At 38.3% G+C, this 114,629-nt stretch overlaps 6 protein-coding genes and 2 non-coding genes across 16 annotated transcripts; 3 read left to right on the top strand and 5 right to left on the bottom strand.

Annotated features, from left to right (window-relative positions):
* Positions 1–990: 990 nt before the first annotated feature.
* LOC116727059 (neurotrypsin) lies at positions 991–32,852 on the bottom strand. The gene is made up of 14 exons (XM_032574143.1): positions 32,516–32,852; positions 26,605–26,647; positions 13,973–14,215; positions 13,079–13,217; positions 11,783–11,961; positions 11,499–11,646; positions 8,827–9,005; positions 7,958–8,099; positions 6,424–6,644; positions 5,334–5,475; positions 4,961–5,239; positions 4,177–4,299; positions 3,806–4,071; positions 991–2,234 (listed from the first exon to the last, which is right to left on the bottom strand). Exons 1-14 carry the CDS (start codon positions 32,612–32,614, stop codon positions 1,735–1,737), a joined length of 2,703 nt encoding a protein of 900 aa, XP_032430034.1. The 5' UTR covers positions 32,615–32,852; the 3' UTR covers positions 991–1,734.
* LOC116727060 (tripartite motif-containing protein 16-like) lies at positions 16,133–22,378 on the top strand. 4 transcript variants are annotated; one of them, XM_032574147.1, is made up of 3 exons: positions 16,133–16,337; positions 16,417–16,447; positions 18,400–22,378. In XM_032574147.1, the coding sequence occupies exon 3, from the start codon at positions 18,402–18,404 to the stop codon at positions 20,085–20,087; it is 1,686 nt and encodes a 561-aa protein (XP_032430038.1). In that variant the 5' UTR covers positions 16,133–16,337; positions 16,417–16,447; positions 18,400–18,401; the 3' UTR covers positions 20,088–22,378. The 4 variants fall into 4 exon arrangements, with proteins under 4 accessions (XP_032430038.1, XP_032430037.1, XP_032430036.1 ...); XM_032574146.1 differs by lacking the exon at positions 16,417–16,447 and having other exon boundaries at positions 16,133–16,366; XM_032574145.1 differs by lacking the exon at positions 16,417–16,447 and having other exon boundaries at positions 16,135–16,337.
* An 8,865-nt stretch (positions 32,853–41,717) lies between the features above and the next one.
* On the top strand, positions 41,718–52,288 carry LOC116727751 (cerebellar degeneration-related protein 2-like). Its single transcript, XM_032575397.1, has 6 exons — positions 41,718–41,942; positions 43,140–43,252; positions 45,772–45,920; positions 46,011–46,181; positions 49,317–49,536; positions 50,343–52,288. The coding sequence occupies exons 1-6, from the start codon at positions 41,861–41,863 to the stop codon at positions 50,895–50,897; spliced, it is 1,290 nt and encodes a 429-aa protein (XP_032431288.1). The 5' UTR covers positions 41,718–41,860; the 3' UTR covers positions 50,898–52,288.
* Positions 52,289–55,558: 3,270 nt separating this feature from the next.
* On the bottom strand, positions 55,559–65,930 carry polr3e (polymerase (RNA) III (DNA directed) polypeptide E). Of its 2 annotated transcripts, none has more exons than XM_032574907.1 (21): positions 65,681–65,930; positions 64,873–64,984; positions 63,786–63,836; positions 63,596–63,673; positions 62,763–62,878; positions 62,580–62,662; positions 62,062–62,169; positions 61,724–61,773; positions 61,489–61,608; positions 61,307–61,392; positions 59,959–60,003; positions 59,777–59,868; positions 59,513–59,633; positions 59,341–59,422; positions 59,188–59,247; positions 58,842–58,999; positions 57,810–57,871; positions 57,284–57,735; positions 56,952–57,029; positions 56,750–56,872; positions 55,559–56,407 (listed from the first exon to the last, which is right to left on the bottom strand). In XM_032574907.1, the coding sequence occupies exons 2-21, from the start codon at positions 64,909–64,911 to the stop codon at positions 56,351–56,353; spliced, it is 2,061 nt and encodes a 686-aa protein (XP_032430798.1). In that variant the 5' UTR covers positions 64,912–64,984; positions 65,681–65,930; the 3' UTR covers positions 55,559–56,350. The 2 variants fall into 2 exon arrangements, with proteins under 2 accessions (XP_032430798.1, XP_032430799.1); XM_032574908.1 differs by having other exon boundaries at positions 65,689–65,930.
* A 51-nt stretch (positions 65,931–65,981) lies between these two features.
* Positions 65,982–66,063, bottom strand: trnal-aag (transfer RNA leucine (anticodon AAG)). Its single transcript has one exon. It is a non-coding gene; the product is annotated as a tRNA-Leu (tRNA).
* Positions 66,064–68,212: 2,149 nt separating this feature from the next.
* Positions 68,213–87,382, bottom strand: eef2k (eukaryotic elongation factor 2 kinase). Of its 5 annotated transcripts, none has more exons than XM_032574373.1 (20): positions 87,086–87,382; positions 86,000–86,259; positions 85,419–85,472; positions 83,031–83,131; positions 80,244–80,304; positions 79,412–79,449; positions 77,611–77,782; positions 76,844–76,993; positions 76,170–76,302; positions 75,967–76,094; positions 75,198–75,417; positions 75,038–75,099; positions 73,538–73,615; positions 72,637–72,690; positions 72,409–72,474; positions 71,909–72,040; positions 71,115–71,303; positions 70,902–71,026; positions 69,915–70,093; positions 68,213–68,705 (listed from the first exon to the last, which is right to left on the bottom strand). In XM_032574373.1, the coding sequence occupies exons 2-20, from the start codon at positions 86,249–86,251 to the stop codon at positions 68,596–68,598; spliced, it is 2,304 nt and encodes a 767-aa protein (XP_032430264.1). In that variant the 5' UTR covers positions 86,252–86,259; positions 87,086–87,382; the 3' UTR covers positions 68,213–68,595. The 5 variants fall into 5 exon arrangements, with proteins under 5 accessions (XP_032430264.1, XP_032430266.1, XP_032430265.1 ...); XM_032574375.1 differs by having other exon boundaries at positions 75,198–75,414; XM_032574374.1 differs by having other exon boundaries at positions 87,091–87,382.
* Positions 87,383–88,773: 1,391 nt separating this feature from the next.
* trnal-uag (transfer RNA leucine (anticodon UAG)) lies at positions 88,774–88,855 on the top strand. The gene has a single exon. It is a non-coding gene; the product is annotated as a tRNA-Leu (tRNA).
* A 984-nt stretch (positions 88,856–89,839) lies between these two features.
* Positions 89,840–95,371, bottom strand: tha1 (threonine aldolase 1). Its single transcript, XM_032575091.1, has 7 exons — positions 95,025–95,371; positions 92,879–92,962; positions 92,720–92,808; positions 92,448–92,633; positions 91,141–91,278; positions 90,862–91,054; positions 89,840–90,254 (listed from the first exon to the last, which is right to left on the bottom strand). The coding sequence occupies exons 1-7, from the start codon at positions 95,290–95,292 to the stop codon at positions 89,956–89,958; spliced, it is 1,257 nt and encodes a 418-aa protein (XP_032430982.1). The 5' UTR covers positions 95,293–95,371; the 3' UTR covers positions 89,840–89,955.
* Between the last annotated feature and the right edge of the window lie 19,258 nt (positions 95,372–114,629).

Here is a 114,629-nt window from a genome sequence, read left to right as displayed (position 1 = left end):
AGCGGGCCGCCCTGTGAAAATACAGCAACGTCGCTCCCTTCTGGTGGGATCACACATCTGCCCAGGGAGTAACAGAAAAAGCCTCTGTAGGTTGGCTATCTAGCACTATCTAAACTCAGAAGCAGCAGCTATCTATCCATCTATCTGAGGAACTACCTACTGTACGGGTCTAGAGCGATACAAAAAGGATATTTATCACCTGACGGAAGGCGTCCAATGGCTTTCAAACGAGATAATTTCCTGTACAGGCTTAAAAGGACCATACCAGTGTTTTGTTTTTGCTGCTTTTAAATATAGAAAGATACTGAAAGTGTTGCTACGCTGCTGTTTCTGATCACTTTAAGGCTTTAACTTGAGAGGGGAGCGTGGCGTTTGTTTGTTAAACTCCATGTTTTATCTTTTATTTGAAGGGCAAACGATCAATCAACGCCATAAATATCAAGGTTTTTAAACATTGTTTATCTGGGATATAAGGAGTCCAGCAGAAGACCCACATTTCCTCAACTCTCTGTCCTTTTAGTCCATAAATGTTCAATTTGAATATTGAAGGAAAGAAGGAAGGAAGAATAAAAGAAAGAGAAAAAGGAAGGAATAAAGGGCAGATTGAAGGACAAAAGAGAGGATGATCTAAATAAGGAAGGACAGAGAAGGAAAAAATTAAGGAGCATAGAAAGGAAGGGAAAGAAGGAAGAAAGAAAATGAGATAAGAGAAGGAAGAATCGAAGGATAAAAATGGATGACATAAGAAAGAAAAGAAGGATAAGAGAAAGAAAGAATACTTAAGAAATGAAGGGAGGAAAAAGGGAAGGAAGGATGAAATTAACAAACTACCAAACAAAAAGAATTTGTTTTTCAGGAAGTCTGAAATGCTGGAGTTATGTAAGTGAAGGAGGAAAAAAAATGAAGGATGAAAGAAAGAGTGAGCAGAAGATGAAAACAAAATGGAAGGGAAAAATTACAAGTATTTTTCCATATCTTCTTTTCTTTTTCCATACTTACCCAGACCTGGAAAATAATTAGCAGACTTTTCCAGAATGGTAATCCTTGGCTGTAGCTCCCCCTTGTGGTGGATGAACGCCAGAGTAGACAGCAACTTTATGCTAAAGGTTATAGCCGCTAATATTATCATAAGCTTCCCTCACTAAGACACCAACAACCATTAATTATTTCATCTTAGTTAGTGCTAAGTTGCAGGTCAGAGGTTATAAATACAGCAGCGCATGCTAAAGCAGTGGTATGGTCCTGAGTTAAGCAGCTAAATTACCTACGGCACTTTCACTTGTAACGTTTTAAGACAACAACCTGAAGAAATGAGCCCTGTTTGAAAAGTATAAGCACACATGAAGTTTTATATAAAAGCTAATCCGGGACGAGACTGGTCTGCTGCAGGGGATTATCTACATGATTCATCTCAGGTTTGTCGAGGTTTTTACAGAGAGCCTAAATATGTTCTGATTTAGTTTCACTATTTTTCTAATAACTCACACAGAGGACAAATAAATAAGTTAGATTAGCATAGATTAATGTGTGACCATGTTCAGTAAATCCCTCCGATAGTTTTTGTCATGCTGTTCTGATTTGTCCCTGATAATTATCATGCTGTTAATCTGGATCATCCCAAACTTCACACCAATTTCTGCCTCAACTCTGTTAGTAAAAATGCTTCAGTGCTAAGCTACTTCCTCCCTCCGGGTGGTCACGTGGCACAGGTGGTAGCCAATGGCACGGCCTCAATCAGACCTCCATCTGTTTGTTTTTGTCTGCATCCTCTGTGTGGAACATGTGTGTGTTCTTGAAGCTGGGCTGCTGATGAGTGTGTTTGTGTTTGAGCTCTTGGTGTGTGTCGAAGTGTTCATCGTGTGAAATGTCATCATCGGCGCGCGTGGGCTCGTTTCGCGTCGCTGCGGGTGCGTGCATTTCCTCCAGACGCCCGTGCGTGTCGATGACCTCGTCGATCCAGCTCCTGAAGCGGCTCACTCGGGTGTACAGCGCCGGGGAGGACGGGTCGGAGCAGCCGTAGCCCCCGGCGACGACCCCAGCCACGACCCATCGGCCTGACTCCTCCTGGCACAGCAGCCCGCCACCGGAGTTGCCCTGGCAACCGTCGCCGTGAAGGATGCTGGTGTCCGGCGGACTGCCGGCGCACAGCGTGCCGTGACTGGAGAAACTGTTACCGAAGCGCTTCTTGCATTGCCATGACGACATCAGAGCGACCCAGGAAGCGATGACTGAGTCTGTGAGAAACAAAAATGCAGGAAATATTTTAAATGTCAACACTTGGTTAGCTGAGCAGAGGATTTAATTCCTAAACAAAATGTAAACTCTGCTGTATTTACGAGAAGTGTGACGGTTTTGTAGTGGAGTCATGATAGTAGTGAGTGACCCCAGATTCTGGCCGTTTTCACATGATAGTCCGGATTGACTTGGACCAAAATTGTAACTGCACCAGAGTTCACTTCAACTGAACCAAGATCGAGGTCTTTAGGTGAATCAGGCTTCGCTTTTTGGCCCGCATCCGAGTTTGATTGGACCTTCACATGTCCCCAAACGAACTAGACTTTTTAGACAAACGAACTAGAGTTCATTTAAAGCGGACTTAACAGGACTGGTATGAATGCACCCTAAAGTCCTATGCAACATGAGTTTTCACCTCCAATCCTGGTGGACAACTGCCCACTTGGCCCACGTATAAAACCACCTCTACTGGTAAAATGTTTAAGTACGCTGTTTAAAAATACCTTTTTTCTCATTTTCTTATGAAGAAGAAGAATAAGAAGCAGACTTTTTTAGAGACACAGGACAAAGAACTGAAATCCAATGCGGCTCTATGAATGACAATATCCAGAACTCAAAACAGGGACTTTTTGTTCTGCTTTGGCATTTTATTTATTTAGGCGCTGATCAAATCATTGCGCTGATCAAATCATTGATCTGTTTACCTCATCTCTTACTCATTCACAAAACATTCCCTGTTTTGCCTGTAGGATCTATCTGTACTTTGTGCTTCATTTGTCTTAAATAGACTGAAAATAAATATCTTTAATTAGAATTATTATTTTTCTGTCCTATCTTGAGCGTATGATGAACAGTGAAACTGATTATTTACATACATTTTCATAGATAAAAGGTAGTTTCTGGCAACGTTCACTGAATTCCTTTCGTCTATCCAACAACAGGTGGCGCCAGAGTGACAAGTTTTATAGCAACACAGAAAATTGTCAAAATATTTAACTTTATTTCTTATTATCTTTGATATTTTGTCAAGTTAATCTTGGAAATTTTAAACATTTCTACATCATTTTCTGTTGTTTCCACTATTTATTCCTTCTACCAGTTGTTCTGTGTCCTGTTTTGATAGGAAATATTCATTGAGTCCATGATGGCATCCACTGTGGATTTTTACTTTATGTTAATTTTTAATTTGTATGTTATTGTAATTAGTATCAATTATTTATCATTTTTCATTCTGAATATAGTGAAGAGCTTGATTACAAGTGTTATTACTGTCGTCACTCCGATTATTTGTTTTTATCATTAATTTTTAGTCTTTTTTATGCTATTAATAATTTATTTATTCATGGCCAGTTTTAAGAATTATAAAGGCATCCTTTTGAGAAACATTTTACTGTAAAAACTAATAGAAAATATTCAAACCGAAAAGATTGAAGTCAAAAGAACATTTTTTGTTAAATGTTTTACTCAGTTTTTAATCATTAAATCATAATGTTTTCATGTTTTATTTAAGGATGTCTCTGGTTGTCTTGCATGCTGTTTATCAAAGATGAATGGGAGAAAAATCACAAACCCGGTCCAGTCCAGCTTGTGGTAACCATGACAACACATGATCCAGTTTTCGCCCCTGTGGCAGAGTCGGCAGCAGGTAGACAGGCTGCGTTTGTGTTCGCTTCAAACGTCACACAGTGGCCCTTAGAGCTGGGCAGCCTCAGCATCGCTAGGTCGTGGCCTCCACTCTGACCTTTGAACTTCCTGTGCACCACGACCTGCTCCGGTTTGAGAGTCTGCTCCGACGCCCCGACGCGAACCACGTACCTGGAAGGGTCGCTGCCGAACCTGCAGCAGAGGGACGGAGGGCGCTTTAGGAGGAAGCAGTGAACGGCTCCCGCTGGAGAATCATTTTGTTACGGGAAGTGATGGAGAGTCAGGAGCCGGATTCACCTGCTGAGGCAGGAAGCAGACGTCAGCGCCCAGCAGGGGCTGATCAGAGTCCCACTGCAGAGAGGACCACCGGATCCTTCTCGAGAGTGAAGCCACACCGACACCTGCCAGGGCCACGTCATCCTAGGAGCAAACGTACAATAAAGAAACCATTATTAATCTTTTTCTTCTTTTGGTTTCTAAAGGAAACCTGACAGGCGTGAGAATTTTAATTCTGATTAGAGAATTTCATCAAAGCAATAGAGAAAAAGTGCAAATGAGAATCTGGAAGAATAATAGCAAGGAGCAACAATTTGGTGCTCATCACCTAAGATACCAGAGAAAACCTGTCTAAATTTTAAGGAAGGTTTTATTGCAATAAGGCTAATAAAGTTTTTGTCTGTTTATTTTACACAGAGACAATGTATAACATTTAATTAACAATTTAAAAGAAGAGATGTGTGGTACCAGGTAATAGCAAAAAATGGACATTTCCACCTGTAGCCCCTGGACAAGTTGATGGTAATCTAGTATGATTTAACAGATTATGAAGTGAAGAAAATAACTACACACGTGTAAAATAATACATTTCCACATCTAACTAAAAACAAGGAAACTAATCAAACTACAAATTGTTCATAAAAACAATTTCTTATAATTAGAATATCGTCAATCAATGTTTATCTATATATTGTCCTATTTTTTTGAACGCTTCTGTTACCAAAGCGCCACAAATAGGAGAAATTATGTTAAGCTTCCTCATTCCACCACTAGATGGAGCCATTGTTGTTCACCCTCGGTTTACCTGAGCATGCTGCTCTCTCTCTGACTTCCTGTCTTCCCTTCATCCTCCACCAGCTTCCTCATCCCGCAGCTCTCGTCCCGAGGTTTGGTCTTCGCAGCCGACCTCCCCAGCTCGACGTCACACTTCACCCCTGCGTCCTCCCTGCGTCTGCAGCCCTGGACGTTCAGGCCGAGTGAAGGGCATTCGCCCAGGAACTCCTCCTTCCCAGTGCACCTCACCTGGTCCAGGTGGATGGGCCCTTTTCCCTGACCGAACCCTCTAGCTGCTACTGCTCCACCACTGAGAAAAACAAACATCAGAGGAAGTCATCTCTCTCTTTTTTCTGTTGCACAGATTAAAATAGAAAGGGTCAAACTCTTATATAAAATTAAACCTGTGTCCAAGCTGTCTGCACACCACGGCGGCGTTGAGGTCGTTCCATCCTGAGTCGCAAATACTTCCCCAGTCTCCATGGAGATACACCTCAACTCGACCTTCCTTCCTGCTGCTGCCGCCCACGAGACGCACCAGGGGTCCTGGCAGGGAGAAAAACTCTCATTTGCATTCATATTCGCGCATGTTCCTCTGCAGGGCCCAGTCTGCTGGGATGCTCTGAACTATGTGTCCGCTGACGGAGTTAAATGTCATCTGGTGCCTCTGCATTCGAGAGCTATTCTCATTTTAATGACCTGATCATGTTGGCAGGCAGACCTGAGCCCCAGAGGAGCGTTTATTTTATCTGCAGCTAACTCTGAGACACACAAACACATGTGTTTGACATCTAGAAACAATGTAGTCACATTCAGTGGCCTGCAAAAGTATTTACATTGTTAATCCTCTGACTTTTTGTCACATAATAACCATAAATGCCATTGTGCTTTATTTAAATTTGATAAAATATCACAAAGTAGAGCGTAATTTTTGAAGCTGAAGAAATATACATGCAACGCCTTTGCTTCAACCAAAGACTTCACTGCAAAAACACAAAATCTTACTAAGTATTTTTGGTCTAGTTTCAAGTGGAAATATCTTAGTATGCTTAAAATAAGACAAAATTAACTTACAAGTAACTTTTCAGCAAGATACAGAAGTCTGTTTTAAGTCACTAATTATTTAATATTGGTGAAAAAGTACCAGTTCCAGTGGCAAATTATTTCAAGTATAAATGTTTTATAGCTGGAATAATTGTTATGAACTATTTTACTGGTCTATCACATACAAATCGAATAAAATACATTGAAGCTTATAATAATATGTGGAGTGGACTCATTTTTATGCTGTACAGACTTAAGACTAATTCTGAAGTCACAGATGCCATGAACATGTTATTAATTAAAATCAAATGTTTAAATGACTAACATAAGCCTGATTGAAGTGGCAATAGTTACAATGTCCAAATAAACAGTGAAAAGTTTCAGAACATTAAAATCTCTTAGTTCTGGCCTGAGTTTAACTTACTCTACGTATTTGTCTCTGTGCGTTACCTGTTGAAGGTGCAATGATCGGCACTTCGTTGGTTTCCTGGCTGGATCTTCCTCTGCAGCGAACGCCAACGTCCTCGCTGTGGGAGCAGTCCGTTCGTCCCCAGATCCCATGGCGACAGTCCAGCAGGGAAGTCTCGGATCCCTCGCAGTGGACGTCGTCCAGGAGGATCAGACCAACGCCCTCCCCGAACATCCCGTCCACTACGACCTCAGCATGACCCCTGAAAGGTTAAGATGGCGGAGAGGATTTATCTTTCTAACTTCATATGCGAGAAGACAAGGGAATTAATTGAATTAAAAATTAATTCACTTAATTAACTCAGTTAATTAATAGATATTAGATTATTTATTTTATTCTAATAAATAATGGTTTGTTAGATTAAAATTAGTTTCAATCGATTAACTTAATAACTCAATAAATCCTGAATATTTGGAAACATTTACTTTTTAATTATCAAAGTTACCTGGGAGGAACCAAATATTTCAGCCGTCTGACATAGTCTTTCTGAAAATATTTTTCCAGAAATTAAAGGTGACAGAGTACGTGGCAAAAAATATTTGTAAATGAACATGTCAACATTTTAACAGAAATTTAATTTAATAAAAATGAACAAACGCCTATTTATTTATTTGTAATATTTTTTAATTGAAATATTAAATGAACATTTTCTTCAAGATACAAGTGACCTAAATCTCAAGAAAGTCTAAGAAGACGGCCAAACTGTTGTAGTTTGGCCGCCATTCAGCAGAGGGCGCTGCTGGTCATCCCAAAGCGGAGCCGTTGATATTGAAACAAAAATGGCGGCGGGACTATACCGGAAGGGAAAGAGAAACGGTCCAAAAGGAATCCGGTGTGGGATGGAAAATGTACATTATGCGGTTCTGTTTTGATATATAGACACTCGACAAGCTCTTCGAGTTTCACCTTAAAGTAGCGCTCATTCAGCCGAGCTTCATGGCGGAGCAGCCTCAACTTATCATTGAAATGTTACTGACGCGCTATGAAGGTGAGGATGCTACGGGAAAGCGGTGGGAATAACGCAACAAAATTGTAAAACGACGGGAAAAGACACGATGCCAAAAAGCAACGTTTTTTGTCGGCTTAAAGCGCTTCCTGGGGCGAAGTTTTAACATTCCTGCTGCTCTTGTTCCAGTGTTGTACAGTGTGAGAGAACCGCAATATTGTGTTCATTCGGTCAGCATTTAATACAACTGACACAAAATAATGTTAAAATTTAATTATGTTCTTTTTTTAAATTAAGCATATTATGAAAAACTAACCCTTTATGTTATGGAAGGATGGTCAGACCTTTTATAAAAGCAAGAAATCAAGTTTTTAAGAAAATTTATTTAATTAAATGTTAATTGATTGATAAAATTAATCAACTTTAGATTAACTCAATAACTTGCATTCCTATCCAAAACATGTGGAGACTTGCACCAACACACAAAAGTACAGCTTTTAAAAAACATTTATTACAATTACAATAAAAGTTCATTTTAAATATGCATTTTGCAAGATTACAGCTCCTACCTGTATCCCAGCTGTCTGCAGACCACCTCTGCATGCTGCTGGCTCCAGTGGTCGTCACACACCGTCCCCCAGTCGCCGTTGTGAAACACCTCCACCCGACCCTCCCAGGGAGTGTCGCCTCCAACCAGACGCACCACACCATCTGAAACATCGTCAAAATCTTCACTGTGGTCACCAGGTAACATTGATGTTTACAAACAAAACTGCTCTCATTCATTTTAACTTTCAGATTAATTATTGAGCTCACTTTAGGTACAGTAACTGATCCGTTTCCTGTTAGTTCCTGCTCTCCTCAGACAGGATAGTCATAATTTATTGTTGTTCAGGAGGTATAAATAGCTGCTCTGAGCCTGATGAGAGTGTTTGCTTATTTGGCCAAGGTTTTTCATATGGGCTGTTTCCCAGGGCGGCATTCTAATGGGAGTGGACGAGTGGGGCATGAGCACTGTAACAAAAAAGAGAACTTATCTGTCTGCAATTTGTGTCCTGAAAGCATTTTATTTTAATTTTTTGTTTTTTTGGAGTTTGCTCAAGCAGGAAATCTGAGGAAATAAAGTTTTCAAAACTTGTGCCATAGTGGGGGTTGTGGGTAACAGAAGGAGGACCTCACACCTCTGCGTGTGTGGCCTTGTGTTTGATGGAGTGTAAGGGCCATTTTTCCCAACAAATACTACTTTGTAGGAACCAACTGCTCCTTATGGGACCCATAAGAAGAAGTTCTGTTTTTAGGTTATAGCTCATAACACAGACACATCGTTATACCTCTATAGCTAAGGACTCTGGTTTGACTTCCATTCATTTTAGTAACTGCATTTATGCCAAACCCAGACATTTTCCAAAACCCCAACCATCACTAGTCTATTCCTAACCTGTATAAGGGCTGCAGGAGACCCCAGCGTCCTCCATGTGGTCACAGTTGTGCTGCTCCCAGTCGCTGTGGGGGCACTGATCCAGGAACAGCTCGTTTCCTGTGCACTTCACAGCATCCAGCAGGATGGGACCTGATCCCTGCCCGAAGTGAGCCCACGACCAGGCCTTCGCCACACCCCTGCAACACACACACACACACTCTGTATGCCAATCAAGCTTAAACTGGTCTAAAAGAAACATTACAGATTATACGTGTTTTTTTTATATGTGAAAAACGTATTGCAAAAATGCAGAAATAATATTTGTTGCATTTTAAAAATGTTTTCACTTTTTACTTCAACATTTTTTGGGTAGTGAGAACAGGAAACCTTTGTTCAGACTTAGAAAATGGCTTCTTATAATGCATATTTATTTGGATTTGCTTTTCAGGAGTTCCTTAGTTTTGGTATTGTGGGGAAATATAAGATAAAATCTGTCATCACTGAATAAAAAAGCACTTTATTCTGCATACATCCCTTCTCCACAGCAGTTCCTTCAACCCACACAAAGTAACTTAAATGTGTCAAGCTAATATGCTATATAAAGTACATATAAAAAAATCCTTGTTGAATAATAAATAGCTACCAGGTGGCTCCTTGTAGCCATAACTTATTGATGGAGAAATGCTATAAAAGCCCTGCTGCGGATGTGTTTTTGTCCCTGTGTGTTTCTGCTTGTTTGAAACCGATGTTTAACTTAAAGACAACCTGCAGGTGTCTTGCTGAAAGCAAAGACAAGCAGCAAAAACCAACAGAAACAGATGAGTTGGAGCAGTGGAGACCTGGAAACTCATCCAAACACATCCACATTATTATAATGTTACAAACTTTGAAATAAAGGTGCTTATTGCAGAAATAAAATACATCACTGTGTGGCGTTTTAGTGGATAAAAACCTTCCGAATTCAGGTAACATTATTGTTCTGTTTATCAATTTGGCAAAACCTTGTCTTTGGCATGCATTATTGGAATTTCAACAATCTTAGCTTTTCCAATAAATATGTCTATATGTGCAGAAGGTTATACCACAGTACCTACTAAGCATTCACTTACTGTCATTATTTGTAAAAAATAAATAAATTAAATAAAATAAAAAATAAAACAGACTGAATTTAGGAAGCTGCAATGATTCAAATAAATAGTTTTAACATTTTAAATGCTAGTATTTTTAATTTAGATGTATAATAAATCCAATAAAATTACATGGACTGTTTTTGTGCTGGATCTTTATTTATTTCTTTGCATCTGAAGCTGTCGGCTTAGTCCAGGGAGGATTTTGAGAAGTCTGGTAACATGAAGCAAGTTTGACACAGAAACTCGCAATATTAATAAACTGGACCCTGTAGACTACAAAAAACATCAACCATTTTGCTTTGAATTGTCAAAACGTGTCAAACATGAGTCTGCGCGCCGGCGTGTGAACACCTGCAGATCGTCTTTTATTTACAAACACAGATGCGACGCTGTCCCCTGGCGCTTCGGGAGACGTGATGCAACCCAGAGCTGAACATGGGATTCACTTCTCAGTTACAACTTATTGGCTGTTTGACAGCTGGAGAGGAGAGGAAAACCTGCAGTGATGCAACGTAAACAGGTGTTTCCCCTGGATTGTTCCTGATCTACACGGCAACAACTCGTTGCTCTCCCAGTTTCTCCTGCCACTCAATGTTTCCAGCTCACTCTGTAACACAATCGGCCTAACGAAGCTCTTTAACAGATGTAGCTCTGTGTAGTTTTAGAGGAAAAGATTACAGAAATTAAGTCCCATTTATTGTGTTCGCAAATTCTCTCTATTATTAACCTTAAAAAAGTAAACCAGAAAATGCATCTGTTTAAAAGTAAAACTTGATCAGGCTGTAGAATAAACTTTAGTTAAATATGAATACAAACGTTTTCATTTGAACTAAAATAATAAGATTTCTGATTTGACAGATTTAACCAAAGATACATTAATTGAGTTTTTGTTTTTGTTAGAGTTGCCTTTGATTCATAATAACTGGAACATTTATCAATATTTGATGTAGTTTTTCTTTTGATGACTTTTGACAAAATGTAATGTTTATGTTTCACATAATCGGTTATTATGGTGTGAAGCACTTTGAGTTGCCTTGTTCATGAGACGTTCTGTACAGATAAACTTGACTATTAAAAAATTTGAAAGCATTAAAAAAATGAAATAAATATCTGTATGGTAAAAGTATTTATTTCCCTTTGACTTTTTGTTTAACTTCAACGTATTTCATTGTGATATTGTTTGACAAAGACAAAGCTGTGCACAATTGTAAAATTGTGCACGGCACATTTTTCTACAAATAAAAATCTGATTAGTGATTCTGAAGAGGACTAAAGTAAAGAAAAATACCAGATTGAAGGATTTTTAAACAGATTGTTGATTAAATGTGGGGGGAAAAGATTTTTGAAATGTAATTACGCTGAAATTAAAATTTCTTCTTAACTTAAGTTTTAAGCTGCATGCAAATTTAATAATAGGGAACTACTCAACTCATGTTTGATTTCATATATTTAACATCAAACAAATAAAATATTTTGCAACGTTTCTTTGAAATTTTTTAAATAAGAGACAAAACTAAACAGATTTTATTTTTCAGATGACAAAAATATGGATCGACATACCCGTAACCGAGCTGCCTGCACACCACCTCGGCGTCTCTGTCGTCCCACTGGTCGTCACAGACGGAGCCCCACCGGCCCGCGTGGAAAACCTCCACACGACCTTCGAAGTCTTCCTCGCTTCCCACCAAACGCAGCGGAGGGCCGCTGCCTGTGAGGAAAGTGGAATTTATAATATATGTGAGCCTAAAGTGTTGGGATTATTCACAAAGAAAAGAGGTCACTTTGTAGCTTAGGTGTGACGGGGGAAATATTCAGGTGTAGTTTTAAGGAGAAGTCACGCTGACCTTCAGGTGGCGCACACACCACGGCCGCCTCGTTTCCATGGCTGCAGTCACCGGTGACGAACGTCCTGCTTCGGCATTTACTCAGAGCGTCCTCGTCTCCACGGCAGCCCAGGCGTTCGTAATGGAAGAGGCCAGAACCTGAGCCAAACTGGGAGAGCTGCAGCGCAGTACCAATATCACTGGAAAGATTAAATTTAAAAAATAAACGGGAGCAGAGTGGGTTTTTCTTTATCCTTTCCACTTTCATCCAGGGAGATATAATCATTTAGGTGCTTCCTGAATCGGACTGCATTGAATTAGATTCAGTTTGTGCTGAACTGCAGGGTAAACTGGATGTTTTTAACTAGACTGGAATCAAAATCTGATGGTATTGGACTAAACTATCTTTCAGCTGATCAATACAAAACAAGTTACTGCTAAAATAAACAAAACTGAACTGAATTAAAGGTACCTGCATGGATGTAATTGCACTGAACTGAAAGGTAATGGACTGTAATTCAAACCAAATGAACTCAGATATGATTGAACTGAACTGACATGAATGGAATTGTGCTGAACAATTTTGATTAAACCAAATTTGAATGAACTGAATCCACTGAACAGATTGCCTAAATTAAAAATTACTTGAACAGAACTGAAGGTACGGTAGGTAGATGTTGACATGAAAATAAAATAACTTAGAACAACATAATTTTAACTAAATGAATCCACTGAACAGATTTCAACTCAAATGAACTAAAGTAAGCTGAACTAAATAAAATTTTACTAAATCAAAACGAACTGGAATATAACCTGAACTGAATTAAATTAAATCGAATTGAATTGAATGTAATTTAACAAACCTGAACTGAATCAATTAACTTTATAGAATTTAAGTCAAAATAATTGACCAACTGTATTTAAATGAGCTGAACTGAAATGAATTAAAATGAATCAAAGTGAATCTAAATTGACTTGTACTGAACTGAGTCAAACAGATCAAATTAAGGTGAACTGAATGTAATCAATTGAATGAGTTGTGATGAATAGAATTAAGTGAACTAAATCCTCTGAACTGGTTTTAATTTCACTGATTTGAAATTAACTTAACATAATTTTAAAAAACGTAATATTAATTCAGTTCATGTGACTGAACTGAATCCATACAGAACTGAACTTAGTCGAAATAAATGAACTAAATCCACTGAACTGCTTTTAGTCAAACTGAACTAAATAAACTTTTAAGCTAATTCAAACCGGACCGAACTGAATTGAACTTAATCAGATTATATATTACAGTATTATTTTATTCCATACCCCAGACCCAGCTGCCTGCAGATAACAGTCGCGTCTCTGTCTGTCCAGTGGGAGTTGCACACCGCCCCCCACTGGCCATTCAGGTAAACTTCAACCCGCCCGCTGTCGGAGGACGCGCTGCCAACCAGACGAACCGCCCCTGAAAATCACAAAGCACAAATATCTATCTCTGCTGAGCAGTAATAGTTGTAATGAAGACGTAATCATTAAATAAATGTACAAATTAATGTCACTAGTTATAGTATAGTTGCTACAAAACCAGAATATAATCACTAAATCATGCTTCACAGCCTCTCTGGAAAATGAACGGACATTGACCTAAGCTGTTCATTAACTCTGCAGAATCCCATTACATCATGCTACATGCATGTGTTGGGTTTGTCTCTGCTTGACCCATCGCAATTACAGCAGTGGAGAAGTAGCATTGATGTTTCACAAAGCCAAGAAATCTGTAATTAATACATAAAATAAATAGTGTCTACCAGTCACATGGGTGAGGTTTTCTGAACATAACCCTTACTTCAAGAAAAACCTCAATTAATCACATAATAAATTAAAACAAGCTTGATAATTTCCATTTGCATGATGTTTTGTTTTTCTCAAAAAGACTGGACATTTTTAGTCTCAACTGTAATTTTGTTTATAGAGACTTCAGTATCCATTTTATTTGTTGTTTTGTTTATTAGCTTTGGATATTTAAAATGTCAGTTCCAGTGTAAATGTTCATTAGAAATTAAAGTTTATTGATCATTGGCAGGGTGTATTCACATTAATATTACCTTTATATTACCTTAATATAGTTTCAAGACAACAATATTATCGTTTTATCACCCACAATAACTTCTGGGACAATTCATGACGAGTGTAGTCGGACCTGAACGCGTGTTGACGTACCTTGGTGGCAGTCGCAGTAAGCCCAGCCGATAGCGCCTGAGTTCTGCCTGAAGAAGCACCAGGGGTTGGACTCTCGGTCCGGGTTCCTGCAGTAGCTGTGGCCGCCCAGGCCACGGCCCGGGTACTGCATGACATAGTCTGGAAACTCAGTCCACTTCAGACATGGAGCGCCAGAATCCGTCTGGGACACGGTGCCGTTGTAGTATCCCAACTCGGTGAATCCCTCAGAGCAAGACAGAGGCACTGCAGAGAGGTAGAAGAGCAGATAAGGGGAACTGCTGAGGAAGAGCAGAGAAAAAAGATGTTCTGGATGAAATGAGGAGGATTTAGGTCAGTGTGAATAAGAAAGACATGTTGTGAGGAGAAGAAGATCACATTATCCCCATGTCTGTATTTCATCAAGACATAAAAGCTAGTATGGATCATTCTCTGTCCAGTCCCACAGCAGGATTCACCCGATCCACACTGAGCACGATCAAACCCGCCTTAATGCAACGCCAGCAAGCTCGAGTAATCTTCTCTGAGGAGGAAAAATATGAGAGTGAAGCTTAGACGGACTGAGAGGGGAAACTGCTGACATCAAAGTGTAGCAGAATTAGGCCATAAAATGTAGAGCAGTCAATGTGCTGAAGATCATACAGAACCAACAGCAGCGCTAATGAAAATGATGAAAACAAACCCAGAGGAGAGATTATGCTGCGTTCCAGTTAAACACAAAACCTGGAGCAGGTTTGACATCAGACTCAACGTAACAACGTTCTAGTTAAGAAGTTGGAGTTTCAACGTTGCTCATAAACATGTTAGCAGTAGCTCTTAGAAACATAATTTTAAGCTTTACTTTCTATAAACAAACGGCACTTTTATTTATTTATTTTTTTCATTTTAAAGTCGCAGGCTCTACCTGTAACATTAATTTTCGACTCACTTGTACAAATGTATCTTGTAAAATAAACATCTTATTACTGTTGTTGTGAGTAGCGGCCATATTGAATCGTCAAGTCCTCATTACAAGTTGAAACTGGGGGTAGTTGCTCCCAGTTTCCCAGTGGGAAATCCGACCTTGGAGGGTGTTCCAGTTGATTTATCTCACTGGCAAGTCGGAATTTCCCAGTTCCAAGCATAACTGGAACATGGCATTAAAATTGGGAGACCAAAAGCCTGGAACTAGAAAGAAGAAAAACATTTAATTAAAGGGAACTCAGTTACGTGTGCTGTAAGTCTGGAATATCAGCCTTTTGCTTTTGAGCTGAAGGCATTTTAGGTAGAAGGTAAATCTGAACTTCTAATTTTTATCCAACTTAAAAGCAAAAACTAAAAAAATCACTCCAACCATAACACTATAACCTCTAAGAGGTGAAGTAAATAACATCACTTATCACTTCATCATGGTCCTTTTTAGTGGGTTGTTGCATCTATTAACATTTTATCTGCAAAGCTGATGCAACGAATACAGGAAAATTGGCAAGGCTAACTATTTGATGTGATGGCCTACTGCAAAAACACAAAATGTCACTGTTTGTTCTTGGTCCAGTTTGTAGACCAAATATCTTAATGTGATGTAATATGATGACCCAGATAATTAATTTATAGGTTAACTGTATTCAAACTGTTGGGGCAGTGAGGGATTTTTTTTTACTTTCACTCTTATTTGTTTTTTCTTTCACTTTCATTTTGCAACAACAATTCAGTTCATCTGCATCCTTACCTTGTAATCTTAAGGTAGAAAGCTCCACACATTTTAATTTATTTTTGTTTTTTTTAGTTCTTGGGTGAATTCCCCTTGAACATCTCTGGGGATTTTCAAAGTCGAGCGGTAACTGAGCTATGATTAATGGTGGAGGGATTCCAGCGTTAGTGCAACAGTCTTATCTCAGCAACACACACAGCTTGGCCATCCAGGAACGTTATCACCCAGATGCAAGTCTTAAAGCACACACACACAGACTCACACACATTCAAAAGGTTTTGCTTGGCTGCAGCAAACACACAAACTTGATCCAGTTTGGATGAAGGGAAGATGGAGAGCAGTAAAATCCACGAGGTGTGAGAAAACTACTGAAGAAAAAATTGAATATCTATGAATGATTAGGGAGCTTAAAGCAGCCTTCAACATGAAAAATCTCCACACACAAGAAATACGTGCCTGTCCCTTTAAGAGGCGTAGTGCAGGAAACAGAAAGTAAATTAGGTTTTCCTGGGGAGTGTTTATAGCTTCAGCCGTCCACGTCTCTCAGCAGCAGCACATATATGTTGATATTTCTGTTCCCTTTAACTACAAAACTTCTTGTTTTCTGAGTTTTGTGTCTACAATCTGTGGGGATGGGGACACAGCTGTAACCTACAGGCCAGATAAGCAGCAGAAGAGGTGAGCTGAAACACGTCATCCTTACCAGTGTAAGGACACACACAAAAACAAACTAACATTCTTTCGATTTTTCTTGCAGCTCCCCCCTTTTAAAGTCAAGACTACATTTGGTAGGAAGTAAAAAGAGAAAAGCAATGCTTAGTAGATGCATGTAGAAAATGCAGTGGGAGCTTTGTGAAGCTTTTCAATGTTTTTTTTTTTGTCTGGCACAGTAAACATAAAACAGATTGGACGATAAACAGAGAGGTTCATGTGTTTTATGACAATAGCTGGTATTTACAGGGCGTGGCTCATCCACAGCATTGTCTGAGTAACCCTTTGTGTGTATTCATTGACAGATTGCTTCAAAAGCTATATATATACATATATAGCTTATGTAATTATCTTTTGGTTTATAAGGAAGCTTGTTACCATTATCTGAGAAGGACGTCGCTTATATAAACATTACTGATCTATATATAAAAATATATAATTTCTGCTTTACTCCTTTAAAGGAGGTGGTTATGTCTGATTCTGTTAATTGCCTCTCACTCACTCTTACCAACAAACCTTTTAATGGTGCTTTGTTACTTTCACAGAGGCAAATTCAGCTATAGCCATAAACTTATTATATGTGACAGATCAACACATAGCACCAGTCTGAAGTCTTTTTGCAGCCTTTAACACGTTTTCTTCCAGGAATTACCTCTATCCATTTTCCCATCTACTATAACGATCTTTTGAGACTTGAAGAGGAATATCTGTAAAGCAGCAGACTGCAGGCTAGTAACAGCAGCAGAAAGCCTAAACAATTAACCAACTCATGTCAGTTTGATGTTTTTGTGCAGTAAGTACTCAAAGTACATTTTTTTACAGTAAGTACATTTTATCCTCTTATGTATTAAAAACATAAGAATCATAACTAAACAAAATTATAACCGTAATATGTTAATTTGATATTTTCCAATCAATCAGCCAGAGAGTTTTGAATTTGATCAGCTCTAATCAGTGATCATATTCTTAAAATGCATTAAAAACTTGTTTAATTTTCAGTCAGCAACCATTAGCATGTATTTTAAAGCGCTTTTTTTGAGTTTAGAGAAGCTAAAATGAATTTTATCAATATGTGCTTAGACTAAATAAATTAGGATAATCTTGTAAATTAGGTTTTGCTGGGGGTAATTCCCTAATTTTCTGTTGGATTCTAAACTACTAGCTATATCCAGGAATCAGTGCAAAGCTTTGTCTATCATTTATGTGCTAAAGTTTTTATTAAAATATTTAAAAACACAGCTCTGGAAAAAATAGAGACCACTGCACTGAACCCCAATGAAAACCTTGTGGTTATTCCACCAAATATTGATTTCTGAACTCTTCCTCAGTTAAAACATCAGTATTGTTGTTTCTAAATTAATATGAACTTGTTTTCTTTGCATTATTTGACATCTGAAAGCTTTTCATCTTTCCTCATTTTCTGCCAATAAATACAAAATTTTTGCTTGTAATTTCAGAGACATGTTGTCAGTAGTTCATAGAATAAAAGAACAATGTTCATTTTACTCAAACATATATCTATAAAGAGTAAAATCAGAGGAACTGATAACTTTAAATGGTCTCTTAATTTTCTTTTCAGAGCTGTATATATTTTAATAAAAATAAGAAAAAACAGGTTAGCCCTCAAAGAAAACTGGAATATATATTAGAGTAATATCATATAATTTAGGATTATGCTAGAATTAATGGAGTTCAAAAATAATAAGAGCAACATACATATTTTGTTTTTGAAATTTTAAATCTTCATTTTAATACCATAAAATCCTGATACTCTTTGTAATAGTTCAAAAACTGAGTGGAGATGCTCCAGTCAATCAGCCAGAGATGACAGTCAAGCAATTTTACTTGAAGAATAATACTGAAAAAAAGATTTTTAAAAACCATTTTCCTTGTTTTTGTTATAGGACAAATCAGAATTGGCAGGTCAGACATCAAAGCATGAATCTGTATGAGCCAGAAAAAGTCTGTCTTCATTCATTTCTGACATTTAGCATAATATGTTGACGTAATTGTGCTTTGTGTTTTTTAGAAATGGCATCCGGTGGAAGTCTCTTAACCGAGGAACACTTACTGTGTCCCATCTGCCTTGACGTCTTCAATAAACCCGTTTCCACTCCATGCGGACACAACTTCTGCCTGCCCTGTATCACGTGCTACTGGGACACCACACTTGTCTGCCAATGTCCAATCTGCAAGGAAGACTTTCCAAACAGGCCCAACCTTAAGGTCAACATCTTCATTGCAGACCTGTTGTCACAGTTCAAGTCTCTTCATGTCCTGAACGTTCACACCCAAAGGTCAGCAGGTCAGCAGCCGGTCAGCTGTGGCAGCGAGGTGCAGTGTGACATCTGCAGCGGCCAGGCTGTGAAATCCTGTCTGGACTGTGTCACTTCGTACTGCGACAGCCATCTTCAGCCTCATGGCATCACTTCTGAGCTAAAGAGACACACGTTGGTTGAGCCTGTGGAGAGTTTGGGGGAAAAGGTGTGCAGGAAGCACCACAGGCTGATGATGCTGTTCTGCAGGAAGGAAAACTCTGTGCTTTGCGACCTGTGCGTCGGATTGCGGCATGCCAACCACGATGTGGTTTCCGTAAAGAGGGGATACAATGATATGACGTATCAGGTGGTGAGAAATGAGGCCAAAGTGCAGCGGATGATTCAAGAAAGGATGCAGAAGGTCCAAAGCACAAAGGAGTCGCTGATACAAGGCAAGACGGATACAAAAAAGCTGATAGAAAATGGAAGTCGGGATCTAACGAAGTTGGTTGCTGAGATTAAGAGGACCCAAGAGGAACTCATAAAGGTGTTTGAAGAGAAGCAGAAAGCAGCAGAGAACCAAGCAACGGGGTTAATTACAGACATGGAGAAAGAGATTTCTTGTTTGAAGGTGACGGCAAAGAATCTGGAGGAACTGAAGGAGATTAAAGACCCAGTCTGTTTTCTCAAGAGGTACCCAAACCAGTCCCTCCTCCCACACACCATGGACCTGTCCACACACAACTTCATCAGGCACCTGGAGGTGAAGTACATGCATAAGTCTGTGAGAAACTCAATATCTCAACTGCAGGACTTGCTGGGTAAACTGAACGAAGAACTCAACAGATTCTCAAACAGCACAGATACATCAAACAAGGCAACGCTCAGGTACATGCAGCAGTACGGGGAGAACATCGTGCTGGATTTTGACACAGCTCACCCCATGCTCACCTTATCCGCTGACGGGAAGCAGGTGTGGTACAACATGGGCACGGGTTTGTGGGGAAACCAGATCCCAAAACCCAACATGTTCACTCAGCATCTCGCTGTTGTGGGGCAGAGAGGATTTTCCTCACGCAGGTTTTACTTCGAGGTTCACGTGGGCCAAAAGACAGAGTGGTGTCTGGGAGTGGCATCAGCGTCGCTCCAAAAGAACGGGGCGATAGTTCGGAGTCCGAACACCGGACTCTGGGCCATCTGGTTCTTAGTAGACAAGTTTGAAACCTTCAGCTCTCCAGGCGAGGTGGTGTGTACAGGGAAAGTGGAGCATGTTGGAGTTTTTGTTGACTACAACGGAGGTCAAGTATCGTTCTTTGACGTGGTCACAGCAGTACACATTTACTCTTTTACTGAGTGTTTATTTACCGAGGAGCTGTATCCGTACTTTAATCCATGCGATAATGAGTATGGTTCAAATCTGGATCCCATGATAATTGTTCCCGTTTCTTCTGCAGAATGAACAGAGTATTTAGAGACTGATTAATTGATTTAGGTTAGATGGCAAAAACACAAAATCTTACCACGTATTTTTGAAATAGGACAAAACTAACTTACAAGTAACTTTTCAGCCACATATAGCAACTATTAAATCAACAATTCTTAAATATTGACGAAGAGTACCAGTTCCAGTGGCAGATTATTTTATTTATAACAAAAAATTTTTCCCATGTTACAAGTGAAATAATCTGCCAGTGGAACTAGTACTTTATTAACCAATATTAAGAAATATATTTACTTAAACAAGCTTCTGTGTCGTGCTAGGTAACTGGCTGGGCTTTGCTGTGGTTGCTAGGTGATGGACTGGGGTTGCTAGGTAACGGCAATTAAGTGCCTGTCAGTTGTGACTCTTCAGGAGGTTTTTGAAACGGCTTGTCTTTCCATACATCAAAATACATATAACATAGGAGAAGTGTCTTGTTATAAGTAAAATAATTTGTTATCAATGTTAAGGAATTGCTTACTTAAAACAAGCTCCTATATTTTTGCTAAAAAGTTACTTGTAACTTAGTTTTGCCTTATTTCAAATATACTAAGATATTTTGCACTAGAAACTAGACAAGAAATACTCTGTAAGACTTTGTATTTTCTGCAGTGTAGAAAATAAGTGAAGCTAAACTGTATTTAAAATGCACACTTTGAAGACTATTTCTAAAAATGAAGTTTCTCTTTTTCTTTTAAGTTCTGGTTCTGATTTGAGTTTTAATTTAATTTTTTCACTGCAAAACCCTGGTGGCTCTGAGATATTCACTGTCTGATGACCTTCACTTGCAGTATTGATTGTTCGGCGCTGAAAACTGTCTCAGGATGCACCGCTCTACTCCTGACGCCACCAAACTTGTCCTCTTGTGTCGTCCTAGATCTGCAGCACGTAACACCAGATTACAAACAAATTGGCCTAACTTTTAACAACTATTTTGTGCCACTTTTAATTAAAATTTTTCAGTTTTCTGGGGAGCAAACGCTGACGTGATTTTTTGTTTTTGCCTTTTGAGCAGATAAAAACATTTTTATATGAATATTTGTTGTTATTGTTAGTGGCTTTGTTTGCCAGCTAAACTCTAAACCAGAGGTTTACAACCTCACAAGAGACACACAACTTTGGCTAAATTAAAAAAAGAACCAGCTATTGTTTCTAAATTTAGATATTATAACAAACTTGGGTTTTTGACAGTTTTTCAGTTTATTTCTAGAATATTTCAATTGAGTTTCCACAAAGAAAAACACTAAAGTGCTAGAAAGATGTTTAGGTTGGAACTTGTGTTTTATTTTTCATCCCACAGAAGATAGAGGTCCATCCTTCTTTTGCTAAAGTTTATGTTTTAAATCCTAAAAACAGAAATGAAATGGAGGTTATTTAAAACTGACAACAACGACCTAAGAGTAAAAATGGGTCTCAGGTTGTAAAGGATTCAGACCCCGGCTCTAAAACAAAACCTCAGCAGAAAACCACAGAGAATTAACAAAAGAGCTGTTGAAGCCATCTAAAAACAAAACTTGTCTTTCTTTCATATTTATTTTTAATTTATCTTCAATGTTCAGACCAGACTCACTTTGTTTTATCTCTGCTGCCTCAGATGCAATTTTCAACAATGTTTTCATCTAACATGAAGTAAAATCTATGCATTTAGTCCCTCGACCATTTTGTAGTTTTGATTGTTTCATATAGACCAGCCTGAGTCTGTAGGACTCATGTCTGTGCATCAAACTCTGAGAACAACTCACAAACAATCCAGTTATAATTATGTTTGCTTTTTTTCTCGCGCAAGAAATTAGGTTACAATAACTATAAAATCTATTCACCTCTGGAATATTTGCCTTAATAAATCAATTATAATCAACAAAATATATTGTTCAGTTAGGGGTCATAATTTTTTATGTCTTCTGGCCCAAATAAGAACTAAGTTTAATACAAAGTGTCCAGATAATAACATATGATTGAATCGAGTTATATGAGAGACCGGAGCATTTTTATTGTTTATAACAATAACAAACTAAAATAAAAATGAAACTCATACAGGATGGTTTGTGAGAAATGTTTTGTTTTCAGACATGAAGAGATGAAATGGTTTTTCAGGGGATCCCACAAGGATCCGTGTTAGAGGCTTTATTATTTAGCTTTTATATTACTAATCCTGCTGAACAGCGTGTTGATGTGAAACCGCAAACGTATGCTGATGATACTCCCTTATATAAAACAACTGCAAAAACCAGTGTTGTATAGTAACAAAGTAAAAACACTTCATTACTTTACTTAAGTATATTTTAGAGTACTTCATACTTTCCTCGAGTATGAAAATTTTTGATAACTTTCACTTTTACTTCACTATATTTCCGAACTTTATTGCGTACTTTTACTCCGATACATTTTCAATGTGTGGTTTAGTTACTCGTTACAAAAAAGCGAGAGAGAGAAACGCAAGTGTTTTGACCCCACCTACTGATTAGCAAGTAGCAAGCAGGCTACCGAACAAAGTCGGTAGCCTGCTTGCCTGGGCTTGTTCATCACCACCAATAGGATACACCTGTTTCGCTTCTCCCATTAAACACAAAGCAAGTCTCACAATCAGCAGCAGCCACATGGAGGAGGAGACGGAGACCACAACGACTGCTACTACGTCGGACACGGCTCCAGGGGAACCACCAGCTGGTGACGAGAGCCCATGGCCTTATTTAAATACAATACACTCTTTCGTGGGTGTTAAAGATTCGTCGTAGCGCATGCAGTTTATGTTATTCCTGCCCGAAGATGTGGAAATTCTATCTTACAAAAACTCCCTGTCCAACTTGAAGAAACACATCGAGGTAACTTCTTATGAAATGGTTATAATCCTCCTGTTTCAGTAACTATAGCTTGGTCACTAGGCACTATTGTGAAATCTTGAGCATAACGTTACCTGTATAAATGAACTTTGTTTGGCATTGTTTCAGTTCCATACGTGGTGTATTTAGCTGAGGCCTAATATTGACTGTATCAGGCTACCTAGACTCCTCTGTTCAAGGGGGGACAGAAGCCATAGCGATAGCAATTTAGACTGAATTTAACGAATATAGGAAAGGCATGCAAGTTCAAAACCAGGTTTACAGATGCCAATAAGCTGCATTTCCCTCCCAATTCTTTTTTTCTTTTGCATAATGACCAGTTGTGTGCACCACCTACTGACTGTAGCATTGACTGATTCACTGATTTGTGAAGTAGAGTAATCGTAACAGCTCTTTTTCTTCATGTTGGCCACATTTTCTGTACTATTTATTTTTCTCATTTTCAGCACTGACCTTACTTGAAGGGAAAACTTAAGGCTTACAAAAACTTTGTATTTTCTGTCCTGGAGGGTTTACTAAGAAGCTGGTTCAGTTGTAAAGCAGGTTAAGTTAACCTTGTGCTATAGGTAAAGCACCTAATTTTCTTAACTAAATGATGCCTGCAGGTATATCTATTAGCAGGTTTAATTTTGCCTGCACTTGGTTGTGTACATTATTTTAAGTGTATTTGACAAGTTTACCAAAATATAAAAAATGTCATTCAAACTGCATTTGCCTTGTTTTACTTTTTACTTATACTTTTCATTACATTACTTGAGTACATCCATTTTTACAGCAATTTCCATACTTAAGTACAAGAAGTTTCAGATACTTTAAGACTTTAACTCGAGTAACATTTCAGTCAGTGACTTCGACTTTTACCAAAGTCATATTTTGGAGAGGTACTTGTACTTTTACTTGACTCTGAGATTTCAGTACTTTATACAACACTGGCAAAAACAACCGACTTAGTACCCACTAAGCTAACAACTGCTGTGTATCAGAGGATGATTATTGGCTCAGTCAGTCATGTATGACTCTAAATTTAAAGATGGTTTTTCTTACAACCTCCTAACACAATTACAAAGTCACCAAATTTAAATATCTCTGGGTGACCCTTGATTCAGATTTGAATATAAGAAACTCAAATGATTAAACTCAGCTTCATAACTTTTAAACGTATTACCTCTCACGCAGATTTACGTTTATGCATGTCATGATTTTGTTCTATATGTCCTGCTGTGTTACATTTTTCTGGTCAAGCTGGTAATAAAGTTCTTAGACTTCTTGACTCTAAAAATCCAGAAAAAAAGTTACTGAGCTTTGAAAATATTAGATTATTTTGTAATATGTCTTAGTTATAAACTTGCAAATGGTTCTCTGCCGATGTACTAAGTTGATTTGATCAATGAGAATATAATCTGCAATACCATTTTGTTAACAGGCAATTTTCTATTTTTTTATTATGTAACCTGTCAAGGGAATGCAGATCTATAATCTATAATCTGGTACGTTAATGGTGCATTAAATGGTGATATTGACGTTTGAGCTGCATACTGTCCCTTTTTAATAAAGTTCACCATTATTATTAAATGACAACTCACAGCAGTGAAATCAAGAATAACTGGGGTCTAATTTAAAATTGAGCACAGACAAAAAATGTAATAAGATTCAGAGATCGCTCACTTTATACTTGCATTTTTGTGCAAATCTGTGAAATAAAATTTTGTATTCACCAGTTCCTCCTCCAATTAAGCTTTAATGTCTGAAGGAAATCCCAACTTTTCAATATCTAACTTGATTAGAGATTAAAGAAAACACCGGGATGAGGATTATCATGTTGACCAATCTGATCAGAAAAGCTGTTTTTATTCGTCTTGAATCAGTTTTGATGTAAAAATCCACAATGAGTGCAGAGAAAGGTTTCCAGACAGCAACTCCTAATGCTCCACATATGACGCTTCTGAAATGCAAGTTAAATATTTCACACAGATTTACACAGAGGTAAATGTTTGCAAACGTTGCCGTCTTCATTAATAATTTATCTTTAACTGTAAGTTAACGAAGCACCGGGATTTAAAATATTCAATAACTTAAGCCCTCTGAAGTCAGGTAAGTAGTTGTAAAAAGGCTGTCGTCAATCTTTTATGATTAAAAGTACATGTTAAAGTTAATAAGGATTTGGTCAGGATTAGTAGATGCTGTAGTTTGATCTTTAAATATTTGTTTTCATTTTAATATTAATCATAATAATCCACCTGGTTATGTTTGTCTGTTTCCCTATGCCCTCTTAATATTAATGCATGGAGACTTCAGCATGTCGCCTAATAAAAAATACACAAGAAGCTCTAAATTCTTAATATAAAATAGATATTTCAGTGTCTGAGTGTTTCTGTTTGGGTTTTTTGGTTTAGTTTGCCTCTTTCAGCTCATGTTGCATCATTTTTAGGTGTCTAATCGTAGTTTTTAAGCTTTATTTTTTATATTTGTGACATTTTAGGGTAGATTTGAAAAGAAAAATAAAACAAGTGGAGTTGATTTGATTTGTTTGGACAGACTAGAACATCTTTAATATTAACATCATTTTAGATTCTCCCACTGTTTAAAGGAGGTTTAAAATTCATCTACAGGACCCAAGTACTTTAAAACATGCATAACATGTAGTAAATTTATTTTAATTATGTTTGAACGCTTAAGGATTTTATTGCTTGTTGTATTTTATGATTATTAATAATCACTTTTATTTGAATTTACATTTTTAAGTCTATACCCATCTTCATTTCTATAAGAATCTCATACATATTTGTGCCTAATCCTTGACTTTATCTTATATTTATCTTTTCCAAACGATACTGAATTTAAATAAAAAGCTTTGCTCATATTTTGCTCTATAAAACGTTTTTTATTAGCTCAGTTTTAATAACTTGTAAAGCCAAAACCAAAATCCAGCCTGTGTGTCTCTCTGCATCAACAATAACTAATGTTTTCTACATTTTGCTTCCTCTCTCATCGTTTCTGCCTCATTCAGCCTCTTTTATTCGTCTCAACACCCGCCGCGCTCCTCTCTGCCACGACAGCCATATTCTGCCCATCGCCTTGGGAACGCTCAGCCTCCCAGCTCTCATAATCCATTTCCCAGCCACAATGAGCGTTTGATACGGTTCACACTCGCAGGCTTGGAGTCCGCGTGTGTGTGTGGCAAAGGCGTTTTCCTCACAGAAATTAAACTAATAACCAAATTAGGTCATTTACAGAAGGTTTTAATTAGATTTTTGTTCACGTTTTGACCTGCTCAGGTGCTGAAGGGGTTTCTGAAGAGTGCCGAGGCATTCCCATGACGGGAAGGCCGAAGCTGCTGATGGATGGTGGGTTTGGAAAAGCATTAAGCCTGAATTTCCCTCGTTTATCAACATGGCGTAAAAACACAGATATTCACCCCACCCCCATCGTCGTCAGCATTATGGCTCCCAATCTTCTCAGAGACGCACGGGGAAGAAATTGAATGAGGGGTGAAGAGGGGTGCAGGCTGTGAAGGCGGGGAGATTTAAGACATGGAGATGTGCTTTTATGCTGCCCGAGTCAGAATGTGGGATAAAATGGAGAGAAGGGCTGAAAGAGGAAAGAGTGATGGCGTAGGAGAAGCAGGTGGAGAAGTGGAGGGTTCACTTCCCGCCTACCTGAGTTCTGCACCTCGTTGAGGTAGCTGTCCTGAGCCACCATCTGCAAAAGGAGACGCAGCATTAAACAGGCTCATCTGGATTATCCCTTTGTAAGAAAAGAACAGAACATGGCTTGTTGTACATAAACTTATTCGCTGGCAGAAGAGAAAGTAAAAATAGTTGCATCTCTTGTGGAAAATTCACATTTTGCACATTTTTGTTCTTCTATTTTTATTTAAGAAACCAAAAAAAAAACAGCCCAAGTGTTTCAACAAACAATCAAGTATTTCTTTGCAATAACTTTATGTTACATCACAGTTGGCGGGCTTTGTGCTGTTACCCAGCAACCAAAACAGAGCTCCAGCACGTTTGGTCAGCTGGCTATACCGCTGCATGTGCTGTATAATGGCTGCTAGATAAAACAAGTGCTTTGTTGCCGACGTACTATCAAGAAACCACTTTCTGCATTCTTGCTGGTTGTGCAGGAGGCTCTACTTCTGCTTTTCAAAGATTTACAGTGGTATAATTGTCATTCACCTGCAGTCTGCACAGATTTTGGCTGACCCTCGACCTGTACAAGTCCTGGATGGAGGGAAGGTCAGCCATGTTGGTTCTTTTGTTAGGTTTCTATTAACTTGTCATTGAAAAAGCTCCGGAAGCTTTTACTATTAATTTGTGAAAGAGTTTCAGTTCAGGTGAAAACTTGACAAGCCATGTCTGTATAAACACTTAATGCACACAATAAGGACACTCACCAGTACTGGGAAGCATGAGATGTTACATGACTTAGATTTTATTTGTGAGATCAGGATACAAACACAGGAGGACACATCGCCTCTGTGGAATAACTGCAGCAAGGCCGATGAAATACAACCTGCTTCACCTTCACATGGATGATCTCTGCTGCCCGTTAACTCCTCTTCTTTGCTCAACATCGACACACTGCACACACAGGGCCAGATCCAAGGGTGTCCTCTGGGGGGCCTAACACCCGGCCACACTGTATTTACTATTATTAAGAACACGTTGGCAAATTCAATTTAATCAATTGTGATTTAGAAGCCCAAACATCAAAAAGATGAGATGAACTTTGCTTCAAACAGAAGCGACTCAAACTGGGAGAGAAGAGGAGAATATCTCAAGAGCTCCCAGTACCGAACACAAGTCCTGGTGGCTCATTCTTCACTTTCCTCAGAAAGCAGAATTGAATCGTTGAATATCCTCCAATCCGACTTAACAAAACTCCAGTTCTAAGTTTCCAAACTGCTGGAAATTGCTAAGGCGGTTGCTATAGTTAGCTATGCTAATCGCTGATAAAAGTTGGCAAAGAACGTTTAAAATGTCACCATCTGGACCAGACTTTAGAAAGGGCCACAATGTTTTTACTGAATGCATGTTTTGCAGACATTGTACTTTACATCAGAGTTATAGGCGCATATTTCGAGATTTTTATGAACATAAACAATCCTCAGGTATTTGAAAATTATGAAGTTATAGTATTTCTTTTTGGAAACAACCAAGAGCTACTGGCCAAGAGACGTGTTAAACCTACCATCAAATGTTGGTGTCATCAGTTCATATCTAATCATGTAGACTCCTACCTACTAATTTACTGTAATTAGCATTAGCAAAATATTATTTCTTTAGTACATAGGGCATCAAAACAGTTTTCCACATCTCTCTAAACCCGGCCCTGGTCACCATCTTGACTTTGTTTCACTAAAATAAGTAAAACTGCTGTTTTATTGAGTTGCGTGTTGTGACTTTCCTCAATCACTCATATACACAGCTGGTTTTAGGGGATTTTCTGACCTCTTTAGCAACATTTGCACCCCAGTAAAGCTGAAAGGTTGACAGCAGCTGCCATTTTTAAACTACTGTGTCGTGATGCCCTGCATCTCCATGTTTACTCTCAGCCATCTATATACAGATTGAACTTCTCGCTGGCAAAATGTTAATACAGACATGAAATGATGGTTCTAAGGCTTGTTATGTAATTATCAGTCCTAAAATATTAATACAACTGAAGATATAAACACAAACAGCTGCATGGCAGTAACTAGGCCTGTGATGATAAATTTTGCTGGATGATAAATTGTCCCAGAAATTATATTATAAAACGATAATATTGTTGTTTTCAGACCATTTTCAAGTAAAATAATAATAATGGCATAATAATGCAAGTTCAGCCTCTCAAAAATAATTTTGTAAAGAAAACTTAAGACTGGAACTGGAAGATATTTTAAACATCCCCCACCCCCCAAAAATAAACAAAAACAATAAATAAAACTGAAGTAATAAGCACACAAAATCAAAACCATAAATAAAATGGATTATAAAATCTCTGCCCTCCAACATGGAAATTACCGAAATCATTTTAATATATCATGTGATTAATTGTTTGCATGTTTTCATATTCGTCTAAAACACCAAGACAAAAACACCACTTCATGTTAAAGTAAAAGATTTTATATTGATATCAACAGTTATATAAATTCAGACATTGGGATTGGACTTGAACTCAAACATCCAGAATTGGACCAGTTTGAGAACCGTTAGCATCTCAGCCATTGTCATTTAAATCAACTGTTGGTACATGCAGCAGTGCACACCATTCTGTTGGCCACTTATACTACTGGCTTGCAGGAGATCATTGCTTGGCACTTTAAATATAAGAGCCTGTTGCAGTCCAAGAACTCATTTGTGATGCTCATAATGTGCAGCTATAGCTGATACCAAAGATTTTTTCTGTTTCTCCTAAATGCCAGACAAGAAAAACAATAAAGTTTGAGTCTTCGCCTCGTCACCGTGCAATCATTTTCTAGCTCTACATCATTTCAAATATTCTACAAACCAAAGCTGCAAAGGTTTCCCAGAGGAAACCACCGTATCTAATGATTTCGAGCGGGAACAGGTGACCTGTGGTCGTAAAACACGGCTCCTGTTATTTCCATTCGTGTCAATCCCTCGGCTTGATTACGGCGGTAATCTGTTGTGATGTCTCACAGCTGCGCCCACTGTACCTCCATGCAAACATGCAAACCACCTTCTGCAGAGGCTACTAACCTACAAGCACATCAGGGAGGAAGAACCAAGAGAGAGGTGAAGGATCTGAGCTGTATATCACCTTATTTTCATGATTATATTAAAGGTGACCCATTATGCTTCCTTGAACAGGTTAGGATGGGTCTATGGGCGACAAAACATGTTTGTTACATTTTTTGCACAAAGTCATGCTTAGATAATGAGATTTTATTCTGCTCCGTTCAGCCTTTTTTGAGTTTCTTTTAGAATGATCTGCTTTTAGGGCCTCTTGTCACTTTAAATCCAAATAAACTGTTGCTGGCCACGCCCCCAACTCAACACTCACACGTAAAAAAAAAATGGCTGCAAACTGATGAGCAATTATACACCCATACATCTTTGAAAACAACAAACAGCAAGTGGTTTCTGAATGGTAAGTCAACAACAAAACACTTTTCTTTTTCCAGCAGCCATTGTATAGCACCTACACATGGTGGAGCACTTCAGTGTGAGTTGCTTGAGTTGATAGGTAACGGGCAGAGCTCCAAGGTGGTTGCTAGGTTACGGGCTGGGTTTCAGGGTTGAAGGTGCCCTCTGATTTGTGACTTAACAATTGGGAGTCTTTTGAAACAGCTCCTTTTCCAGACACCAAAAATATTTTTTTTGTAGAGACCCAAATGAAAAGCATTTTTATGAATTCTGCATAACAGACTCCTTTAAAGGGAAGCATTTTAAAACATATCTATCAACAACAAGAGCAAGGGCAGTTTATGCAAAATTTAGCATGAGATGTGAAGCTTTACATTATGGTATTATGTTATTCTCTCGGCAAAAACATACCTGGAGTGTTGCCTTGATTCTTTCATGCATGTTTGAGAAATCATTTAAAGAGTCAGTATTGTGTTTTCCAGGAACATAAGGTCATTTTATAGCACAATCCTTCAATTGTTATAAAAATGCTGTGTATATCATGACTTCCTGAATTTGTAGTTTCAGAAAGAGCAGGAGTTTTTAAAGAGACAGGGGCCCAATTTCCATCCATCCATCCATTTTCTTCAGCTTATCCGGGGTCGGGTCGCGAGGGTAGCAGCTTCAGAAGGGAGGCCCAGGCTTCCCTCTCCCCGGCCACTTCTTCCAGCTCCTCCGGGGGAATCCCGAGCCGTTCCCAGGCCAGTCGAGAGACATAGTCCCTCCAGCGTGTCCTGGGTCTTCCCCGGGGCCTCCTCCTGGTGGGACGTGCCCGGAGCACCTCACCAGGGAGGCGTCCAGGAGGCATCCTGACCAGATGCCCGAGCCTCAACTGGCTCCTCTCGATGTGAAGGAGCAGCGGCTCTACTCTGAGTCCCTCCCGGATGACTGAGCTTCTCACCCCATCTCTAAGGGAGAGCCCAGCCACCCTACGGAGAAAACCCATTTCGGCCGCTTGTATCCGCGATCTCGTTCTTTCAGTCATGACCCAAAGCTCATGACCATAGATGAGGGTGGGAACGTAGATCGACTGGTAAATCGAGAGCTTCGCTTTTTGGCTCAGCTCTCTCTTCACCACGACGGACCGGTACAGCGCCCGCTTGACTGCAGACGCTGCACCAATCCGCCTGTCGATCTCCCGCTCCCTTCTTCCCCCATTCGTGAACAAGATCCCGAGATACTTGAACTCCTCCACTTGGGGCAGGACACCCCCCCTGACCCGGAGAAGGCACTCTACCCTTTTCCGGCTCAAGACCATGGCCTCGGATTTGGAGGCACTGATCCTCATCCCGGCCGCTTCACACTCAGCTGCGAACCGCTCCAGTGAGAGCCGCAGATCATGACCTGATGAGGCCAGTAGGACCACATCCGCAAAAAGCAGAGATGAGATCCTAAGGCCCAATTTCAAGATGTTAAATTACAATGTGAAAATTATTTTATGTCCTGTTTGATAGCATTATTATGACAACTGAAGGTGCCTGGAAAATATGTAACACTGCCCCATTAAAGTCTTAATTGTTGCTGACTGTAAATGTGGACATGTTTTTGAAAGCAGCTATTTCCCAGTAACCAATTTCTAACCTTTAAGGATTATGAATGTTTTCTTGTCTTTTCCCTTTTGAAGAGTCAAATCCTGTGTATAACCCAATGAACATAAATTCATAGACACTCCAGTGAACTGGAAACTGTAAAGTTTAAATTAAGAAATTATTCAATTACATTTATTTATAGAAATTGTTTGATTTGCAGCTCAAGGGGATTTTTTTTTTTTTTTAAATCATTATTTTGTGTAAATCAGTGAATATAGCAAAGCGGCATCTGACAGCAGCACCTGTTCCCCTGCGGTTCTTCTGGGTTAACTTGTCCAGCTTTGACCAAAGCGCTGTGACAAGCTTCAACCAGGCGTGCTGGGTTCATCTCTGCAACACCTGCGTGGACCAGAGGAGCCACCGACGGCTCCGTGTCATGAGATCCCCTCCGCTGGAGGAGGCGGAGGAGGAGGAGGAGGAGAGTGGAAGGAGGTGTGCCAGCTTTCTTCTGCCACCGTGCATGCATGGATTTGTGCGTGCGGCGCAATCAATAAAGTCTGTTTAATTAAGCTGTGAAACATGCCACCAGTAGCTGGATAAAATGCGGCTCTGCTGCTTGTTAACGCCCCGATATGCACCTGCTTTGTTGGGAACACCTCCCGCATGGATCAGCGGTGGATGTGTTGTGTAAAAAACAACACATAATGCAAACAGCATCTCAGTTATCAGCCTAATTGAGGATGGGGTTGTATTAAAATAGGGGTGGAGGTAAGTAGAGCGTGACTATCTCGGGGTAAATGGTATAAAAAAAAGAGCAGAGCGTTTAAAAAAAAAGAAAATCAGGCCATATTGGGATGAAAGAAATGCACCTCATCATCTTCAAGCAGTATACAGTAGCCCCTACGTACCTCCGCAAACAGCGGCAGCCAGAGGCAGGCGCTTCCGATCAAGCTTAACATCTCCCGGCTGGTGAGATCCATCCTTCCCGCCCGGTGTGTCCGTGTCATAGCCGCGGATCCTCTCCCATCTCTGGCTCCAAACCTGTCCGGGAAGGTGCCGAAGCGTCGTCCTTCCTGCGCTCCAGCTGCTGCTGCCGGAAATTAAGCAAAATAAAAATATCTATCTGTGCCGTGCAGAGTGAGGATGTAGCTGTGGGAGGTTCAGGGTGCGGCACTATGAACGGGAGGGAAAACACACACAGACGTCCAATAGTGTTGAGATCTGCAAAAAGCTCCCCCACCACCCCTCTCTCTCTCTCTCTCTCTCTCTCTCTCTCTCTCTTCTTCTTCTCCCGCACCGGTGGGGAGAGAAAGTGATTGATTCCTGCGTGTTTGTCACTTCATCTCATGCGGTGCTGCCCAAATAACCTGAGCTCTTCTGTTGTAAATGCAGTAAAATCAGCGCTCCACTCCGGTCAGTCATCAGCAGGAAACATAATAATAAATCACTTTCCTCCCACATTTAAAATTACACACCGATGCATGGCTTCATTTATTTATTTATTTATTTGTTTTACAGTTTAAGATCTTAAAAGTGTGGCGTGCATTTGTATTATTAGCAAAATGACTCAAGCTCAGGTTGGATGATGGATAGTATATTTGAACAGCTAACATTAGGTTTCAACCTATTGGCAAATGGATGAAGGTGATTAATAGAAGATTTTACAGAATCTGAACCTAAAAATGACACTTGAGGGATTTTTACACTTTTACCTGATTAAAAAAGGGTTGTTTTATATATATACATATATATAGTACAGTTTTGGCTTAATTACAGCTCTGACTGTGTGGTTTCTTCAGGAGATGTAAATTTTGTTTGAGTCTGTCCAGTTAACGATTAATCAGCTACGAAATTAGTTGACGATTTTTAGGAGCCTCTGAACTCAGCTGGATTTTATTTAGGGGTATCAAGGCACGTTTTGGGGGCGATTTAATTGGTGTTTTCTTTAGCGGGTTTGCAGATCTCTGCTGGTTGATGTGAGTTGGAGAAAACCAGGCGGAAGATTAGACTGTGGACTGAAGTGAGTATTTCAGTCGTTATGAACCACGCAGTGACTTGAGGATCTGAGGAGGGTTCCTGTGGAGAACAGAGATTTGTTGCAGCTTCTAGCAAAGAAAGAAAGTCTGACCAATTAAATGCTAAACACCAAAAACTCTAGTTATTAAATTGGCTTTATTTCAGCCAAGTTGGACAATCCGGCACTGCTTGGGAGTCCTGTTTACTTTTTGTACAAACCAAGCTTTCTGTCACTCTCACATATGAAAACTGTTTTATAAGATGTAATATGTTTGATGTATAAATACAGTTTATAAGTCAGTTTTATTAACTTAAATAAATCCTTCTGTTTTCCTCTTCTAACCCCTTTAAGTTTCAGTCTGCTTTAAATAGGACCTGCTTAAAAGAAACATGATGTCAGCAGCAACCCGAAGCTGTAAATTTCTACTTTTTCTCAGGGTTTTTCATGAAATATTTACGCATCAAACAAAAAATAATGAACACTTTTCTTGCTTTTAAATAGTCATATTGGGGGGGGACCAATACATCTGTCCAGATTAAAATAAGAGTATTCAAGCAAGTATTAAACATACTTTTCATTACACCCAGATTTCTGTTTTTGAAAATAAATTTCGTATTGGTTTGATGTAATATGCTAATTTTAATGCAGAAAATCATCATAATAAACGGAGTTAAAGTCTGAAATAAACTGACTTTTCAAAAATATTCTAATTTATTGAATGAGTCTGCAGGTATTTCTTCAATGAACTAAGGAATTGGTAAATCATCAAATGGAGATTTAAAGAGAAAAAACATACATGTTTAGACTTTAGCTGTTAAATAAAACATGAACATTTTCAATAAATTATCCACAAGCGAAGATGTTTGTACATAGGACTTGTACATATTAAATCATCTAAGCTGCTGAGGAAAACCCCCAAACTGCTCCAACGTTTCCTCTGTCTGCTGATTTTTATGCATATCTGCACAAAATATCTCTGTGATTACTGAAAACTGAACAAAGTGGAAACTGGCAGAAAAGTGGCTTCAGCAACACAAAGATTGACCAGATAGAGACAAGATTTCTTAAAAAAAAAAAACCCAGACATTTTCTTTTGTAGCTGTCGTCAAAATTGTCTGAAAGTGTTGTTTGAAAATGCTGCATTTAAAGATAAAGCAGGAAGAAGCATTTCCCGTCAGTGCAGATGAAAAATAAGGGAGACAACTGACAGATTTTGTTTTTCTCTTTGCTCAGCAGTTGGACTGAGCCAGAGAGAAAGCATCGGCTCGGCCGCTTCCTGCTGCCGTGAGCGTTTCTCATCTGAACAGATGCACAGAAACGCCTCAGATCAGCTGACGGTTAGGAAATAAAAACATAATTTCACATTTGAAAATGGCCTTGATGAGATGCTGTGTCATGTGTTAGTTGTTTTTAAGGGGGAAAAAGGTGAGGAAAAAATAGATTAGAATTGAAAATCAGATGTGGTATAAAAAAAAATCTGAATTCTTTTTTTAAATAGTAGATATAGAAATAGATTATAAGGCAGCTGAAACTAGAACAGCTTGTTGAACTTTAATATTGATTAAAACAATATTAAAAGGTCTCAGATGTGATATACAAAAATGTTTGATGATTTGAAACATTTCAGCATTAAATATCTGGACCGACATCAGCATTTGCTTTCATTCTGAACCCGAGTTTGGTGCTATTTAAAAATAACATTGCAACAGTCCTTGCATTAGTGAATAACAATAAGCGTGTGACCTAATTTAAGCTGAAATAAAAGCAAGATTTTTTAATAGAGCATGTTGTATTTTGTGTCACAGTGTCTGTTGTGACTCAGGTGTCCCTTTCATTCATAGACAGCAGGAAATATCTGAGCTCTTACTCATTTTCAGCATGTTGTTTGTTTGTTTGTTTGTTTTTTTGCACTTGCCAGAACAGCCATCATCATTCTCACACTGAACGAACAGCGTGAGATGTCTACGTTTTCCAAATTTTTCTTCTCCAAACCAGGCGCTTGGGCAAATTTCTATCCCTGTGCCTTTGCAATTCCCGGAAGCTGTGTGAGAGAGATTAGCTAAATTCATCTTCACAGAGTTTTGTTTTACCCACAAGCCCCAAGGGGGGAGATTACTTGTGAAATTAACTTTTTTTTTTGGTTTAAAGTTTCCCATTTCCCTCTGCCAAAAGGCCTTTGATGTTGCAGCTCACTGATAACACAAATCCAATTTCCTCTTATCGCAATTCCCAATTTTCTCTTATCAGTGTTGCCATCTAGAGATTCCCTGTTATCAGAGTCTTCTTCTCACCATTTCTCTTCCTCCTAATTTCCTGTTTATTGCATTCTGGGCGAGTAAACAACACACATGTACCTGTTTGAAACAACGTCTGATTAAACTTGCAGCGATGGAAACTTTTGAAGTTTTAAGTATTTTATGTATGCAACATCCTGAATTTGCACCCTTGCATATTCCTTTCGTTCTGCCTTTTTTTTGTTACACTTACATGTTTCATATCATCCAGACAAAAATATTCAGAGTAAATACAAAAACAAATTTTAAATATTAATTTATTCATCAAGGAAAAGGCTATTAAAACCAATCAAATCCAATTTGGAAAAGAAATTGCCTACCTAAATTTAATAACTTCTTGTGCCGCATTTGGAGATCACACCTGACTACAAGCATTTGTGATACCTGGCAACGAATCGATTACATCGCTGTGAATCAGGTGGATCCTTAAAAAGTCTTAAATTCATCTATCTAAAATTAATACATTAAGTTCTTCTCATTTTTTTATTAGAGAAAATGTAAGTTGATCTGAAATACGTCAAATAAAATGTTGTGATGGCAGAACTATTTTATGTATGTAGTTTATTTTTCTTGTGGGGCTTTTCAGTCAGGCAAACATTTGAGACACCTGCAGACGTATTCATTGCGTTCTCGCTGCTAAGCTAACACACGCTTGCTAGCTAGCTAGTGTAACCCTATGATTTTGTTACCACAAAATAGGAGGTTGTGGGTGGAGAAACAGCAGAACACTGAGAGGGAATAGCGTAGCTGTCCAGACTTTTATTCAACCTACCTTCAACTAAACAGAACCGGTCTCTGGACCTCATAAAAAATAAAAGAAAGAAGAAGAAAGAAACGGCTCCTCTCAAAGACGCAGCACAATTCCTTAGCTATGGATCATCTTTAATAAATAACTGATCTTGTAGCCACATTAATTGAAATGCAAAAATAAATCAGCTTACACTCCTCACTGGCTCACTTCTGTTGCCAACCCATACAATGCTACAGCTCTGGAAAAAATTAAGAGACTACTGCACTGAACCCCTTTGAAAACCTCCTGGTTATTCCACCAAATACTGATTCCTGAACTCTTCCTGAGATAAAACAACAGTCTTGTTGTTTCTAAATGAATTGAAGTTTTTGCTTGGAATTTCGCAGACATGTTGTCAGTGGTTCATGGAATAAAAGAACAATGCTAATTTTACTCAAACAGATACCTATAAAGAGTAAAATCAGAGAAACTGATAATTTTGCATTAGTCTCCTATTTTTTCCAGAGCTGTATGTTTATTATGTGCAAAAAACCTCTGTACTATTTATATATAAAATATGCAATTTTCTTTTGTGCATTTCTGTCATGTTAAAGGTCTTACATTTCACTCATAATGGTCTTTAAAAGTCTTAAATTTGAAACACGCAGATACTCTGTGGGTGAATTTTGCCCATCTTTTCAGGCATGTTAGTTTTTTCAAGAACAAGCAGCCAGATTAGGTCAGGTCACCACACTTTATATGTTTTTTTTTTCTGTCTATCGATATAAAACATGCAAGTGTGACAAAAAGGCAAACGCAGAAGAGATCTATAAGGCAAAAATAATTTTTCACAACACTGTAAAGCATATATATCTGTGGGGAAAAAAACACGTTCATGTACAGTATGCAGCGTGTTTGCTTGCTTGTGCCAGTGTCTTTGTCCTGAACCTATATATGATCCTGGACGAGAGTTGACATCACGGGAATCTTTGCCAAACGGCTGGTTGTTATGGCAACGCAGCATCCCCTGCTCAGAACGAATGCATCAACCATCCTTGTCTGCTTGTGTTCGTGTCCAGAACAAAAGGCTGAAAAATCATTCAACAAAAAAAAAAGGACAGCAGAAAAAATAAAATGACTCTGCACCTGTCACAATTAATATATACAAAAAGAAAAAGCTTTGAAGATGAAATTTGAACACACACACACACACACACAGAGACAGACATATTGAGGATATGTATTGAGTCTGTGTTATGGTTCTACCCCAGAAGCGCATCCTTAAATCCCATTACAGCCCCTCCCCGACTCCCCAAACAATATTTAGAGGATCCAACTCCCACAGCCAAGACAGTTGGTGTGGAAACGGATCAGTAAAGCCCCAAATCTCTCTTTTTAACGACTCATTACCAGTTTCTGCTGCACATTATTGTCACCACTTCAGAGCCTCAGCAAGAGGCATCACCAATCCAGATCGCCTCAGGGAAGAGGAGTGGCAATCATCTTATTTGCCTTGCACACTTGCCTGTAATGTTTCATTTCCCCTCTCTAGTTTATCTGCCTTTAACGTTTGCTCTCAGATCCATTATTGTGCTTCTGTCTCAGAAAACATGACTGGAAATCTTGTTTTGCCAAATCCAGGTGAATTAAAAGAGCACATGGGGTCTCACTCTGCTGTTTTTGACATTTCACACCCCATGAAATCCATGCTGGAGCTCAGCAATAGTAAAAAGGAGGAAGAAAAACCCCGCCACAGCTGGAAGTGTGGGTTGAAGAAGCACAAACAGTATTGATTGTGAGGGAAAAGATCACAGTCATCCTGTCGTTCCGAGAGGCCGAGTTCCCCGCGGAGGAATCCTGCTTCTTCTTCCTCAAATCTCCCTCACAGCCGCAAAACTGAAACGAAGAGATCAGGGAGGAAAAGCGAAGCAGGAGAAGAACAGAAAACGAGAATAAGATGAAAGGACTGTCTCTAGGAATGCCTTAAAGGGAAGAGGCTTAATGTGGGAGCAGCTAATCTACAGCCTCAGAATAATGTGATCTGCTGTGCAGGAGGTGAGAGACTCAGATAATCTGTGAAAATCCATCCACACCCAGCTGCAGGTTGAAGTCACACCTTACAAGATGCACCTTTATGTCTGGCCTGGAAATAATACATAAAAATCAGACATGAAAAGGTGAAATTAGAATATAATCAAAAAAAGTTTATTTGTTTCACTCATTCAAATCAAAAACTGAAACTAAGATATTATACAAACATCCACAAAGTGATATATATCATGTCTTTATAATCTATAAAAATTAGCTATTGAGTCTTTGATAGGAAATAGTCAGCAGTGATATGATAAAGCAGAATTTTTCAAGCAGAAATTTTGTGCTATAAACAACATAAAGATATTGGTTGTTCACTGGATTCTGTAAGGAAACATTTTAATGGAAAGATTAGTGGAAGGAAAAGGTGTGGTAGAAAAATGTGCTCAAGCAACAGGGAGAGGCTTGACCTTCTATCCATTCAGCAACACCACCAGAAACGTCCTACAAGAAGGGATGAGCTTCAAAAATCCACTCTCATCCAAACATTTCAATGGAATGTTAAGTGGAAGGAAAATCTCTAGTTGAAAAGGGTGCACAAGAAATAGGAATAAGCAAAGATGATTGTGTGACAAAGAGAAATGAATAGTTTTGAGCAGGATTCAGAAGACTGCAGCCCCACACCATGATGCTGCCACCACCATGCACTGGCTTCACTGTGATCAGTAACACTGGAGTTGCAACATTCTCCGTAATTTGATCTTTTAAGATTAATCTCTTACACAAGTGACACATGAATCATGGACTGAGGTCTTTAAGCTTCTGGAAAAGCTGAGCCAAAGTGCATTAAAAATGTATTGATGATATTTTGAGGATTATATGATCCTGCCACTCAACCAATTTAAATACAATTTTCAATGGGGATCAGTGCAGTGGGCTCTTCATTTTTTCCAGAGCTGTGTATTTAACCAGGTACCGAAACAAAATTATACTAAATCAATTAAACACTGAAAATAAAACGAGTGCTTTAGTACAAGCGTCTTGGTGTCTAACCAGAAATTGTTAGCACCAGAGAAGAAGTTCCACTAAAAAAGTTATAAGTATTAGTGTAGGTGGAAGCAGCAGAGCTGAAGCTCCAGCGGAGTAATCATTGAGTCACTCCATGTGAAATGTTATAAAATACTCGCATATGAACAGACGGATGTCCAAAACCCAGGAGAGAAAACAAAGATCCTGAGTTAATAACAGTTTCAGTCTCTGGAAGATTATTGTTTGGTTTCCTCTCATAGCAGCTGAGTCATAACAAAACCTTTTTTGTTATTTATTGTTTTTGTGAGACATTTTGTTATATAAATTTACCAAAACGTAAAACAGCATAAGAAAAAAAAGAAGACGGATAAAAATCTCCCATATTTATTGGCTCAAGATTATCAAATAATTTATGATCAGAAAGACGTTTCCCCAAAAGAAAACATCCACCAAAGGAAACAGTTTTTTGTTCTCATCTGAAATCAAGATTTGCTTCTGCAGCTGATGAAATACTTGATTTACTGTGATCTGTGGATTAGCTTCCTTTGGTAATGTTTTATCTTTTTAAATGAATACATTTACTGACAATATCATATTCTCTCTGTCTAGACTGAATACAGGAGTACAGTTGAATCTGACTCCCTTAAGCAGAGAAATTAAACAGAAAATGAAGCTACAGTGCCCCCAACTGCTAAGAAAGAGTACTTACAATGGCTTTATGGATTTTTCATAAATTCAATCACAAAAGTTCTCATTTTTGAGTGTGGAATATGTAATAAACACTTGTTACTGAAAGTGTATGAAAATAACATTTAACAAACAAATAAAGCTGATTCTAAAGCTGATTTTACCATTTTTGCAAGAGGCTGAAGTTCAATATGTTATTGGGTTAATAAAAACATCGCAAACTCAGAATTTCATTGGTTTATTTAATTAAATATGGCTGCTGTAGTTCAATATTTAATAAGATTATGTAATAATAGTATATTGCTGTATTTTACTTTCAAGCTACTTGAAAAAGAGAAATTTCTTCTTTCGTTGCAGCGTCCTCGTGTGGTGATGGTGAAAATGTCCGGTACAGTTTTCATGCAGGAAGCCCTCACCGAGGAGCAGGTGTAGAAGGGATGTGAAACGGCGCTAGGCAAAGACCGGAAATAGAAAGTATTTGTCTTCACAATAAAGGCACTACTTTTTTTTTTGTTTTTATTTATCGTTTTCAGAAAATATTCACTTAAAAGTCCTACGTATAGAATAAGAAATGATCTACAGCAGATTTAAGAAGTAAAAAAAAAAGAATTCCAATCACTTAATTAAATGATTATGTTTTTCTTTTAAACAAGCTTCTTTCCAGCCATAATACAATAGAATAAAAAGTAACAAACTTCAACTTTACATTTTGTAAAACCACTAGATCTCTAATGTCCTTATTTGGAATCACAAATCTTTATTACTTGTGTCCTATAGTGTTTAAAACTGATTATATTTTTGGAGCATTTTCTGTTTGCCTGTTTTCCTCTGTCAGGTGATTTTAAAAGCATCCTGCAAAATTTGGTTGTCAAAAATATTAAATGAATTAAAATTATAAATAACAGTTTACACTTTTCGGTTTAGTTGGTGAGTGTTTTGGCATCTTGTTGACTGCATAATACATTGTTATAAATGTGTAAAAAATAACTTGATAATTTTCATTTTATTTTTTGCATATGATATATACGGGGATTTATTGGTAAATGGGAGTTACATATGGTTTGTTCTGATGCTAAAGTGACAATATCAATACCTTATTTAATTTTATTTTGCAATAAATCTCTGCCAAGAGCAATTTTTTTTTTTTTTTTATCACTGACTGCATCTGTACTTCTAATTACTCTGACTGCCAAAATGAAGCCCTAATTTAAAAAAAAAACCCTGACTGTACTTCTTTTAACGAGCTAAACACGACTTATTTTGAAAATCTAGACCGGAAACGTGATCAGATAGCTTCCCAGCTTCACTAGCGGCGAGCTGTCTATCCGTGTGACCGTTAGTGGGTGCCGCACACCGGCCACTGCAGGCGGACAGAAGTCTCTCGGAACCGGCTTCTCCTCTGCTTTTAGCCATGTTTAGAAACAGAAATATAAATTGGATTTTCTGACGGGTTTTTAGCGGGAAGATGCTGGCAGACATGATTGTCGAAGAGGAATTTGAGATCAAGGAGGAGGAACCGTGGTACGACAAGCAGGACCTTGAACATGGTACATTTCCTTTCTGTCTTTGTTAAGGATCCCCTAAAGATCAAATATATATCTGTGCCCTTTTTATTAACTGTCAATATGCGATGAAAGGTTAAATGCAGTAAAAAAAAAAATTGTAATACATAAACCAGGAAGCAAATCACTTTTAAACGTTTATGTGGTAGATTTTTTTTATTAAATTCCTGTATTTTAAGGTATACAACATTTACTATTTAAGACACTTGTTTTTTCACAAAGCATCCAACTTGTTTTAAAAGATTTAATTATTTTTTGTTGGATGCAGAAAAAGGCAGCCTGGGTCAGCAGAATATTCACATATGCGGCAAAGTGAGAAAAAAACAGAAGAGCTTTGTTTAAGAATATCTTTTCCTTTTTTATGTCTTTTAATATTTTCCAACTGATGGGCATTGTTTTACACTTTTATTTGTGTTAAATTGTGAATCAGGTAAGGAGGCATAATGCAGTTTGGAAATGTGTAAATGTAACGTGTTAACGTGTCTCCTTGGAATAAAATATGCTTTGTTAAAGCATCAATTATAAATTAAAAATAATGAATTTGAATAGTGAATTTTAACTTTTGCCGTAGAAGTATTATGTTACAACAATTTCCCCTTTATTTTAAGAGTGTCATCACTTTCGTCTTCACCATAAATAAGAGAAAAAAAAGCCATTTTCAAAAATTTTAATTTCCGTTTGTTTGCTTTATTCCACATATGCAAATTTATTCAGATACTGATTCAAATATCGATTCCGATCAACTTTAATGTTTTGTGCAAAGTTGTTTGCAAATATATTGCTCCATCTGTGTACATTGTACACAAGAAAACTATTAATTTAAAAGATTTCTATAGAAACATCAAACTTTTAAAGTGCTATTTCTTTCCCCTAGCTAGCTTTAGCGGAATATTATAGCAACATCATTGATTCTGACCATGTTTAAGTTTTTAATCTAGACTGAAATAAGGAAATCTAATAGCACTGGTTGTGTATTCAAAAGCTGGGTTTTTGCAGTGAGTTTAAAAATAAATCCTTATCCAGAAGGGAAGAAAATAAAAGGTTATGGACAAAAAAAATAAATAAAAAAAATAAAACCTTCCTAAAGCAGCTTGCAGAAGCTCCCTATGCCCGTTCTGGTGGCTCTAAACGTGGATGAGAAAAGGCGTCTGGTTCCTGCTCACCGCCCCGTCTCTCCTGCAGACCTGCAGCTGGCGGCCGAGCTGGGGAAGTCTCTCCTGGAGAGGAACCGGGAGCTGGAGCAGGGCCTGCAGCAGATGTGCTCCACCAACCAGGAGCAGCTGCAGGAGATCGAGGTGAGGAGGAAATGGTGCAACCTTTCTGATGTATTGCTTGACACACCTCCTTCACAAAACCACTGATTTGACCTAAAATTCAGCCTAAAAGTCACGCTACAGTCAGGCTGCGGGATATGGCTCTAAAATGAAGTCCCAGATTTTTTTCAGACCACATCCGATTTTCAATTTTCCTCGTTTTTTGTTTTGTTTTTGTTTTCTAAAAAAGAAATTACAAATGACAAAAAATATTTTCAAAACGTGGTTTTTAGTTCCATCATTCTTTCTGTGAGTTGGACGATTGAGAAATTTTGTTTAATTACAAGAATACAGTTATATTGGCAGGAAAAAAGACGCAGTTTTACCAGAAAAAACGTTTTAAAATTAGGAGAAGAAAGTTGTAAATCTTTCTTCAAAATAGACACAGTTGTTTCCAAGATTGTTTCAAAGTCCTGCTACTGATAATAATTTGATGCCGATGTGCTAAAAGATTAAGTACTAATCTGTAAAGCTTATACCAGAGTATAACTTCACAAGATGCTCAACATTTCTCATTTTAACTTTTTATTTTTCACATTTGAGTTCTCACAAAACTATGACTTTATTCTCCTGATGTAATAACTTTATTCTCATAATATTTTGACTATTGCCGTGCGACTGTATTCCTGTAAGATTATGACTTTAACCTCATAATTAAGAAAAAAATAATAGCTTGTTCCTAATACTCTGTGGTAGAGTTGACCTGAATTCAACGTCCTAATAAATAACATGCTTATCAAACAAGATGGTGGTCCTGAGCGTGGTGACATCACTCCGACCTACAAAAACCCAAGGAGTGCATTGATGGAAAAAAAAAAATCCAGATTAAATTAAATTTTCAAAAACCAAAAATTAGATTAATCACTGAAAGTGATTTATCGCTCAGCCCTGTGCTATAAGATGTTTTACCTGATATGCAAAACCCTTTTCATCTGGAGCTGACAGACGAAGCGTCACTGAACCATGACCAAACACGAAGTCTTGCAATCTGCCGATTAGGCAACAAAAACGGCAATTTACCGTCCCTGTGGAGAGCTGTTTCTTTGTCCTCCACTGCATGCACCGTAAGTAATGATTTCAAGATTCCTAACAGGTCCCCAGACTTTAATTAAATTTATTTCAACCAGCTCAGCCTTGGGTGCATGAGTCCAAATGAATAACCTGCTCATTCCTGCTGGTTACCAAATTAATCTCTTAAGAGCGGAAGTATTGTCTCTGATTTACTGCGACTCTCAAGGAGACGCCCATAAAAAAAACATTTTGCTGCTCCTTTTTTCAAATGTACATTTAGTACCTTAGAAAAGCGTTCATACCCTTTGATCATTTTCACATTTTGTTACGTTACACCCACAAACTTCAATGAATTTTAATGGGATAGACCCACATTTAACAGTGAAGTGGAATTAAACATTTTTTTACTAATAACAAAATGAACCCCTTTAACTCCGGAATAAAATATAGCACAACTGATTTATTGTTGATTTCGTAATCAATTGAAATAAAAAGAAGATGAAAAACGTGTTATTTTCCTTCCTATTCATATTCATGCTCCATTTTGTTTTGATTTATTGCACAAAAATCATCCAAAGTACATTGAAATTTGGTGCCAATGTCCAAAATTGTGAAAACGTTGCATATTTATTTAAAGTCACACAATATTTACCCAATATCCAAGAAATCTGGTTGGACAGCAATGGTAATCATATCCATTTCTAATCAGAACTTCATTCACTCGTCATTCGTTTTACATGGTTAAATAATCCTAATTTCCCGCCTCAGTGGGTTTTAAAAGCACAAACTGGGTTCACGGGTTTATACTTACGGTGACCTTTATTCCACATAGATTGAAAATTATACCCAGTGTTGTGTGAGGTGAACATTTCTCTAACCTGAGCCAATTTTCACTCGGCAGATAAGCTGCAGAAAGTCTCAGCAGGTTCTTGTCTCAGTAGTTGATAAGATAAATTGCCCTCGGAGGCACTGAAGCTTACCTAAAACATTAAAGGTGTTCTCTGGAAAATAAAGATGTAGAAATTCATGATTGTATTGTGGATGAAATATAATCAATGGTTAACCATTAACCAATGGTTAATTATTGCTTAGGAAAGCAAATATTAACCACACTTTTTACTTTTTTTTTAACATTTCATAAACAATCTATGTGGTATTAACTGTAATGATGCATCATTTTATTTACAAGTTTCACTGGGAAATTATTTCACTTATAACAATTTGTTTTTCCCATGTTAAATGTAAAATAATCTGCCGGTGGAACTCATACTTTTCCATCAATATTAAGAAATTAGTTACTCATAACTCCTACTATGTATTACTGAAAAGTTACTTGTAGTTTTGACTTATTTCAAGTGTTATAGAAACTAGACCAAAAATACCTTCTTAAAATTTTGTGTTGAATAGCTAAGAGCTCCAAACACTCCTAAAAAGACTCTAGAAATTGTTTTCTTCCACTTCCCTCAAACTTAACTTCCCCTCTTTTCCAGTACCTGACGAAACAGGTTGACCTCCTCCGGCAGGTCAACGACCAGCACGCTAAAGTTTACGAGCAGCTTGACGTTTCTGCCAGAGAGCTGGAGCAGAGCAACCAGAAACTGGTTCTGGACAACCGGACGGCCCAGTTGAAGATCCACGGGTGAGAGATCTGATCTGGAAGGACGACAACAGGTTTTTTTTAATGACTGAAATATTTCTTCTTATCAACTCTATGTGACGTTCTGTTCAGGCTGATGGAGACGGTGGAGCTGCTGCAGACGCAGGTGGAAGAGCTGCAGCATCAGGTGGAGGAGCTGAAGCTAACTTCACGTCAGTCTCAGCGGTCTCCATGCGGAGAAAGATGGCCGCCTCGCAGCACTCAGAGCGTGTGCTGCCTGCAGGAGCTGCAAAACGCACACAGGTGAAGATGCTCACACTGATTTTGTTGCCGTGGGATTTGTTGGCATCAAAGTCTGAGATTCATATATCTAAAATTGCGGCCTTAAAATGTCTTAAATTCATGGGGGGAAATTTGTGTTGGCCTTAAATTTTGTCGTTGCAGCATTATTTAATCTTTTTTTTTGCGGGACTTTTCTGTCAGGCAAAGTTTGAGTTGCACTCAAATCATCTTTGTTGCGGTTGAGGTTTATTAGCAGCTAGTTCGCTAGGCAGCGAACTAGCTGCTAATAAACCCTTCATAGCTAGCTAGGTTTTTGCCGTTTGTCCTGGGTAAGAGCAAATTTATTGCAAGTTGGCTGGATGGCAACTTGCAACCCATGTTGCATCCCCTCCTTTCTGTCGCCAACCCATGTTAGGCAAGGTGCATTCTGTGAAAAAAGCAAGGCATTATGGGGGTTAAGGCTGTAGAGAGCATTGCAAAATATGTGAATTCTTAATTTAAATGTAAATGGTCTTAAAAAGTCTTAAACTAGTAGAAACAGTGAGTAAACAGTAAGGTCATCTTGTAAAGGAGCCAATGTTTTCAGTACATCTCAGGTTTTCAATGAGTTTGTTTCAGAGCTGAGAAAAAACATTGACAACAATTTTCTGTGTCCTGTTTTGACAAGAAACTCTTTATTTCTTACAGTAAGCTAGTAAGACACCAAGGTTTGTGGCTCCTCTTTGGTCTTTATCTCCACTGAGTGTAGTTGAGGCTTTTAAAATATTTCTAACTCCTTTGTCACAGATCCAGAAGGTCTTTGTAAGCTTTGCTAAGGGATCAGTAAATGCTCCCTCACACTAATCCTGCTCCTCACAGCGGTGTGCTCTCTTCACGCTGCAGCCACTTCCTGTTTGTCTGCACTGGGACAGGTTCGATCACTCAGTTTAGTCTCTGTTGTGTGTAATCCTGTTAAGGGGGCTTGGTGGGAATATATCCAGCTCAGATGCGTGGACGTCTCTCCGATAAGGAGACTGCAGCGTCTGGAGTCAAGAGTGCGGTGTGTTGGAGAAGGCTGAAAGGAAGGAGGCCAAAGTCTGAGCTGGAGGGCTCAGACATCGGTCGATAACCTTCTCAAGCCGATTGATTTTAATCTAATCACATTACCTTCTTGATTAGATACATTTTTTAAAGATTTCTTCTCCTTTTTGTGTTTTCTTGTATCATTATCAAACACAAAAAACACCTGAAACATAAACTCCACCTGACATTAGTTAAAAACATTATTTTTTAATGTTTATTTCAGCATCGCACTGAACCTCACTCCTTCAAGAAGCGACCTGTCTCGTGAACTTTGACCCTTTAATTCTGCGTGTGCATTTCCTGGCACCTTTCACTTTGTTTTCCCCGTCTGAAGCGTCAGAGATTAGAATGAACACATGCTTATGCAACAGTGGACACAAATAGCTGATCAAACAGTCTCTGTTAAAAATAAGACTGATTCATCAGACTGATAGCCTGTAAATATTTAATAAATATGCATTTATTTGTTAACCAACCGGAGAACTACGACAGAGTATTAAGGCCAGACAAAGAATTACCAGAATAAAGTTACAATATTACAAAAATAAAGACACAATATTACCAGAGTTGAAAAATTACTAGAAAAAGTTGTTTTAATGAGAGGAAAGATCTGACCAACTCGTCAAGTCTGCTCTTTCTGCGAAATAGACACAAGTGTTTCAAAGTCCTGCTGCTGATAATAATTTGATGTTAAAAGGTGAAATATTTCCTTATTTGTTAAAATGAAGCCTAGGCGCAAATTCAAACTGGAAGACTCTTTTATCCCCACCGGGACCCGTTAATTGAAGCGACCTGCCCACAATCGTCGACCTATCAACGCCGGACCAAGCCACGTCACGTCCAATCACCGACCAAGTCCCAGCTGATAAGGACCTTCATCCATGGTGTCCTTCGCTCTCCAGCCGAGCTCAACCCACCACCACCCCTTCTCCTCCATTCGCCCGGTCCCGAGGCCCGCACCCTTCTTCAACCTCCACCACCAGTGCCGGGCCCCGGGGGATGACGTTCCTAACAGCATCGGGGATGCTCATCTGAAGCCTATCGCTAACGCTGCGATAACCGTTATCCCCAGCCGGGGCCCGAGCGCCAAAGACTTTAAATTCTGTTTGTCAATAAACTCTTCTAATTGTCTTCTCATCTCCGTCTGAGTCTCTCCAGATTGAACTTATACAGTAGTATAACTCTGGATGCTCAACATTCCTCATTTTGATGATTTTTTAAATTCATTTTTATCCAAGAGTCATAAAGTTACTAATACATTCTCATAATATTTCAACTTTATTCTCATATCGTAACACATTTGGTACCACTTTATTTGAAGGGGTGTGCATATGAATGTCTATGACTGTTCTCATGAAGTGTCATTCGGTAAATAATGACACTTAATGCAAAGTTGCTGTAAAAGTTGCAATAAAAGTCCCAACTTTGCATTATTCTGTAAATAATAATGCAAAGTTGGCACTTTTAAGGGACTTTCAATGCAACTTTTAGAGCAACTTTGCATTAAAATTGTCATTACTTACTGAATGATACTTCATGACAACAATCATAGATATCCATAAATCCATAAAGACTCCTTCATGTTCATATCAGGTGTTATATCATGTTTATGACAGTGTCACCCTGTCAAATAAAGTGTTACCAAGTATTAATCACTAGCTGCAGTCTCCAACCTTGTGTCTGTGACTTTAAATGGCCATCTTGTTCCTACCAACCAGTGCTGATTTTTATTCTGTTTTTCTAAACACAGAAATGTCAATATCAAGGTAATATGTAATATATCCACTAAAAGAATTATCAAGGCTCCTTTTGCATTAATTACCACATCAAAATGGTGTAACATGGACACAATCAGACATGACACTGCTACAGTGATGCTTCAGCACCTTTTTTTGTACTTCAGTTTTTCCTTCAACTCAATTTTCCATGAATATGTTTGGGTTCAGCACTCTTTTGCAACCGTTGTTTTAGTTTTACAGTCACATTCTGTGTTTTACCCATCAAAAATTAACAACAATAAAAGCTTGAAATCTAATGAGACACAAGGGGGAAACTTGAGATCTGGCTCAAAGACGTGTCCACGTCTCTCTGCAGGTATGAAGTTGATCCTGAGGAAGGTTTGGACAACCTCGAAGTGTCAGTGGCATCATGGCGTGAGGAGGCGCAGGCGACACTGCAGCAGTCCCTGCGCGCCCTCCAGACTCAGTTTGCCACTGAACGGGCGCGACGTGAGGAGGCGGAGACGGAGGCGGAGCTGCTCGCCAGAGAAAACGCGGCTCTGGAGCAACAGCTGGCAAGGATGGAGGGATGTCAGGTACACTAAACTCATCACCACTTTACCGACTGTCCAGTCATATCTATTTCTATTGAAGGGCGACCTATTAGTCTTTCTTGAACAAGTTAGGATAGGTCCATTGGTGATACAAAACATTTTTTGTACAAAATAATTTTTGGGAAGGTGATTTTAGTCTGATCAGTTCTGCCTGTTTTGAGCTCCTTTCAGAATGAGTTGTTTTAGGGCCGCTTGTCACTTTAAATCCAAATGAAATCTGCTGCAACTCAACTTTTACACTCACATATGAAAATAGCTGCAAACAGATGCGCAATTGTACAACTGTACATTTTTGAAAAGCACAAGTAGAGCCTCCTGCACAGATAACAAGAATGTAGCAAGTGGGTGTGAATGGCAAGCCAACAACAAAACTCTCGTCTTTTCCAGCAGCCCTTGTACTGCTGGAAAAGCCATACAGTGTTAAAACCAGCAAAGGAAACTAGCTGGAACTTAGCATGGGTTGCGAGGTAATGGGCTGGGCTGGACTGCGGTTGCTAGGTAACGAAGCAGTGTTCATCAGTCGTGGCTCAACAATTGGGAGGGTTTTGAAATGGCTCGTTTTCTAGACACCAAACAACATTAACCTACTGCCAAAAAACAGCTTGTCGTTTTTATTTTAAGTACTTGGGTTGTTTTTAGAAGAACATACAAGATGGGAATTTTGCACTTACCAGGTACTTTCTAGAATTTTCTCTGAGTTTGCTGGTTACTTGGGAAGGATCTTGATGTATCTTGAACATATTTTGATTATTTTCCCTTTTTCTGTTTTTTTTCTTGTCCTCCAACAGTCCAGAGTGTCTGAGCTGGAACAGGAGACCGAGGAGCTTCGTCAACTCTGGAAATCACAATCATCTTCACGGTCACCCAGGTCAGAGGTCATTCATGGCCTGCTGTTACTCAACCCAGAGGAGGAGAACGAAGGAGTGCCGGCTGCTGTCAAAAGTCCAGCCGTTCTGAAGCGCTGGGCCAGTGAGCGTCAGATGAAGGCCACTCAGGCGCCCGACTCTCCCAGCAGGATCTACGACCATGAGTGCTCCTGCGTGCGTCGACCCGAGGTGGTGAAGTACCGCGGTATCTCGCTGCTCAACGAGGTCGATGCCCAGTACAGTGCCTTGCAGGTGAAGTATGACGAGCTGCTGCAACGTTGCGGGCATCAGGACTCGGAGCTCTGCGAATCTTCTCCTGCTCCAGTGGAGGCGGACGACAGCGAGGATGACTTTCACCAACCGGAGTACAAGGACCTTTTTAGGGAAATCTTTTCCCGCATTCAGAAAACCAAAGAAGACCTGATTGAACACAGAGGAGGGGCCTCAGTTGATGAAGCGCTACCAACTTCGAATTAGTTTCTTCTGCAAAAAGTTTCAATATTGTTTTCCCAGCACAGGAAACGGTCTTGGTAAAGACTTTTATTTCCAACCAAAGCAGGTTTAGAGATAAAGATAATTCAGAAAGAGTAGGGCTCAATAAAACCAGCTCGTTTAAAAAAAGTGGCTCCTTTTGCACAGAAACACCAGTGCCTAAACATCCGTCTCCACTGTACTCTGCCTCACATGTGTGGGAACCGTTCTGGGAAACAATCCTTCCTCTTCCCTAAAAGTGAGATCCACCAGTCGAGCTTTTCCTGATTCAAACCTACTGATTCTGACTTTTTTCCCACACATAAAAGAGAAAAATGTGCTGGAAGTTCTTTGATAAATGTAGTAGATTTTACAGTAAATGAAGGAATTACAATATTAGCCTAATTTATGCCTCAAAGCATAAGTTTTAAATATTTATTACTTTTATTAAGCTCCAAAAAATGCATCAAAATGCATGCGGTTGGTTGATGTCTTCATAAACTAAAAGAGTGGACATTCTTAATCTTTAATGCATTATACGAATAGAAAAAAATATGATTTTTTTTCTTGTATCTGATCATCAGATCAGAGGTGACAGTAACCTGTAAGTTAAAGTCTAGAAATTATCTTGGGAAGTTTTTGAAAAGTAACCTCTAAGTTTTGGTGAACAAGTCTTGTGAAGTAATTTAAACTTTACTTCATAACACATCTGATGTGGAGCATCATGTTTATTAGCTCATGAAACATGCATTTGCCAACTGGGAAAATATTTCATACCAAGTGTTACAAACTGAAAAAAAGAAAAATCTAGAAATTCTGAAAAGTTAGAAATTATAAAATGTAAAATTTGCAGAAATCCCAAAAGTTTCTGGCTAGGTCATTGAAAATATCAGAAGAGCTGCAGCAGATTTACTTTTAAACAGTTGCTCTCAAAAGTATTCCTCCAAAGATTTTGACAAGAAGTAAAGGAAATTCAATAAAAAAAACTGTAAATGTTTTGTGCATCTAATTTATTTTACGACTGTGAAAGAGCATATTGTTTGCTTGTAGTTTGCCTGCTGCCTTTAAGACTTACTAATACAACTATAGACAATTCTAGTATTATTACAGGATTTCTGTAATACATAATACTGAGATTATACTTGAATTGTGTAGTAGCTTAACTGAATGCATAACGGTAGACAAAATGACCATAATAATGACTGTATTTGTAACGTGTAAAGCTTCGTGAAGGAATGTGTGTACAGTAGATGCACTTCTTGCAGGATTTGTGTTCTTGTTAAGCTGAAAGATGGTGCATCATAAAGCAAATGCACTTTATAAATGAGTTGTTATTGTGCACTATGTATGATGTATGTGATGTTACTCATATGAGCCATAAACTAGAAACAAAGCTACCTTGAGCTTGTCTTTTTTCCAGCTTATTTGATTATCAACCTTTGATAAACCCCGTGTAAAAAAAATAGTGTTTAAATATTAAAAGATCTGCAGTTTCCTGTAGAAATATACACATCCTTTAACATTTTTGTCATACTACAAACTTCCTGGCATTGCTAACTACAAAAGTTTATTGTACCAACCCCGAACCACTAATTATACATAATACCGTATGTTATGCTAATGCTAAAGCACTGACTACACCAACACTTAGCAGAAGCTAATGCTAAGGCGCTAATTTCAAATGATATCTCGTCTCAAAGGATTGATGTAATTTTCACATGATTTACATGATCTATAATGCCTCTAGATGTATTTGCTCATGTTCTGTTTTCTGCAATGTGTTTCATGTTCTTCCTAAAAGACGGAAATTTGGCAACGGAAGTGCTGCGTAAACGGTCTTCAACCACTTCAAAATAAGAGCATGAAACTAAACGGCTAATTACCTGAAGAATTCTTAATCGATAATCAAAACTTCAACACAAATGTTGAACTTTAATAAACTGAAAGTTTTCCAAAGAGCCAAGTAAACTAGCGCTTTAGGATTTACCTTGCAAAAACGCTAAACGAAAAATGTGTTAGCTAAACGCATTTTAGCTAACCCTGCTAGCTAAGACACACATTTTAGCTAGCAGTTTGCACTGCTGCAAACATCGTTGTGTTTTATTGGTTTTTAATTAGACAGACCAACACAAAGTAGAGTGTAACTAATTAGTCACCCCTCTTTGGTGTGATACGTGTAAAAAAAAAATAAAAATCTGTGTAATCGACTGTGTCCTGAGGTTCAATGGGTTTCTCTAACTGAGACAGTTGAGGTCCCTGTTAATTTGATCTCCAGGCCGAGTCTGGAACCAGAACCGCCCCCAAACCAGGATTATCTCTTCAGATATGACCCATTGACTTGAAACTGATCTATAAACTGCGAGATGGCCACGCAGCAATGCTTACAGTGCTGTTGGAGGGTGAGTCATCTGATTCCAGATCTGCCTGTGCTTACAAACGACCTGCAGGTTTAACCCCTCGCTGAGCAGTAAAGAGCTTAGATTTAAAGCTAATAATCTGTTGCATAACAGACGGCTCCAGGCCAGCGCCTCAAATCCTTTACAACTGGAGATGCAGCAAACATAAACCAGTACTGAGCTTCTTCACTGCAAAAATATAAAACTTTACCAAGTATTTTTGGTCTAGTTTCTAGTGCAAATATCTTAGCACACTCAAAAAAAAAACAACTAACTTACAAGTAACTTTTCACCAAGGTAAATAAGGTTATTTTAAGTAAATAATTAATATTGATTTAAAAAGAATTAGCTCAACTGGCAGATTATTTTGCTTATACATTTTCCCCATGTAATAAACAATCTGCCAGTGGATTTACTACTATTTATCAATGTTAAGGAATTATTTATCTTAAATAAGGTCCTATATCTTGCTGAAAACGTCATTATGAGTGAGTTTTGTTTTATTTCCAACAATTTGTATTTGTAACAAATACCTTGAAATCAACCTATATTTTTTTTATCAAAATGTAGCAAAACAATAGGAAATTGTTCAAAGTGAAGTATATTATAAATACTATAAATGCAAAAAATAACTTTTTTGGCACTGTCAGAGCTCCCTACACCAACTTTTTGATGAAGGTTCCTGGTCACTGGCGTCTGTCGCTTCGTGCTAAACTTAAATACTCAAATGGTTTTTATCAGCTTTTAGCCAAGAGTCTGAGGTTTCTGTGGATACCAAACTTGTCCATGTGTAACTGATTATTAATGACTGTAAGGGAAAAATAAGACGTGGCCGTTAATGCCGTTATGTTGTGCAAGAAAACTGATACCTGCATTTAAGCTGCTAGTGAGAAATCCCCTCATTCAGTAATCGCAGGTTATTGTAAGTGTTTGAAAGCGGAGAGCAGAGGTTCAGCGGATTTCTTTTTTACGAGACAAAAAGATTGTAATCCCAGCTTGAAGTTTAAAGTGGGGCACCAATATGTCCTCTATGTTTCAGTCTGAAGTTAAATCGTGTTCAAAATGAGAATATTCACAATTGTTTTTACAAAAGAAAATGTTGATCTGCAGTAAACAAACACATTAAACTAGCATTTTTATCCTCTGCTATCTGCATGCTCTAAACAGTGCATGTGGTCTCTGTAACATGTCAATGGTTTGATTCTTCCTGTTCCTTTACCAGCAGATTGTGCAGCTTTGATGCTTCCCACATCCTGCTGCAGCAGGTTTCTACTTCAGAGGTGAGCTCCACCTGAAACATGGTCTGCAAACTGGCTTTACTCTTAGTTTCTTTAATCACTTTAAGAAAAATAATCTGGAAAATCTGTCCCAATATGTACTGCTAAATACACTGCTTACCAAGCATGTGTTTTCTTGTATGCGAATTGGTTATTGTGTTACTACACATCAAGATGTTTGGTTACAGTTCTTTATTAAACATGTTGTAATTACATCTACTAATCCTGGATTTGCACATATGTAGACATGTTTTCTCATTTACCTTTGCAAATTAGCTCAAATTGTGCCAGACTTTGCATGGTTTTCCACTCCTTGACCCACATTCTCAATTTAATTCAAGTCTGAACTTTGACTGGGCCGTTGTCAGATATAATTATGCCTTCATCAAACTCGTTCTGTTGTAGCTTTGGCTACATGCTTAGGATTGTTGTCAAAACATGTCCTTTTTTTGCCTTTATTAAGACCTGCGAATGTTTTCAGAGTGCTGGTTATACATATTTTTATACATAATTTTTATTTTATTTGAACATGAAAGTACTGTAGAGTACTTTGAAGTTTATACTGGTAATAGAACAAAATGTGAAAAGTCCAAGGGGTATGATTGAATCTAATTTTTTTTTTCTGCTATAGTCTTGTACAATGTATTAGCATTTTTATTGCTAATCTGTTTTGGTATATATTGTTTTTAACACCAAGACATTTTTTGAGTGAACCTTTATAACCTGAAGCTTCTGTTTTGCCTCAATTTCATCTTGGTGGGATATTACATTTTCTTTTTTTAAATCAAATCAGAGCAAATCTTTATTTTTTAAAATATATTTGTAGACCCATCATACAAATATTGTAAGTTAATTTTTTCCTACTGCATTACATACATTTGAATCCATTTTAAAACAAAAACTCCTCTCGTCCAGACAGGTGTTTAACTTCTGGAGTTTAAAAAAAGACACTTACTGTTCAGGAAATTTGTTCAACTTTAAAGACAAAAATATATATTTTTTATTTCAAATTGCATCTTTATTGGTTCTGTTCAGAAAAAAAGTTCACTTCCAGGAAAAAAAACAAAACTGAAAATGTCTGATCAGCTCAGGAAGCCAACTTTACAGTAGATGTTCATTCAATTAATAAAGTTGACCAATTATTACAGATTTGACTGATGGAGATTTCAGATCCAGGTTTCCCAAAAGGCTTGTAATACAGTATTTACTTGACATGTATCATGTCTCCATTTTGTCTTCAGGAGTTAAAAGAACTTCATACATTTAATTCCTTGCAGCTCGTACTTCTCCACCTATGCGCTAAAGATTAGATAAATATGATGTTCTGAACCCAAAGTCAGATCTTTTAAAAAAATGCATTAAATTAATGGATTCTAAACTGAATAAGTTGTCTCCTGTAAACCGTATTTTCTGGCCAAAAGAGGAGTAAAATAAAAACAGTCTGAAATGTTTCCAACATTCTAACACTATCCAGGTCAGAAAAAAGTCATAAAGGCAAAAAAAAAGTATATTTTACCATTTCTTCATTGTGATTATAAACCATTTCTTCTCAGTCTCTACGGCTTTGAGTGAGTTTATTTCCTGCTGTTGCATCAGAGGTTGTTTTTTTTTCCCCCAGTTTCTTCAGAGCAGAGAGCGCAGCCGAGGTCTCCATCCTCCAATCCCCAGCTCTCAGGCCTGAACCGGCTGCTTTGTTTGGCTGTCGGGTCTCGTCTGGCCTCCCGTCGGACACGAGGGAGAGAGTTTGATTATCTGTCGGTGAACGAAGGCGGGCAGGTCATCAGGGTCATGACTGCAACGTTCCCTTCAGGTACCAAAACCCTGCACTGCTGATGCAGCACTCCTGAATAGAATAATAATAAAATAAAACAAAAGGTTAGACTGATGGCAGAGAGGTGGCTGTAGGAACTGTGCCTTGCAGAAATAGTCACACCACTTTTCACATGTTCACAAATTAGCTTCAATATATTTTAAAAAATAATTTGGAAAAAAAGCATAATTTTATTTATTTAGGAGTATCAGAGTGAAGTGGCTGAATAAGAATTTGTACTTTTTGGATTTGCATTAGAAAATGAAACAATATGGTGTTATCCCTCATAGGATGCAACACTCTACTGTTTAGTCTTTGGAGTTTAATTGATTATAATGTTATTTCTAATAATATTTAATTTCCACCGTTATTTACATGAAGCAGTCGATCGACTTCGGCTTTAGACACGTCGCCCAAATCCTGAGCAAGTCTGGCTTGGATCACATTCCTCCTGACCCGGTGGTTCTTTGTGAAAAGGTCGTAGAGCAGGCGGCGGTGCTGCGGGCGAAAAGATAAACAACTTCATGAGAAAATGTTGAGATGTGTGGATCAATGCTGTGTGGGAAGTAAAGTTCACCTTGTCGAAGTTGTCTCCTGTCTCCCAAAGACCAAACACCTTCCTTTCATCAGGAGCTAATTTACTCTGAGCAGGAAACTAAAGTGGAAGAAAAACAAGGAATCACAATCAGGGAATTAAATATTCCCCGATTGCCAAAAAAACAGCTGGGTTTTCCTTTTTGATTTTTTAAATTGCTTAAGCTGTTGTTAGAAGCAGTAGAGACTCAAATGAAAATACAAAAAAGCACAAAATGTGATTTTTGCAAAATATGTCCTCTTTACAAACTTGTAAACACATAGCCTCTGAAACACTGAGAAAACAGAAGAGCACTCATTTTTGTGAATACTTACAGGCACCATTATCTGCTTGCAGTGGCAGAGCAGCACAGCGTCCTGCAGCATGTGATCGGAAATGGAGCTGAAGACGTTTTGTCCAGCCGGTATGGAAGCCAGGTAGAGGTTAAAGAGTCTCTTCAGCTCATTCAGCGTCAGCACAACGTGTTTCTGGAAAGTCTTTGTCACAAAGTCCTGCAGCTCCGGGGTCAAGCTGTTGGAGGGGCTCCCTCCGTTAGTATGATCCAAGCAGGGGGAGGTGGCGCTGGAGTAACCATTAACAGAACCGTTGTGGATGGAGGAAGAAGTGTCCATCAGCTCCTCCGCAACATCGCCGTTGGGTTCCTGTTTGATCTGGACGCTGCTTCCTGCACGTCTGCCGTCCAGGTCCCTCTGCAGCGACGCCTGGTTGTCTTGAGCTCGCTCCTGAGCAAACTTCAGGCGCTGCGCACCGCTGACATGAACGGGCTCTACAAAACACACAATGTGAGATTTATGTCAGGAAGAAAACCCCAAACCAGGCTCAGACTGAGATGTTACTCACCAGGTTGAGGGGAATTCTTTGGCATGAAGTCTTCTTTAGAGAAGTTGAAAACTTTTTCCAACCTTTAAAGAAAAAACAGGCCTGAATGTTTTTCAAAAAAGAAGAAATTTATAAAGAAAAATATGTACATCATAGGGAAGCAAATTATTGATTATTGAGTTAATCTAAAGCTGATTGATGTTACTGATCAACTAATGAGTGTCCGTTTTTTTCTTAAACATGAGGCCCGATCGACTTTCCATAAAAGGCAATTTTTTTCATATTAAATTAGGAAAAAAAAAATCTGCAAGTTTTAACATTACAATGTGCCAGCTGTGTTAAATACTGACCGAATAAACTGAAAATTAAATAGAAAATAGTTTTCTTGCATTAAACTTATATATACAGGAATATCTTAGGTTACTGAATAGCAAAATAAAAGATGAAAAGAATAGAATAAAAGAAATACTTAATTCATACAGAACTACCTCTCTAGAAGGAATATTAAAACGTCGCTCCATTAAATGTATCAACTCACCACAGCCCTCAAAATCAACCGTATTTATCGGCGCCATGTCTTTTAACATCATGCTACAATTTTCTCCGTTATCTCATCCGGCTTTCTGTCATATTATCATCACCTTCGTAGCATTTCAGTATAGAGTACTTGGCTCCGTCATTCAGCTCGGCTAAATTAGCGCTGTTAATCCGAAACTTAAGGAACTTGTCGAGTGTTTATATTTCCAAACATAAAGTGCATTTTCCATCCCACACAGGACTCCGTTTGGACCGTTTCTGTTTCCCGTCTCGGGATAGCTCCGCCGCCATCTTTGCTTCTTTGTCAATCCGCCAAAGGATGGCCAGCAGCGCCCTCTGTGGGATGGCGGCCAAACTACACCACTAAAAGAATGTCTGATTGGACCGCTTATAGTAAATCGACTGGAGCAAATTTTTCATTAATAAACCACTAATCGACAATTATCATTAATGGGTTAATTGTTTGCATCCCTATTACTTTAATGCATATTAATATGCTCTACAAATACAACCTACTTGCTCTGGATACCGAGCCACAGCATGTTCTGTCTGTGAGCAACGTCTGGGTGCTTCTTGATGAAATCTGCATCAGTGGGCAGCAGGAACTCCCAGCCTCGGTTGACCCGAGGAGATGCCACGTGCTCCAGGAACTCCTTCACGTCCTCAGGGGGAAGCTAATGGAGGCGGAGGGAAGGAGAACATAGTTCTGTTTATATTTGGAGCAACTTTTAGTCTGGAAAATACTGTATATATGTGAAGTTTGAAATGTAAAGTTGTACAAGTCTAGTTCTAGAAATAAACAAATACTAAAAGGGAACTACTAATTAATATCACCCAGTTCAGGCATCAAAGTGCTTCTTACTTTGATGATGGATGTGATCTCCTTCCTCATCACTGAGCGCTCCTTTGTGAACCTCCACATCTAAAAATAAGAACCCACTGATTTTATGGCTTCATAATCTACAAACTGACTTAGACTCAGGTACTTTAATGAAAAACTGGAGCAGCGTCTCACCACAAAGTCTCTGCCACGACAGAGAACTTCGGCAGGAACGCCACTATGAGCACTGCAGGTGTTTTTAGGATACAGAACATCACTGTGGACAAAAATAAAACTTTAAATATACTTTTTTCTTCTATTATCTGAACATTTTTCTTTAAACAAATAGGGAGAACAAAAACCTCACCTCTTTACAACCCAGTTGCCTTGCACTAGCAGCGCCACCTGCTGGATGCAGCGCAGCACTGATGTCTGGTCAGTACCCGAAGCAAGAAGGCCCATCAGGTTGGCAAAAGGCATCACCTTAACTGCAAAGAAAAGTTACAAACTCTAATAAATAAAACAGATATCTGAACAAAACAAGTAAAACAAACCAACTAAAACGTAAACAGTGATTAAAATCTGAAGGTTTTAAGTGTTTTTAATAGATTTCAGATTTTTTTTCTGTTACCGTTCTTCATCAGGGTCTTGACCTGCTCCCCCAGCGGCAGAGTGCGGAGCTGAGCCATGGACAGAACGTTACTGGGACCAACAGGCTTGGCGCTAACACACAGAGAGACGGTCACATTAACGATGCAGCTCTGCAGCTGCTTTATACCAACAAGAAAATAAATAAAATCAAGTAACGCTTACATTTTCTCCTCAGCCAGTGGAGGCATCAGCATCGCCAAATACTCCCTGAGAAGAGCAGACAAAGACGGGAACAGAATAGGAGTTAAAACCAGAATTTAGCTTAATTTACTCGTTTTTTTCTTTACATTTTATTCCTCTATTATAATCACCTAATAGCGTTATTGCTAAAGAAACAGTTTGGGAGTTTTGCATGTTTGCCTCATTCAAAGAAAGGCATTCGGTTTGCACATTCTTTGGAACTAATTTGAAAATTAAAAAAAAGAAAATTTATTCCATTCTCAGCACAAGAAACAGATTTAATCAATCAATCAATCAATCAAATTTTATTTGTATAGCACATTTCAGCAGCAAGGCATTTCAAAGTGCTTTACATCATAACAAACACAGAATCACAATGCAATATAGAATCAATCATTAAGTCAAGTTACATCAATAAATTTGTAATTGATTACATTTCAAATACAATTCTAAACAGGTGGGTTTTCAGTTGAGATTTAAAAGAAGTCAGTGTTTCAGCTGTTTTACAGTTTTCTGGAAGTTTGTTCCAAATTCGTGGTGCATAGATGCTGAAAGCTGCTTCTCCTCGTTTGGTTCTGGTTCTGGGGATGCAGAGCAGACCAGAACCGGAAGACCTGAGAGGTCTGGAAGGTTGATACAATAAAAGCAGATCTTTAATGTATTGTGGTGCTAAGCCGTTCAGTGATTTGTAAACTAACAACAGTATTTTAAAGTCTATTCTTTGAGCTACAGGGAGCCAGTGGAGGGACTTTAAAACTGGTGTTATGTGCTCTATCTTCCTGGTTTTAGTGAGAACGCGAGCAGCAGCATTCTGGATCATTCTGGATTTATACATCGACTTTGTTCGATCAAGCTAAATAAATTAACTAATGCAGATTTGGATGAATTAAAGACTGCTTTACAGTAAAAGTCACAGAATAAATGTGATCAGATTTACCGTAAAATTAAAGAAAATGCAAAAACACTAGTTTTTAAAAGTATTTTTAAACTTTTTATAATCTCTTATAATTTTGTCCAAATTAAGATTTGGAAACATCCTTAGACTCGATGGAAAGATTAAGGATCAACCTTCTGTCAACATTCATTTTTAAAATAAGCTTACTTGTTACATTGTTTGTTTTCTTTGGCCACTATCGCATGTTTCATTTTGGGAAAACAGAAACATCCCCAATGAGGAAATTTCTGTGCAACAGCGGCAAAGTGAGAGCCATTTAGGCAATGATAGGAATATGCAATATATAAAAACAAAATAACATAATATTACACAAAAAGTATTCATTCTCCATGTTATGATAACTTAAATGTCATAATGTGTTTTGGTTACACTCACTTTGGAGTTTTGACCAGCTCAGAGTTTTGCGAGGCGTCCACTGACTGACAGTACAGGTACTGCTTTTCATGGTCCGATCGGCTGTCCTGAATCAAATAACGAGAAATGTAAAAAGAATTTGCAAAGGATCGGCAAAAACTAAATAAAAACTTTCTGTAATAAATGGAGAGAGCTCCCTCTACCTTGGCACCGTGGTACTGCAGGTGGATCCACGGCTCCTCTGCTTGCTTCTTCTGCAGGAACTCGTAGGACTGGATCCTCCTTTGCCGGGCCTGCTCGGACTCAGGTCGGGCAAACCTCACCTGAAAATGAACACACCCAGAATAAATTCTGAAAATTCTCTTCTCTTCTGCATGGGAACTTAAAAGTAAAAATAATCAGGACTCCTCTAATTTGGTTTTAAATCTAAATACTCACAGTAATTGCTTTGGCTTCCTCCTCCGCTTCATCCTGAGAGGAATCTCCTCCTGCAGGGACAAAACTCTGGTCACATGTGTGCAGAAACACCAAAACCTACTAGAATCAATACATTCTAACTTTATCAATTAAAAGAGGGGAGGAATTAGTTAAATCTTGACTTCTGAACACAATTTAGTTTCAGTTTTTATGACAGAAATATTCTGATAGCTGAGAGACAAAGTGTGGAGATATTTCAGCAATTTTTAATCAAATAAATACGTTTTTGATATGATTTTCTACCTTTACTAGGAGTAAAAGTGCAGCAATTTTAAAAAATGAATGTGTTGAACAGACACCTTCGTTAGCCGCCTCGCGCTCTCTGGTTTTGCTGTCCGCTTTGTCCAGGTAGGAGAAGCCCGGTCTCATCTGCAGGATTCCCGTTAGAGGCGTGATGTGCAGCTCACCTGCTCACATTAAAAGATGCACACAAGCATGTTGAGCTTTTCTCCCGCTTCTGTTTCCACATCCTGTCCTTCGTTTAGCAAAAAAAGTTAAAGGCAAAACCAGAAAAACACCGAAAGGTTAGAAGTTTGACGAAATGTGGAACGAGAATAAAACATCGATAGTGATGCTATTTACTTTGTATCAGATTGATTCCAAAATATGCATGATCACACACCTCTTTAAGAAAACCACCCTTCATTTTTCTTCCGCTTCACAATAATGTGTCACTCTGTTTTTCCGTCACATAAAATCCCAGTGAAACACATTACGGTTTGTGGCAGTCACATGATTAAACTCGCAAAAGTACAGAATGTATTAATAATTTTATAGGACACTCCAGCAGCTGCTTAACCAGCTAATCAGGTCAGACCTTTGCGAAACACAGCAGCCGCATATCTGGACGTGTTGGTGGTGGCCTGCATGGAGGAGAACGTCTGCTTGTCCATCATTTTTCTGCAGAGGAGAAAACAAGCAGGACAATCAGACCAGTAAACAAACCAACCAGTTTATTTTGTTTTCAGATATAAATCTGATGGCTTAACCGCTGACGTACGCCCTGTAGGTGTTGGTTTCATCGTAGGACGTCCCGTCCACGTTCAGCGCTATCTGCTCTCCTTTACTGCGACAGTAGTTGGGACTCATTGTGTTGATGGCCATTTCCAGCTCCAGCTGATTGACGAGCAGCACAAAGAAGCACAAATTCTCAGAGACGTTAAATTTGAGAAGTATGAGAAAAAGATTAAATGTTCGGAGCATTTTCTAAAAGATCCTATTCAATGTTTTTGACAAATAAGTGCAAAGGTGAGCTTGATACAAACTCAAAAGCAACTCCAACCAACCAATAAGTGAAATTATAAAATAAAGGTTTCTGTTCTGATGAGGGAGAAAAATTGTAATTTAAAGTCTTATAGAGGCTTACAGATAGAGGGAAAAAAAATCTCTAAAATTTTCATGAAAAAAAAAAGAAAATTACTGTGCTTGAAAAGTTTAAAATTTGCTAGAAAAAAACTCTAATTTTGAAATTAATCTCAGAAAAATTCTAGAAGTTTGAAAAGTCGAGAATTTGATAAAGTTAGAACTTTTCTAGAAAAAACATCAACATTTTTCAACTTTTGAAACTTATAAAAAAAGACAGGGAAGTTTCTGAGATTACCCTAAAAATTCCTGGGGCTGTGGGGTTTCTAGGAAATTTTGGACTTCCAAGTTTTTTACTAGAACTGAGATTTTACTGAGTATAACCTAAAAATGTCTGACTTTTTTGGCGGAAATTTACTCCTCTTTTGTTTGTTTCTACAACGGCCGTAATCCAGGAAAGGAGTAAAAACCCAAACACAGACTTAAAAAGACAGAAACCAAACAGTGGATATCACAAACAGGCCCATTTACCCTCTGTTGTTTGGGTTTGATCTTAGCGGACAGATGGCTGACGTCATCGTAGGTCATGGTGCCCGGCCGCACCGGGTACTGAGACAAATAAAGAGAAGCAAGCGACCCCAGATATTTTAAACGTTTGACAGTCAATCACATCAAAGACAGTTCAGAGGAATGCAAAAAAAACGACGAAATAAAAGCTCACCTGGAGAAGATACAGTTTATCTGCAAGGCTTTTGGAAAGATATACATCAATCTACAGGAAACAGAAACGTTGTTTGCAAATGAACATCAGTGCAAGTTTTTCTCAGACCACTGTTTTCCTTTTCCCACAATTTCCTGAAATATATAAATCCAATTCCAGACAATTAAAAACTTTCCACTATAGGTAGAAATCTTAACGGAAAATACGAACAAGACGGAAAGCCTGAACAGAACCGTCTCATTCATCTATTGTTCATTATTATTCTAGTGTGACCAAACTAACAAAATATCTAATATAATACATTCTAATTCTGGAAGCAAATATTACAGTCTGCAAAAAAAGGTAAGGTCAAATTCAGAAGGACAACTTTTACAAAATATTTACCCTAAAACAAGATCTATTTCATCTTAAGTCTTGACAGAGAAATGCTAGAAAGATTAGAGCATGAGTCTTCATTCAGTTAGCATACCACATTAGGTGCAGCACAGACAGACAAGCACACTTTATATGCACAAGATTTAAAAATTGGTAGCCCATTTCCAAAACCTGAAACCCTACACATGATGATACAAAAAAATTAGTCCTACAGTGTGGAGTACAGCCACCTCACAAACACAAACAGACGGAAAAACCTGCTAAACCTCCCCAAGAGCAAATGCAAGTTCAGAATAAACAAATATGGCTGACAAGAAAGAAGTGAGGGCGATAGTTTGTGGGCTGTTTTCAACAGAGCAAAAATCAAAACCAGATTTGCCTCCATTCACCACGCATCTAAGGAATATCTCCTAAGATCATCCTTAGAGCCATAATTAGAGCCTCTTTATGATTGTCAGAAGGGACAGAAACTATTCTCAATTGAGAATTTCAGACAAAATTAATATTCTTATATCCTCCACATATTATGTGACTGAGCTTGAACTACACTGCAAGGAAAAACATGCAAAATGTCAGTCAACTACACATGCAAAGCTGAAAGAAACACATCCTAAAAGATGGATTTCTTTTGTAAAAAAACTTTGAATACCGTCTATAATTTCCTTCCACTTTATATTTACATAATTATGTTGATTTATGACAAAAAATATACCTCTTCTATAATGGGATCATCCTCATCACCACTAGCCATATTGATGTGATCGGAGCAGGGGGCTGGAAGAGGTCACCAGAAAGGACTGGCAGGTGATACAGAGAGAGCCAACCTGGAAAAACAAACATAAATCGAGCTACAATGGCTGAAAGTCATGCTACACAAAGTTGAAACAGACAACAGATAAAAAAAATTAAGAAAATTCTGAAATGATACACTCTTATGGTTAAATCAACATTATCTGCAGCCTTGCCAGGTTGTATGAACAACAAGATTATGAGCTAGCATCAATAAAAACAGTTATTAAACTAGCAGATGATGCATTCACTGACACTGCCCAGGTAACAGTCATATGATGAAACACTTAGCAATCCAATCCAGTAACATGAGTTGCTTCTATGTAAACATCTAATAATCAAAACTATGTCTAACAGATCCATAAAACAGTGAATTCATACCGTTCAAACACCCACTGCAGACAGCAAATCATTTAAAAGTCAATGTTTAGATGCGTTAGCTTCATTAGCAAGCTAGCACAAACCCCTCATGAACTGGCAACCGGGCCTCAAAATAGCTAAAAATTTAAATACTAAAAATAATGTGCAAGTAAAAAGAAAAAGTAGGACAAAGTGCTACAAGCTTAACGTTACGATTTCCTGTATAAGTATAAGATACGACTGTTAGCCGGGTAGCAACTAGCCTAGCACAGTAGCACAGCCTGGCGTGCTTAAAGACACATGCTAAAAAAAATAAGAGTCAGTTATCTTTACGGAAATAACAACCATACCAGGACATGAGTAAAACTCACCTGCACACCTCGCAGTCCAGTTTGGCCCTTCACATCTGTAAGAAAAAAAATGTGCGGAACTCGCAGAGGAGCACAACTCAGGCAGCTGAAGTTAACTGTTGGACTGAAGGTACCATGTTGAGTCAGCGCAGAAGACACGTGGGGGGGAAGGGGGGGCTCATTTCAGTACCATCAAAACTACACGACCAGTCGTTTATGCGATACTAACCACAGCTGATGCTTGAATTGCTTAGGTAACTCTCCCTGTTTCGCTCGCAGTCAATGAATAAAACAACTGAAGAAATTTGGTACAAAAGATTGATGGCAGCGGTGGGATTCGAACCCACGCCCCCGAAGAGACTGGAGCCTTAATCCAGCGCCTTAGACCGCTCGGCCACGCTACCTCCGTTCTGAACATCCCGCGGAGCAGTATAAATACAAAACAGTAACACTGTTTCTGTTAAATGGTTTTTATCTCAAGGAAATGCAGCCACCTTTTATTACAGGTCTTACACTGCTTATTAAATTATAACCAATAATAACCAGGAGCGTTATCGAAATCTGATTGGCCATCCTATCTGGTCAAACCCCCCCATCAGAGCTGTCAATCAATTAGTTCATATCATACCACACATACTGTAGATTAGCATTATATCCACACTTCATGTCAGTAGATGACAGAAATGCTTCTTCAGTTGTTTTACAACCACCATTAATATTTCTGTTGTTGATTGTTTCAAATTTATGTTTAAAAAATGTATTTGCATGTATTTTTGCATTTATGTACATGAGCTCATAGCCAAGTGTCTAATTTCCATCCCCATTGGCAAGTTGATGTATATAATGTTTAATAAAAAGAGGAAACAGCAGAATCATACCAATAAATTCTTCATAAAGGAAAAAAGGGAGTAATTAAACAGTTGTATAGTATATACAGGTACGCTACTCTAAGCTAAACAGGCTAATTGTGTGACTAGAAATACTAATTGTGTCCTAGGCCGCTGTAACAAACTGATATGGCTGGCACCTTTTGACACCCTCTGCAAAATGTTAGCAATACTTACTGCCACTGGCACAAATTCAGTCCAACCCTGCAGGAGAGTAAGGTGTGGCAAAGACTTAGTGAAGGTGAGGCAGGACATTTACAACAGAAAGAAGGGAGTGGTGAGGAATTTAAGGGCGTTTAGGATCAGTCCTTTTTGTTTGCAGTGAGTTTAAATGGACAAGTTCACATGCAAGGTCAGGCTGTAGGCCATGATGTCTGTGGACAACAAAGACTAGTTAACTGTTGGACTGTAGTGAGAACATGAGTGGGTGAAAGGGAGCAAAATCTTCAGAACTTGTTAAGAGAACGGCAGCAAAGAGTAATGTCTTAGTATCACTAAACAACCCAACACATTTCCTGCATCTGCTTCTGTCACGCCTCATGAATGAAACTGTAGGAGTTAATTTCTATTCCATACATAAGACTTTAATCATCAAATTGACTTTAACAAGCTCAATTTGATGATTACAGTCCTGGTATTTTTTTTGGAGTTTTCTATATTCTTGTACATAATTTACTTTTGCTCAAATATTCAGTGAACAGCTTGAATGTTTCAAAATGATTTTTAGAGTCTTATCTCTACATTTAGGATTATTTCAACAAAAATTGTTACATTTATGCAAGTCTATGAAATCCTCCTTCAGTTACACAAATACTTAAAACTACTGTTACAGAAAAACATTTACTTTTCAGTTCTATTTTAGTCTGATATTTGACCATGTTGATTCATTTTCAGCTCGTGTGATTATTATTTTTTTTAATTCACTTTAAATTTTTAACTTTTTAATTCACCTTGCGTCATTAGACCTCGTTGCAGACTGGCAAGTGTTGTGTTACACCCAACAACTGCTGCAACCATTTTTATTTATTATTTTAACCACATAATAAATGAATTCATATTACAGATTAGATTATTCTCAGTGTGAGATTACCCTGATGCAATAAATAGAATTTCATGTTTATATTTATTTCAACCAATAAATGCGTAAAAGGCACTGTAACTAAGCCAAAGCACGTTGTTTTGCCTAGTAATAAGTCAACACATTTAATTTATATTTGCTTAACAATTTTGATAAAGATATTTGACAAAATGTAATTTTTTATTTTATTTTTAACCCCTCCAGGGGGTCTTTTTGTGGGCTCTAGAGTCCCTTTTCATGAAGTAGGCTGACAGGAAAGGGGGAAGGAGAGGGGGGAAGACATGCGGTAAACGTCGCCGGGTCCGGGAATCGAACCCGCGACAGCCGCGTCGAGGACTTGAGGCCTCCAAATGTGGGCCGTGCTAACCCCTACGCCACCACGGCACGCCCGACAAAATGTAATTTTTATTTCTTGCTTCATAATTGGTTACAATATTGTTTTTATAGTGTGAAGCATTTTGAACTGCCTTGTTCCTGAAATGTGTTACAAAAACTTTACTTTATTCAAGTCAAGTTTGATATTCTTCTATGTTAATATTTATTTAAAGACAATAAGAATCTAAGAATAAAAAAACAACAACAATCAAAGATGAATAAAAAGCAAGGCAAACTTTATTTTATACTTTCAGACTCCATTTCTTTATAAATTCTTTAAACATTAGAAGGGGAAAATAAGTAAACATTTTTCTTTGTTCTGACTTATCAGTTTTTTCTTATTTACAGTTAAATAAATTGTAATGAGGGGCAGGAAATTAAAGGGAAAAGGAAGACAGGATGATTAACCTCAGGAAAAAAAAGAGAGAAAGAAACAGGGAGATCTGATCGTCAATGGCTCAGCAGACTCAAATCAAACCGCTAACAGCACAAATTCTGTCATAAAAATATGTAAACGATAATCATTCAGGGTAAAATGCTGAATGTGTAAAAATTCACTCCCACAGGCTTCAAGGGGATCAATAACGTCTCCATCATTACTCCTCCACCAATGCCCAGGCCTCTTCGGCTTTCATGTAGTACTGGTTGGCCAGGCGACCTTTCATGGCCGCCATCGCAGCCTCCGCGGCTTCCGTAAACAAATCCCCTGAAACGAGAGAGCAAATATTAGTCCATCATAAAATAACAGGCACGCCTTATCCTTCTAAAGTCCTTTTGTGTGTTTTCCTTGAGCTACAGAGCTTGTAGTTTGTGAAAATAAGGTAAAAATGTATGATTAATGACAGCTGTTGAATCTGCTTAATTAGGAAACAAAATGTCAGCTGCAACACTTTCAACCAAATGTGGAAGAGTATTCAAAAAATGTAGCATTACTTCAACATACTATTACTCAAGTAAAAGTAAAAAGTTGTCATAAAATGTAATTACTCAAGAGTAAAAAAAATAAATCAAATTTAAAAAGTACTCAAGTACTCAGTATTGGTCAACACAATCATTTAATATTTAAAAAATACATTTAATATTTAAAAAATACATAATCAGACGGACAAAAATCTAAAGTTGTGTGGAAATGTTGGCATTTTAAAGACCAGAGTGAAAATAAGTCATATAAATAATGCAATCTGGAAAAAGAAAAAAAAAATTCAAATCAATTTCTTTCAGTAAAAAAAAACAAACAAAAAAAACCTTATGAAACTTTAACAAAAACTGCAGATGTCTGGTGAATTTTTGGTTAAAACAAGTTTGTTCTGCATTTAGCAAAGTTACACACAGCGGGTAGAGAATCCAGAAATCTTACTCAAGTAAGAGTAGCAATACTTCCTAACAAAATTACTCAAGTAAAAGTACAGCACAGTAAAAATACTACCCATATCTGCTTTCTACATTTCTTATTTATGCCATAAATAACTGGTTTGACTTGATGCAGACTTTCAAAGATTATTGAGAACATGCAATAAAAAAAACTATTGCAGATTTTCTTCCATTTGTGTTTAATGGCTCTCACTGTGGTGAACCAAAACCTCAGAACGCTTTGAATATTTTCTAAACAATTAGATGGTAATAACAGGTCTGGGATTTATATTTTTTTGACATTGGGCCATTAAGTGTTGCTTTGTAAGATATTTAACCTACTTCACTGGTGAAATTATACCAAAAACTGTGTTCAATTGCATGTATACATATGGACTGGTTGGTTTGGATAGGCTTTTCTCAGATTCTCTTTGTCTGACGCAAACATTAGTTTAATGATTTTAAGGGCAAAAAAAAAATAAATGATAAAATCAAGAAATCTGAAAGGGGTCAGACATTTCATGACAGTTTTATTGAACACTAAAAGGCAGAGACAGAACCAAACCTGCTTTCTGTGGATCTGCAGTAAGGTTGAAGCTGCCCTCTTGGAACATCTCCGCCTCTCTGGCCAGCAGCGAATATCTCGGCTCGTCCTGCGTGCCATCGAACTCCCCGCCCTCATCGTAGTCCATCATGTTCAGGGTGCTGTCGTACCAGTGGATCGCTTCAGCCCAGTCCCGCTTTCTGTGGAGGTGAAGCGCAGAAACAGAGGAGCCAATGAGAGAAAGCCTGGTAGAAATAATGTAATTCCACTATGAATCCACTAGGGGGAGGAATACACCATTATTGGAACACTTCCTTCAGTAAAATTCAAGCATTTTTAAGATAAGTTTTCAAACTTTTCCAGCCAAAGTTTACTAAAACAATACAAAGGAACTAAAAAGAGACAGTTTTAATTCACTATTATGATATTTATCACGGTTATTAATAACGTATTATGCTACAGCAGACAAGATGAGCTAAAATCTAACAAAATTTTATGTTTTGAAATGTCTCTCTCACACACCCTACACACAATAATCTAAAAAACCTTTAACATTCAAAATATAAGACAATCAATAAGTTATTGAGCCATTACGAATAAATATTCACTACATTGAAATAATCAAATTGTGTTCAGGTAAATGACGTTCCTGCACTAATTAAATGCTTAAACCCAACATACAAGAAAGTTACAAATAAAATCTCTAAAAAATGTTCACAACAAGTTTTCTGGCATTTAGCAAACAGAAATAATTTGAGTTATTATAATTAACCTAAAAATAAGAAAAGTTTAACTACAAACAGCAAAAAAAGTGTCTGTGTCTTTTTATTAGGCTTTCAATCACATGTAAAATAATCACACAGCAGTGCAGTTTGAGCATCAAGCTTTTTCAATGACTTTATACACAAGTAAAGCACTTTTCAAACCTTAAACAACTAAAGGAAATTCAAGCATTTTTAAGGATGTGAAGCGTCGGTATGAGTCCTGTTTAAGTGACCTTTCACTGACCTGTCAGCAGACAGACCGGCTCCCGTATCGAAGGCTCTGGCCACAACGATCATAGAAGATCTGTCTCCCGCCTCAGCAGCCTGGAGCAGATACTTAAACCCCTTCATCCTGTTTCCTGCGTTATCCTGTCAACAACACACACGAGTCAAAGTGGAAACAGACCTAAAACAACTAGTGAAATAAGCAGCAAAATGAAGCTGTGTGTGTTTTTACCTCCACCTCCATGTCTGGGAGAATGTGATGAGGCAGCTGCAGGTAACATTTTCCTAAGGCTACGATGGCCTCCAGCTCTCCGCACAGGGCGGCTCTCTCCAGGTGGAACATGGCCGAGTCCTGATCCCACTGCTCGTCCTTCTCACAGAACCGGCCCGCTTCGTGGTAGCGCACCATGGCCAGGTGGACCTGAGCAACAGAACGAAACAATGACAGAAAGCACAGGTTTGGAAATATGTGAAGATGTCAAAATAAAAATAAAAATGGTTAAATGCATTCTATCAGTTGTGCTAAAACGATTCATATGAGAGAATGTGCTGGATGGAACATGACGTATCTTATGAAGTATTTTGTTTCCTTTATTTTTCTGTTGTAATGTTTAGGCCGGTAAACTGTCCCAGAAGTTATTTCGATAAATGATAAAATTGTTGTTTTGAGACCATTTCTTAATAATAATAATGATGCAAGATCACAGTCTCAAAGGTCAATAAACTCTACATTTTAATGAACATTTTGACACTGGAACTGGAAGATATTTTAAATATCCAAAATAAATAAAAAATAAACAACAAATAAAATGAATCATGGAGTCTCTGTAAACAAAACTGTCCTTCAAAAAAGGGCTGGTTGAGACCAAATCACCAGACTGAAGACTTTTATCATCCATTGAGTTTGTTTTAATTTATCATGTGATTAATTGATTTATTGATTGCTGTGATAGGTTTAGTAATGTTGTAAACTTACCAAAAAGCAGCTAATATGAATATTACTAAATGTGATGTTCTTGGATTTACCTTTCCCAGGATCGACTGCCCGATCTTCTTCTGCAGCAGAGCGTTCAGGCGCTCCACCTCGGTGGCCACGCAGGAAGGTCGGTGGACGTGGGCCCGAGACGAGTGGAAGAAGCTCCACTTCTCATCCGTCAGCTGAGGAGAAACGTCCAACCAAGATAAGAAGAAGAAAAAAAAACACAAGCAGAAACCTAATTATGACCAATTCTGATGGAGTCCAGGAAATGACGAGCAGCAGGCTTTGAGCTGAGAGCTGCAGAACAAACAGGAAGCACACAGAAAGCAATTATCATGAGAAGTGTCGGAGTGCGTCAACTGGAGGTAGATGGTGTTTCGTTTCCACAAATCATTTTATTGCGACTCCAAATATTTGTGCACATTGAAACAGCTTCACACATCTTTCTGCTCGACAAAAAATGTGCAAAAGCATATAAGCTTCTGGGGACAGAAAACGCGCTTCAGGGGAAACAGCTGCCTTACAAAGACTGCATGCAGATAATCACCCCTTCGTTGCTGGGACTTTCAGAGTATAAATTCGCTGAGACTCTTGAAGGAGCTACCATCTTCCTCTAGTCACGGGAGGGAAACAACAGAGAGGAGTAGGAGCCATGTTACGGGAAAGTGGAGGGGAGGAAAATGTGAAAACATGATGATGAGTGAAGAAGTTAGGAGAGAATGAAAATGATCCAGGGGAGGAAAGCATTCACATGCATTTAACTTGGTTTGTTTACCCGTCTGATGCTGTCGTCATCCGACTCAGAAACAGGTCTGTAGCGGTGATGGACCTGAATGATGACAAAACAAATTATAAATCCTGCTGTCCGAGAAAACCAACTTAATTAGAGCGTAAATTATTAATCGGAATTTATCATCAACTACTTTAGTAATTGATTAATCATTGACTGGCGTATAAAGACTCAAAAATGCCAATTACTGAAGGAATAAAACACAGTAAATGAGCCAAAACTGTACAAAAATGAACATTTTACATTTAAGAAAACATCAAGTGGCATAATTAAGCTTCACCTGGTTCAAATTCAGTAAAATAACAAAAAAACACTAATTGAGCACCTTCTGCTATTCATTTATTAATTAGTTAAACAAACAACAGATTAAATTCAACTTGATATTAAGTCAAGTAGAAACAAGCTTTTCACATATTGATGTAAGAAGTTTTTCTTTTTAGCTGCAAATGCATCTTTTGCTACAAATGATCAAATGTTTACAAAAGGAATCCTGTTGTTTCACTTTAGGAAACAAAATAATTATTTTCTTTTTAAAAAAGTAACTGGATTATTTGTCTATTTGCATATTTTAAAGCATTATTGTATAAAAATAAAAATGAAAAATCTGCAGAATGGGCCAATTTTTTTTATCCAATTAATTGATTATCATAATAAACGACAGATTAATTGATGTCTAGAATAATGATTAGTTACACACAGTCCTAAAGTTATTAGTAATCTGGTGGAGCTGAGAAGAGAACGAAACTTTACAATTTTAAGTGTCAGAAAGTTAAATGTCTAACTGTGTTATTAAAAACTGAAAGGTTTCTCCCGTCAGTTTCATTTGAACTTAAAAATCTAATTTTATTGATGTTAAGTCAAAGAAAGGTTAAGTTAAAGTCTTTACCCCGTCTACATGATCATTAGGATCCCCTTCACTCCTCCTCTCGCTCGGGTAGCCGCTGTCTCCGCCGCTCTCCGAGTCCTGCAGACAGGAAACAAAACGTTGACTTGTGTGAAAAAAAAAAAAAAAAAGAGCAAGAAAAGTGATAAATCAGGAACCAAAAAGTGACTTGGAATTTCCCCATTTTATTTTCAATCTTTGATGAAACTTAAAACTCAGAAAAAGAAAGAAATGAATATTTTTTTAGAGGAGTTGTAAATGGACCGGCTGGTACACATAACAGAGAGTTGTTTCAGGACATTGTTTTCACAAGCAGCAGCGCCACAAGCTCTGCTTCCCAACACAAGCATTGTTGCGCCGGCTTCAGCCGCCGACGGCGTGATGAGCTTTTCCTCAAATCAGCTTTGGACCCACGCAAAGCCTCCTCATCCAGGAGGCCTAACTGCTGCCTGCACACACGCAAATGTCTGCAGTGGTGCAATGAGAGCTGAATACCCATAATCCTCTGTGTGTGGGAGAAGGGATTCAGGCGGAGACAAACAGGGAACATTGAACACCCTCAGCAGGCGCGTTTTCAATTCGTTTAGCCTCCAGAGTCATGAGAACATAGAGACCCAATATAATAGGATAGTTAAATAAAATTATAAATCCATACATTTAATAAATAATGTAATTTTTAAGTATTCCAATAATGCTTAAATAATGTGTTACGTGCAAAACTAAATTGCTAATTGCAAAAATTAAATCTTTATTTATAGTTTATTTTATCTGCCAGCCTTACGCATTAGAGTCAGTAGGTGGCGCTAACTTGCTACGGAAAAAAGTGATGAAACTGCAGTATCATCATTTGTTAGGGACACAGTGACAACTTACATTATTATGAATAAATAAATAAAATATTAAATAACTAAATCTAATTATTAAATGCTGAGCTAATTCCAGAGGGCAACAACTCCTTTAAAGTAATGTATTTTGATACTTAAACATTTAATTGTAAATAAGCATTCGAATAATTATACATACTATTTTGTGTTTTGTTTATTAATGTATTTATTAACATTTTAGTCAAAGTACTGCTTGTGTAGTTATCTATGTTTTGTCCTCAGTACAATGTGGTAAACTATAAGTTTTAGTGAGCTATCATTTATGATAAAGTAATGTAAATTAAAATAAACAAAACTAAAAAATAACCACTAAAGTTGACAGATTAATTTTATATCAAAATCTTTAAGGTTTTTGTATTGACACAAATGAATTAAAATAAGATTTTGAGACTAGACAGAATGAGATTGTCTAGCCTGTTACCCAAATAAATACCTTATTTGGGTATTTATTTATACTTCTGGTTACGTCCCAAATTGAATGTTCAAGCAAAATGCTGCGTTGATTAACCTGAGGTACAAAAATGTAACTTGGAATTTGTATTTTTTGAGATAATGTTTGTGTTGTTCATTTGCAGCTCACGTTTCTGTTTCCAGTTCAGTTCACTTAGCCGTTGCTCACCTTGTGATCAGCTGTGTTGTTGTTCAGTCTGTCGTGTTCGTACATTCCAGAAAGAGACAAGCCTGGAAAACGCAGTAAAAAGTTAAAACCAGTCGCAACTGGACTCCATTTAGTTAATGGATGCTTTTGCCGGGGAAACAAAAAAGGTTTAGGAATGTACCTGAAGAGGATTTGCCCATGGATCCAGGTGCCACTACAGGAGAGAAGGGGAGGGCGAGAGGCGAGCAGGGGATGGAGTCCATGTCACTCGCGCTCTCGTCCGCAGACGAGGGCTCGGACAGACGGGACAGCAGCGGAGGGACGCGGCTGGCAGAAAAGGTGCGGACGCGAGGCGAGCCGCAGACCTCCTCGCAGCCCCTCAGGACCGTCTTGGCCGACTTCTGGGAAAAAGCGAGGAAAAAACTTAGAGGCAAAAGAACTAAAAGAACTCAGATTAGTGAGAGAAGAATGTTGCATTGGAGTCCTAACATGGCAACAGTAAACAACAGAAAATCTAGTTAAAGTCCAGCCTATTTTAACTTTGAATTGCTGCAGGGGTATAAACACCAGTAGTCTTTTCCAGCATCCCATCTAAATGTTTTTTGAAGCAAAAATTAACCCCCATTAAAGGGGGTTAAAAAGAGAAGTGGCTTTGTCATCCACAACTTTGTCTGCAGATGTCACTTGAGCGTCAGATTTACAGGCGTACCAGAAACACAACACAAAGGTTCCAGCTTTTGTATGTAAAAAAAAAAGAAGAAGAGAGATTCAATTAACTGTGTAAGATTTTTAACTTGTTAAAATCTATATATCTAATTAAATATTAAACATTTTCCTGTACTCTGGTCCTGTTTCCAGACTTTTGTGGGATTAATTTGGTAAGCTGTGGTTGATCTAACCAGCTGCTGCTCTCAGGCATCTCTCAGAGAGCACAAAAATGGCAAAATTACCAGAAGTTTGTTGGTGCAGTCCAGCTGGGACGCCTCTGGCTCAGAAAGATCGAAAGGCGTCAGGCCCATGCTCTTGCAGATCTTGTTGCACAGGTGGGAATGGAAGAACAGAGCCATGCCCCGCACACCTGGAATGTTATCAGACTGAGGAATTCCTGTTGCCAGTAGGAACTAGCTAAATCTGAAAAAGAGAAGAAACACACCGAGATTTCCATCTCCGAAATCCGTCCCCTTCTCTGTGTGGATCTGAGGGTCTGTGTAGAGATCGCCGACTCCCTGGATGTCGACCACGATCAGCTGGTGGCCCGAGCGCTCGAAGGTGAAGTGACTGAAGGCCTGATGGACGAAAGAGCGAGATTATAGCGGACTTCAAACTCACATGAAGACAGTTACAAAGTCAGCCTTCTACCACCTGAAGAACATGTCCAGTATTGAAGGACTAATGGTTCAGCTAGATCTAGAGACACTCATACATACTTTGATATTTAGTCACCGTGATTACTGCAATTGTGTCTTCACAGATTAATAAGACATTTACAACTGATCCAGATTTACTTCTCACTAAAACCAGGAAAACGGAGCACATCACCCCAGTTTTGATGTTCTTCCTATAGCTCACTGTATTTCAGAGAATAGACTTTAAAATACTTCTGTTAGCTTATAAATCACCCAATGGCTTAGCACCAAAATACGCAGGTGGGGTTGTTTGTCCAGGGCGCCAAACCGGCTAGGACCGCCTCTGGGTTTTCACATCTGCTCACTATATGATGGGTTTATGATGGGCTTTTGTGCTTTCGTGATACAAAGCACCTTAAAATGCCGTGTTGCTGAAATGTGCCATGAAATTATACTTAATTGATTGATTGACATTTCTCACCTGTGGAGTCAGTCGGATGTTGTCGTCCCTCACGAAGCCCGAGTTGGAGTTGTACTTGATGTACTTCCCTTCGATGTAATGCTCCAGGTGGAAGAGCGGTTTTCCCGGTCTGTTCGTCATCTCCACCACGCACATCTGCATGATGTCCACCTGAAGATTGCAATACATTTCCCTCTGAAATATTTTGTAATAAATCAGGGTTTCTGCAGGCTTCACCAACTCAAACGTAAGACTTTTTAAGACCATTATGAATAGAATTTCACAGCTATATATTCACAGAAATGTACGAACTTCGTCCAGCTAACCAGCGACAAATTTTTGTACTTGTCCATTGACGCAAAAAAAGCTAGCTAGCAAAGGTATATTATTAGCGGAAGTCCGCAACTGGTTTCTTCTTCTTCTTGATTTTTATTGGCGGTGTAGAGAAACGTTAGGTATGGATTACCGCCACCTACTGGTATAGAATTCGACTCAAAATGTTTATTTTATTTTAAACACGTAAATTATCGATCATATTTTATTAATCGAAAAATATGAATCGATTAACAAAATCACATAATCATTTTTCAGAAAAAAAAAATCTAAAATGTTTTTAGGACTTAAGCTTTCTTAAAAAAACTAACTAAATTTTGAATACTTTTTCTTTCTTAATCTGTCTGTAGTATATTTGTTAAAATTTAATATTTCCTTTTTTTCTAAAAATAATTTACAAGGCATAGATTGTTATCTTCTCCTTGCGTAAAGGTGGACATTAAATGTTCTCCTACCTGTTTGGGAGGTCTGTGGCGGTTGTACTCCTCCCCCCAGAGTTTGGCCTCCATCTGCAGCCGGACGTCCTCAAAGTAAACCTCTCTGTCCACGGTCTCCATGTAGCGCTTGGCAACATAGTTGGACGCCGACTTCCAGTTGCTGCTGTGTGAGAAGTTGGACAACTTCTTGCTGGAGGGGAAACAAAACAGAAATGCATATTTGTCTTGAGTATAAAAATTTATTTTAATTCCCATAAAAATAAAGACACTTCCCTGAAGATTTTAGGTCTTCAACAAAAGAATCCAGCTTTTTAATCACAAATGAGCAGAAATGATCACAGATGTGGTCAGTTCACCCATATGTTTACGCTACGCTACAAGAAAAACACGCAGCACATGGCAGCTTCGTCTCTTAGGAACCAACATGTCTGGCCTTGTAGGGCTGCAGGGAGTTTACCTTAAACAATTTTTTGGAGAATTTTTTTAAGATTTCAGATATTTCATGCGAGCCTAAGATTGACTTGTTTTGATTTTCCACATTAGTGAGGAATAATACATTGAAAAAAGATAGTTTTTAATGAATTAGGGGTCCAAGAAAGGAAATGGTAAACCACATTGTTAAAAAGCTTCTAGGTATAGAATCCTTTAATTGTTCTGATTTAGATAAGATAAGCCACACCCAGTTATTCAATTTTAATAGGATATATGCAAAACTTTCCAATAAAATCTCACCATTGTAATGCCAAAACATTACAATACTTTAAGCAAAGATTAAACTGGACAATTCTTATAATCTCAGAAATGATAAAGAAATGTTCTGTGTTAGCTAGCTAAAAACTTATTTGGGCAGAAGTAGTAAGATATATTTAAATGAGACTCATGATCAATAAAACATAATCCTGAGGTGACTTGGGGAAAATCCCCCAGTAGGGGGCACTACAATGTTCAACTAAAACATTACTGAGGAATTTGCCTAGTAAGTAAATTCACTAACATAACATCTAAAACATTGTCACAAATTAACAAAGTAGCTTTACAACAAATTTATAAATTAGATCTTTGCTCTAAAAAAGCTTCAAAAAAGCATCTGCTTGAGCTAATGAGCTCGGATGCTTAAGATATAAACCTTAAAATCCATCATTTTAAATAATGTTTGTATCCATAAATCTCTTTGGACTAGTTAAATTAAACAACACAATGTCTGTGGCAGCTGTTAAATATCAAATGAAGCTGTTATCCTGATTGAATATGTTACTGTATGTTAATCCTAATAAACACGGGAAAAAAATGTTTCCCGCAAATTCCTAAAATTATGGGTCAATTCTGCCTTTTCAGTCATGATAAACTATAATCAATGTCCTACAATGGAGAGCTTGGTCAGTTTTAAATTGTATATATTTATTTTGGAGGTAAATTAAAGGACATTTATGAAAATGAGTGAATGTCGCACACTAAGGGGCACTAAAAGCAAGAATCTAATAGTCAGGAGTAGTTTGCCAGAGTTGCTAAGGAGGCCTTTCATAACTTCTTGCACATCTAGTTTAATATCTTTACTCAGAAAATAAACATGACAGGGCTTTTAATTTACTCAAACAATAAACATTTGAGGAATCAATTTCATGGGATTACAGCCAGAACTAAACTCAAAGTCCTATCTTTAGAGTTGTAGTCTAAAAATACGGCGCCATCAACAGCAGTCCCAACGAGTTGGAGCAGGAAGTGCAGGGAATATGGGTCAGCGATCCATCTCTGTTTATATTGACTCAACGTCCCTATAGGAGGAAAAGGAAACATAATGTGGAGGAGTATTTTAACTTACGCTCTGAAACACTCCCTCATGGCTCCTTTCCCAAAGGGCTGTGAGAAACCAGACAGAGGAGAAATTAATGCGCAATTAGCTATTTTTATTTTTTATTTTTGGGTGGGACAACAAAGTCCCACTCAACAACCAAAGAAGACAGACAGGAAGATGTTGTAAAGATAAATACTTAAGGATTTATCACGCTTTTTGTGTTTAGTAAGACTTAATTCTATGCAAGACGTAAATTTTACTCTACGTAAGGCTTTTTAAATGGAAAATAATTTAAAAATATGCAATGCAGACAGCCATAATAAATAAATTAGTATGTATTCGATGATACCCATTTGTCAGATTTAAAGTACCTTTTAGAAATAACTTTTAAGCAGGTATTAAACATACTTTTTTATTAACATTACATTTCTGTATTAAAATGTTTCATTGATCTGGTGTAATACTTTAATCTTAAATATTTTTCCATCAGCTATTAGCAGAAAATCATCATAGTTGACTGAAGTAAAGGCCAGTATGTGTGTAATTATCAATAAAATTATCAATAAAATGGGTTTCACTTTGTGAATTAAGTTACTGAAATGAACTAACTTTTCAATAATATAATAATTGTTTAACCTGAATCAAACCAAATAATGGTAATTAACATTAGGGCATATAACTGTGGACAATCTCATGTAGGACTTGTTTGGTAATACTTTTCCTAGCCACAAAAGTCCCAAATGTAAATGTTTTTAAAAACAAAATGATTTCTTAAGCATTTAATCAAATTTCAACTTTAAACTTAGGAAAGCCGGATATTTTTCAAAGCTGGTGCAAAATGCTTGGTGAGAAGCAATACCTGTGCCCCCATCTTGACGTGAATCTGGTCTTGAGCCCATTCTCCTGTGATTGCGCTGTACCTGTGAAGAAGAAGACACAACTTTTAAAAAAGAAAGCATATCTTTCCAAATATATCCACTCATTTTAATAGTTCTAATAACGCACAGAGTATTAATGCCTCACTGAAAGTCATAAAATGTTGATCTGAATGTTGACAAACAGGTTGCAAAGATGGTGTCCATTTTGTAAATGAGAGGAAGTAAAAAAAAAAAAAAGATCTGTCATTTGCTTTTATGGCAGTTTTGCAAACACTGGTTTTAAAGTTACAAATTAACTTGACAGCAAAATGCAGAAGGCACGAATACTAACAAGTTGACTTTTTTACTACAGGATTACTTGCATTTAAAAAAATTAAACTTGTAATTAAGTTTGGAACATTACATTTGGGCCTAAATGGATCTGACTTATTATTTCAGTAAAAGGTGGCAATAAAAGCAATATCTACCAGCCAAACAAAAGTAGAAATCCCATTAACACTGAAATAAAGCAGCCAATCAAAAAAGAAAGAGTCTGGAATTAAAGAGACAGAAATTTACTTTGCAGAAAGATGATGAATTTACGGCCAAAAAACAGTGCCACACCATTTACATGCACTGCAAAGCACTCAGGCTACGATTGCTTCTGTGCCACATGACTTCTTCTGTGGTTTTGCAATGCAGAGCTTTACTATTTCTAATTACAATGTTTCAACACTAAATTAAAGGGAAATTCTGTAGCAGTCATACTCCTCTCTGCAAGTTAGCAAACATACTGAAACACTTGTTTCTTAAAAGAAAGTATTTGATGCTTTTCTGTCTCATATTGCTGTTCAAAGCAAGTAACCCGGCTGAGCGATTAAACCCGGCGACCTGGCACTACAGTGAGACAAAATATATCTGTTTTATTTACCCACCTGTTGCTTAATATCACCCTTCCACACCTGTCACACCACTGACCCACTTTCCTTTCTCAGATTACCGCTTCCCTCCTTGTACTAAAGGAGCTGTAGTTCATTTATGTTTGCCAAGTGCGGGACTTTGTCCACAGCTTATTATCTATTCTTATCAGGGAGCCACATGATTCATCTGCTCTCCTAAGTGGGTAAAACGAAAACAGAACGAAATAGGAAGGTTCTGGGAGTTCTTGTTTTTTCCTCCAAAGAAAAGTCATCCTGACCGCTTTCATGTTGAAAGATGATGTTTAGCTGGGAGCAAAGGGAGGAAAATCTGCTGATAGAAAACTCCTTTGAGGTCTGTTTGTTAGCCTGAATTGGCAGAAAGTGTAGCGGGTTAATGAACCCTGCAGGACAGACAGATATTAGAAAGAACAAAGAGGAAAATAACTTTACAAATATCTAATCTTCAAGCTGACATTTCAGGCTGCTTGAAGATTAGCAGTCGGGCTGCAGGGTGCAGAGAGGGGATGAGGTTACGGCGGGTAAATTTAGCACACAGAAATAACACAGCAGGGCAAATCCCAGGCTCGGACAATCCCTCCACCCACAGGAACTCATTTCAAAATGCTCTTTGCATAGATCCACATCCTTTGTGCGTTCTTTCCACCCTTGATTAAGGAGCTAATAGCTGCCAAGCTGGCCTTTAATATCTGCGTGCACACTTGGTATCCCACCCAAACTGTAAGATAATAATTTTAAGAAACAACATGAGGAACAGAAGGGCGTTATTTTATGTTGTCAACAGCGGAGGCCAAAATGCTGACATTTGATCCTGGGATGTGAAACGCAGCCGGCTGCCAGTCGCAGGCCAACCTGCCCTCGTCGACCGCACTGCAGTTTGTAAACGAGCTACTGAATGACGGCGAAGTCATTATATCGACTAGGAGATAAAATGTGTCAGCTTTGTGTTTACATGTTGAAACAAGTTCAAAGGTCATGTTTTCATGTAAAACACAATGTTACAAGTGAGCTACACCCCTGAGAGCTGCAGGAAAATAAAAATGGTGTGCCTTTAACTGAATATTGTTTTGCACATTAAAAGCTTCTGATAGATTAGGAAAAGTGATGATGTGACTGATTCAACAGATGCATTACACTTCTTCAACATTTTGCCATGCTGCAACCACAAACTCAAAGTGTTTTATTGAAGTTTTATGCAACAGACAAACACAAAAGAGTGTGAAGAAACTGTAAAAATCTGAAAAGTGTGGCATGCATTTGTAATCTGCCCCATCGAGTCAATTCGATTTGTTGCGATCAAGGTTGCAAGATTGCCCGTGACCAGCTTTGCACATCCAGGGATTTAAATTGTTGCTCTAGTTTTTGTTTTGCAAAAAATAAAAACTGTTCAAGCATCCCCAAAGCACAATACTGCCACCGCCATGTTCGACAGTGGCTGTAATGTATACAGGATTGGTTTTGCCTCATAGGATTTTGCATGTCGGCTCAAAAGTACAAATTTAGTTACAGATAAGTAGTGCAACTTCTTCCATTTTTTACTTTACTTAATTATCCATCTATCCACCGTCTATACCCAATGCGTGCCACACATTTCAGACTTTTATTAGCATAAAAATATAATGTATTTCTTTCACACTCCATAACTGTAACACACTCTATTTCAGTCTTTCACACAAACTCCCAATAAAATGCTTTGTAGTGACAAAACGTTGTTAGGAGTCATTAATACTTTTGCATGGGACTGGATTCATGTTCAAGCTGTGCACAACAGTTCTTTAAGAAGAGGAAATGTTTCAGCGAAAAGCAACACAGATCCTGCAAAGAGGTGAATAAATGGTGAGTCGTTCATACCTGTAACGAACGCAGGGTTCAGTTTCGATGTCCTCCAGGTGGAACTGTGCCCAGGGGTCAGGCATGGCTCGGGCCTTCTCTATGGCGTTTATCCATGCCGCCTGCAGCAGACAAACAATTTAGTCTCTGAAATGTAAATCCAGAAAGACAAAATCCCTGTTTTTCATACAGACTCAATAAAACAAAGAGATTAATTCCTCACAAAGCTGCTCAATTTGCACAATGAAGGTAATTCTTGGCATCTTTTTCGCCTTTTCTGAACTTTATCACTTCTTTCCCCAGGAATACAGCAACATCTCAGTGTACACCTTGGTAAAGATGTGCACAACATTAAAATAAACAGTTATTATGAGAAATTGATGACCCCAAGATGTCAGTCTTTATTAAAGTTTTATTTATTAGCAATCTTTGGAGATTTAGTTTGTTCTGAGTGGCAATAAAATTAACAAAAGTCCTCATCGAGCCCTTTCTGACACAGCAGACGAAATAGGCAAGTTTAGCAGGTAGATATTTTTTAAAAGTTATTTAACTTGGATGAGAGGTTTTCATGTGTTCTCCATTTTGAACAGTAACTTAAAAAATTAAATTAAGTTTTGAGCTTGAGGTTATAGGGCTTTTTAGCTCTTTATAGGGGTGCAAATAAATGCTTGGGTTGGTAGAGTGTGCAAGCATTATAATAATGTTAAGGTGAACATTTAAGCAAATCCACTGTCCACAAATTAAAGTAAGAACCACCAAGTGTTAAATAACTCTTAATCACATTTGAATCTGTTGCTAAGCACGGATACGTCGAACTCATTCTGCACGTCTCCCTCGTGTTCCTCTCCCCGCTGATCAGCAGACGTGTTCAGTTTCAGAGTGACAGATTTACACTACGAGAAATATGTTTGGGTCATGTGCTCAACCACAGGATCATCGTCTTACCAAGAACACGTCAGAAGCCATGTTAAAAACATTGCAGCAAGCATTGGTGACGCTTGAGGATGACACTGTAGCGTGAACCCTGAGTTGTTATGTAAAGGTGACATGCAGAAGCATCCAAACATCTGGAGCTTTAGCACATTTGTCACAATGTGACCACAAACTAATAGACAAACACATAGCAATGAATATTTTCAAAGTGGAAAGAATACATAGTGTTCACATCTTTTTCTTTTTTTTTTTGCAGGAAATATGTGGCACGTATTTATATTTATCTCCATTTACTCTGATATTCCTAAATGAATTCCAAAGCAGCCGGTCAGGGATAAAGTTGTGGAAATGTTTAAAGAAGAGTTGGGCTGTAAAACAATGTCACAAGCTCAGAATATGTCACAAAGAACTACTCCACCCATCATCTGAAAATTTAAAGAGTACGACACCTACAAATTCACAGCCTAAACAGATAAAATCAAGCAAGGAGACCTTTAATTAAAACAGCAGCTTCACCATTACTGAAGTGTCTGCAGAGATCCAGGGCCATAGTGGGACAACCTGTCAAATTTTTACTTAGTTTGCATGCATAATATTATTATGCATATTAATAATATTAATATTAAATAAACTTAATATTACTTAACTTAATATTAAGTTTGGTTGAAAAAAACTGGGATTGCAGACAAGTTTGAGCTTATCGACACTGTTAGTGACACGTGGTGGTGGCAGCATCATGCTGCGGGATGCTTTTGAAGTTTAGAGACGAATCTTTTGAGCTAAATATTAGGAAACCTGTTGCAAAATACTTGAGGTTGCCTAAAATGTAGGGGTTCAGATCAAATTATATTGATGTTTCAGAATGGTCTAGTCAAAGTGCAGAACAAATCTCTGTTAGGAATTGAAAACCCTCTCCATTCAATATGAACTTGATCCATTTAGTAAAATAAAAAGTTTTTCAAGAGGTGCAAACCAGATGGAAAGATGATTCTGACCAGGTTGGGGAATTTCATACAAATGCATGCAACTCTTTTCAGAAAACTTTGCTTTACTTCACAATATACACTACTTTGTGTTGGCTTACCATGTACAATCTCAGTAAAATACTGAAGTTGTAACGTGGCAAAATGTGAAAAAGTTCAGGGGGTGTGAGTATTTTTTGAGGCACATCAAAATAATTTCTTGTTGTTTACTCTACACATTATGCATTTGCAACAAAAATAGATGATTAATAAAAAAAAACACAGTGCGAAAACTTACGCATCCTGAAAGAAAAGGAAGATGTGAAGCAGGATTTGTAATGAAGCAAGCATCAGTCAGCGTGACAATGAGTAAATTATAAAAGGTGGAAACCACAAGCAAAACAAAAAAGCAGGGAAAAGGACTGAGAGCTACAGAGCAGGGAGAGAAGAAAGGAAGTGTGGATGGTCGCTGGCAGAGGGAGAGAAAAGTGTAACTTGAAACTCTGAAACATACCCGTGCGCTCTCAGAGATTACAGTGTACGATCGATGCTCTGCCTCGTTTTCATGCTATTTAGAGAAGGCAAAGAAATCGGATAGATTCCATTAATAATCCATTACAAAAAAAAACATTTTTAAATCAACATTATTACAAACATCATTAAGCAGAAAAAAGATATAAAACGAAACAAAAGTCTAATGACAGCTGACTGGTGGGGCGTTCTCCCTGATAAGCAGCAGTGAATAAACTCTTTATGTGCAGCCTTGCTGCTGATCTGGAGGGCTGAGCAGCAAGAGGCGTGTTTACATGCGAATACAAGCTGAAACCAACCCTCTGGTACTTCCTGTTCTTCTCAAAAAACGTACATTTAAAGATGAGTGGCCTGCCTCCACTGCAGTAATCACATACAGAGTACACACACTACAAATACCACACGTATTGGGTGGGTGTGTGCAGGCATGCACGGATCATCTGTCCTTTTAAGGCAAATATTCAACGATTGCAGAACTGAGCTCTTATAAACTGCACTTCATGCTAAGCAAAGCAATCATCTCGCTAATTTCAATATTTGCTGACAACATTCTGAGCTGCTCACCCTGTATAGGAAGTTGCTCTTTGGAAGTGAGTTTGATAGCTGCCGTGTGTAAACCAGATCTTTCAGGTAGTTGCAGACTTCTTTAGCAGAGTCGCACAGGATAGGCGAGATGAAGTGTTCCTCGTCTTCATCGTCGTCGCTGGCGTTGGCGTCGCCGAGCGAGTGAGCCCGGTGTTTGATGCCGGTTCTCTGAACGGAGGGTCTCTGGGCGCTGCCCTCCTCCTCCATGCTGAACATCAGGTCGTCATCCATGATGCCTGCTGCAGAGGCCAGAAGAGGTTGAGAGTGTATATGTGTTTAGCATCCAGGGAGTAGAGATGCTGCACTGAAATTCATCACATCAGCATGGAGGGAAGGAAAAGTCTCTCCATTATCTGCCCTGCACTTAAAACATAAAGTCCTGACAAGTACGTGTTCTCAGGAGTTGTTTATCATTGTGATGCTGCACAAATTAATGACAATAAATTAGCATTGTTCAGAATTTTGTGTATTTTTCATTGTGATTTGATTTGCTTTAAAGTACCATAACAAATAAAAGAGAAAACTGTGCTGCATGTTTTGAATCTGATTTTACTTTAATTCAGTAAAAATTTATTTAAAGACCCATTTTAGTGGGAAATCTTAGTTTTGGTGATTCTAATGAATAGGGAACAGAGATTATTCAGAATTTAATCTGATTTTTCCCAATCAGAACCAATCTAGGGGGAAAAATCGGTTTCTATCAGATTGATTGGTGCATCTCCAGCAGGCAGCCATCTTATTATAAGAGCAAAACAACTCTGGACCGTGGATGCAGAAACTGCATGTTATGCATAAGTGTGGTTGGTCATTACAGAGGTGGCAGCATATTACAAATGGTTCTCTTCAATGAGACCAGGAGCATGCATTAATCACATTTCTTATGAACGGTATTTACATTCCTGGACAATCAGATTGTTATCAAATCAACGGTTAACAATGCAAACCCCAAAATAATCCGCCTGTTGTCCAATGTCACACATTCCAGTAGCTATTATTGTTAGCATTACATTGAATTGCCATGCTAATTTGCTCCATGCTGTCAAATCCACGAACAAAATAACAAACCTTACAACTGGGAGCACATAGACTTCTTCGGTAGGGATTATTACAGTCACAGATCAAGCAGCCTTCGTATTCTTCCTTCCTTAAAGGTTTCCGTTAGCAAATAGATACAGAAGACCTCATGAGCAGCGATTTATAGTCTCCTCCCATAACAAAGCGAGTGTTTACAAGTTCTCCGCTGAAACCTGAAGGTCCGAGGACGTGTCTGGCAGCGAGCTGCTGTGCCTGTACCGTCGTTGGACGATGACAAACCCTCCACCACGATGGTGTTCCTCCGCACGTATCACCACGCCATAATGTTCTTTTTCAGTGGCCACGCCCCCTGCGTCCCTGCCGCGTTCGGGTGCTGTCGGGAAATATGGGCTCTGTCAGAATTTTTGAAGATTCAAGAAAACAAACCCGAACTGAGACGCGGAACAACCGCGTAAAACTAGACAATTTTAATCATGCGAACATGCATTGTACCAAACCCGGACTGAATAAAAAGAAAATGGTAGCTTTTACGGTATAAGGCCTTTTGGGAGAACACAATGTTCCAGTACAAGTCAACAGCCAGTCTCGTGATAAACAGGGAGTGTAGCCAGTAACTTTCCAACCCAACCAGGACATGTTCGTTACTTATTGTACAGAATAGCTGCAGCAGTGTTTACAGTCATTCCTGACAGAATTCCCTCTTTGGGAAAGCAGATAATTTCGGCTACTTGAATCGGCTGTAGTTACATAAGGCGTATTTATATAATAACAGAAGCTACATTTAGAGAGTTAAGAGGATGCAAATTAATCATAAAGGCGATTTTCAGAAAAAAACAAATAACAGCTTTAATGGACATTATGAAAAGTAGTGAGACTCCAAGTGTTAAATTTGAACATAGAGTAATTTACTATATCTGCAGTCGTGAAACTGACCAAATACCAATAGTTAACTGGATAATTAATACTGGGAAGAATCTCTGAGTAAATACTCTAATCAATCAGTGAATCAATCACTAAATTAGTCAACAGACAGTTGAATGATTATTCATTAAATTTAACGTCACCATGAACTTTTACATTACTTACTGTACACATGTGAAAAGTAAATTAATTTACAGTCTAAGGTGCAACATCAATCTCTCTCTCCATTAACTCATACAAGCAAAAAATTTTCAATTCATCGTCCATATTGTTTGAGTTTTATTCCCTTTACAGAAATACCCAAGTACAATCTTGAAATCATATTTCCTTCTGTTTTTATCAACTTGATCATAAAACAAAAAGTTACAACTAAATGACCATTAATTTTTCATTCCAATGAAATATGATTATTTCTTCACAGGCACACGTTTCCTCTTTTCCCAAACTGTTTTGGTTCATTTTAGTCAGTCTGGTCTGCTTTGGATCAGAAAAATATCAGTAGTTTGCAAAACACAACAATTGTTAATTACGGTTTGATTCACCTGTTCCTGAACTATAGAGGTCTTCTTTTCATTTGGTGGTTCACTACATAAATAAGACCTTTTATTTATTGCAGCGACCACCAAATAAAGATAATAATCTCAAACGATCTTTGAAAACGTTTTATGATCAGGTAAAGGACGCTGTGTACCATTATAACAGGAGGTCAGCTTGTAAGAAAACCTTAGGCAGCCAAACAAGGATTATATTTTCTGATACAGTTTAATACATTGGAGGATGGCGAATGAGGCGGGAACGGTAGCGTGGCCGAGTGGTCTAAGGCGCTGGATTTAGGCTCCAGTCATTTCGATGGCGTGGGTTCGAATCCCACCGCTGCCAGAGCTTTTGTCACAAATTCTCACTGCGGCCTAAACAGTAACAGTGTGTTTGTTTTTGTGACATCTCACAATATTACATAGTTTACTGCTACTGAATAATATGCCATATTCTGTGTGTCAGATTTTGCTTACTATCGCATACTGTACTATACTACTTACTAGCACCAAGCACTAGAGCCATCTAGTGGCCATATGTTAAACGGAAGGTAAAGTATGTTTTGAAGGTAAACATTAATCAATCAATCAATCAAATTTTATTTGTATAGCACATTTCAGCAGCAAGGCATTTCAAAGTGCTTTACATCATATCAAACACAGAAACACAATGCAACATAGAATCAACAATCAAAACACATATGTAGTGATTCAACTTTGGCACAAATCATTCAGATACTGAATAGTTTATGTTTGAATATGCTATTTTGTAATCATCCAGTGCCTTGCACAATCACTCCAAAGGAAAAATTGTAAAATAAAAGGAAGTTATTATACAAGTTATTTTTCTTTTAAATGTCTTGCAAAGTGGATATATTCAGTCCCTTTAGTACAATACTCTTAATAAAATCCAGTTCAATCAATTGTCTTCAAAAACCTCTGAAGGGGGATGATAAGAGGCACAGCACTCCCCAAGTCTGACCTTCACAAAGAAAGCAACAAAGTGGAGGAATATACTTTAGTTAGATAAAACCAAAGTTAGTTGTTAATGCTACTATTTATATGTTAAAACCTACAAAATGCAAGTGGCTGTGTTTTGAGTATCTGGTGCTCACATGTCAACAAAGTAAAAAAAACAAACGAACTCTGGAATGAATTATAAAGCAATTTCTATTTTATTTCTATTAAGCTGATTTACTTTAAAGGAAATTATTCCAGCAAATCCTCCTCTTTAAGTGAATAAATCTTATACATACATATGTATAAATGTTTTATTAGTCATACTGAAAGTATTTGCGTAACTTAATATTTCAAAATCAAAAAAAGAAAAAAGGGTGAAGATCAAATTTATTGAAAAATAAGTTCCAGTTGTACTTTTTAGCACATATGAGTCCTTGCCAAGTTAACTCCTTTAATATTATATAGTTAGTGTTATTATTCAGACACTCAGGTTCTATTGTTCAAGTGCTGACCAGCCACAAACTGCATTTTCTTGATAGCCAGCTGGGTGTCTTCAGGGGATATTCCAAGATGCCACACCGCCCTGATGGAGTTCCCATAATGAGGGTGCATGAGAACCCGGACTCCCTGCCCCAGGGACGCCTCTTCCCCCTCCCCGACCTGACCCAGGCGGGCACAGAAGTCCTGGGGACTCAAGGCACAATCCTTCATTCTGAAACACAGGATGTTTGTCTCCACAGCCGACATGTCCACGTCAAACAGGGAGGGCTCGCAGTTGAGCAGAGCTGGTAGAAGGAAAAACACAAATAAATTAAGAGAAATATTTATTTATTTCAAATATGTGACATGTCAGAGAAAAATTCAAATGAATTTTTACTCCAGGTGACAATTTCTACTCTTTCCAAATCATATCTGTGTAATTAATTTATTGGACAATAATCTTTCCCAGAAGTTATTGCAATTAGCAATATCAATCAAACTTTTCAAGTAATACAATTGAAATGGTATAATAATGCAAGTACACATTCTCAAAGATCAATAAACGTTGAATTCTATTGAACATTTAACACTGGAACCGGAAGACATTTAAACATCCAAAATGAAAAAACAAAGTCTCCGTAAACAAAAGGGCTAGTTGAGACCAAAGCACCAGAGCTGTTGAGATTTTGGTAGAAAGAGAGAGAATGCAAATTGAAATTTATGGAATTTTAATTTATCATGTTATTAATGGATTTATTGCGACATTCTTATCCATTATATGTACACGTCACATCTCATACCTCCAGTCATATTTAATCTACAGCACTGCCACCGCATCCCTCAGTTGGTGATGGACAACAACACCCAGATTAATTTATCTTTTTCTTAAATACAGAATGGTGAGCCACTCACCCAGAGCAAAGGTTTTGGCATTGTGGTGATCTTCCTCAAGCCGTCCTACCATCTCCAACAAAGACAGTTTTCCGGCTGCTGCAAGGACACCGGCCTGCCGCATCCCCCCACCTAAGGCTTTACGGCAGCGAACTGCTTTGGATATGAAGTCCCGAGGTCCGGCCAGCATGGTGCCCACCGGCGAGCCCAAACCCTGAGACAAATAAAGCCGGGGAACGTCACACAACTCCATCTCTGGGAAAAATCTACGTTGTTTCATCACGAACCCCCGTGACCCACCTTGGAGAGGCAGACGCTGACTGTGTGTGTGTGCTGCAGTATGGAGGACGGCGACACGCCGAGGGCCACGGCGGCGTTCATCACCCTCGCTCCATCCATGTGAACCGACAAGCCGTAGTGATCTGCTAAAGCACGAACCTAAGAGTGATACAGACATGTTAGACATGATGAAAGCCCAGTTTGTTTGAGATACATGAAGAATAACTTATGTTATTTTAAGAACAAACCTTAAAGGTTACTTATTATGCGTCCTTGAAAAAGTTAGCATAGGTTTATGGTCTATATAAAGAATGTTCTTTGCATTTTTTGCACAATAATATTTTATTCTGCTCAGTTCTGCCTATTTTGAGCTGCTTTCAGAACGAGCTGTTTGAGGGCCTCTTGTCACTTTAAATCCAAATAAACTGCTGCTGGCCACGCCCCTCTCCCCAACTCAACAGATGTGCAATTATGCAACTGTATGTCTTTGAAAAGCATTGGTAGAGCTGTCTGCACAAAAAATAAGAATGCAGCAAGTGGTTCCTGAATGGTAAGTAAACAAACAAACAAAAAAAAAACACTTGTTTTTTTTCCAGCAGCCATTGTACATTGAATACGTCGGTAAAACCAGCTGACCAAATGTGCTGGAGCTCTGCTTATGTTGCTGGGCGACCGGCTGGGAATGGCTGGGGTTGGTACAGACTAAAAAATGGTGGGTTAAAAACAACCCAATTTGTCACCCAGTGCTGGGTCAAATTTGAACCGACCCAACGATGGGTTGGTTTAACTCAACTGGGTTGGTTTAACTCAACAGGGTTGGGTGGCTGGTTTGACCACTACCCAAAGGTTGGGTTAAATTGACCATTGCTTAAAGTTAAAATGACCAAAAATTGGATTGAAATGTATAACCCATCACAGGGATTATTGTACCACTATAATTGAGGGTTTTTTATTATTTATTTTAAAATTCACCATATAAAAACAATCTGAATATCTGAAAACTACTTTAATTTCTGTGCAATACATATATAAAGCCAGCATAATCAGTTTACAAAAGTTTCAAAACATACAAGTGCTATGTTTTTTTTAAGTATAAAGTTATTATTGGCTACAACTCCAATTAGCTATAAGTAATTTCAAACTTGGGTATTGTTTATATTGATAAAAATGGGTCTGCACATTTTATATAAAGTGCAATGCAAAGCATTCATTCATTACAAAAAGAGTCCTTTGTAAAGTCTGGCCCTGATTACAGCAGTAGTTATGAATAAAAAATAAATCCACATCATTCTAAAAATCTCCAGTGAAGCCTGTGAGAGGACACACACCTCCTGCAGGAAGGGCAGAGGCAGCACTCGTCCTCCCTGGATGTTGTGTGTGTTCTCCACGCATATGAGGCGTGTGTGTGGGTAATGGGAGTCGGGGTAACCGTGCTGAATCTTGGACTCCAGCTGCTTCAAGTCAAATGTCCCATCAGGACGAGTGGTCACCGTGGTGGCGTGGACGCCGGCCAGCTGTGTCAACACATAGGAGGACAGAGTGTCCCTTTAAAGTGCGGCGCACAACAGGAAATGTTTTCTCTTTCCTCCAAATCTCTCACCTGAGCGCTTCCTCCTTGCTCGCAGAGGTGCAGGTGGGAGAGATCTCCCACAATCATCTCGTCGCCGCGCTCCCTGCAGTGCACCATCACTGCATGGAGAAACGCACGTTCACACAAAACGTGCCGTCGCAGCATTCCGTCCTGCGAATGAATGCTTACCTGCGATGAGATTACTCATGGTTCCTGAGGGGACGAACAGGGAGGCCTCCATCCCAAACATTTCTGCTGCAAGTTTCTGTAACTCTGCAGAAATTAGAAAAGTTCAGAAAAAAAAAATTCCAGTCTCAGTTTTTATGAGGGTCAAAAAAGCAAAGGTGTCTGTGTTTTAAAGCAGGTAAGCTTAATGTAAAGCTCTTTGTGCAACTCGTAAACTCAGTAAATCATTAACTCCTCAGTTAGGAACATTCAGTTTCTTAAAAAGTTAAGTGAAATACTTATTCAGTGCTTTAATACACTACTCTAAACTTACAAATATAGTTTTTTTTTTCATTCTCCTACATATTGTTCACATTTTGTCACTTCAAAGCAACAAACTTCAATTTATTTTATTAGGATTTTATGTGATAGACCAACACAAAGTAGCGCATACATGAAAATATAATACATATGGAAAATATGGCACTTGTTTGTATTCAAACCCCCTGTACTCTGATCGCCACAAATAAAATAAAGTTGTTTGACATAAATATAGAAGAAACAACATAATGAAAACCAACAAGACTAATTAGAGAGGGTTCTGTCATAAAACATGCATTCCTATATGTCCTATGGAGGGATTTATTGTTATTACATGATCAATATTGCAGAGAAAAGCTTGGACTACAGAAAATCAATGTGATGCATTCAGGCTCTGTGCTAGGAATATATTTGGTTGTTGCTAATGCAGCAAAAAGAAAAGCTTTAGAAACAAAGTTTACATTTATTTTAAAACTACATGCAATGATCCTGAAGCAGAAGGAAACTGCCACTTGTGAGCTAAGTAATTGTTTATCTATTGCAAGTTGTTCATATTTACCAATATTATCACTTCCTGCAGGTTTTTCTAATATCATGCAGCCCTAATCAAAGCTCTATTTAATGCGTCATCTGGAAATTGTAAGGACAAATGTAGCAAAAAGTCCCACAGTAACTCTGGAGGAGCTACGGAGATCCACAGTTCAGGTCTGTTGTTCTCTGTACAAATCTGTCCTGTTAGCATTTCGCCACAGCAAACAGGAGGAAGAAATCAAAAATGTCTAGATTCAAAGTGTTATGTGTGGAGGGTAAACAGGATGGTGGCAGCATCATGCTGTGGGGATGCGTTTCTTAAGCAAGGAAAGAAAACTTTTCAATTAAGTGCTACCCTGTGTTGGTCTATTAATCAATCAAACAAATTTTATTTGTATAGCACATTTCAGCAGCGAGGCATTTCAAAGTGCTTTACATCATATTGTTAACGGGGCCCGCGGATGGATTGTAAATGGATAATAACCACCCCAGGAGGGAATAATGTTAATCCTTCTTTAATGAACATAACCGAGCAGGAGTACAGCTGGGTGGTTTAGGTGCTCTAACGCCGATGCAGACGAACTTTATACGTCCACACCAGAGTCAGCGAGCATCCAACAGAAAAACAGTCCCACCACCAAAACATTCCCCTGGAACACACACCCACTGCATGCAGAGTTCCGTTAACGAGATAAATGCACAGTAACGCACCTAAACTCAGATCATGGAAAATAGTGCTGGCATAAGCAGAAACATACAAGTACTACAATATCAAACACAGAAACACAAAGTCATCAAGTGGGGGGTTCTTGCTTTTGCATCCATAAAAGGTTTACCGGTTACACTCCTACTGTGTTATATGGAACGAAATACCTGTTGGCACTTTTATTCCCACTCACGCTCACAATCACGCAGTTTAAAACGATGTAAACAGCCTTTCAACGGGCTTCCGGCACGAGGCTCCGTGCACCTCTTTCACGGAATTTCGGGCAGGGACTCCGCCGTCCCTCACGGATTTTTGTGCAATTCTATGGTACCTGTTAGTGTCTAGAATTGACAGGGTTTCCGTTACGCGCAATGACCCTCAGTCACTCGCCGTTTTTCTTCCGGCACGAGGCTCCGTACACCTCTTTCACGAAATTTCGAGCAGGGACTCCGTGTTATATAAAATCACTGCAACTACAGTAAAGTTTGTAGTTTTCGTCTGGATCCTTTAGTTGGAAAAAAATACTAAATAATAATAAAGTAGTTGTGTTTATTTGTTTTTTATCAACTTTCTCCCCGTTAAGTCCATATTTAGCCTCTTTTACACTCTGACCGTTCACTGTCGGATCCTCCCCCTTCACATCGTCTCCGACCTCGGCCTGCGCCATGGCCTGGCGCATCGCCGGCCCCGGCTTGGTCACCGTGTCGCTGCGGAGATCCACCACCCGGACGTGAGCCGCCTCGCCGGGTCCGGGGCACCCAGGCTTCTCGGCGTTATAGTAGTTCCGCTTGGGATGTCCAAGAGCCGCATATTGCGCACAGAGCGGCTTCCGGCGAGGAAATGAGGCCAAAACTCTGCAGGAAAATGCTTTCAGAAACATGATGCTCCTGTTTTAGTCATCTTACGTTGAACTTTGAGTCGGTGGTTTGAATCGATAATCATTGACTGACGGCTTAAGGGGAGACAAATAGATTACCAATCTACACGTTCAGATGTACTGAACCGGGTTGGCCTCGAGGGGGCGCCAACACCCCAACGTTGACCGACACCATGTTTTATTCTTTATTTTTTTGTAGATGGTTCATCAAAACTATCAATATGAAACTATCCAGAGAAGAAACACACCTAACTTATACAGGTGAATACAAACTAGTCTATGATCATGGTTTAACTTTTGAATATATAAAAAAAATAAAATAAAATTAGAATTGGATTACTCTACACTAAATATTTATTCTTTAAAACACTGGTGATGATTAAGCATGTGGTGACATTAACTTCATTAGAAAAATTAGAGGTATTTATTGAAATAAGAACTGTTTTTTTTAAAGAATTGTTTATGAATTACAGTCAAAGTCTCACACCAAAAACTGTGATATTCAGCCATTATTTGACCGTAAATAGTCATAAACATTTTAATTCATTTATCTGAAGCCAGGTAAATGTAGAAAATTGAATTAACCAGATTGATATGTATGAAATACAAATTAACGATGAATATTCTGTTTATAAGGCTAGATTTGAAAAGTAATTGAAACAAAATAAAATTAACAAAAACATGCATGGCAGGAAATGGATAAAAAACACAAACTAATTACTACTTTTATTATTAATATTGTAAAGGGGGTGTATAATGTAAAATTAAATTTTTACATAATATATCCTTCGGACTATCGGCTGAGTTAGCACACACCTGGTGGAACTACGTTAATAATAGGAACTACTTGTTAGTGCAACACTTATAAGAATAATTGTAAACGGCTTAATGGAGAAACATTGTTGTGGTGACATACTGAAGTGTCAGAAAGAGCAGGAGCTTCTTAAAGAGACAGAGGCCAAATTGCAAAGTCAAAATTTTTTAAATTCATGTTTGATTCATAGCATTTTCATAACAACTTGATGTTGCTAAAAAATGTCACAATGTGCCTGGAAAATACATGATACTGCCCCGTTAAGTAAATAGCAATAGTTGAAAGGAATGCATTTTTGTAAAACGTCACTTTTGTGGAGTACACTTTCAATTTAAATCTGTATATTTCAGAGCATGTAAATCCACTCAAGTAATATAAACACACACACACACACACACACACACACACACACCCCCACACACACACACCCCCCCACACACACACACACACACACGCACGCACACCCGCACACACACACACACACACACACACACACACACACACATTTCTGTCCCGTAAATCTGCAGGGGGGTCACACTTTTATCCTTGTGTCAACCTGCAAAGCTGTTTCTGACTGATCCCACAACCACCACATTTCAAACCCCCAGTTTAACACAAACATGGCATGATGAAGCTATGAGCTGAGGTCCAAACCAAACTGCTTATTTCTGGCATGATTCTGTATTTTTTTCTGGGAAATAAAGCCCCTTCCTCCCTAAATCTCTTGTGGGAATGCTGCCACTATGTAGCGAGGGAGAGATAGGCAGTGAGGGAGGGTTGATACAAAACAACCCTTCCTCTCCCCCTGACACCCTTCGTTCGTCCATACTAATGCTACAGCTGCATTCACATTACAGGCACGATCGCCCTGCCTTCCTCCCTTCCTTGCACACATTTCCCACTCGCATGCATGCTCTCGCTGTCCAAGCCGATTTCCATCACCCGATAAAAGTCCCAGTGTGTGTTATCAGGGCTGCCCCACACTGTAGTTAAAGTTGATATTGGCAGAAGGAGAGCCAGGTTTTATGATCCATAACAAGTCGTCATTAAGAGTCATTAGCAAACATCAGCTATTGTAAATTGGCCACAGTTGGTCTCAAGAGGGCCACAAGAGCTGTGAACAAGGGAGAGATAAAGATGCATCAGTACGCAGGGCAGAGCAGCGATGGAAGTGTGATAAGATGAGGAAAAAGATGGGAGACAATTGTCCCAAGTAAAGTTTTTACATGACTGGTGCTGAGGTTGCACTCTGTGACCTCGCTTTTTTTTTTTTTTTTTTGCGTTGTTTCTTTCAGACGCCTTCCTTCCAACATTTCCCCCCTCGTACGCGCTCAAAAGGGAGAGTGGTGTTTTGGAGAAAATATTGAATTAGAGAAAAAAAAAAAAAACAAGCACGGAGGGAGAAATGAAGGAGAGGGAGAAATATTGACTCCTTCTGGGAAGGAGCGAGATGGCAACGCCTTTCCAATAACCATAAACCCACTGGGCTGAAAATAGATGAGCAGAATGAATAAACGAATGTGTTCATCCCACACGAGCTCTTCCCTTTCGCAGACAGAGGGGTATGGAGGTGACACTCTCTCCTCCTCACCTTCTTTTCTCTCTCCTTTTTCCCTGAGGCCATCATTTTTTCACCATGACAAGAGATATTAACCGGAACAAAACAGGTGTTTATGGGAAGCCTTCCCTCAAATGAGTTTTTTTTAAAAAAAAACACTCAAAAACTCTCGTCTGTTTAGCTGAAAGGTGTCGACATCAGTGCTCGCAACAAAAAGGGTGACATCTGTTTCACATTTCACCCCCCTTCATTTATCATGAGCCTTCTGGATGTGTTTGACTTTGCACACTTGTGTGGTTATTTTCTGCAAGTACATTCAGTGACATAATGCATTATCTGTCTTTTATCGTTGTTCTGGAATACATGGCTGATGCTACCTTGTGTTCAGACATGTGGCTCACAACTGTCTAACTAATTTCCAATATTGAAAAGAAGAAATATGTAAAACAATGCAAAAAAAAGAAAAACAGGCTATGTCCGTCCAAATCAGAAGTGGTGATTTGGACCACCAGCTTAGATTAAGGTTCATAAAGTGATAATCTATCCAGTGAGAAGAAGAAAGTTTGGCAAAATGTTGTGACTTGGAGATCAGACAAACCAGTACCCTAGTATTTGTTGTAATTTCTCAACTCTACCTCAAATATAGTTTCAATTTGCTCTCAAATGATCATTTTTTCCATTTTGTTTATGTAGAAAAAAATCACACAAATCATGTTAATACACTATTAAAGTATTTTGTAGACACCTGTAAACTTTTTCCAAACACCCGAAAGTCAGAAATTTGATGATATATCAAACTAAAATTAAAAAAAAGTACTGTTATCAGTGTTGGTGTCAGCACAGGTATTGAATCAGTGTCACAATATGCAGGATCACACACACTGACTTCAACTAGATTGATCAATGTGTCAATAAGATGTTTAACATTACCGTCCACAGGCTCGAGTTTAGTGTTGAACGATACGTGGTTGCACTTCAAGAAGTGACGTTTTAGAACAGACCTTTCACTCATAGTTTCAGCTTTACAGTTATAGAGTATTTCTAACTATTGGTGATTTTGTCTAATTGACCACGGTAGGACTTTGGTCATAAAGCATGCAGGACATCAGAATATCTTGAAATGTTTTCTGTAGAACTACAGCACCATTCAATCTGGGTGCAGAATAAATGTCATTTGCTCCACAACTGCATGGGCGGAGAATGTAAAGAGTATCAGCAAGAAGGTTCTCAAAAAAAATTCATATGTAAAAGAAAAAAGAGAACTTGAGGCGAGGAACTGTAAACTGTACAGAGTCTTCTCCACTTCAAAATAAGGGTGTAAATGTAACCGTTTAACTACTTGAAGAATTCTCAACAGCTGATAACATCCAAGTAAATTAGGATTTTAGGATTTACCCAGAAAAATGAATCATGGGGTTAGCTAGATGTGCTAAACGTTTTCAAAGTCAGCAAAAACGCTAAAGCGCTACATGAAATGAAATGAAAAATTTGCTTGCTATTAGTGAATTAGCAGACATGTGCCCACCACTGCACAGAGGTAAAAATAAATAAATAAATACCCCTACAAACAGAGAGACGTAATTTCTGTTTTGGTTTTGAGTAATAATTCCCAAGAATCACATTACTTCATACGACCAAACCACTTATCCGTTGTTCAAGTGTAATGTTTTCTACAAATTGAGTTTGTTCTAGTGGTTTGAGTTTAATAACTTTATAGTAATGTAAACTATGTTCTGAGGACTCCATCTGTCATGTCACTCAAGCTTTAAATATCTCTCACGCTGCAGATTACTTGCCTTCCACAAAAAGTTAGTTGGCCCTAAAAAAACAATTTTAAGCTAACATGGTTGTTTAATAGGAAGTTGAAATGCTGATGCATAGCCAGACTCCAGCTGCAGTTAAATGTTCTCTTTCCTCATTTGGCTCAGTGAAAAAATGAGTCACAGCTGTAGCTAATTATATTGGGTAAACATGCAAGAGGATCGTTCGGAGAGAGAGGTTGATTTCATATTATCAGCAGATGTTACGTAGAAAACTAAAAACACTGTAAAAAAAACATTTTCTCACCTGATGAACTTTATGCTCACAAACAACACCTGGAATCATCTTAATGGGCTAGCCGTTGACTCTACTTGAGTGAAAGCAGGAGCTGTGTTTTCTTCAGTCCTCTTTCTTTTATTATTAATACAATTGTTTCAGAGTGAAGAAAATGGCCGCCAACAAAAAGTGATGGGTAAAAACAAAAACAAATAAACTGTCTTGCCCACATTTTCTGCATGGATGATATTTGTAGCAGAAGTACATCCTTCATCCTTTTTCTGTCTGCTATACTTCCAGTCTCTGTTTGGTTAGCCAAAGAGCCCCACTATTTAAGTTTAGTTAAAAGTTTTCAAAGTGAATGTGCGGGTACATACCGTTTATTAAAAAGTTGAAATGTCCTAAAAAGAGAGACATTCAGCACAGACATGAGTAACTATTTTTATAATCTAGGGCTGGACAACATGGCTGAAAAACAAATCACCATATAAGCATCTCATATAATCAATAGTTATTGATTATTTTTTTTGTTTTAAATATCTGAGATATGGCTAAACTGGTGGTGTAACATTTCCTATTTTATCCACAGTTTCTGTTCCACGCTGATGTTTTTACTTTTTGGCAGTTATGACACATGGCTAAACCACTGAAACTGCTTCTGCTCAAGCTGTTCGACAGGTTGTTGCTAGGTAACCAATGAGTGAGTGAATTGCTAGGTTACCAAAGAGTGAGTGAGTTAGTTAATTCCACCAACCTTGCTTAGCCGCCCTTGAGAGGTCTAAAGTTTTTCCTATGCCTACATCTCCCAGAATGCTGTGCGGTTCTGGATTGGATTTCAGTAAATATTCCATATATTGAGTATTGAATGTTTTACCAGACATATTATCTATTAATATTGATCACATGTCTATCATATTATAGTGTTATTGATTTATTGCCCAGTCCTATCGTAATCTGCTCAATAGTAGACAAAAAAGTAGCCATTAACACCTTCATCCCTTCTATAGAGTTTGTATGTGAAACTCTATGAAATATATTCTCTCCTGTCTACTGTCCATGGCAGAGAACCAGCCTCCAAATCAGATACTGCTGAACTTATTATGGGCTATCTGTATAAAATGTTGGTTCAACAGGATATAAAGCTTCCCTCCAACTCATTCACTTGTTCAATCATTGTAGTCACGTATCCTGAGGAGTAATTATTTTTCTGTCAACTTTTTTCACAACAGAAAATTTTCTTTAAGAAACCCCAGCTTCAAAACTCAGTGTGTCTTGTTGGTCAGCAATGTCGCTCCACTCGCCTCCATCCAAAGTATCCATGGCAACTAAGTGCTAACTAGCTTGTGCACTCTAGTTAGCTTCCAGACATTATTGCAGACTACTAAAGGTGTCGATTGGGGTGAAAGAATTGATGAATTTAGAAATTTGTAGGAATCCTTGGTCATCAATTTCCGTCCACAAACTTGTGCCTGCAGTAACCATGGAGACTAAGTACTGACTGACCACGGGATGTTATTGACTTTTGGTTGTATTTCAGAAGTTTTGGGATGCGCTTTGATTTGACTTAATTGAGGATGAGGGAGTAGTAGAAAGAAGTGGAACTTCCTTCTCAGTCCAAACCATCAGATGCTAACTGTACAGCACAGTATCTTGCAGCCATTCTCAGTTGTCTATGTTGATTCATCTCATCCTTAATTTTTCCACTTTGTTGACTTGGCCTCTCCGTCTGTTATTTCTCATTTTGTTAATTTTACTGGCGTCAATCAGCCAGTACAATTTCACTTCCGAGAACTGTCGTTTATGTCTGTGTTTTCTAAATCCATTCACACCAGACCTTCAATTCACACCTCACAGCATCGTCACCCTCTTGACCCTCTTTTCTCTCCTTTTCTTCATCCTCTTTCCTCACTTCGCCCTCTTCTTCCTCCCCTCTCAGTCCAGCCGCTCGATGGGAAGTCATGTGACTTCTCTGAAGCTGGGCCCTATAAACCAGCAGCACTTGGGGGGCTCTGTGTCTGTTCAGGTCTCTGATTGGTTCTTGCATTTAGATGCTGCTTTGTGCACACACACACACACACCCACACACACACCCACACACACAGGCACACACTCTGCAGACCCCCTGTTTCCTTCTTCCAGGAACAAATGTGATCCTTTGTGTTAGGAAAAAAAAACAGACGAACAGATGTCTTAATAAATACACATGAGGTAGATCTGTATGAATAAAGCTTGAATTAATTGAAATTAAACATGCAAAGTAGAGAATTCATTTACTTCCATTGTTTGTCTGCAGTTTGGGAAAGTCTGGATTTTGACTGGAAAAAACCCCATCAAAGACTGGACAAATATTTTTAAACATATGCAGAATTATTTGGATAATTGTTTGGCTGACTGAAAGACCGAGTCAGAAATTTGAGACTTTAACAGCATTTTAAAATGAAAAATGTGTTTTGTATGCAGACTGCAGCGAGGCAGTAAGGAAACAGACTTCATTCACAGGGCTTGTTACATCCAACTGGATTCCTGCTAAGGCAAAACAGAAAACCCTGACATCTGTCGGCAGAAATGTGTGGCTGCTCACATTCAGTGTCTTTGAATTACATTGAAAGTATATAAGATGTAGCGGGGGAAAAGACAAAATCACTCCCAGAAAGATGTTTTGGTGATGACTCATTGGTGGTTTTTAATAGTGTGCTAGCATCTTGCAGCTGCAGCCTCGGAAAAGGCAAAGTGTTGAGTAATGACTTTTGTTTTTCACTGTTGAAACCAGTGTAGGCTATTGATGAAGAAAATAAAATGTATGAACTATGAACCCACTTTGAAGTCCACTGTCAGTTAATGCTTTCAGTTTTACTGTTAAGGACTTTGATAGCTATAAACCATGTGCTAGGAGGCAACAAGAAGACAAATAGGTGTTTTTGCTTTTAATTTATAGCATTATTTTACACAGAAAAAAAATGATCAGTAAACGGAGATAATGTTAAGTTTCAAAGCTAACAATCACTGTCTTGAATTTTGAAACAAAACAATTAGGACATCCAAGCTTCAACATATCTGGTACATGCTTTAAATTATTAGTTATTTGATTTGATAGTTTCAGCAAAGGTAAGTTTCATAATTTTGATTTACATTGACCAGCTAAATCAAACTCACTAATTTTGACTAGGCAGTGGGATTCCTTATACTACTGGTCCAAACACAGAACCCTGTGGAACTCCATGATTCAGTGTGGTTTAGTGGGAGTTTGCGTTTGCATATACAGAATAAGAGGGGTGTAGGGGTACACAAAAATAACAGTTTGGTACGTGATTGGGTTTTAAAATCACACTTCAATCAGGAAAAATAAACTTGGGTCAGCAGAAAACAGAATCTTTCTTAATTACTGGAATTAATTAGATATTTCTATGCTCTAAAACTTAAAATCTGGTTGGGAATGCAAGCAGGGAAACTGAGGGAAAGAGACTAATTAATATGAAAGGAGCTGAGCTAAGACATGAAAAGAACTAGAAACCTAATACTGATGTGTATTACTATGAGAACTAAATCCAAATGCACAAACAACAGAAGAAAAAATTAAACCAAGAAACTAAACACCAAGGAATTAATTATTATGGCAAGACCTGTAGAAACGAAGAGGAAATGGTCAAAAAACGCAAATAAAAACTACAATCCAAATACACAAGGACCATGCACCTAATATGCAGATGCTTTCTCTCTTCCTCTTTTCATGCTGCCTTTACATGTTTTTTGGCTTCATTTTTCTGGAATTAGGTTTCTCTTCCTCTTTTCTCTCTACATTCAGACTATTAGGAAACTTAAAGTTTTTTAAAATATATTTTACTTCCAGTAATTTTTAGCTATTACCAAAGTTTGTTGCTGCAATAGATGACAAAAAAATTTACATTTCCGATTTTTGGTCAGGAACAATCATAGAAAGTGTCACAAGAAGTAAGATTTCCTTGTTCGTAAAGCAGAGGAAATTTCTCAACCTCAACTTCTGCATTTTATTATATTGCTTATTCAGACAGCTTGTGCAGTAAACACCAAATCTTTGATTTTTATCAAATTGCTTGTTTTTGTTTTTCTTCATCCTAGTAAAAAGCAAGAGAAACATTTTGTAAGAGGAAAAATTCTGAATCACTGTCAGCTTCTGCATTCAAACAAGAAACTTCACTTTGCTTACACTTTGCTCTAAGAACAGAAATGGAAAATAAAAGTCATAATATAAGAAAAAATGTAGTATTTTCTTACTTACTTTTACTAAGAGAGAATTTCTTCATTCTAGCTTTGCAGCTTGTTCTAAAAAGATGGGATTCTGCCATTCATTCATGACTCAAAACCCCCTTTACTCACCACATATGCATGTGCATATGGTAGTGCTTGAACTCATGAGTGTGTGTGTGTGGGTTTGTGTGTGTGTCCGTTGCAGTGTCAAATTCAAATACTGTGCAGCCTTGTTGGCTGGTTGCTGTGGGGACACACAGTGACACCTGAGAGTGTTGGAGGGTTGGGTCTGACTCCTCGCTGTTACAGTAAGTCATTTGGCATTCGAGCTTTTCTGCTGCTACGTTTGTGCAGCTGCGGTCCAGGAGTTACAAGAAAGAAAACTCAGAGGGAAAACAATACGTCACATTTTTAAACTTGTGCAGTAAGTGACTTTAAAAAAATTGTTTTTTTTAACATATTTGTTGGAACAGTCACTATATTGTGACAGTATGGTATAAAACAGCTAATCTATAGAAAAAAATCGAGCTTATCCCAGCACTCTCAGTGTTATCTAGACACAACCAATCAGAGATAGGAGGCAGATCTTTGTGCTGTCAATCACCCTCCATTTGATGCTGCTCATCCCCCGTCTCCCGTGGCAAACAATCAACCCTGCAAAACTCCAGGGTGGAAAAAGCGTCACCTTCGAGACGCAGCTCCTTCTGGGAGACTCTCCCACTCAGCTCCTGCAGACTAGCCAGCAGCAATTAGCAAACAACTGCGCATCTGCTGCATTGCATCATTAAAAGGACTACTTCTCAGTGCAATGCTAATAAAAACGTTGCTAAAGGGTTAAGAGAGAAGCGATATTGGGACTATTTTTGTAATAGGAGTTTCAGAAAGAGCAAGAGTTTGTGAAGAGACAGAGGACCAATTTCAAGAAGTCAAACTTCTTTGAAATCATATTTGATATATACACAAGGGCGTAGGTTTGGTCTAAGTTTTGGTGGGACCTTACAACTTACTCACCAACTCACCAGCATTTAAAATGAATGCTACCACTGCGTAGTATATTGAAATATTAAACTAATCAATGTAGATTTTCGTTTATTTGTTTTGTTTTTGTTAAAAAATACATGGGTTTTTTTATTTATTTTTATGGCAAAAATTGGTCGGGACTATTTTATATCCCTTGAATATTGGTCATGACATGTCACGACCGTCCATACCCAAACCTACGCCCATGGGTTCATCAATGCATCACCTAATTGCAATTGCTCCGACAGTTTCGGAGACGTCCTCTCCCGCTGCATTAACAGCCAGCTCCCCTCGCCTCCGTCACCTGGTCTAGGTTCCGGTTCGGTTTACCGGGAGAGAACGGCTAACTCCCGGCACGTCGCTTTAAAATCTCCCGCTAGTTTTCCCCAATGACGGGAAGTTAAACGCCGACATTTTTCAGTTTATTAAAGTATTTAATTTATTTCTGAGCAAGTTAAGCCTTCAAACATAATAGTTTAATTTAACTGTAACATGTCTTAGATCTGGAGAGTATACATTTGTAAATTTGCTTTTATTAATTTCTTGTACGTGCTTGAACATTTTAGAATAAAACTAACTGATTTCTTTTTCTTTTTTTTTACTATGGAACAGCCTTTTCTACAAAATGTGAAGAATAATACACAAATCAGGAGTACAAATGGCTAAAAAACAAACTTCGGCACCTTTTTTTTTTTTTTTATTTCTTCGCTGTCACGGTTGCTAGGCAACATAAGTTACGCTGAGGCTAGGCAGCTAGCTAAAGGCTAAACCTGTCCGAATTCATAGCTTCTCTCTTCCGGTCGTCGATATTCGCGGTCTTCGAAGGACCCGGATGCAGACCCTGAATTCGGACACAGCTTTTAACATAAGTCTAGGAAACGTGACTTATTACGTGAGAACATAGAATTCGGTGGGTTTCATGCCTATGACGTGTGAACAGACGTCATAAACGTCAGGGTCTTTAGTTGCACTTTCTTCTTCTCTAACCCTCATTTTGCACTCGTTGGTCGCAGAACCCGGATCAGTACTTGTTGTTCTTGCTATTTTAGCAGAAAACTTTAAGCTTATCCCCAAACCAGTGAAGTCTACAGCGATTATGCCAAGTGGAATGAGTTCTCCAACCCAGACCATCGCGGTCAACACCCTGAGGGGTATAATCCATCCACTTTTCATCCGTTTGACCTGGATTGAGTGGATGCGTCTGGCAACAGGAAACCCCACTCGCACCACCACTTCCGTTCTGGTCAGGATTTTGGAAAATATCTTGGAGCTCTTTGTAGCTAATGCTCTGGATACTCTTCCAAAGGACAATTGCACCACTGAAGCCATAGAAGTAATAGTTGGCAACAAGGTGCCTGAAGCCTTCGCAAGAGTCGTAAAGGTCAGCGGAGATGTCCGAACAGAACACACTGACAATTTAAACAAGCTCATTGTCAAATATGTGGTGGAAAGAGTCAATTCCAGCTTCGACTCTGACGACAATTCAAGCAAGCACGTTGAACAAGCAATCAGTGGCATGGTTGACGAAACCAAAGTGATGATAAAGGATCTTTTTGTCAGATTGCATGCAGAGGAATCCAAGAAAGCCGTTGTCCGCCCAGCTGAGCCAAAATCTATGTTTGAACGTCTGAAAGGGAGGATCACGGGTTTTTTCACTAGGTTCGCTCGGAAACATTCATCTAAGGTTACTCCAGTGAATCTACCAGAAAAACCCAAAACCTCTCACACCACGGCCATGGCAGGCTTGATTCCTGCAGAGAGTTTGTCAACCAAACGCCCCCAGGAAGAGGAATTAGAACTGGAGCCCAGGTGGGATGAAATCTCACCTGCGAAGGCCTTCATTGATCCAGATGATGTGTCAGACATCATATATCTAGAAAACTTTGAACCAGAGATCCTGTCAACCTCACAAGACTCACAGGAATTAGAACTGGAGAAAAGGTTTAAAATCACGCCCAGGGAGGTCTGGGTTCATCCAGAGACCCTGCAGGAAGAGGAATTAGAACTGGAGCCCAGGTGGGATGAAATCACACTTGTGGAGCCGTTCATTCCTCCAGTTGGGTCATTTAAAATGTATTCGATTAGTACTTAGGTCTTTATATAATTGTTTTTTAGTAGTTAGGTCATTTTAAAATTGTTTTTTAGTAGTTCATTTTAAAATTGTTAGTAATTACTTAGGTCATTTTACAATTGTTTGTTCAATAGTCAGTTAGGTCATTTTAAAATTGTTCAATAGTTAGTTAGGTCATTTTACAATTGTTCAATAGTTAGTTAGGTCATTTTAAAATTGTTCAATAGTTAGTTAGGTCATTTTACAATTGTTCAATAGTTAGGTCATTTTAAAATTGTTTGTTAACTAGTAGTTAGTTAGGTCATTTTACAATTGTTTGTTTGTTAACTAGTAGTTTGTTAGGTCATTTTAAAATTGTTTGTTCAATAGTTAGTTAGGTCATTTTAAAATTGTTCAATAGTTAGTTAGGTCATTTTAAAATTGTTCAATAGTTAGTTAGGTCATTTTAAAATTGTTCAATAGTTAGTTAGGTCATTTTAAAATTGTTTGTTTGTTAACTAGTAGTTAGTTAGGTCATTTTAAAATTGTTTGTTTGTTAACTAGTAGTTAGTTAGGTCATTTTATAATTGTTTGTTAACTAGTAGTTAGGTCATTTTTAAATTGTTTGTATAACCTTTGTTTTTAACAAGACTTAATCTATTCAGTATGATAAACATAGCTAATAAACAAAAAATGAGCAAAAATGCTTATTTTAGGTACAAGGCTAATGTTAGCATGAGGGCTATAATTAGTACATTGAGTCACTAGCATGTTGATACTACCATATGGACGAGGGTTATCGCTAGCATGTTAACTAACACAAAATTACTCCATTCAGTATGCTAACATTAGTGTATAAAAATTTTTCAAAATGCTAAATTTAGCTTAAGTGACGTCAGTAGCACCTATGATGTCACCAGCGTGTTAATTTACATTGACTTAATCCATTCAGTATGATAAATATTGCTAATAAATATTAATTATGTAAAATGATTATTTTAGGTACAAGGCTAATGTTAGCATGATGGTTATCATTAGCATATTGAGTCACTAGCCAGTAGATACTACCAGTAGGACATAGGTTATCACTAGCATATTAACACAAAATTACTCCAGTCAGTATGCAGACATTAGTGTATAAATTAAAATTATACAAAATCCTAAGTTTAACTTAAGTGATGCAAGTAATATCGACATGCTAGTGACTCAATATGCTAATGATAGCCATCCTGCTAACATTAGCCTTGTACCTAAATAAGCATTTTACATAATTTAATATTTCCATCCATCCATCCATTTTCTGTTCACCCTTGTCCCTAATGGGGTCGGGAGGGTTGCTGGTGCCTATCTCCAGCTACGTTCCAGGCGGGAGGCGGGGTTCACCCTGGACAGGTCGCCAGTCTGTCGCAGGGCAACACAAAGACATACAGGACAAACAACCATGCACACACACTCACCCCTAGGGAGAATTTAAAGAGACCAATTAACCTAACAGTCATGTTTTTGGACTGTGGGAGGAAGCCGGAGTACCCGGAGAGAACCCACGCATGCACAGGGAGAACATGCAAACTCCATGCAGAAAGACCCCGGCCGGGAATCGAACCCAGGACCTTCTTGCTGCAAGGCAACAGTGCTACCAACTGCGCCACTGTGCAGCCAATTTAATATTTATTAGCAATATTTACCATACTGAATGGACTAAATCAATGTAAGCAAACGTGCTGGTGACACCACACATGCTACTGATATCATTCAGTATGCTAATATTGGTGTATAAATTAAAATTATCCAAAATGCCAAGGTTAGCTTAAATGCTGTCGTTAGCATGTGTGGCACCAGCATGTTAATTTACAGTGACTTAATGATAAACATAGTTAATACATATGAAATTATGTAAAATGCCTTGTATTTTAGATACAAGGCTAATGTTAGCATGAGGGCATGGGGTTGCCACCCGTGCCCTAAAATATGGAATCGTATTTGGCTGTTAAATGTTGAACAAAAAATATGGATTTGTTCCGCATTTTTATAAATGTTCGACGCACACGCCTATCACACACACATATCAACACTAAATAAAACAATAATGGCCAAAATAAAACACAGGAAATATTAAGCTCAGTTAAATTGTAGTGGCGGGACGTAAATAGGACCCGCAGAACAGACGCTGCTGTCACGGTTGCCTAGAGACGGACACTACGCAGCGGCAAAGAGCTGCTATGAACCCGCGTCTTTTGGAAATGTCCACCTGATACTCCACCATGTCCTTAGAAGCAAAAACTCTTGCAGGAATAAAAAACTGTGTCCATCGTGGCACAGTGCTGTATGACATCAGAATGGATCAGGAAACACTGCGGACCCATCAGAACCTAAAGAACCCGACATTCGCGTCGCTTGAGGTCAAAATGGTATCGAACATTTTACGATTGATCAAGTTTCCTATTGTGCTTTTAATCAAGGGCGTAGGTTTGGTCTAGGTTTTGGTGGGACCTTACAACTTACTGAACTAATCAATGTAGATTTTCGTTTATTAATTTTGTTTTTGTTAAAGAATACATATGTTTCTTTTTTTGTAATTAATATGGCAAAAATTGGTCGGGACTATTTTATATCCCTTGAATATTGGTCGTGACATGTCACAACCGTCCATACCCAAACCTACGCCCATGTATATACAGCATTTTTATAACAACTCAAATTAACTTAGTTACTTGATTGGGCTATAAAATTACACTATATGTCTGAAAAATACTTAATACTGCCCCTTTAAATAGCTGGCCTCTTGTTAAAGCCTTTCAAGAGCAGTATTTTTGGTGCTTTGAATGCTTTTTCATGCCTTCAGTTACCATTCAGGTACCTTTTGAAAAGTAATATGTTTTGTTATCATAATTGTTTAGCATTATCACACTAGTACCTCAAAATATCATGTACATGTAGGCCATCCCTAATTAAGATTGTAAGTTCAGAATTTAGCATATAAAACAGGAATAAATCCCGCCTTCTAGCATCAGTACAGGAGGCTGCTGCTGCGTAATGGCATGGTGGATATTTTCTTTGCACACTTTGGGCCTCAATCATCGTTGAATATAATTGTTATAACACGTCCCTTTATGACTACAGCGATAGTCACATCACTGCATTTCCTCCTGCTTTGCCTTAATCACACTGTGAGCACATATTTGTCACATCCTTGTGTGTGGCATTTCAGGCGATAATGTGAAACCCAACTTACTAATTATCTCAATTCACATCAAGTTAGTCACAACATTGTAAAATGTAGCTGGGGAATGCTCCACTTTAAAAAAAAATAAAGAAAATGAATTAGGCATTGACTGTGTTTGCGTTTCAAAATGAGCGTATCAGAGTCTTTGTCTTTACAGGCCTGGATGCACACACATGGTATTTAAGTGCATTCGCCTGTCTGTGTGCTTCCCATATGGTTCTTATTGATCCATGTCCCCTTCATACTCCTTCTGCTGCCTCGCGTTCCTGCTGTTTCTGTCTGCTGCATGCACTGATGGCGAAGGAATGATGGAATGCTGCAGGGTAATTCTCTGGTTTCCTGGAAGCTGGTCTGGCTTTATCAGAAGCGGCTGTGACAATACTCCAGCTGATGGGCCAACCAAACATCTCTCCTGTAAGCGTCGATCGGGAAACGAATAAGCCTTCCTGGAAGGAATAATGAGCAACCCGGAGGCCCTTCCTGGAAGGCCGGAACAGATTGCCAGTTGCGAGGCATTTTCCTAACATCTTGAAAAAAATTTCCACCTTCAAGACTTGACGTGGCTGACTTTGGCAGGAGTTCAGTAATTTAAGAAAGCACACCAGGAGCTGTTGGTTAAGCTTAGATTTTAATCAGGCTGCAAGTACGGGATTAGTCCAACGCCATTCCCGTTGCCCAAACTGCTCCCTTTTTTCTTGAGCTGCTGTGAAACATGCAGCTGTAGCAAAGAAAAGGGCGATGTCCAAACCACTGCTGCGAATGTATGATCGTTGGGGAAAGGAAAAGGTCCAAAAAACTGAGTTGTCTGAGAGCCGGGTGTTGTGCTTGGCTCAGGCGCTGTTGACAACTGTTGAGTTGGACACAGCAAGTCACAACCCGAAAAAATGAATCATAGTGGAAAGACTTTGTGCGAGCGTGTGAGATCCACAAGAGGAGTGAAGGATACGGGCAAAATAGTCCAGCTCTACTCACCAGGCAACTATGGGGAACATAAAATGAGTCACAGCAAGCTGAGCTGGCTTATTTAGACAATGTGTTTGTGTGTAAAACTGGATTATTCTGGTTGGATTTTTGGGAAGAGGGCTCACTGAGTTCTGTTTGTCTTTTGACCAACGTCACTTTTGTCAGCAAGTGCCAGCTTAGTTTTCCCTCTCATAAACAAATAGTGTCTCTAACAGACACACAGAGATACACACACACACACATACGAGGAGTCAAAGAAAAATGGGAACTGTCGAACTGAATTGTTGTAATGACCTCCAATCAGATAAGCTACAAAAACAGGCATTATAGTCTCAGAGGTGTACACTCACTACTCCCCTATTTAAATCCAAAGTCCAGTGTGTCAAAACATACTATAGACTACAGAGTCATTATTTATTAAACAAAGATGAAGCTCAAATGGAAAAACTAATTACACATCATCTTTGAAAGCCTTGGAGAACCACTTTTAGCAGCCATCACGTCATTTTCTGTATGACTTTATCAGTCTCTCACTTTGCTGTGGAGGAATTTTGGCCTATTTTTCTTTACATAGCATTGCTTCATTGCTTGCATGACCCAGTTTAGGCCAAGCTTCTGCTGCCAGGACATTGAAACTCCCTTTATTTTCTTTATCGGTTGGAGAGTTGCTGTTGTGATTGGGATTGTTTTCCCATTGAGGACCCAAATTTAGGTCAAGCTTCTGGTGTCCGAAAGATGATCTCTTAATACTTTGGTGCACAAAGGCATTTGAAGTGACTCAATGACTACAAGGTTCCCAGGTACAGAGGTTGTTAAAGGGGATGTATTATGTAAAATTCACATTTTGCACATTTTTATACTTCCATTTGGGTTGAAATTGCAAATAAAAACGGCCAAAGTGTTTAAAAATCCACTCAGATAATTTTTTGGCAATAAGTCAACATTTTTTGGTGACTGGAAAACAAGACATTTCAAAAACCTCCTGATTGTTGAGTCTTATTTAATGGGCACTGCCCAGTTACCTAGCAACCCCAGCGAAGCCCAGCCTGTTATCTAGCAACCTGAGCTGAGTTCCAGCATGTTTGCTCAGCTGGTTTTACCGTGCTTTATAATGGTTGCTGGAAAAGATAAGTGTTTCATTGTTGACTTACTATTCAGAAACCACTCGCTACATTATTGTTGATTGTGCAGGAGGCTCCACTTCTGCTTTTCAAAGACGTATGGTTATATAATATCGCATCAGTTCGCAGCCATTTTTACACGTGAGCGTAAACATTGAGTTGGGAAGCACAACCAGCAGCAGCTTATTTGGATTTAAAGTGACAGAGGCCCTAAAACATTCAGACAAAATAGGCAGAACTGACTAGACTAAAGTCTCTATCTAAGAATAATTTTGGGCAAAAAATGTTATGAACATGCTTCGATTAGCCTGTAGACCTATCCTAACACGTTCAAGGAAGCATAGATCACCTTTAACCAAGCCCAAATTATTACTGTTTCACCACAGTGTTTGACAGTTAGCATGAGGTGTTTGTGCTGATATGAGGAGTTTTGTTTTCTCCAACCATGGAGATGTCGATTAAGGTCAATCATCTCATCAATCAGAAGACATTGTTCCAGAATCTAGAATTCCAATGCAACTTTAAAATGGACGTACTGTTAAAAATGTTAGGACAGATTTAGGAGCTATCTAAATGTAATTTACTCTTAAAATACATATAACTTTATAAGAGATTCATTGCTGATGTCTTTCCTTCCTGACATTGTGTTGCCACACAGAAGTGGTCACATTGTTATGGAAGTGCATTTTTTCTGTTGACAGACTTCCTCTTATATCCTTTGGAAACAGAACAAGTTCTACAGGAACAACTCAACCAATTAGAAGATTATAGGAACATTCTTCTATTTCAGTGACTCAAATCAGAAAAGTAAACCTTAAAAGCAGACTAATTACGCACAAATAGTGAAATATTTCAAGCATTTATTTCTTATAATTTTAATGATTATTGGTTACAGTTAATGGAAATCCAAAATTCATTGACACAAAAGGTCATTGTTAAATATGTTAGCAGTTCACAGAGTTCTTTTCAAGCACACCACTGGAAGGTTTACAGGAAGGAAAACCTGTGGTAGAAAAAGGTGCACAAGAAACAGGGATAACCATAACCTTGTGGGGCTGAGATGACTCCCCAGTTATTGGTGATTTGGGGAGTTATGTCATCTGTTGAAGTTGGTCCAATGAGTTTTATGAAGCCCAAAGTCAGACCAGCTGTCTACCAGGTAATTATTTACTTCACATGCTACATGGTGCTGGGGATTTCACTTTCCACCAGAACCCGTGCACCCTATTAAAGGTAGTTGACGCCACTCTGCTTGCTGGGCCAGCAAGTCATTCCTGATCTAAAGAGGAAGATGATCCACCAATCAGATGTGATGAAGGTATTGTTTTTAAAATACTGTCAAATGTATCCAGGGTTTCTGCTGGTTTCATCAACTCAAATTTAAGACTGTTTAACTGAAAACCAATAGCTCCACAGAAATGTATGAAATTTGTCCAACCAACCGCCAATAAATTTGCACTTACCCATGATAGACGGAAAGAGGCTAGCTAACTAGCTAGCTAGCTAACTAGCTAGCAAGGGTTTGCTGGCAGTGAGTTAGCGGTAGCCTCAACCAAAGATATAATAAATGTATTTATCATTTAATTGTTATGTCTATGACTTCGGCAGTCTTGAGTCACAGGAAACAACGTAAATGAGTGCGACTCAAACTTTTGCCTGACAGAAAAGAGATGAAATAGTCTGCAAAGACAAAATTTATGATCTGCGATTAACATATTAAAGGTCAGTTTGCTTTTTTAAATGAATTTGAGACATTTAAAGACTTTAACTTTAGATGCATGAGTTTAAATTAACTAGTTGTGAATTAGATGTGGCTATATATAATTGACTTTTTGTCTAATTTTTGTTCCAGTATGAGTCTCGCATTAAATGTCCAACTTGTAAAGGTCCGTTAGTTTAATAAAGGTTAGATTGAATCAGTTCCCGCGCAGTTAGCTGTAGGTTTAATCATCACGGACCGTCCCTCATATTTCAGTTCCTCCAGGTCCATTACGATCATTAATTTTGCTGCCAACTAGCAGAAAATGTAGTTGCTGTCATGTATTTTCCTCTAATTTAGTTTCCCGTGGAGCGGTTTTAACTCCTTCCCTTCCAAATCAGCAGTATAGCGGTAGTTATTTTTGACAAATTTTAATTGAAACCCCACTTTAATTAATTTTGGTGCTATTTAAGATTATTTAAATTCACTAGTTGTAAAATTAACTTATATGCCACTTTCTACATAGAATTACCAAAATTAATTAACTTTTTGTATTTAGTTTGTCACAAACCTTTTTTCATTTTGGCTTCTTGTTTAATAGTTTAGTGATAGACCTGAGTTTAGATTTCAA

This window comes from Xiphophorus hellerii, chromosome 10, assembly GCF_003331165.1.
Source record: "Xiphophorus hellerii strain 12219 chromosome 10, Xiphophorus_hellerii-4.1, whole genome shotgun sequence".
In the NCBI taxonomy this organism is placed as follows: domain Eukaryota; kingdom Metazoa; phylum Chordata; class Actinopteri; order Cyprinodontiformes; family Poeciliidae; genus Xiphophorus; species Xiphophorus hellerii.
This window is presented reverse-complemented; position numbering and strand designations above follow the sequence as displayed.

Bases quoted from the DNA above. Each gene is read 5' to 3' on its own strand.
- eef2k (XM_032574373.1), bottom strand. From the start codon at position 86,251: ATGGATGACGACCTGATGTTCAGCATGGAGGAGGAGGGCAGCGCCCAG. The intron at 71,027-71,114 runs GTAAAAACACAC...TGTTGTTGACAG, and splicing joins TCCCAGACATGGAGGTGGAG to GATAACGCAGGAAACAGGAT. The intron at 70,094-70,901 runs GTCAGTGAAAGG...TCACCTCCACAG, and splicing joins GCCGGTCTGTCTGCTGACAG to AAAGCGGGACTGGGCTGAAG.
- LOC116727060 (XM_032574147.1), top strand. From the start codon at position 18,402: ATGGCATCCGGTGGAAGTCTCTTAACCGAGGAACACTTACTGTGTCCC.
- LOC116727059 (XM_032574143.1), bottom strand. From the start codon at position 32,614: ATGACACGGACACACCGGGCGGGAAGGATGGATCTCACCAGCCGGGAG. The intron at 14,216-26,604 runs GTAGGCGGGAAG...ACCTCTCTGCAG, and splicing joins CAACGAGGTGCAGAACTCAG to TGCCTCTGTCTTGCTCTGAG. The intron at 2,235-3,805 runs GTTTGTGATTTT...TGTTTCTCACAG, and splicing joins CACAAGCTGGACTGGACCGG to ACTCAGTCATCGCTTCCTGG.
- LOC116727751 (XM_032575397.1), top strand. From the start codon at position 41,861: ATGCTGGCAGACATGATTGTCGAAGAGGAATTTGAGATCAAGGAGGAG. The intron at 43,253-45,771 runs GTGAGGAGGAAA...CCTCTTTTCCAG, and splicing joins AGCAGCTGCAGGAGATCGAG to TACCTGACGAAACAGGTTGA. The intron at 45,921-46,010 runs GTGAGAGATCTG...CGTTCTGTTCAG, and splicing joins GCCCAGTTGAAGATCCACGG to GCTGATGGAGACGGTGGAGC.
- polr3e (XM_032574907.1), bottom strand. From the start codon at position 64,911: ATGGCTAGTGGTGATGAGGATGATCCCATTATAGAAGAG. The intron at 62,170-62,579 runs GTCTGACCTGAT...TAATGTGAGCAG, and splicing joins GGCTGCTGTGTTTCGCAAAG to GTGAGCTGCACATCACGCCT. The intron at 56,873-56,951 runs GTGAACTTTACT...TTTCGCCCGCAG, and splicing joins CAGGAGACAACTTCGACAAG to CACCGCCGCCTGCTCTACGA.
- tha1 (XM_032575091.1), bottom strand. From the start codon at position 95,292: ATGTTTCTGAAAGCATTTTCCTGCAGAGTTTTGGCCTCATTTCCTCGC. The intron at 92,634-92,719 runs GTGAGAGATTTG...GTGTTGACACAG, and splicing joins AGCAAGGAGGAAGCGCTCAG to CTGGCCGGCGTCCACGCCAC. The intron at 90,255-90,861 runs GTGAGTGGCTCA...TCCTTCTACCAG, and splicing joins TGCCAAAACCTTTGCTCTGG to CTCTGCTCAACTGCGAGCCC.